The sequence below is a fragment of the Euleptes europaea genome, chromosome 17 (genome assembly GCF_029931775.1).
Source record: "Euleptes europaea isolate rEulEur1 chromosome 17, rEulEur1.hap1, whole genome shotgun sequence".
Taxonomy (NCBI): domain Eukaryota; kingdom Metazoa; phylum Chordata; class Lepidosauria; order Squamata; family Sphaerodactylidae; genus Euleptes; species Euleptes europaea.
Genome location: NC_079328.1, coordinates 28,768,674 through 28,890,569, shown reverse-complemented (window position 1 = coordinate 28,890,569; position 121,896 = coordinate 28,768,674). Strand labels below are relative to the sequence as shown.

Sequence of the window (121,896 nt, the reverse complement as noted above, 5' to 3'; positions counted from 1 at the left end):
CGCAAGGAATAATAGACTTAGGCGTATCTGCTCATGGCTTGAACACATTAGTTGCTCTGTACAGATAACACCGCTTTAAGGGATGGCTTTCCAACTAGCTTTATAAGCCCACAAAAGATACCGCCACAGAAATCTATGTCCAGACTGGCAGGCAGGGAACATGCAGAAGAGCTCCTTTTATGGTACATCAATTCACTTCAGCGCTTGACACTGATCCAAGTGTATGCAATATTTTATTGGGGGGAAAATACACACCTCTTGTACAATTTAATGTGCTGACAAACACCCAAGACTTCGTGGTTATTTTTAAAAGCTGTTTCTTTTCCTAAAGCCTACATAACCTCCAACAGTAACCAGAGTGGCTCCTAACAATGGTTAATACCCTTTGCGTCCCATACTTTTTACACCATTGATGACCTGCAGGGTATTTTGAAACGCCGCGGAGCCGTGCTGATCAAATCTTTGATCTTCGGCTGGTTTGAAATGGAGTCGAACGAGCCTCTTGGGGAAATGTCCAGTCGATCAGCAGCGCTCGGTCCAAAGTCTCCGTGGGGCCGTGCAAAAATGACCAGAAAGCAAAAGGCTGTGGTTGTTAAGACCATGTGCGTTTTCACTGCCAATGCTTCTAGCAAATAAATAGAAAAATAAATAAGGGGCCCAAAAACAGGGGGCGGGGGAGAAAGTTGTTTTTTAATCAGAGAGACCTCTAAGTCTCTTGCACATCATTGTAGCAGTCTGCGTATAAAAACTCATCATAATTTAAACCTGCATCTCAAAGTGTAAATTCTTTCTGAATACTGAAACTAGTGCTGGAGATAAATAAGCCTACAAAAACGGTGTCATTTTTCTTTTTTAAAAAAAGTTGTGTAACTTTTACTTTTTTCATGTAGAAAAATGCAGAACGTCAGCAGAAACTACTTCCTCTATAAAGTACTCCCAGCCCCAACCCCCTTAATATAAAAATCTCTTATTTAAATTCTTGTTAACGGATAACTTGACTTCAATAACTAAAAATACTGCCCTTTGCTTTCTAAAAAAAAAGAGTGTAGTATTAGAACTGTACACCCGTTATCTGCTGGAGGGTGAACGCAGGAGCAGAGCTACATTCATGATTAATCCCGTGCCTCTAGCTGACTGGTACAATACCATCACACTCAAAAAGAGATATGTTACAAATGGAAGACAAATTCAGTGAGACCTGCATTTTGTGTCTACAGTGCACCCTTGTGGGAAGAAAAAAACCCCCCAAATAATGGGGAAAAGGAAGAGATAACGTAGAAGTGGAAGCAGAGAAAGAGAAGAGCCATCTTCTCCTCCTCCTTTTGGAAATGGAATGTCCTTTGCCAAAATAAAATGGTAAGCAGGACAGCTGCTCTTCCGCTCCATCAGGAGTAGATAGTAATGACTTCTCGGCCCCCGCCTCGAACCAATAACACCCGCTCCAAGCCTTCGGTCAGGACTTCAAGAAATTCCATGTCTGGTTCAGTGAAAGTCAAGGGAAATTGGCAGCAGAGCTAGAGAGATGAACTTCGAAGTCATAGTGGAAGGGGACACACTGTACCAAATAACGTTGCCACAGATTTAACACAACTGCAAACCTTTCCATACAGTACGCAGATGTATAGCCCTGCAGCACCTGTAAATCATCTAATGCACAGCACAGGGCTCCCTAGGGCGGTGCCCACCAACACCTTTCCTGGTACCTGACAAATGTTTTTTAAAAGTGGGCAGGGCGAGATGGGGCTTTTGCCCAGCGGGGGCTTCCAACCGGCTGTGCAGATTTTTAAAAAGTGACCTCAGCAGTAGCTGCCACCACAGCATGCCACGGCACTGCTTGACTATAGTAGTTAAACTGCATGCATGCAAAAAAATTTTTTTAAAACAATATGTTCATTTAAAAAGGCATCCTGTTGAACAGAATTTTTGCCTGAAATGTTGGAAGAATTACTAATAGAGTTATGCACAACTTCACACCCTGACATTTTGTGGTTGGCTCGGCCTCTTGTGGCAGCCATTTTGTGGTTGGTTCCAACTCCTGGAACAGCCAATTTGTAGTTGCACCCACCACCCTGTGTTAGAATTCCAAAGGTGCCTGTAGCCCCCGCTCCAGAAAGGTTGGGAACCCCTGCACTAGGACGTAACTGATGCAGCTTTAGGGGGTGCATTTGCTGAAACATTGCAACCATACAGACCCAAAATTCTATGCCCTCAAATGAATGCAGAACTAATCTACTAAGACACTCACCTTTCTGGGAGGAATACTCACCTGGAGAAGCATCTCAGGCTCCAGTGTGCACTCCATCCAGGTGGGAAGAAAGCAACCTATGAACAGGACTGTACCACATTTATTTTAAATACATACCATCCACCCCAATAAGTCTCAGGACATAAATCAGCGCAGTTCATGCCTTACTTTGATCCAGCGGGGAGCACGCAGTGGATCGCACCTACCTGAAATTAAAATAGCATGAGAGAAAGTAACACCAAGACTAGCTCCAGGGCTTTGAGTCAAGATTCAGGATAACAAGGGCTATTCCTGACTTTGAGGAGTAACAGTGCATACCTCTCCCAGATCCCATGAGGATCTTTTTCTTTTAAATGAATAATAGATTTCCCATAAAAGGATACAGTTTTCATCCCCTTCAGTGTTTTTTGGAGGGCCAGGCATGTTGAGAAGCACGAGTCGTGCATCGTGGGACCGATTAACGATGACTTCATTCAGCTTCACGGCGGTGTGCATTCTTCGAACATTTGACTGGTTGCTATGCAAAAGTCACGTTTAGAGAGGCCGTTAGAAATAACCATATGCAAAAAAACCCCCATCACCACGCCCAAAGGCAATGTTACAGAACTTCAGGCCTTCTGACTCATTCCAAGAAGCAAGGGCAATTTCAGCATGTGCCTCCGTGTACCGACCCCGTGGTATGGTCATACTTCCCTTGTGTCATACCCTCCCATTCTAAACCTATTACTTGGAAAGCAGGTTCCGCTAAACGTGGGGGATGCCCAGGGGCAATGATACAGCCGCTCAGTTGAACCACTAAGACATCTCAGCACCACACACCCATTGTGTCACGAGGGTTCCTTGGCTTACAAAGTCTTGAATGGTAGGTGGAATGTACCCCCAAGGTCCCGCTGCAAAAGGATTCCTTGCTCAGGAACAAGGAGGAACGAAGCCCATATACGATGATTTGACCCTATCGTTAATTATTGCTGGTTACCTTTGATTGGTTAAAATACTCTTGAGAGCGATGCTGTTTCTGGGTTCCCCCCAGGAAAGGTTGCTGTCATATCATTGAACCGCAAAGTGCAAAACTCAGACTTGCAAGCATAATCCGGAAGCTACAGTTGGTACAGAATACTGCCTGGAGTGGGTTGTAGGGACCATATCACTCCACTCTTTGTTCCACCTACACTGGCTTCCTATTTGCTTCTGGGCTCAATTCAAGGTGCTGGTATTGACCTTTAAAGTCCTGTACAGCCTTGGACCAACCTACCTTAAGGACTGCCTTCTCCTATACAAACCTACCCACTCCAGTCATCCTCAGAGGCCCTGCTTCGGTTGCCCCCGCCTTCTGAGGCTAGATGGGTGGTGACTCAAGAAAGGGCCATCTCTGTCATGGCACAAAAACTGTGGAACTCCCCAGCGAGATTCATTTGTCTCTATCGGTGTATTTCGCCAACAGGTGAAGACCTTTTTGTTTTGTCCTGCATACCCCCAGTAACGGATTTGGGCCCTCCTTCTAGTGCTGCGCGTTGATGTGTTTTTAATTGAATTTTCATCATTTTAACTGTATTTTTAATTGTTTAAATGCTTTAATGCTTTCATGTTCGCCGCCTTGTGGACCATGGTTGGGCGGGAAGGCAGCATAAACATGGTTTAAATAAAATAAATGAATGAATTTGGAGGGCTTGTGGCACAAATTCATTAAACCGAAAACCAAAATGGCAGTTAAACACAGAAGCGCCTCAACAGCACAGAAAGAAGGGATGTGCGTGAATGTGATGTTAGTAGCAGAAAGGGCATGAGTTTTGCAGAATGCCTCAATCCACTGCTTGCCTCTCCTCAGGTTCTTTCTCCGAGTATTTAGGTAACCCCGGAAGTGAAAGTAGCTGAATAAAAAGCATTACTGGGGGTGGGGGAGATTTCAGTTCCTTTTTTCTGCATGCCCTGTCTAGGAAACATCCCCCCCCCCCATATGATTGGGATAATTCATTATCTAAACACACAGATCTGCCGATGCCATTCTCGGTTTGGACAGATGAGAGACTACAGCTTCAACCTAGATGATTATAGATGCATAAACAAGAAAACTTACAGATTTTCCCACTCCCTGACAGCATGGAAAGAAATAGCAGTGGTTAGAATTAACATTAGCACTCTGAAAAAACGTTACTTAGTTGATAGGGGAGAAGAGAGTTATTTTTCAGTTCAGCCCTAACCTAAAAGCAGAGCGTATCTTTTATGTTATTGTAAGCAATTAAATAAGCGAACCGAACTTGCAAGGAATTTATGAACAGGTAATCACATCATCACGTTTGCAAATCCATAAAGGAAACTGGAATGTTTTTCAATCAGTTTTTCAAGCTCACATTCATAGATAAGGACAGAAAACTGAAAATTCTTACGGCTTAATACTGATGAGCTCTCTGAAGTTCTCCACCGCGCTGTTCCGGCTCCGTTTCTCATTGTCGTGTTTGTCCTTTGTCCACGTCATCTGGATCTTTTCTGGCACTGCTTCCCCCTCATCTTCCTCGTCCGAGTAGAGGCTCTCCAACCTTATGATCGAGTGCCTGTCCTTCACCAGCTGAGCCTGGAAGAATTACCGGCCGGGAACTTTATTTGCAGAGGTCGAGGTTGCACCAGAACACATTTGCTGCTCCCACCCTCCTTAGGGAGTCATATTAGCAGAGAGGAAAGAAATTTTGAACATCTGGGCCAAGCACAAGATGATGATGAGCTGTCAGCATGGTGTAGTGGTTAAGAGCAGTGGTTTGGAGCGGTGGACTCTGATCTGGAGAACCAAGTTTGATTCCCCACTCCACAGGAGATGCAAACGCTAATCTGGTGAACTGGGTTGGTTTCCCCACTGCTACACATGAAGCCAGCTGGGTGACCTTGGGCAAGTTACAGCTCTCAGAGCTCTCTCAGCCCCACCTACCTCACAGGGTGTCTGTTGTGGGGAGGGGGAGGGAAGGTGATTGTAAGCCGGTTTGATTCTGCCTTAAGTGGTAGAGAAAGTCGGCATATAAAACCAGCTCTTCTTCTTCAGTGTAACTGTGACGACACACTGCAAAAATACGTGCTTGTGCAACACAGTAGTTTGCATGGTCATCCCAGGTGACCCTAGGTGGGCCTTCTCGGAGTCAGGTTGCTTGAAAATACTGCCCAAAGTGGGCGGTAAACTCCATCTACAGCTAAATACCTGCAAGAGACCAATAGTCAACACTATCACTGGTTCCTTTTTTTTTTTTAAATCCCAGACTTTCTTTCAAAGAACTCAGCTGCATATGCAGCTTTCCCCTTCTTCATTTTATCCTCTGTGAGATAGGTTTGTTGTGAGAGTGACTGCCCAAGGTCATCCAGGAAGGCTCATGACCAGGCGGGGAACTGATCTCTGGATCTCCCCATACCCGATCTGACACTCCAACAAATGCACCATGCTCTCTCTTCTCATATTCCACAAGAAGCTCAACATCTACATGAAATGGCGGGCTGAAGCTGTTTGGAATGAGTGCTACCACTATGCCAATGACTCCCAGCTCTAGTCTGCCAGAGACTGCCTCAATCCTCATGATCAGACTGGGTAATGAATCGCTATCAAATGGTGTACCCTTCTGCAGGTTTGGGTGGGGGAGGGGAGATTATTTGCATTGTAAAACCAAGCTGATCATTAGAATGTTTAGTCTGGAGAAGAGGAGGCTGAAAGGGGACACGATTGCTCTCTTTAAGTATTTGAAGGGCTGTCCCTTAGAGGAGGGCAGGGAGCTGTTCCTGTTGGCAGCAGATGATAGGACTCGCAATAATGGGTTTAAATTGCGGGCGGAAAAGTACCGGCTGGATATTAGGAAAAAATGTTTACAGTAAGAGTTGTTCGACAGTGGAATCGGCACCTAAGGAAGTGGTGAGCTCCCCCTCACTGGCAATCTTTAAGTAGAGGCTGGAAAAACACTTGTCAGGGATGCTCTAGGGCTGATCCCGCATTGAGCAGAGGGTTGGACTAGATGGCCTAGATGGCCCCTTCGAACTCTATGATTCTATGACTTCCAAGATGCACCAATCCTTCCTTTGACTCATTTCTTTACAACGGTGCTCAAACATACCTCCCTTTCCCTTTCTGTTTTGGTCAACCTCATCTGCCTCAGCATCTGAGATCTCTGCTCCATCATCAGAGTCCGCTCATAAGTGTAGGCCGAGATATCGCTGTTTTGCTAAAAACAAACAAAAAACAACAAGAAAGGCATTCAAGCAATCTACCACGCAAGAGCAAGAATCCACTGTCCCAAACCACAGAACACAATAAATCCCCTTACCATTTCTACCACTTCCACTTCAGCCTCGATTCGGAGGTGATAGAGGAAAGTCGCCAAATCTTTCTTCATCTGGATGCTGTTGTCGTCCATTTGGGCGACGGTGAATATCCGCATTTTGCATTTCCGCCAAACCTACAGCCAAAGTAAGCAAATAATAAATAAATGCTAAACAATAAAATGGTAGTCTCTCTCTCGCTCTCCAAGGTCACATTTCCAATCAAATGTGGGCTCATTCTTGCCAAAGAAGGAGAATGTCCTTTAAATTCAACAATCCATTAAGGCTTGGTTTAGAAGATCACAAATCTTTTTTCAGAAATTTAGAGTGATATGTGCAGAAATGGATGGCTAAGCGTTCATGGGAAGTTCCTGGGTTACCAGGAATTTCTGCACCCACCACATTCTGGCTGCAAGTAAACCCAGTAATGTGTCTGGTTATGCCCATTCGCCCATCTACCATCAGTTCAACCAGCACATTTCATTGTGCTGTTTTCAGGCACACATGTTTGGCAGCGCTGAATTGCTGAAAAGTGCAAACATTTCCTCTTCTCCCCCACAGTCACCATGTGAACAACGTACTATAACCTTCAAAATACACTTTTTTGGGGCTATTTTATTGTGTTTGTAGCAATTTCAAAAAAAATCTTCTTGACAGTCCAATCCATTACAGCTTCAGACTTTTAAGAAATACGACAACATCAGGTGTGCTCTACCTGCAGATCTTCCATATATTACTAATCACTGGCAGTAGACTGGATGTGGCAAATGTTTTGTTGATCTGGCAGGGAATGCCCCTTGTTCAGCAGCAAAGCAGTTTGGCATGATGTATGAACAGGCCAATGTCTAGCAGGGCCAGCCCAGGAAGTACTAGGCTGGATCCAATCAGCTTTTCTGCTGCTGCAAAAGGAAGAAGGTCTTGCCTTTGACCACACCCCAGAAAGGGGTGGAGGAACTGCTACAGCTGCAATCCTAAGAACACCTTCCTGGGAGTACCATTGAATAAAATTGGAATCACACCTGAGTAGGTCTGTTCCTTATGCTGGGGGTCACGGGACCTGCATACACCAAAGCCATGTGGGACAAGAAAGGAGGGAAATTGGGTGGGATTGAGTGAAAAAAAGCAGGCTGAGTTCAACCCACTGCTAGCATCATGCCAAAGCTGGAACAGCAGTTTTGAGACCTCCCCAAAGAAAAAGGAACCGTTTGCGGCAAGGCACTTAACTGCTCCACTTTCCTTTGTGTGCTGGTTTCTTTTTTCTTTTTATTAGAAACATTTAATCTTACAATAGAAGAAAAAGAAAAAAAGCACTAGATATAACGTTACTTTAAAAAAATCAAATACTGGTGATACAAATTCTTTTTAAAAAACAACTAAAACAGCGCTAAAATAACTAAAATACCCATAGCACTTAATCAAATAGTACTCTATCTATTTAACTAAAATCCGCATTATTATTATAACACTCCCTCTCTATAATTTACACATTAGAATGCTTTCTCTGTCCTTAAAATTGTTGAGCTCCAGCGAGCATCAAGTTCTTTGGTATTTTTATTGTTTTTATAGTACGGCAGCTTAATTAAAGCATAGGTTTCTTTAACCTTGTTGAGCCAATTATTTAAGTCAGGGAATTTATTGCTTTTCCAGTATCTTGCAAAATTTGTTCTAGCAGCAGTTAACGTATGGAGAAATATAACTCGAATCTCCTTTGGTTTGTCTGGAAAATAATTTAATAAAATTGTTTCCGGTTTCGTGTGCTGGTTTCATGAGCTGATCCATTGCCTTTCTGTGTGCCCTTATGGGCACAGCTGATCAATAAATGAACGCGCGCACACAAATACACACAATCGGGGAGTCCCCCCTCCCCACCAATCAGTCTTGCTGCCCTGGGGCATTCTTACTTTATGTTGTTTGAGTAGGAAAGGAAGCAGCATCAACATGCCTCCGTCGTGAACGATCCACCAGACGTCGATGTTCCCTTCCAGGTAGCGCTCGTGGTTGCTGGGGTAGAAGGACACGTTTTTGGGCACCAGCAAGGCAAGGTGGGCCGCGGTCGTGCAACGCACCGTGTCTGGAGGCGAGAAAGGAGGGAGAGAACAGGAGACGCCCTTGATCGAGGGCTGCTTGCATATAAAACCTTCACTGATTCAAACTGGCCCAGCCCAGTTGTTCAAGGTGGGAGCTGAGCAATCTCTACAGAAGATCCCCTGATGAAGCAAATTGTGAACTGCGCACAGGGATCTGAAAGAGCGAAATACATTCTCAACCTTGCACCTTGCTCTCCTTGGTCTTTTCCTGCCAGTAAATCACACCCCATCATTATGCAAATCCCTCACCCAGCTGCGAATTGAACGGGACCTCTGATCCCCTCCAGACCGCCCACTATGAGAAACCCACATTGGCAGCGTATATCATTCTCAGCATGCACAGATGCTAAATATATCTTGTTTGAGCTCACCTATAAACGTCTTCCAGGCTCTTGGGTCTTCGCTTTGCCTCCAGCCATAGGGCCAGCCCAGCACCACGCTGTTGTGTTTCATGCCACCCAACCCGCAGGACTGGATCAAGTGGGAAATGCCGTCTCGGACTTTATTCGCCACGACGACTTGGCAAAAGCCTTTCACCTTCTCTATTTCTATCATGTTCTTGATAGTCTGAAAAAGTTAACCATGAGGGGTTAAGGTTTCTTAGAGGGAAAAAACCCTCGAAAAACAATTAGTCACTCTGAGATTTATTTGCATATGATCACCAGTCTCACATTTATGGAGATTTTTTTAAGGCAATCAATGGAACACACACACACACACACACACACACACACATACACATGGCTCTTTTTTAGCTGTCAAGTCATAGCCAACTCATGGCAACCCCATAGAGAAAAAAAGTTGGTTTTTATATGCCCATTTTCTCTATCTTTTAAGGAAAATCAAACCGGTTTACAATCCCCTTCTCTTCCTTTCTCCACAACAGACATCTTGTGAGGCTGAGAGCTCGAAGAGAACTGTGACTAGCCCAAGGTTACCCAGCTGGCTTCATGTGTCGGAGGAGGGAAACCCACCCAGTTCACCAGAGTCCACCCCTCATGTGGAGGAGTGGGGAATCAAACCTGGGTTCTCCAGATTAGAGTCCACAGCTCTTAACCACTACACAAAGAGGTTCAGTTTTCCATCACAGGCAGGCAGTCGGGCGGGAGGGGAGAGAGAGAAATGCTAGGGAGTAGCCCAGGGGTGTCAAACATAAGGCTCGTGGGCCCCTTGAGAGCTCTTATCAGGCCCGCAAGCCACACACACCCCACTCTCGATCTGGGCTGGTGAGGCATGGCCCGGCCCAACCAAGTGACATGTCATATCCGGCCCTCCTAACAATTGAGTTTGACACCCCTGAAGTAGCCTATTGTGGACTGGATCCAAAAGAACTCCTTTGGTCTAACCCCATGTGCACAGACAGTTCGTAAGAAAACATTAGAGGTGTCCTGCTGGATCAGACCAGTGGTCCACCTAGTCCAGCATCCTGATTCACATAGAGGCTAACCATTGAGCAGAAAGGAGGGAATAATTTTTTTAACGTAGGTAAAAAATATTACACCCAAGTATAAAAAGCAGGCAATGAATCCTAAGGGGGCCATAAACAATTATTTCGGTTCAACCGCTAATGCCAAGCCATGGTTTAGCATGGCACAAACGGGCTCAGAGCTGGCATGCCCCCTCATCTTCCCCGTTGCTCCAATCCCCCTTCCCTAATTACAGCAAGCTGTAGATGTAATGAGAAGCAATGTCACCTGTGTGATCCCTCTCAATATAGAGTCATTTATCTGGCTAGATTTAATGTTTTGCCATCTGTGCTACTCGAAGGCAGATTTCGGAAAATCCCTCTCTCTGCCAGGCTTTGCCCCTGTGACAACAATTGTATTGAAACAATTGCTCATGCCTTATTTTATCGTCGTTTCTATACAGAATGTCGCAATGATCTATTAAGTCCCCTGTTGACTGATAAGACAGAATGTCCCGGATTCTTTTAATGTCACCTATTTATTGAATAACTGTTCGCCTCAAATATTGGAGACGGTGGCACAGTTTTTAAAGTTTGTTTTAAAAGCCCGCCAAACAGATGGTGGTATCAACAAACAATGTTATTCAGTGTAACTATCTACTAACTATTTTTTAAAAGGCACCTTTTAATATTTCCATTCCTTTCGTATCTAGGGTTTCCAGGTCCCTCTTTGCTATCAACGGGCGATTTTTGGGGCGGAGCCTGAGGAGGGTGGGTTTGGGGAGGGGAGGGACTTCAATGCCATAGAGTCCAATTGCCAAAACAGCCATTTTCTCCAGGTGAACTGATCTCTATCGTCTGGAGATCAGTTGTAATAGCAGGAGATCTTCTGCTATTACCTGGAGGTTGGCAACCCTATTCATATCCTTTTGTATTGGGTCTTTTTATGCCAATAAAGGAATGATTGATTGAGAAGCTATGCTCTGAGGGAGTGGGGGCAGAAATGAGGAGGGAGCCCAAACTAATCCAAAGACAACAACTTTTAGGCGTCATGAAACCTGCTGTGCTATTTTTGGGCTGTTGGCTTCTGAGTCAAACAAGCCCTCCTGTGCTTTTAATAGCTGCTTTCTGTTTACAAAACCTGGTTGTGGAAAGGAAGTGAGAGGTGCCTTCGAGTCCAGCCCCGGCCAAACCTCTCTTTTTGATTTTATAATTTAATTTTACACATTGACATCTCTACCTGGACCGCTGGAGAGCAAAAAGAAATGGGGGGGAGGGCAGTTTCTCCCATTGGGGGATTAGACCAAGAAGCAGAACCGTCAGCTCTGAAAGCAGGTTTTTGATGTATTCATTATTATTTATTTACACCCCACTTTTCACCCAAACAGGAACCCAAAGTGGTTTACAACATCCTCCCCTTCATCCACATAGCAACCCTGTGAGGTGATTAGGTAGGGTTGCCAGGTCCAGGATGGGAAATACCTGGAAATTTTGAGGGTGGAGCCTGAGGAGGGCGGGGTTTGGGAAGGGGAAGGACTTCAATGGTGTATAATGCCATAGAGTCCACCTTCCAAAGGAGCCATTGTCTCCAGGTGAACTGATCTCTATCGCCTGGAGATCAGTTGTAATCCCAGTAGATCTCCAGCCACCACCTGGAGGCTGGCAACCCTAAAATTAGGCTGAGTGTGTGTGACTGGCCCAAGGTCACCCAGCGAGCTTCAATGGCAGAGTGGGGATTCGAACCTGGGCCTCCCAGATCCTAGCCTGACACTTTCATTGCTACACCATGGTTGCACAAAAACCTTCCTGAAAGTTTGCTGTTAAAATTGCAAAAGCCAGAAAAAGTTCCGATGTTTGCGGACATGATTTCCTTGCCCTACTCACAACTAGCAAATGCAGAAAAAATTATGCAAGACTGGAAATAGTGCAACATATATTTTGAGAAATAAAGAGAAATTAATGCACAGAGGATGCAGATTCCAGCTTTTCTTTGGGGATAATTTGGGCTGTCTGGTCAAACATATTGTAAACACATACCTCATCATAAGTGTCGACAACAACAACAAAAAATTCACCTTCCTTGCTTCCACTGAAGCTTTCATGAGAACCTCTCTGAACACACCTTGGCGCAAGGAATAGATCTGCTCAGTTTCCAACAGGCCACAAGCAAATCTGTGCTTCCTTCCTAAGAAGAGCTCCTGATCTCTCTGGCCAAACACTCCAGGATGTCACACACTTCTACACCACATCCCGCCATGCCCACCTGTTCAGCAGCCTGGGCCTCTCCGTAACTCTCTAGGAAGTTGCCCTGGATCGCGGTCCCGACGATGGTCAACCCTTTGCCAGCTTTCAGCTGAGAAGCAAACGTCAACAGCCTGGGGTATTTCACATGCAAATCCTCGTCCAGCTTCAGAAGCACCAGCAGCTGCGGCCTGAAAGGAGAGAAAAGCAGAGAGGTCTCAGGGTGGGCGGCGTTTCCCAGGGCCCTCCACAATCAGGCGGAATATTAAGCAGCCCTAGGCAGTACTGAATGGTTTTAACCACTCTGCTGGGGCTTGGGAGTCTCTAAAGATTATTTGCACCCGTGGCTTTCTGGTATTCATGCTGCTCTTCCTGGAAGCCTGCCTCATTGAGATTCTGTTCGTGAGGGCGGCTGTTCACCCGTTCAGCTCCAACATAAGCTGTCTTGCAGGTTTTGTTTGGGGGACCAAACATTGTTCTCTGGACCTTCAAGGGGGTGAGATTTATGCAGCTGCTCTGCATATTTATTAATGCAAAGTAAGCAACATTTCCATTAAAAAAGACAGCCTGGCCAGAGACTCGAGTTACAATCATCCAAAGACCCGATCTATGCTAGAAGCTTCTTAAGATGTTCCCAGAAATTCAGGGGCTCTTTAGGGAGAAGAACAGTGAAAACTCAGGCAGAGGAGGAAGGAGGCAGGTAGTGTCTGGATCTATTTTTTTTTATAAACTGAAAAATAAGTTACCTCCAGTTCTTGGTGTGAGGGGGCCCTTCCTCCAATCTCAGCAAAGCATACCTGGCTGCGCTGAGTGATAGACCCCGAATCCCGTCGCCCCATTCCTTTTCAGCCCTGTAAGGCAGAATTTCAAAGCAAGCCCATTTTAATCATGTCTTGCTGCTGTAGCCATAGTTAGTTCAATTGTATGACATTTTGTAACACAGAAATTGGCTTTTATGACTAGACTAGGATAAATCCATTTACTCTTCTATTTATTCATTTATTTTTTGCCCTGACTTGGATGGCCCAGGGTAGCCTGATCTCATTAGATCTCAGAAGCTGAACAGGATCACTCCTGGCTACTACCTGGATGGAAGACCACCAAAGAATACCTGAGTCGCTATGCAGAGGAAGGCAATGGCAAACCACTTCTGTTAAGTCTCTAGCCTTGAAAACCCTTCTGGGTTGCCATAGATCAGCTGCAACTTGACGGCACTTTACACACACTGTTAATATGTACCTGGATGGCCCAGGCTAGCCTGATCTTGTCAGACCTTGGAAGCTAAGTAGGGCCAGCACTAGTTAGTACTTGGATACGAGACCACCAAAGCATACCAGAGTCGCTATGCCTAGGCAGGCAATGGCAAACCACCTCTGATAGTCTCTTGCCTTGAAAACTCTATTGGGTTCCCATATGTCAGCTGAGAGTGGACAGCACTTTACACCCAATATTTTAACATATTGAGAAAAGCGCTGCCTCTCTGGAACCTGCTTGAGGCGCCTCACAACTAAAAAACAACAAACTGATACCGACAATGAAAACAAGTCAAGCCAATCAAAAAATATCCTGCTCTTCTTTCACAAGGTCTTCCTGCGTAAATGTGACTGAGGTCCCAACCCAGTTGCCTTGGTAGATCGCATCACTGTGTTGAATCCAGCCTGCTTTTCCGCTGGTGAAAAAGGAAGGAGGGGGCCCGCCTTTGACCACCCAAAAAAGGCAAAGCTGGGGATTATGCGACCTACACCGACAAAAGCCACTTCGGTTGGGGGCTGTTGTAAGAAGGGAACTGGGGAGAGATTACCGGTAAGTGCAAAGGATCCAATCAACTGTTAACAAACCTGGGTATTTTCAGACAATTCACTGGGCACTGCAGTTCCAATGTGATTTGAATGATAATGCCCCAGTTCTCAATCATAGAAGAGAGGAGAGGCAGATGGGCAAACAGTGTTTGGTCCTCAGGATGTTGACAACTTGTTTAGGGACTTAGACAAGTAACACAACTGATCAATTTACAATAAACAAAAGGACAAATAGACTCAACCCCAACATGCTGTGGGTTACTCAAGCAGAGTACTCAAAAAGAGGTTACTCTCAACACTGAAAGGAATGCGATGGGTGTCACATTGTGCATTACTGCTCTAGACTGTCCCGTTCCAAGCTTCTCAATGGAGACACAAAAGGGATCAGTTCTGCAGTTTCCCCCACTTCGCAGCCATTCCAAAGTGTAGGTTTATTTTCACTAGAAGCTACTTACCCCTGATATTCAATGTACTTGTAAATCATGCCGGCGATGAGCATAGCCACCAAAGCATAATACCAGGATGAAATGAACATCAGCGCCAGACAGATGCTCATGCCTAAAAAGGACAACGCCCTGGAAAAGGAAACAAGACTCAAAAATGTTAACACACACACACTTGGGACTGGTTCACACGTGCATGAAAGCCACTTGATTCCTGGACACTCAAGGAGGCAGCTGGATGTATGGAGGCTGAAAAGTCCTGTGCTCCAGGTGATGGGGAGATTCTGTCTGGGGCGTTTTAGCTGGCACAGCATAGCACCTTCAAAATTAAACTGAGGTGGGCGGACCTGGGTTCAAATCACTTCTCGACCACAAACTTGCCAAATGGCCTCAGGCATGCCACTATCAGCCCAACCATAACCACCCTGCCCCATCCCCTCCAGCCATCTACAACATGGAGATAGTAATATGGGCCTGATTCACAGGGATATGGTAATGATATCTGTGAAGCCCTTTAAACATTGGTGAACATTACTACCGATTTCACTTTTGTCCTGTACTTCCTCTGAGGGACTTTGGGTTCTCCTCCCTCCTCCATTTGATCCACGCCTGTGATCCACATGGGAGCCAGGTGCTTCGATTGTTGGTAAATCTCCACAAACAGAAGACATTTCTGTCAATGGAACAGGACTTTCTTACCTCCCCAGCCCATAATGATCTCTGAACTGTCACTCCTAGGGGACACAGGGGACCCCTTAGGAATAGCATGGGGAGGATGGGCGGAGAAATCGCACCCTACTTCTGTTTGTGGAAATCTACTACAGGATCCTACTACCCAATGTAGCACAGTGGTTACTGTGTCGGACACCAGATTGAGGAGACCCGGGCTCAAACCCCACTGGCTCCCACTGGGTAAATCTGGGCCCAGCCACACTTTTTCCACCTAACATCACACAGGGTTCTTGTGGGGATAAAATGGAGGCAGGTGTGTGAGAAACAAACCATACAGGCAGCCTTGAACTCCTTGAAGGAAGGGTGGGATGACCACATAATCAAAATGATAAATGAGCATGCATGTACAAAGAAAACATATAACTACCCTAAACAACCAAACATGGGAGGCATGCCAGGCTATTTCCCACAATTTTTAACATCCCATATCAAAAGCTTTTCCCCTTGGCCCACAGGATGACCAAACCAGACCTTATGTGTCTTCTTCTTCTTCTTCTTCTTTTTTTTAAAAAAAAAACAACTTACCAGTGATAGTACTTAAACCTGGGCCGCCAGTTTGGCGTCCTTAAAAGGGTTTGTACTGCGCAAGCCAAGTTGACAAACAGGTAACACATCAAGAAAAACCTGGAAGGAGAAGAGAGAGACTGCGTGAAGTTTGGCATGTACTGTTGTGGCTGGAAGAAGCGCCAACCCAGGGAAGGCCCCGTCTCTAACAACCACCCACCATACTTCTGAGGGTGGGGGCACAGAGAAGGCTTCTAACAATGATCTTAGCAAAATGGCACCACCATGGCCACTCTTTCTCTGCAGTCTGCAGCCCACAATTGGTAGCTGGATGTCTTCTCGACACCAGGGAGGCCCAGCAGGTATAGCCAGAAACCCATATTGACCAAGCATGTGCAAAGTGCAGTCAAGTCCTAGACAGCTTATGGTGACCCTGTAGACCATGGGTTCTCAACAAGGTTTTTTTTTAATGGTACGGGGGGGGAGGGAATTGGGAACACTGTTCAGCAACGTGTGATGTCCTGTAGATTATGCACAGTCTGTAAAACTGTAGTTTGTTTTTAATTTAATCTGCGACATTCAATAAAGTTTATGACTATCTTGGGAATGGGGGAATTATATTCTGAACAATGGTGAAAGGGGGGAATGGAGCAAAAAAAGTTGAGAACCACTGCTGTAGGGTTTTCAAGATGAACAGATGTGATTTGCCATTGCCTGCCTCTGCGCAGCGGCCCTGGACTTTCTTGACGGTCTCCCGCCCGAGTACTAACCAGGGCCAACCCTGCTTAGCTTCCAAGATCTGATGAGATCGGGTTAGCCTGGGCCATCCAGGTCAGGGCTTGACTGAGCATAACACTGGAATACTTCCCAGAATCCCCCACAACATACAAAGTTCCCTTGACCCTTTGGTGTCGAGCAGGTCCTCTGGAGGTGGAAAGCTTGAAAAACCACTGTTGCGTTCTTAGCAGACACAGCAAACAATTCAGAACCTTGTGACCTGCTCTGCTTAGGACATCAAAACGCTGATACTCACATAGAAAGAATGGGGGCGACCATGTCCAGGGATGCAATAAGAATCCCAAGTTCGGCAATCACCGCTGTCAGCAGAAGGGCCCAAGTCGGCTCACCGTTTGCCTTTCCGTGGCCAAAGACCTGTAAAAGGAGATTAAGGCACACACGGCCATTGCAGAATAGAGGACACAAGTACCCCACTTTCCTCCCCATTCAGGTGAACTGTAAGGATATTGGAGAGGCCAAACTTCAGCAGGAAGAGATGTTATGCTGGGCATGATATAGCTACTGTCAAATGTGTAATATACAGCATCTTCATGTATGGGCTTACAAATTAAGAAGAAGGTTTTTATATGCTGACTTTCTCTACCACTTAAGGGAGACTCAAACCGGCTTACAATCACCTTCCCTTCCCCTCCGCGCAACAGACACCCTGTGAGGTAGGTGGGGCTGAGAGGGTGTGACTAGCCCAAGGTCACCCAGCTGGCTTCGTGTGGAGGAGTGGGGAAACAAATCCAGTTCACCAGATTAGCCTCCACCGCTCATGTGGAGGAGTGGGGAATCAAAACTGGTTCTTCAGATCAGAGTCCACCGCTCAAAACCACCACTACACCGTGCTGGCTCTCAAATCAAAGAATTAGAGCTCATTTTTAATCTGTTTCTTGGTACTCTATGGTTTAGCGCTTTTGGCGGTCCCATTTTCAAGATGACTAAAACTTGTTCTTTTTTAAAGAGAGGGACCGAGAATTCTCAAGATTCGGTACCCTCTTAGGACACTACTTCTTCCCACAGGAGAACACGCTACATTTTCCATGCTGGTACATCTCTTTTTCAAGACAGCCACTTGGAAAGTTAAAAAACAAACAACCCTCCCCGCATTCATCTGATTTGATCCTCACAAGAGGAAAAGAGGTTTAAACGTGTACAAACCCATAAGAAAGGAATTATGTTGTCCTTGGCGATGGCTTGAAGTAGCCGGGGGGCTCCGGTGAGGCTCTGCAAACCTGCCCCGCAAGTAGAGAAAAACGAGCCGATCACAATGACCCACGGCGAGGGCCACGAAAGCGTGCCCACCACCAAATTCTTGTTCACACCATCACCGTATCTGTACAAAGTATGCGGTTGATTATTTTCAAGAGACTTGGACTGCATTTTCTGAAGTTACTTATGGCCTTTCCCCCAAAAATTAATGAAAGAACCCTCAAGGCATTTTACCTAAAACAAGCTGTCATTCACACCTAACGTTCCAAATACACACACACACACACACACACACACAGCTTCTGTTCCAATACTGGAAGGGTGCCTGAATTAAAATGCATTTACCAAAGCGATTACCAACAGTGGCATGAAGTAGGGCTTTATTCTTCCTGTGTGCATGCACGTGAACACACGCACACAAAACTGGAAAGCTGTCCCAGAGGGTCAGAAGACCCTCTGGAAGGGCATGCGATCGGTTCAATCAAACAATCTTTATTTTATGGTCATTTGACCAAAAGTAGAACATCTAATCAACAGCAACATAAATTTGTAATAAAACAATATCAGACAATCAAAGTCCACAGAATAAAATATATCAATAAAATCCCATATCTAAAAAGGTAAGCAAACTAGCTTCTAAAACGTTTATCTATCAAATTGTACCTATTTGTACATTACATCCTTTTGGGCCTTATAGATAGCAGCACAGAATTCGGCCCAACATCTCGAAGTTTGTGTGTTACTATCTTCCAGTAGTCGTTGTATACAGATTTTATCAGGTAGCCCCTGTATTATTTCTTAGAGTTTCTTGAACAGTCTTAAATCTAAACTCATGATGGAGAGGGCAGTATAAGAAGACGTGTTCACGGGTCTCAATTTCTTCACCATTACATGGGCAGACTCTCTTGGAAAGAGGAATTTTTTTATATCTGCCTTCTAGGACGGCTGATGGCAAAGCTCCGCATCTGGCTAATGTGAAAGCCCTTCTAAATTTGTTCACCTCCTGTGTCATCAGATATGGGGCTGCCGTCATCAGGTGTCTGAACTTCTGTGAGGCTATAAAACCAGGGGACCTTGCGAGGTCATGCTGTCTCTCAGTGTCTTCTACTGTCTGCCTTATTACTTTTTTAAACTGATCTCCGCTCAGTGTCAATAGATCCTGGGGTGAAAACCCTAGTTTTCTTAGGTTTAATTGCACCTCCTTGGACCATTTGGACTGATATGCGTCCAGACTAATCATTGCAAGGAGGCCGGGTTTTTGTATATTTAGTTTGGCCCACATGTAAAAGGACATGAGATGAATTTTAGCTTCAACTCTCATCATGCCTGTCTCCAATCGGATCATAGAATTGGAGACACATCTCGGTACTTGTAAAATAGCGCAACCCGCAATGGGTTGCCAGGGGTAGGGGAGAATTGGTTACCCCGTCTCACATATAAAAACAGAAGCGCCTCCTCCGTTTTGGATTCAAGCCACCAAGTAAACAAAATGCACCAAAATAGTTACATGTGGCTCTTTGTTTAGCTAGACATGTTTATTTAAAGCCTTAAATTGACACACATGATGATCTAATGAAGGCAACATAAAATTAAGAATGAGTTGCTCATATTGCTGCTTTGAAAAAAATAAGTGACCTCGTAGCAATCTGAGATGCAACATTAGCTGATTAAAACATTGCAATCCCATCCAAAAGTATCCTTTACATTCTGAATGCAGCTCCCTTGCAATCCCTATGTGCCAAAAGACTGGCTCAGACTCATATGCTTAGTGCAAACGGTGGATTAGTGCAATCCTTGTGCTGTGTATAACAAGCCATAATTTGCTTGGCAAAATATCAGGTAAGCAGGACTTTGAATGTGGACTTCATTTTTTATTAGTGCACAATCAAGGTAAACTAGATTCTGCAACCTGTATAAATGATGCAGATTAAACAGACTGTGTCCAGTTTTGGGTACCACAATGCAAGACGGATGTAGACAAGCTGGAACATGTCCAGAGGAGGGCAATGAAGATGGTGAGGGGTCTGGAGACCAAGTCCTATGAGGATAGGTTGAAGGAGCTGGGTATGTTTAGCCTGGAGAGGAGACAACTGAGAGGTTGATATGATAACCATCTTCAAGTACTTGAAGCGCAGTCATATAGAGGATGGTGCCGAGTTGTTTTCTGTTGCCCCAGAAGGTCGGACCAGAACTAACAGGTTGAAATTAAATTTTAAAAGTTTTTGCTTAAACATTAGGAAGAACATCCTGAGAGTTAGAGCGGTTCCTCAGTGGAACAGGCTTACTCGGGAGGTGGTGGGCTCTCCTTTGGAGGTTTTTAAGCAGAGGCTAGATGGCCATCTGTCAGCAATGCGGATTCTGTGAACTTAGGCAGATCACGAGAGAAAGGGCAGGAAGGGTTGCATCAGTGCTTGGCCCTCGTGGCCCTTTCTTACATGTCCAGGGAAATGCCAATCGCCACTTTGGGGTCAGGAAGCAATTTTCCTCCAGGCCAGTTTGGCCAGGGATCCTGGAGGTTTTTTTTTTTTTTTTTGCCATCTTCTGGGCATGTAGCAGAGGTCACTGGAGGGTGTGGGGGGAGGTAGTTGTGAATTTCCTGCATTGTGCAGGGGTTTGGACTAGATCAAAGCTTCTTAAACTGTGGGTAGCAACCTCAAATGGGATCGCATAACTGAATGTGGGGGTCACGAAAAATTTGGCAACAGTAAAAAGGTTTCTGAACCTATACCAAAGAATTGTTTTAAAATAAATTTGAGATTTATTATCAGTAAATGTTTGATTTGTATGCCTATTTTATATACCTGGGGTCGTGTAAAAAATTCTTGGGTGAAAAGGGGTCACGAGTGGAAAAAGTTTAAGAAGCCCTGGACTGGATGACCCTGGAAGCCCCTTGCAATGATGTTCCTATTCTATGCATTTGCATCGTTTATTTTGCCCCAAGCAGCAATGAGCATATCTAGGACACTAGAAACCCTATCCAGTCATAAGAACTAGGTACTAGCTTTTAAAAAATGAAGTCTGAGATTGTAGGCATGCTCAGCACTTGCATTCTGAGCTTTTCTACAACTTGCTAAAATACCTACAGGATATAGCAATTTTGCAAAGAGCTGAAGCAAGGGACAAAACTAGTCTTCTCTCTCTCTCTCTCTCTCTCTCACACACACACACACACACACACAAAGGACTGGAAGCTTGAGGGCTACTTACTTGTCTCTAAGAACAACACCTTCAATACAAGCTCCAAACAGCACCACGCAGCTGAAATCTGAACGCAACGCATTTTGCTAAGGAAACAAGTTGGACGACTGAGAAGGTCAGCAACAGCACAGAGAATTCATACAACGGCAGAACTTCACATTCAACAACAACAACAAAAAATCTTCATTTATGGTGGTACAATTATGAAAATACAGAGGAAATGCCCAATGTAAGCATGCATACTTGGAGGGCCCATGATACAACCCTCTTGCAGAAGCTATGCGTTTTTTTGTCCAGCCAAAACCTGGAAGGGCTGCCTCCTTGGGACCCTACGAAAGGGGTCAAATCCATCATGGAAGGAAAGCATAGAGTAAGTGCAATAAATAAAGGGTTAGATCTATAATTTTTTGTTTTGTTTTTAAAAAGATACAGACTAGAGATGTGGTGGCAATGGCCAGGATCGTTCCAATAGGAATAGATTTCTGGGCATCCTTGAGGTCTCCAGATCGGTTTGAGCCAGCCATGATCCCTTTAAAAGAAAAATAAGCTTTTGATGTATGAAGACTATTCCTGAAAAAACACAGAAACACAGAAAGTGCCCAGGGAACACTTGACATCCTTACCTGTCACAGAAGGGAAGAAGATGCCCACAAGCACCGTGAAGGAGGTTGCTATGTCTGCATAAACGTACAAGTGGAGCTTACTGTTGTGTCCAGAAACATCCACAGATGGGAGTTTGGTTTTCTCCAGGATCTCTCCTTTCTCCAAATAATTGCTCCAAATGTTATCTTGAGGGGAGAAGAGATATTGTAAACATGGGACCAAAAAGAAGAAGAGTTGGTTTTTATATGCCGACTTTCTCTACTACTTAAGGGAGAATCAAACCAGCTTACGATCACCTTCCCCTCCCCACAACAGACACCCTGTGAGGTAGGTGGGGCTGAGAGAGCTGCGACTAGCAAAAGGTCACCCAGCTGGCCTTATGTGTAGGAGTGGGAAATCAAACCTGGTTCTCCAGATTAGAGTGCACCGCTCCAAACCACCACTCTGAACCACTACACCACGCTGGCTTCAAAGAGGGCTTGGGAGAGTGACAGAGATGCAGGGTAAAGCTACCAGGAGTGATTTGTTAGGTAATTGGGCTTTGCCCAGTGAAGGAAAAGAATTCAGACTAGGGCTGTGAAAAAAAAATTCAGTATAGTTCGGCTTCGGCAAAATTCAGCCCGTTTTTATTCGGGCATTGCCGAAGTCCGAACTCCCCGCCTTCGGATCCCCGGAAATTTGGTAAATCCGGAGTTCGGGGGAAAATTCGGCCCCCCGCGCACCTTCAGGGGGATTCCCTGAAGGCGCGCGGGGGCCCCTTTAAACAAGCCCCTCTGCACTGTCTGCTTAGGCAGCGCAGAGGGGTTTAAAGACCCCCCTCCCCCCCTCTCGGGACTCCCGGGAAGGCAGGCGGGGGGCTGTCAAGCCCCTCTGCGCTGTCTGCGCAGAAAGTGCAGAGGGGTTTAAAGCCGGGAGACACAGATCTGTTTAAAGGGCCCGCCGCGCGCCTCCAGGAAAGCTCCCTGGAGGCGTGCGGGGGGGGGGGGGGAGAAACAGATCTGCGCCTTCCAGCTGGAAGGCGCAGATCTGTTTAAAGGGGCCAAATTCGCCGAATTTACTCGGGAACACCCCGAACTCGGCAAATTCGGCTCCCCAGTTTCCCCCCTTTTTTGAGTTCAGTTCGTCCAAACCAAAAAACCACCGAATTGCAGGAAATTCGGCTGTTTTTCTGTTCGGACCGAACCGAATCAACAGCCCTAACTCAGACATCTATAGCATAGGTACCTAGGGTTCAGGGGCAGATGGAGAGGCACAAATAGAGCCGGTATCCTATGTTACCTTAGGAAACAGTGGGCTAATGAGTTGTGAGCTGCAACCACCTCTTTGGGGGAATGAAGATCCCTATAACTGGTTGTCTGCAATGGGTCACTTTTCATCCCAGGCACTGGGGGTGGGGGCAGGATGCTCTCATCTCCAGAATCAAGGAGGGGCAAAGAGGGGCTAGGTGAGCGAGCTCCGAAAAGGTGGCCTGCTGCCACAGATTGTTCACATCCCTCCTCCGCTGATGTGGCCGTGAACAGAACGTCTCACAGCAGGGAACTGGAGATGGAAGCAACCCTCCCGAAGATGCCAGCCATGGGGCACCTCAGTCCCAAGAGAGGGAGCAATAGTAGGCAGGTGGCAGCCAAGTGCCAGTTGGTGGCTGCGGCGTACAGCAGTGCTGGATTCACTCACATGCTGCAGTCACACATATGCTAATAAGAAAATACAAAGTATATCCCTCAGGACTGTGAGTCTTTTCTTAATGCATGCATATAGCTTAAAACGGAGGGGATAGATTCTGCTCTAAAATCTGCCCCAGTCAGTTACGCAAATGGACTATTTCCCATCCTCCTCCAATTCTGCATCAATCATCCTGCTGCTATTTTTCATAGCATATTTTCTGTTCTGGATGTGCCCTGTCAGAGGGACAAAGGAGCCCTTCCAATAGAAATGTTATTGAGCAATTTCCCTGGCTTCTAAAATTTACTTTGCCATTGTGCGAAGATGCTTCCAAGCCTCATTTCACAATCATAAAGGTCTAAAAACCTGTGATTTAAAATAATTCCAGAGGAGGAGCCATATTAGTTTGTTGTGGCGAACAAAAATGGAAATCTAGAGGAACCTGAAAGGCTAACGTAACTGGAATAAATTTTGTTAGTCTTTAAGGTGGCACTGGTGTTATTTTTGTGATTGAACAGCCCCCGCACAGAAAACCAAGTTCTTTTGAATTTTGCACTCTAGCAGCACATTGTGCAGTTTCTTGGGGCTTGTGCCGAATCACACAGCATGTGCCATCAACTAGGGTTGCCAACCTCCAGGTGAGGCCTGGAGATCTTCTACGATTACAACTGATTCCCAGGCAACAGAGATCAGTTCACCTGGAGAAAATGGCTGCTGTGGCAATTGGACTCTATGCCATTGAAGTCCCTCCCCTCCCCAAACCCCGCCTTCCTCAGGCTCCTCCCCACAAATCTCCAGGTATTTCCCAACCCAGAGCTGGCAAACCCTAGCCATCATGCATACTATTTTAAAATACAAGCTTCAAACGGAGAGGCTAATTTAAATTTTTCTATATTCATTAGAATGTTGGGTTTTGTTTGTTTGGTTTTAAGGAGTAGAGATATTTCTAGGATGATGATACAGATTTCTGGCTAAAATTGCGCAAGGGAACAGCTGAAAATCGCTCTGGGGTCCCCTGCTTTTCATTTCACGTAGTGCTGCACTAGTTCACAATTGTACCTTTCAAAATGCCGCTCGCAGCACCAGGAATCCCTGCAATCTCCGTAACATTATTGAAGCGGAAGAACTCGTCGCAGTCCTCGGAGGTGACATTGTAATGTGGGCAGAAGTTCTCCGTCAACTTGGTGGGCTGGGTGATGTTGTCAACCACCATCGTTTTGGCGCAGATGTCAAACTGGTCCCTTGAAAGAGTTCTGTTGCCCAGCATGCACACACTGGGGAGAAATCAGAAGTTTGCAGATTTGTAACTTTTTTTTTTACATTTGTTTTACATTTTTCACTTTTCTAACACAGCCACACACAAAAAAGAACCTTTCATAAACCAAAGAGCGCCTTCCACAACGGGATAAGTACCACTGGATCCAACCCGATATTCTAATTCTGGTTCTTTTAACACAAAAATTGCATCCCCATCTGTTAACTGCAGCCAGAATTATTCCAGATAGTAATTTGTAGTTTTAGGTATAATAAAGTGCCATTACGTCGCAGCAGACCCCTCATGGGGTTTTCAAGGCAAGAGACGTTCAGAGGTGGTTTGCCATTGCCCGATTCTGCGTAGCAACCCTGGACTTGTTTGGTGGTCTTCTGAGATCTGATGAGATCAGGCTAGGCTGGGCTGTTCAGGCTGCTCTTATATCTATACTAGACCAAATTATTGCCCAAAGTTGTATCCCCCCCTTTTATGTTTTCTTTTAAAAGAGGAAGCCAAGATAAAGATGGGGGGGGGGAGGGAAGAGAGAGAGAAGAAATACCAAGTAAAGAGCCAGACATATGGTTAAAAATATTAAAACTGGGTCCCATGTTGTGGTTTTAAGAGCCCTGGAAAGGTTGAAGACCTTATGCATTTCTTGAGGCCCTATATAAATATATATTCCCTACACTTTCTAATAGCCCACACATCGGCCTAGCTGAATGAGATTTACTTACGGAAAAGCAGGCGGATGAAAGATGGATTTGATGGCCCCGGCGTAGATGGACAAGATGGATATTATGACACATGCCAGAAAGAGAGAGGCAAATTTGTTGACGTATTTCACGCCTACGAAAACCACCACGGCCATGAAGGTGAGGAACAGAGTCCCATAAACTCGCATGTTGTTGAGGTTGGCGCTGGACGTGTCGTGGGCCCCGGTGGAGTGGAAAATGGCGGCCTGGGGAGCGATGTAGGTCTGAAAGAGAAGAGACGCAATCTTAGTATCATCCCCCGCCACAAAAGCAAGCAAATGATGTTGTTCTTTCCCAGCTGTCATAAATGCAGGGGGGAAAGCTGCAGTAATTTACAGTAATATCCACATGCATTTATCAGTAATTCTAACATGGAGCTTCTTCCCTTTCAACGAGTTTTAATCAACATTTTCGCTAATATAAAGATAGCTGTATTTTTCTTCCCTTCTGCTCTCGGAAGGTCTGAACACTATGAGCTTTTATATTTTTCAAAGGGAAGCAGCTATTTTGGGGTTTTTTTTGTGGCAGCTATTAGTGCAACTTTGTTTTGCTCTAGCAACACCTGAGTCTTCACTACCTCCGGTAGTAAACTGGCCGGCCTCAGTACACAGGATGAAAGCCACACAAACACACACAGAGGTGAGGCCGGGGCTCTATTTATGCAGGGGAAGTGGGGAGGACTCTCTAGGTGTATCAAAAATAATGACATGTGCCAAATTTATTTCCAGTATTTATGAGCCCAGCTTTCTCTTGACAACCCAGGAGAAGGTGTGGGGCAACAAAATACACAGAACTGCACATGTTAAACCAGGGGTCCCCACACCTTTTTGAGCCTGTGGGCACCTTTGGAATTCCGACACAGGATGGTGGCTGCCAAAGGAGGTACACATGAACACATGAAGCTGCCTTATACTGAATCAGACCCTTGGTCCATCCCAGTCAGTATTGTCTACTCAGACTGGCAGCAGCTCTCCAGGGTATCGGGCAGAGGCCTTTCACATCACCTTCTTGCCTAGTCCCTTTAACTAGAGATGCCAGGGATTGAACCTGGGACCTTCTGCATGTCGAATCACACACACACACAAAGGAAGCTCAAGTGCAGGGGACAAAAGGAGTAATTTTAAAAAATACACTAGGAAAGAGGAGTTAGAGAGAGAATAAAACCAATACTGTGGAGGCAGCTGCCGCCGAAACATTATTTTAATCTGCACAGTCAATCTGATTGCCCATGGCCAAGCAGAAGCCCAGCTGGGAAGACCCCGTCCACTTTCTAAAAACGCTTGGTGGGCACCAGGAAAGGTGCTGGAGGGCTCGGTGGTACCCATGGGCACTATGTTCGGGACCCCTGCACGAAACACATCAAACTTCTTTTAAAAATCTAAAATACTTTTAGAACAGCATTAAAATAGCTAGAATAAAAATCACCTTTTTCACAGCCAGGAAAATCATTCCCTTTTCTCCCCCAGAATCAGACTGAACCAAAAGCTCTTTGGAATAATTCAGTTTTACAGCCTCACTGGAAAGTCTGGAGCATCAAAGTCCCCCTCAGTGAGGGTTGCCAACTTCCAGGCAACACTATCCTCAGTCCTTCCAGAAGGCTGTTCCACAAAGCATGGGTAAAAGGTAAAGGTCCCCTGTGCAAGCACCAGGTCATTCCTGAACCATGGGGTGACGTCACATCCCGACGTTTACTAGACAGACGTTGTTTACGGGGTGGTTTGCCAGTGCCTTCCCCAGTCATCTTCCTTTTACCCCCAGCAAGCTGGGTCCTCATTTTACCGACCTCGGAAGGATGGAAGGCTGAGTCAGCCTTGAGCCAGCTACCTGAAACCAACTTCCATTGGGATCGAACTCAGATCGTGAGCAGAGCTTGGACTGCAGTACTGCAGCTTACCACTCTGCGCCACGGGGCATGGGTCAGGCAACAAAATAAGCCCTAGCCCACTGCAGAATGCACCCCAGACAACGAGGAAACAGAACGACCTCGCTGGGAGGAATCAAAGCTGCCTCATGGGAATGTGCAGCCCTGCAAAGATACGAAGGGCTTTAAAGGTGAGGATTGGAAGCGGAGGGACCCTCAGAAGTGGAGCAATCCAAGGAGAAAGAACCGCACCCCTCAGAACAGCCACACGAGGACCAAACAGGCTTTGAGAGCATCAAGCGTTGAGAGAAGCTTCAAATGGGGAGATGGAGAAGAGAGACGTCGGTCCGTGACTGCCAGTCAGGGGGAGCTCGCCACCTCCCTAGGTAGCTGACAGTGGAATCAGCTACCTAGGGAGATGGTGAGCTCCCCCTCACTGGCAGTCTTTAAGCAGCAGCTGGACAAACACTTGTCAGGGATGCTCTACGCTGATCCTGCATTAAGCAGAGGGTTGGGCTAGGTGGCCTGTGTGGCCTCTTCCGACTCTGTGGCTCTATGATTCTGCTCAAGCCTTTGAAAGTTTAGAGAATCCTAGTGGGGATTGTTCCACATTTAGCCTGCAATGCTGTGATGATAATACATGAAGAGTCCACTGTTTTCAATCTTATAAAGTTTAACTTGGCATCTGAATATGCTGGTATATATATGTGACTGTATGAGACTGTTTCTGTCCAAATACATTTTGGAATAAAACAGGTATTCCCCCCACCCCCATTTTCAGCATCTCAGATGGCAAAATACACGCGCTAACAGCACAGAATGCAGACGTTTTCAGTATGCTCCCCCACCAGTATTGGGTATATTCATAATTTTATTTGTAGAACAGCAAGGAAGGTATACTTTTAAACTCTATAAACATGTCAAACAGTACAGTACAGTTATATGCTTATATTAGAAATGATGAATTTAAGAATATTCAAGCAGTAAAATAAGCTAGATAAAATATCTGTTTCCCCCAATATTTCTGGGTTCTTTTTCTGGAAAAAAAATCCCCCCATGCCTTCAAAGTTTATGGAAATTTTACACCTCTACTCTGATCCCCCCCCTTTTTTTGTACTCAGCATTCAATGAGAAGTTGTGACCAACTCAAATGTGTGGCCAACACCTCTGTGTGCCATTTGGGCTGGTGGTAATAAGAAAGTATGACTGGGTTGTCATTGCCTGATATCGCTCTTGGACCAGACTTCGCTACCCTGCTATTGAGGTCTACTTACGAGCAGGATCTCAATGGCACCAAGGATGTACATAGCGCCTGCGAACGTCGTCCCCAAGTAAAAACACAAGCCCACCGCTCCACCAAACTCCGGACCCAAAGATCTTGAGATCATGAAGTAAGAGCCGCCAGCTGCAGTGTGGAAGAGGGAAGAATTATTCTCAGCAAGATGCTGATTACAAGCTAGGTAACCACAAATTAAAACACAATGACTGCAAGACAATAATGGTTCCACATTTCACATGCTTGTTTTTCTGGCCATGCCTGAAAACAACAACAAAATTCTGTTACTAGCCAAGATAATAGTTCTGCCATTAAGGAAATTCAAGTAAATATGACACATTTTAGGGCATATCTAGGCTCACCTGGGCTCATCAGCTGTTGCTATTAACTGTGTGTGTAAAGTATTCTACACTATGTATCAATACACTCCAGGTTATTTAGAGTCAGGTTGTCCAGAAACAAAATCATCTGTAAGTAAGGTCTACATAGATTTCAATGACGCTAACTTTAAGAACATAAGAAAAGCCATGCTGGATCAGACCAAGGCCCATCCAGTCCCGCTGTCTGTTCACACAGTGGCCAACTTTCAAGATATATTAGGTGCTGTGAAACACAGGCAGGATGGTGCTGCTGCAGTCATCTTGTTTGTGGGCTTCCCAGAGGCACCTAGTTGACCACTGTGTGAACAGACTGCTGGACTTGATGGACCTTGGTCTGATCTAGCATGGCTTTTCTTATGTCCTTAACAGAGCAAGACATTTTTCTACAGCAGAGGAAGTCATTCTCCATCCCAAAAAAGTCATTCTCCATTGGAGAAAGTCTTTGTCCCTTCAAGGAGAGGTCAATAGAAGAGAGTCATGGTATTCAACCTAGTGGAAAGGAGTTAAAAGAGCCAACTCAAGGTGTCTTGCCTGCCAATGAACTTTCTCCAAGCTCAGGAGAAAGAAGAGGAATCCTTCCACAACTTTTTTTTTAATGGTGCATATACTGAATCCCTGCCTCCCTAAACTATCAGCGTTTACATTTCTCACAATTCATAGCAGCGTCACATTTGCGAAGTTGCTTTCCATGGTCATGAAGACTAAAAACTTTTCTATTAAAAAAAAAAAAAATGAAAACTAGGCAGTGGAATCAGAAAGCTTCCCCTAAGATACATGATTGGATATCAAAAATAAAAGAGGTCTATATTTTAGTGACGTTAACCGCTTACTCAAAAAATAATGTTATCAATAGTGTAGACCTCTTATGGACAAGAACAATTCAAAGCATAGAAATGTCCATTTTGTAATAAGATATAGTTTTGGTTAAGTGAGAAGGAGTTACTGATGTAGAGCTGTAAAGTATTTTACGTGATTGCATCTGATTATGCAACTATTTGTTTTTAGTTGATGTATATATCTATTGTTGATTGTCTATTAAATTTTAAAAAAGAAAAAATAAATTAAAAAAATGAAAACTAGTTCTCTGCATTTGTGCTGGAGAAGCAAAGTTGCATACAGCCACACTGGGGATTGCAACCATGTCGTAATCGTTCCGTAACTGAATATTATTTCCATATTAACCTTCATGACTCCACACTTAATCCATTTTACAATGCACAATACTTTTAATTGCACCGACCCAATATTGGTAAATGCCTTTAAATTGTACCAAACTTAAAAAGCGTCCATCCCCATGTCACCCACAACCGATCAAGAGAAAGACGCCAGAAAAGCAGTTTCCCAGCGTGATGGATTTTCTGACAAAGTGGGCAGCAAAGTGCCCATTGATCGGGGCTTGTGCGAAAGCTCCATTCAAACTCTGGCGCAATGAATGGAGGTCGCCCGGCAGCTGCTCCCCCGTGGATCGCATCCAACAGCCAGTCATGAGAGAGGCTAAGCTGCGTTTGATCCCAAAGGGATGCAGGTTTCCCATACCCCAGAGCCAACAACGTGGATCCCAATCGGTTCAAAGCTACGTTTTCTCCAAGTAAACCGGGACATTACCTGGCACAACCCCGTTTGTGGCAATGGCGCTCATTGATATGGCTGTCAGCATGGTCTGCAAAAGACAAGAGAGTGGATTTTGTGAACGACTGTGGAGGGGGGGAAAAAGACCCCAGGACACCTTTCTATTATGAACGCCAGTTGCTAAGTTGGAATATGCAATGTCTTTTTTGATGAATTCCCCAGCAGCTGTTTAATGTTCTCTCTAGTGGGAAAACAGTTTCTGAGTCTACATCAGAAGGCTGCAGTTTCTGTACCAAAACCCAAACAGGGCAACTGGAACAAATCATGTACACATTAGGTGTGTTTGCATGAGATGTACATATAAAACCATCAACATTTCCTGTAATAGCTCAAAGACCTCTCTCGCACACAGTAAAAGGACACACCTGAAGATATGATTGGATTTCTGTATACTTGGGGGCGTGGGGAGACTTCCTAGTTACCCAGAAAATTATTTTGTACGTTAAAAAGAAATCAATTGAACGTCCTCGTTGTGCTTGGAATGTAGAACACGGTTGAGATTCAATTAAGAAAAGGAACCGAAACAGATGAAGGAATTGCCTGCTGAAGCTTGTAAGCATTTAAAGAATCCCTGAGGGGGAGATTTGGCTTTGACCTCCAATTTACTATTAGTAAATTCAGCTTACAACCTGCAAGCTACATTTCTTGCTGCTACTGTCCATTCCTCTCTTCTCCAACTGAAACTGCTACAAGCGTCTAAATGAGGTACTGTCAGGCTGCTATCTCGGTTTCGTTATTGCCTCTGTCTCTGCGTTGTACTGTCTGGCCCTCAAGGTCGCATACCTAGGCCTGGGAACTCAGCTCCTGGGAAACTGTATTCAGCCTATGCTTGTAATCTCCCGCCTTTTCTGCCTTATATTATCTCCCAGCTAGTGAGTCTCTCATAGCTGTCATTTTATTCGTTTGCACTGTATGCCTATTTGACCAGTAAAAGCCATCTGTTTGGACTCTATATGACTTTGTGGTGATTTCTGGTTCTGTGGGCCAAGGGCTGACATTATGACAGCTATCACTTCACCATTCTACTAGCCAGGCTGGAGCCCAGGGGGGTTCGCCTGCCACTTGGATGGGAGCTGTGCAGCTCTCCAGGTGATCTACTACCCTGGAGCCCTTCTCTGAGGATCCTACTCTGTTACAAGACTTAATCGCTGAACTTTTCCGGACTACCCGAGAGGTTTGCCGCTTGAGGGGACTGGTACAGGAACAGTGGCAATCTCTTAAAGGAACTCTCTGGATGTTGACGTCGGAGGATACTGATACTCGTTTAGATCTTCAAGACTTGGATCAATTACTGGACGATGCCCGGTTGGCAACTGAGGATTTACAAATATTAACTGGACTTTTGGATAATCTTATTTCTCGAGAAACTCTTTCTACCATGGCGGGAGCCCCGCCGGAGGGTTTTTCCCTGATCCCGGACACAGCCAGCTGTCAGGCTGAGGCCAAGCGAGTCGCTATTAGCACAGCTCTTCTCCTTGTGGAATGTACAAAGGACACCCCGGTAGCCACCTTGGCTCAAGTTTTGACCTCGACTTTTGGAGCCGAGGCACCCGCACTGGCGGTTCGAGTACAACCTCTGCTGGGCGGGGAACCCGACCCCATACTCTCACTCCTGGAGACAGAACTTTTGCCCCGCATTACGGCAGAGGCTGCCCTAAGACTTGAGAACGCCAAAGTTCTTGCGGATCAGCAAGCCGCCGAAGCGGCTAAGGTCGCAAGAGAGAGAGAAGCTGCGGAAGCAGCCAGGGCGGCTGCAGCAAGGATTAGGGATCGGGCGAACGTGGACACGCGCCCCAAGGACAATGTACAAGGGCTATCAGGTCTGTCTTTTTCCCCGGCGTTTGTCCCGTCGCGCGCGACCCAACGCGCACGCCGTTTGGCTGACCGACGTCGAGACTCAGGAGAGTCTGAAGACGAGGATCTATATGGGGATAGCTCTCAATGGGCCACAAGCTTCCGGACCAGTAAACCTCATCTTACTGGTGGCCCAAGTGAGGAGGTTCATCTCTTACGAGCCCAGAATCGGGAGCTCTCCGACCGTGTTGATCAACTCCAGGAACTAATGGAACGTATGCTTCAGGAGAACAGGCAATTACAACAAACCCTGATAGCTCAGAGACAGCCCGTTCCGATACCGGGTCAGGGGGTACCCGTACAGCCACCCCAACCACCCGCTAATGTGCCTGCTCCACCCTTGCCTCCTGGAGCTCCTGTTGTTCCTCCGCCCGGACCACCCGTGCAACCGGGCCAACCTGCGCCCGGCCCTTGGAAGCAACTCAAATTGAGGACTACGTACGACGGATCTCTCGAGACTTTGCCTTGTTTCTTGCATCAAGTGGACAGTTATATGCGAGAACAAGGACAACTTTTCCCCACGGAAGATAGCCGGGTGCGTTACGTAGCTTCCCTTCTGACAGGTAAAGCGGCTGACTGGATGGTCCTCCAGTTTGACACCCGCTCTCGTGCTATTCGTTCCCTCAACAACTTCATGACTGCCCTGAGAAGGAGGTTTGAGGACCCCTTCCTGGGGGAAAGAGCCAAAACGGAACTCTTACAATTAAAACAAGGCTCTGCTACAGTTCGAGAATTTGCCGATGAATTTCAACGACTGGCAAGTAAAATTGTAGGTTGGCCCGAGACCACCCTGATCCATCATTTCAGGGAAGCCTTGCATCCTGACATTCTGAACTGGTCTTACATGCGGGGCGATCCCGATACCCTCGAAGACTGGATCCTATTAGCCGAGGAAGTGGAAAGCCGCCGACGCTTTATTTCTCTCGTCCGTCAAAAGCACAAGGAAAAAGGCACCCAAAAGCCTCAACCCAAGGCACCACTGCTCGTCCCACGAAATCCCCCACGTCCGCCCCAGGAACGTGAAGCCCGATTTCAGAGGGGTGCCTGTCTTACTTGCGGAGAAATGGGCCACTTTGCAGCCGTTTGCCCGCGCCGCCAGGAATTATTTCGTCCCAGCACGACAACCCGCGCCCGAGGTCGTCCACCACGCAGAGGCACCGCGGCCACCCGCAGCGCAGCTCCGGGAAGACCCACACCCTCTGCACTCCATGCCGGGGACCCAGCCTCCCTGCCTACTACCAACGACCCCGCCGGGTCTCGGATTACAAGTGCCCCATTGGGGGACAACTTTCCCTCTTCGGATGAGGAAAATCCTTGGATTTCTCCAGCCTTAAACCTGGAATCTCCCCTCGACTTGTCAAAAAACGGCTCCGGTCTGTGGTGAATGGAGCGTCTCCACAGACCTCTCAGGATCTTCCTATCAAACCGAATGCTCCTACCAAAATCAAAGAAGTGGACTCCACCGTCTACGTGGATGCAGTTTTACAACACCTTAACGGTGGCCCACAACTCCCCGTCAAAGCACTAATTGACTCCGGTTGCTGTCGCACTCTCATAAGCGAAGCCACTTTTGCTGCACTCAGAGCCGACTCTGAGGCTTTACCCGCCCCCGTCCAATTTGCCCAAATGGACGGAAGCCATTTCCAGGGGGGTCCAGTTGATCACCGCACCATAGGGGTGGCAATGGGAATTGGTTCCCACTGGGAACAAATAGACTTCACTATAGCCCCTATCCGATTTGAAGTGGTCTTGGGAATTAACTGGATTAAAGGACATAGTCCCAGTATTGATTGGGAAACAAACACTATCTCCTTCGCTAGTCCCACCTGCGACCAGCATCGGCAGAACTTTGCTCTGCTATATCCGCCCGTTCCAGCATTAACCTCTACTGCCCCAGCACCACCGGTTCTACCTGCTGTATACCGGGACTTTGAAAATGTCTTCGACCTTAGGGAATGTGATGCCTTACCCCCCCACCGGGCCTCAGACTGTGCGATTGAAGTGGTAAAGGACTGCACATTAACCAAGAGTAAGATTTACCCTATGAGCGCTTCCGAGCGCACTGTCCTCCGGGACTTTTTGGACAAAAACCTCGCCAGAGGGTTCATTCGCCCTTCGAATGCCCCAAACTCGGCCCCCGCGTTTTTCGTCCGGAAAAAAGAGGGCGACCTTCGCCTGTGCATTGACTTCAGAAAGCTCAATGCGGTTACCCAGACCAACGCCTATCCTATCCCATTAATATCGGATATTTTGGGACAATTACAGGAAGGCCGTGTGTTCTCTAAATTAGACTTGGTGGAAGCTTACTACCGAGTCCGTATCCGCGAAGGGGATGAGCACCTCACTGCCTTCTCTAGCTGTTTCGGAATGTATGAATTCCTTGTGATGCCGTTCGGATTAAAAGGGGCCCCGGGGGTCTTCATGCAACTCATCAATGAAATCCTACATGACCTTCTATATCGTGGGGTGGTGGTCTATTTAGATGACATTCTCATTTATTCGAAAACTATGAACGAGCATGTGGCTCTGGTCCGGGAAGTTCTGCAACGCCTGCGTGACCATCAACTTTTCGCAAAACTAGCTAAGTGCGAATTTCATCAAAGCAAACTCACGTTTTTGGGATACATCATCTCCCACCAAGGTCTTCGCATGGACCCCGCCAAAGTCCAAGCCGTCCTCGATTGGACTCCCCCCACCAACCGTAAGCAAGTACAACAATTTCTGGGATTTGCAAACTTCTATCGGGGATTCATCCCTAACTTCGCCCAGGTGGCTCTACCCATTACGGACCTACTGAAAACTAAGGGAAAAGTAAGCTCGGCTGCCTTGCCCTCCGCAAAAATCCTATGGACTGAGCAATGCCAAGCAGCTTTTCTGGCCCTCAAACGCCTCTTCACTTCGGAGCCGGTGCTACGGCACCCAGACCCAAATCAAATGTTCATTGTGCAAGTCGATGCTTCCGATGTAGCCATGGGAGGGGCTCTCCTCCAGCAAGGACCGGATGGTCTTCTTCACCCTTGCGCTTACTTTTCAAAAAAATTTGCGCACGCTCAATTAAACTGGCCCATCTGGGAGAAAGAGGCCTCAGCAGTTCATCATGCACTGACTCTATGGCGACAATTCTTGGAAGGGTCTAAAGTCCCCTTTGAGGTTTGGACCGATCACAAAAATCTAGCTGCCCTCACGGGGTCCCATAAGCTATCGGCGAAACAACAACGGTGGGCGGAGTTCTTTGCTCAGTTCCGTTTCACCCTGAAGCACGTCCCTGGGAAGCAGAACGTTCTCGCGGATGCCCTCTCCCGTTTACCACAATATCCGGTAAAACTCGAGAGACCCACCAACTCTCTGTTCACCCCTATGCAACGTGGGGCCCTACCTATGCTGGCTGTGCAAACTCGATCCCAGCATCAGCACGCCTTACCCAACTTACAAGCTCCGCCAGCCCAACCGGCTGCCCAGCCGCCACCGCAACAGACCGGCGTTCCCGCCCTTCCTACCCCTCCGGCCGCCCAGCCGCCTGCAGTCTGCGCGCCGCCGCACGTAAGCACTAGCCCCATAACTGTTTCTAAGATCTCCATGGCCGACGGGGGGGCCCCCTCCAAAATCCCCATCTCCGAGTCCTTTTTAAATGTCCTTCGGGACCAGTGCCTTTTAGAACGCTCCGCTCATACCCTACCTCCTGGTGTTTTGGAACAGGGAGGGTCCTGGTACAAGGACTCGAAATTGTATGTACCCAAAGCTCTCCGGAAGGACGTTTTACATTTAGCTCATGGAGCCAAAACAGCTGGGCACTTTGGGTTTCTGAAAACCCTTCACTTATTGCGCAGACAGTTCTGGTGGGGGGGAATGCGTTCCGACATTGACTCCTTCATCCGCAGCTGTCCCGTTTGTGCCGCTGCGAAACGATCGCAGGGCAAACCCCCGGGACTGCTACAACCTCTTGAAACGCCCAGCAAACCTTGGGAAGTGATTGCTATGGACTTTATGACTGATCTCCCTCTCAGTGGGGGTAAAACTGTGTTGTGGGTTGTTACTGATTTGTTTTCTAAACAAATACATTTGATTCCATGCGCAGGGATCCCCTCTGCTCAGAAACTGGCCCGCCTCTTCGTGACGCATATCTTTCGTTTACATTCGTTTCCGCGTAAGATAATTTGTGACCGCGGAAGTGGTTTCGTTTCTAAGTTTTGGAAAGCTTTCCTCAAGTTGGTGGGAGTGGAACAAGGGTTGTCTAGTGCATACCATCCTCAAACTGATGGTCAAACTGAACGTGTCAATGCTGTACTTGAATGTTATTTACGCTGTTATGTTAACTACCACCAGGATGACTGGGTGGAACTGTTACCTTTAGCAGAATATGCCTACAATAATGCCATGCATCAATCCACAGGTTTTAGCCCATTTTTTGCTGTGTATGGACAAGATTTCAGTCCTATTGCTCCTGCAGATGATGTAGAGGGGGAGGGGAACCCCGACATTGCCTCCTGGGCACACGCCCTCCGTACCACTTGGCCCTGGCTCGTTAGCAACCTCGACCGGGCCAAGCGTAAATACAAAGCGCAAGCTGACAAACATCGCTCCCCCGGGGGTGATCTGCAAGTGGGTGCTTTGGTTTACCTTTCCACCAAAAATCTCCGTTCCACCCGTCCGTGCCATAAGCTCAGTGCTAAATTCATTGGCCCTTTCCCCATCACCCGGGTCATAAACCCTGTCACGGTGGAACTGGCTCTCCCCAAATCCTTGAGGCGTGTGCACCCTGTTTTCCACATTAGCCTCCTCAAACCCCATGTTGCTTCTCCACAGTGGCATCCGGATCCACCTCCTGCGCAACCCATCATGGTGGGGGGGGAGGAACACTTCGAAGTCTCCAAGATCCTTGACTCCCGTGTTCACCATGGCAACCTGCAGTATTTAGTCCGTTGGAAACATTTCCCCCCTGCCTATGACGAATGGGTGCGCGCACGGGATGTCTCCGCCCCCGACCTCGTCAACGCCTTTCACATTGCTTACCCGGATAAGCCAGCCCCCTTGCGAACTGGGAGGGGGCCTTGAGGGGAGCAGAATGTCAGGCTGCTATCTCGGTTTCGTTATTGCCTCTGTCTCTGCGTTGTACTGTCTGGCCCTCAAGGTCGCATACCTAGGCCTGGGAACTCAGCTCCTGGGAAACTGTATTCAGCCTATGCTTGTAATCTCCCGCCTTTTCTGCCTTATATTATCTCCCAGCTAGTGAGTCTCTCATAGCTGTCATTTTATTCGTTTGCACTGTATGCCTATTTGACCAGTAAAAGCCATCTGTTTGGACTCTATATGACTTTGTGGTGATTTCTGGTTCTGTGGGCCAAGGGCTGACAGGTACGCTCTAACGGGTTTTTATTCAGTCCTCTGTATTTGGCTTTACGTTGGGAGGTTTGGCCAGTACTACCAGAGAGAGATCATGTACGGGGGCAGGGGGTTGTCCCATTATCATAATTTTGTAATAAACAGGATGTGTTTCCTCCTCTTCATCCTCCTTCTTATCCAGAGCCAGCGTGGTGGGAGAGCCAGCGTGGTGTAGTGGTTAAGAACGGTGGTTTGGAGACTGGACTCTGATCTGAAGAACCGGGTTTGAGTCCCCACTCTTCCACATGAGCGGCGGAGGCTAATCTGGTGAACCGGGTTGGTTTCCCCACTCCTACACATGAAGCCAGCTGGGTGACCTTGGGCTAGTCACAGCTCTCCTAGAGCTCTCTCAGCCCCACCTACCTCACAGGGTGTCTGTTGTGTGGAGGGGAAGGGAAGGCGATTGTAAACCGGTTTGATTCTTCCTTAAGTGGTAGAGAAAGTTGGCATATATAAAACCAACTCTTCTTCTTCCTCATGTGTTATATAAATAATAATCTTTGTACATTAGCCTCTTGTACTTACTTACTTCATTTATAACCCGCCTTTCCCCCAAAGTGGCTTACGTGGTTCCCCTTCACCTCCATTTTATCCTCACAACAATCCTGTGAGGTAGTTAGGGTGAGTATGTGTGACTAGCACAACATTACCCAGCAAGCTTCCAAAGCAGAGCAAGGATTCAAACCTTAAAAGGCAAGTAATTTTAAAGGCAAAGATGATTCGTCTCTGCTCCTAAGGAGCTTAAGTACATATGGGCCTCTCAAGTCACAACCAACTTATGGCGACCCCAGTAAGGGGCTTTCAAGGCAAGTGAGAAGCAGAGGTGGTTTGCCATTGCCTTCCTCTGCAGAGACTTCCTTGGTAATCCCCCATCCAAGTACCGACCCTGCTTAACTTCAGAGATCTGATGAGATTGGGCTATGCCATACCATTCCACACACCCCAAAGGAGCTTAGCTGGAAAAAGAAAGGGCCAGCAAGGGAAAATAACCATGGGGGGCAGGGCAATAGGACACCCAAACAGATACAGAGGCAGACAAATGGTCCAACCAATGCAGATCTATATTGTCTGCTGAAATGCATCATGGGAGGGTCTTTTTGCAAAAGAACCATGTACTCACACAACAGCAGCAGATTAAGACGATGAGGAAGGACTGCAGAACACCAGCGGTTCCCACCATCCATGTCAATCGAAGGAAGAGAATGACCCCAAAGATATTCTGCATACATGGCAGGTAGACTCCCATCAAAGTGCCCATGCTGGGTGACTGGGGGGGGGGGGGGGAGAAATCAGTATTCATCAATGTTCAATGTTACAAACACACAATGAGAGAAGATTTGCAAGGCAGGGTCATTGTGCTCACAAAGGTACCTTTATAGGGAGACATTCTATTTTTCTAGCAAGGTCAGGATTGTCTACTCAGATGGGCAGTGGCTCTCCGGGGTCTCAAGCAGAGGTATTTCCCATCACCTACTCCATGATTAGGGCTGCCAGATCCGGGTTGGGAAATACCTGGAGATTTTGGGGGTGGAGCCAGAAGAGGGCAGGGTTTGAGGAGGGGAGGGACTTCAATGGGGTATAATGCCATAGATTCTACCTTCTGAAGTGGCCATTTTCTCCTGGTGAGCTGATCTCTGTCACCTGGAGATCAGTTGTATTAGAGGGAGATCTCCAGCTACCACCTGGAGGTTGGCAACCCTATATATGACCCTTACTGGTGATGTCACAGATTGAATCTGGAAGCTTCTCCATGTCAAACAGATGCTCTACCACTGCGTCATGGACCCTCTCCTATTGAAAATGACAAATCTTTAAAAACTGAGGATCACCCCAAATGCAAGGCAGGAGGTGTTTGTACAGGGTACCAGTTGATAAACTGTTTGTGTTGCACATTCAGTACCCGACTCCCCCCTTATTATTATTCAGGAAACACTGTGAGCATCAATGAAATGGTGGGAATCTGAACTCAGGTCCTCCCAGTCCTAGTCAGACAAAACATTATGCCATCTTGACACAGCGGTACATCCTGCTAGAAGTGCTGTGCTAAAATGTACTGTTTGGTCCATCAGTTTGCATGGCCCATGAGGTACGGGGACAGATTTGCACCCAGGGTCGAATACCCAGCATAGCTGCTGCTATCCTCACATTTCCCCCCTCCCCCAATATAACCCTGCCTGTTTGCAGAGATCTTCACTGGAGGCCGTGGTTCAGATGTTCCTCCCCATAGACGCTCCTGGCTATTCAGTGATGGGTTTTATTCCCCTCCTTTTTTCTTCCACTAATATTCAGTGATGGCCCCCAGGCTTCGGAACTCTCTCCCTACAGATGATTTCCCTGATAACCTGCTCTGCTCTCTTTTTCGGCAGCAAGTTAAAAACAGTTTCATTGGGTCGAAGTTCGGAGAGGGAGGCTATTTTTTTTTTAAAAGGATATAGCTCAGCTGCTGAGAGCCAGCGTGGTACAGTGGTTAAGAGCGGTGGTTTGGAGCGGTGGACTCTAATCTGGAGAACTGGGTTCAATTCCCCACTCCTCCACATGAGCGGCGGACGCTAATGTGATGAACCAGACTGGTTTCCCCACTCCTACACCTGAAGCCAGCTGGGTGACCTTGGGCTAGTCACAGCTCTCTTAGCACTCTCTCAGCCCCACCTACTTCACAGGGTGTCTGTTATGGGGAGGGGAAGGAAAGGTGATTGTAAGCCAGTTTGAGTCTTCCTTAAGTGGCAGAGAAGGTCGGCATATAAAAATCAACTCTTCTTCTTTTTCGGATAAACATCTCTGGTATTTTAGTCTACGGCAGCTGTATTTTTATAACTTTAATTCACGTCGTTCGCTGCCTTCTTTAACCAAGAACTCTTTCGTTCCTGCATTCCTCCCCTTTTCTCCAAATGTACACATTCCTAGAAGGCTACCCAACACACAAGAGGCCCGCCAGCAAGTTCTGTTACCATAAATACCTCTTTCCTCACAACTCCTTTGCTTCTAGGTTGGCACTTGTGGAACTGAACTGTACCCACTCAGAAATGAAGTTTTTTGGGAGGGTGTGAGCTTGGCCCAGAAGCCTCCAGTTGCCAGCCGCAGTCAGGGAAGCCTCACGCTCACCGACAAAGAATTGCCCATAATTAATCGCCTCTCAAACAAAACCCCGGGCCCAAATTGACGAAAGCCTACATTGATTTTCCTGCTTAACAGAAACAGTTCCTGTCCTACCCAGCCTCAGAAAGGATCAATGCACGTTCACACACACACACACACCACTTTGAAATTCAAATATACTGATTTTTCTTGGCATAGGGAACATAGAAAGAGATCATCATTCCATTGTGCGTACAGAGTTTAAACTTGGGCACGGGCAGATTTGAATTCTTGGAGCCCCACAATAGAACTCAGGTCTTTACCTGGGGCCTGACCCACACCCTTCCCAGAGATGTCCTACAAAGAACCCAGAAAGAAGTGCCACTTGTACACCAAGAGCTGCCTTTTCAGATGGTTGCACACGTCTCGTGCAACATGTACAACACCAAACCTGCAGCTTTGCAGGGGCTTGGTCAGAGTATGAACACCAAAACTGACATTTGGCATTATGAGAATGATACTGGGAGGAGACTGGGATTTGCATTACCTTCTGCAAGCCCCCTGTGGGGTTGGATCCAGCCAATTTTTTAATGCAGTCTTGCACAATTCTTCCTCTCCTCACTACAGCCTCCAGCCCGCATGGCTTTCAACCACCTGCACAGCACCGTCTGGACCTGCCCTCTGGGGGGTGTCGAAGGGAACCCCCTTCTTCCTTTCTCAGCAGTAGAAAAGCTGGCTGGATCCAACCCATGGTCTCCACTTGCCCTGAAAGCTAGAACTGCAGAACAGGGAACAACCCAAAATTTCGAGACCTCATTTGCAGAGCAAGGGCCAACTCCTTCCTCTCCATGTCAAGTCTGATTTGGGGAGGGGGGGGGGAATGACTCAAACACACTTTTTCCATTCCAATCGATATTTTGAATTGAAACCACTGTTTTATTTCTAGTGGTAAGTACAATGGACACCTGAAAGCACTCAATTTCATGCAGTTGCTTTATTTTCTACCTTTAAAACCTAGATGGTCCACAATGCTGATGGAGTTTGAACTTGTTTATTATTTTCCCCCGAAAGCTTATTTTGGCCCTGGTGCAATAAATATTCCCACACTCCCAGAACTGCAATGAAAATAGGGTTGCCAACTCCAAACTGGGAAACTTCTAGAGATTTGGGGATAAAGCCTAGGGAAAGCAGGGATTTGGGGAGGGGAGGGACCTCAGCGGAGTCTAATGCCACAGAGTCCACCCTCCAATGCAGCCATTTTCTCCAGAAGAACTGATCTCTGTTGTCTGGAGATCAGTCGTCATTTCAGGGGATCTCCGGGCCCCACCTGGAGGTTGGCAACCCTAAACAGGAATGAAAAGCTAGATGTTGAAAGAGCCAACACACTTTCGATACTTTCCTCCTCGAGCCTTCGGCGCTTTCTGCTTCTTCATGCTCTTTGGCTCCCTGAGTGAGATTTGTGTAGCTGACCAGTTTGCCAAGCAAGGAAGAGACCTTTGGGCGGATATCCAGTTCCTCCTGCCAAGGAAAGAAAGCAAAGACAATGATGACGGTAAGGACAATACTTCGTATGCAACTTCTGAAACCTCAAAGTGTTTTGCTGTACACCATCTCGGCAAACTGTTACTACAGCACCCCTGTAAGGTAGGCCATTACTATTGCCCCCACACGCCGACTGTCTCATCACTTTAGAGAGGAAGGACGTGGGCTCGGTGGCCACCTGCCCATCAGCCTGCCCTCCTCCGAGATGGCACTTAGTTACCAGGTGAAGATCCTGGCTTCAGAAAACATTTCATGTGGGCACGGACTCATTTACAACCACACTGCATAATAAGACATCCAATAAACAATGCAGTGGGACTAAGATTACAGAACTGGAAAACAATCTATGGCATGGCATACCATAAACCATGCAGAAAACAGATTTTTTTTAAAAAAATAGAAGAAGACAATGCAGTAAGATAACGCATATAGCAGACAGTGGGACAGATTTTAATCCTATTCCCTTAATAAAAGTGCCCTCCTGAATCATCCCATTACATTACAGCCCAATTCCCTTTATAAAATGTTATTAAAATGCTTTTAAAAACCCAAATAAACATTGGGGTGCTGACGTTCCTGGTGTGTTAACTGCTGATAAAAAGATCAAGAGAGAGGGTTATGAGATTTAACATCCTCTTGCTCCGAACCGCTGCTCCATTCAGATGGCGTTTCTCTGCCCTGCCAAAGCCGGTGGCTGACATTTGAGGCGTCAAATAATCCTTACAAGGGACAAAAAGGAAAATAGCCGGACAGAGCGTAGAGAGAAAGGTACTATTAGAATGTTTTCTCAAGGCATCTCCACTTCTACTGAACACAAGTGATCTCCCAATCTGCATCAGTCAAAGCTGCGTAACGTTCCCAAGTTAACAGCTACAAGACGGGTGGGGTTTTTTTTGGGTTTTTTTTTATTTTTAAAGAAAAGAAGCGAAGGCTGACTAGCGGAACATTCTTCACAAAAATCAGGCAAACTCTGAAGGAGCTAACAAACTGAAGAGAGGCCTGCGGCGGCGGCCACAGGAGACCTGAAGGGCCATTTCTATGGAAACCATTTGTACAAAATGGAGTGCCTCGCTGTGACCCAGTGAAGTGGCTACTTGCTGGCATCTGGTTTAAGTGACCTGGCGGGAGAACCGGGTTGCTACTGATGAGGCAGAGAGTGCCAGCCCCTCAATCCTGCTCCTGCCAGCCAGCAGGTAGGTGTGTTTACCTGTGTTCCTCCTCTTCCAGACGTCCGATTTCTTCCCTTTTGAAAAATGCCCCCAGGGAACCCTTTTTTTCAAAGAAGGACGGTTTCCACGGGCAGACAAAGTCATACCCTCCCCAGAGGACAATCTGCATCTCATTTTGAAACGTGCTAGAACGCATCCAGGCATTAATTCTCTGAGCAGTCTTAGCGCCGGAGGGAGCCGCTGAAAGGAGTAGTGAGCCTGCAAACGCGCACCTGAGGTCCACATGCCACACTGCAGGCCAGAACAACTGCTGAAACAGTCTCACACTCCACATCCATGAAACACTGGATATTGCACTCTTGCTGAGCTACAGCAACAGCCTGAACTAGCCCAGCTTAGCCTGAGTTCATCAGAGCTTGGAAGCTAAGAAGGGTAAGCTATGGCCAACACTCGGATGGAAGACAAGGGTTGCCACGCAGCGGAAGGCTGTTTGTCTCTTGCCTGGAATGCCCCGTAGATGGGGTCGCCATCAGTCAGTTGTGCCTCGACAGCGCGTTCTTCTTTTTGCCCTGTAAGCAATTTGTTCATCTCCTAGATGGCCAACTGACCCCTTAGGGCGGCAGACCCACAATCTGATATCCACATATGCACACCCCTCTAGTTGGGTGATGGTGAGTCGTGCTGCTTTTCCATCTATATTCAAGGGTCTCCAACTCACGTGCAGCTGAGAAACACAAACCCCACCGTTTATCCAGGTACTGGTCCCCTGTTTCATTTGTAAAGCGAACAGGCATTGGTTCTTTGTTACAAACAGATGTACGAGCATGCAGGCAGGATATACGTGCGTTCACTGTAACAGGAAAGAAACTCAAACAACTGGAAAGAGACAGAAACTCAAATAATGCAGATCTGCAAAAGCCTTAAATAGTTTCCTCTGTCAACAGAAGAGTCATGGCTCCAATAAGAGGGATAAAACAGCAGAGGAACAAACCAATGAAGATCCGTCTTCCCAGAACTCATTGTTAGACATGGCTGCACGTATCCCACGGTAGGCCGACCACCTTTGCTCTTGCCCAGGTCTAACGCAGGCTGAGGATTCTAGTCTGTGATGCAACACTGAAGGTTCCGGGTTCAAAATGCTAATTCCAGCAGATGACCGAGACATTTCAGAGATGGGAGGGATTTCTCCCACGCTACATTTTAAGGTATTGCTCCAGGGTTGTGGACGATTGTTCTTTGGAGTGATTTTTAATTTACTTTATTTATATCCTAGCTTTTCCCCCAATGGAGACCCCAAAAGACTTACATTGGGCCAAAACGCACTGTTGCTTTAGCCTCCTTTATTCCCTGTTTCAGCCAGGATTCAGCCAGGATCGAATGCACAGAAGATGGCTAAAAAACCAACAAACACAAAACCCTCCAGGATCCCTGGCCAATCTGGCTTGGAGGAACATTGTTTCCTGACCCTAAAGTGGTGACTGGCACTACCCTGGGCATGTAAGAAAGGGCCACAAGAGCCAAACACTGATGCAAACATTCCTGCCCTCCCTCTCATGATCCGCCTAAGGTCATAAAATCAGCATTGCTGACATATGGCCATCTAGTCTCTTGTTAAAAACCTCCAGTGAAGGAGAGCCCACCACCTCCCGAGGAAGCCTGTTCCACCACCGTCTCTTGCTTTCCTCAAAAAAAAAGTATCAAACGCTGTCACTTGTCTACAATTTTGGCTTGCTGAAAAAGGGGCCAAAGGGAGAGCATGGCTTAGAGGCCAGCCAGAGGCATCACAAGAGTGTGGAAAAAGTACAGCCACAGGCTGTAAAAATGTCCACTAGCTTAGGTGGTTTTCAAAGGAATTCAATGGTTATTAGTCATGATGGCTTCACGGAGCTTCCACATTCAGAGGCAGTGTACCTTTGGATACCAGTTGCTGAGGGAAACAACAGGGGATTGCTTTGGCCTCTATGCTTTAATCATAGGCTTTCTGGTTGGCCGCTGTGGGAAACAAAATGTTGGACAAGATGGGCTCTTGTAGTCCAATCTACATAAGAACATAAGAAAAGCCGTGCCGGATCAGACCAATGCCCATCAAGTCCAGTAGTCTGTTCACCCAGTGGCCAACCAGGTGTCTCTATGAAGCCCACAAACAAGATGACTGCAGCAGGATCCTAACTGTGTTCCACAGCACCTGATATAATGGGTATGCTCCTCTGATACTAGAGAGAATAGGTATGCATCATAACTAGTATTCATTTTGACTAGTAGCCATGGATAGCCCTATCCTCCATGAACATGTCCCCTCCCCCCTTAAAGCCTTCCAAGTTGGCAGCCATCACCACATCCTATGGCGGGGAGTTCCACAATTTAACCATGTGACACCTTAAAATTTAACTATGTGTTCTATCTAGCAGGGCTGTTCTTTTTTCAGAGATAACCCAGCACACATGTAAACCACGGCTGATCATTTATTTACCTCAAACAAGGCCAAGTTTCTGTCATAATAGTCTCCTCCTTTGCCAGCCTCGGAATTGTTGAGAAAAGGGCTGCTTTCTTTATGGTTACCATGACCTGCATAGAAAAAAAGAAACTTTCAAATTGTTCAAAGAATAAATCTGACAAAAGCAAAATACCACCAATTTCGTTTTCATCATCTTAATTCCCACTTTCACAACATGCAGTCTACAATCAGAAGCTGTCAAACATATTTCCTTCTACACAGATTTATCTGCTAAGGGATGTTTTGCCTTCACTATTTTGTCTGTGGAGGAATTTGGGCTTCTAAACGTCTGTGCATTTACCACTCATCTTTTAGAGGCGATAACCAAATGTTTGGACAGACAGGGGAAGGGGGCAGAGGACTCATATAATGGAAAGCTCCTTCATCCCAAATCCCCCCAACCCAATTTCCTCCACATAGAAGACATGAGGAACAGAGGTGTAAACGTTTATTATTATTAAATTAATTTATAGCCTACCTTTCTCACTGAGAGTCAAGGCAGATTACAACATATGAAAAACAATCCAATCCAACAGCAAAACTATTAAAAATTATAACAATTAAAGTATCAGGATTCTTCTATCGGTTATCTGTTTCTGTAAATCTGGGGAAACTCCACAGGCCCCACCTGAAGGTTGGCAACTAGGGATGCCAGCTCTGGGTTGGGAAATACCCAGATTTTGGGGTGGAGCCTGGGGAAGGCAGGGTTTGGGGGTTATACCTCAGCAGGGTATAATGCCATAGAGTCCACCCTCCAAAGCAGCCATTCTCTCCAGGGGAATTGACCTTGGTTGTCTGGAGATCAACTGTAGTAGCGGGAGATCTCCAGGTGCCACCTGGAGGTTGGCAAGCCTATTGGCAACCCCACCCGCAATCCTTACCCGTTGTAAGGATTGCAGCAAAGCAGCATACATGAAGATCTTTAAGCACTAGAAGTGGTATAGGAACACAGTGCACGATCAAATCTGATTTTCATAACTGAGGTTATTTATTTACTTCATTTTTACCCGGCTTTCCTCCCCTACAGGGACACAATGTGGCCTATGACATTCTCCCTTGCTCCCTTTTATCCTCACACCAACCCTATGAGGTAGGTCAGGGGGAGAGTGTGTAAGTAAAGCTCCCATGGAAGAGTGAAGCTCCCAGCAAGCTCCCATGGAAGAGTGAAGATTCGAACCTGGGTCCCCCAAATCCTAGGGCAACGCTGTAACCATTACGCCATGGTGGATCTCTTGTGCAATTGAAGAGTAAAATATTCAGTATTTTTACAGATTTCAAGTTCGTTTCTTTACAGATTTTAAGAAACAGGCAATTGAAGCCACATCGGAAGGGAAGTGTCTAGCTTTGGCAAGGGTTACACACAGGTTTCTTTTTCAATTTCTGCTACAGTGCTATTTCTCCTTCTGTTACTTTGTGACAGAGTCTGATACTCCAAAGTGGCTTCCATAGCAAACAAACAAAAAACCCATCTCTAATCTGTTTAGGACTCTTTCAATGGAACTGTTTTCACTGGCACTAAAACCACAAAAGAAAGCCACGTCACGCTTGCTTCGAAAGGCTATACAGAAGAAAAACAAACCCAGAAGAGTTAAACCACAGAGGGATTACCAAGAGAAACTTCCTTTCTCTCTCTCTAAACAGGAAGAGTTATGAAGTTGCCATTGTTTCAACTGCAGAGACGGGGAACAGAGATCCTTCAATATAATATTTGGCGATAAAGCAAAATTTCAGCCCTCACAATACACTGCCATGCAGATTACCCTATAAACTTCTCATATGACTCTCCTTCTGGCTTACTCAGGGCCTGAGAAAGAGGGAAAATGTACTTATTTTACTTTATTTATACCCAAATAACGGGGACCCAAAGCCGTTTACATGATTCGTTCCTCCTTTTTACCCTCACAACAACCCTACAAGGTAGGTTGGCCCATCAAGCTTCCATGGCACTGTGGAGATTCGAACTTGGGTCTCCCAGATCGTAGACCAACACTCTAACCGCCACACCACATTGGTTGATAAGCAGCCTCCTTGAATCTAGGTTTGTTCCGACAGCAGCTCGGGAGACCCTCTCTTCCCAGCCCCTGGGAAGCCCCCCACCTATTTCCCTTCCTGCCTTTTCCATCACAATTAAGAGCCTCGCTTCCAAACACGGATGCAAGAATGTGTCGTTTTTAATTTTGGTTTTCCTCTGTCGTCCCCTTAAGGAAGCTTTTTTGTTGTACTGTTTTAAAAGTCACTGATCACAAACAAAAGAAAACCCCAAGAACATAAAAAATGGCATATATTCTATGTGTGTGTGTGTGGGGGGGGGGGAATCAGCATTTAGAAACGGACTGGCGTAAAAATGCTGTTGGCTTGAGTTGTGCAAGGGAGAAGAGAAATCAAAAGAGGGGCTTTTTGAGTTGCAATGGTGGTGTGGAATTCGACAGCACCCATTCCCTAGAGGAGGCCTCTACTCTCAAGTAGGCTTTGGGCACTGTTTCTGAAGTGACGGAGCGCTTTGGGCTCGGGGCCAGCTACCGGAGAGTCCGGGATACCCTGCCACCTTCACAGCCGGGCTGTTCTACCTTTAAGTCAGCCTCTGTCCTCTTTCCCTGTCTTCCCTGGCAGGTACCCCATTCCTCTGTCCCAGGACCTCAGCACAATGGAGGTAGCCCCTAGCCACCCCATGGGACTTGTCTGAACAACTCAGGTGCTTAGCCCAACTTTCTAGGCCAGCCTGTTGACAAGAGTGGCTCATCTGGTCATTTGGGGCAAGGAACTCAGCAGGGAGAAAATGGACATGTTCTTTTAGCCCATTCAAAAGAGAGAGCTATCAAATGATTCACAGTCACTGTTACAAGACATAATAAACCAGCACTGCGAAATCTGCCATCCTCTGCTCATTGCAGTGGCTAATGTCAGGAAAGAAGGATTATGGGAGCAGGGGTCCGCCACGCCACCCATGGGGAGAAAGGGATTCTGGCGAGGGCACCCAGCAGCACGGCATTTGCCTCCCAGGTGTTCTAGTTTGCGCTGGAGGAAAGGAAAGGTCAAAAACAGCAGGGGGAACCACTCCTGCCATTTCTTACTTTCACCTAATAAGGCCACCACCATCCCTTCCAAAGCCCCCTGTGCCTGCCAGCAGGATCGAGGGAGAAACAAAGACCTCCCTCATTTGCACGGCAGCCGGGAGAAGGTAAGACACAGCAGGTGTCTTTTACATGTCACATTTAGTCATCTGAACATTTCATAAGGCTTTTAAAAAAACCAAATGTGCTCAACTGGGATGCTTTTTGGAGGGGGAAATCAGCAGTGGTGGTGGGGAGGGAGAAAGACTCGAGAACCCTTGCCTCCCCTGCTGAAAAACTCCACCCATAAGCTGCTTTTACAGCCGTATGGAAAGTAATTTTCTTTCTGACAACAGAGAGGATATATAATCCCCTCTGGAGAAGTCCAGCCAGGGAAGGTGCTCATCGTTTTCCCCTTAAGCCACAAAATGACCAACTTTGATAGGCCGTCAGGCCGATAAACTCACCCAAGTTTCTAGCCCACCATATGTAGTGGTTAAGAGCGGTGGCTTGGAGCGGTGGAGTGTGTTCTGGAGAACCAGGTTTCATTCCCCACTCCTCCACATGAGTGGCGGAGGCTAATCTGGTGAACAGGGTTAGTTACCCCACTCCTACACATGAAGCCAGCTGGGTGACCTTGGGCTAGTCACAGCTCCCTTAGAGCTCTTTCAATCCCACCTACCTCACAGGGTGTCTGATGTAGGGAGGGGAAGGGAAGGTGATTGTAAGCCGGTTTGAGTTTCCCTTAAGTGGTAGAGAAAGTTGGCATATAAAAACCAACTCTTCTTCTTAATACGAGGCATTTTGACAGCGGCCTGTCCTGCATTTCCAGCCTGGCTGCTCTCTGCGCTCCTTTGAGACCCTTTTGCACAAGGCCCACATTTCTCTGCAGTAAGCCAAAAAAGCAGAGAGGTTTTGAGTCAAGTTCATTGCAAGGGCATCCTATTTTAATCCGCATCAATATGTTGATCTGGCCATTAAGCGGGAGAGATGTATTGCTATATTCTCTGTGGGAGTGTGCCACTGCTCGGGTTGAAGCATCCGTTCAACAATATCATCTTCAGTTAAATATCCGAGGAGCCCACACTTCTCAGTCCCCTCCAGCTCGTGAAACTGAACGCTTCTCATTTCATCTGGCACATGCATTAATCTCCTGTTCCCTGAAAAGCGGTTTGTAATTTCCTTCAGCAAACTAGAATCATGGTGGCATTATGCAGTAAGTTGCCTGGTAGTAGAGATCCAGCGTGGTGTAGTGGTCAGGAGCGGTGGAGTCTGATCTGGAGAACTGGGTTTGATTCCCCACTCCTCTACATGAGCAGTGGAGGCTAATCTGGTGAACTGGATTTGTTTCCCCACTCCTCCACACGAAGCCAGCTGGGTGACCTTGGGCTAGTCACAGCTCTCTTAGAGCTCTCTCAGCCCCACCTACCTCACAGAATGTCTGTTGTGGGGAGGGGAAGGTGATTGTAAGCTGGTTTGATTCTCTCTTAAGTGGTAGAGAAAGACGGCATATAAAAACTAACTCCTCCTCCTACTCCTCTTCTTTGCACTCAGGAATCCTGATTTAGGTGCTTAGCTGTGCTCAAACTATTAAAGGAAAATGTCTCTCACTTAGGAGCTCTCCCGGGTCCTGCACAGCTCTCCCTGAGTACCAGATCTCTGCGGACACGTTGGATAACTGCCACTCCAGCTGAGCCCCTTTCAAGCCCAGCCAAGGGCCTCCTGGGCCCACAGCTAAGTTGGGGCAATAGATTTTGCTTGTTTTTATTATAAACCGAACCTCCCAAACAGAAAGAAATAACAAATGCAACAAAAGATAACAACGATGGTGGCAATTACTACTTAAGGAAGAATCAAACCAGCTTACAATCACTTTCCCTTCCCCACATCAGACACCCTGTGAGGTAGGTGAGGCTGAGAGAGCTCTGAGAGATCTGTGACTAGCCCAAGGTCACCCAGCAGGCTTCATGTCTAGGATTGAGGAAACCAACCCGGTTCACCAGATTAGCATCCGCTGCTCATGTGGAGGAGTAGGGAATCAAACCCAGTTCTCCAGATTAGAGTCCACCACTCCAAACCACCACCCTTAACCACTGCACCATGCTGGTTTAAACACTGCAAAGTGCAACGTATGTCATTTAGCTCTCCTGACACAGACACCCTGGTCAGATAGTCCATGACCCAGCTGCATCACCCTGCTTGGCAAAGACGAGATCGGCGCAGTGCAATGCGTGGGATGGCCCTGCGACTCAGAGAAATATCCTTTCCACAGCAAGAGTTTAAGCCCTTTTGCATGAAGAGATACCATATGCACGTGTTACGGAGAGCCAGCTGACGTCAGAAGGGTTTAATCGTTAGCAATATCGAGTTTGGCTTCTGGTAGGGGCCCAATTGATAACTGGCTGCCTGGGGCATTTGCGTCTTTATCCTTAGGAAATGCAGTTACCACAGCACATGCCAAGCCACTTGCCTTTCGCCTTTTCAATCTAGAACTATGACATGCAAAGCGATACAACTTTAGCGTCAAACTCGACAAAGAAGCCAGCGTGGTGTAATGGTTAAGAGCGGTGGTTTGTAGAGGTGGAGTCTGATCTGGAGAACCGGGTTTGATTCCCCACTCCTCCACATGAGTGGCGGATGCTAATCAGGTGAACTGGATTTGTTTCCCCACTCCTACACACGAAGCCGGCTGGGTGACCTTGGGCAAGTAACAGCTCTGTTAGAGCTCTCTCAGCCCCACCTACCTCACAGGGTGTTAGTTGTGGGGGGAAGGGAAGGTGATTGTAAGACGGTTTGAGTCTCCCTTAAGTGGTAGAGAAAGTCGGCATATAAAAACCAACTCTTCTTCTTCATTAGTGGGGGAGTGGGGGGTTCACAGAGAGTAGTGGTCCCCAACCTTTGTGAGCCTGCTGGCGCCTTTGGGACTTTAAGAATTGATGAGTGCCACCGGCCAAGGGCTGCTGCAGGAGGCGGAGCCAACCACAATACCTCCCCCTTCGCTTTGCAAATGATCCCCAGAAGGGGAATAAAAAGAAATGGCAGAAAGCCTAAGGGTAGAAAGGGAGAAAGAAAGGGGGGAGGGAAGAGAATAAAAAGAAAGAAACCCTAAAGGGCAATCACACACTGACTAAGGAAAGTGTAGGTGCTTAGCAGTCCTCCTGAGCTTATAGCCGTGGCTGCTTTTGCAGTGAAAGCCCTTCCTTACATTACACAATCACCAATCAGACTTTTGAAGGTATTGATCGGCATTGGTATGCAGTGTGTGAACGCTCTGCTACTAAAAATTAAGGGCGCTTTCGCATATGCCGAATAATGCGCTTTCAATCCACTTTCAATGCACTTTGCAGATGGATTTTTACTGTGTGAAACAGCAAAATCCACTTGCAAACAATAATTAAAGTGCATTGAAAGTAGATTGAAAGTGCATTATTCAGTGCGTGTAAAAGCGCCCTAAGTCTGCCTGTTTCCCACACAACCAGGAACCTGCAGTCATGCAACATTTACAGACCACGTATGGAGAATAAGACAGAAAAAAGAAACAGCTTTCTTGGAAAAACTGGCTCGGTCACAGGAGCTCATGAAGGAAAGCAATCAGCCAGCTCACTGCAACTGCTTGGGAAGCCAGAATTTGAGGCACAAAAGGTGGCTGTGGCTCAGTGGTAGAGCATCTGCTTGGCATGCAGAAGGTCCCAGGTTCAATCCCAGGCCTCTCCAGTTAAAGGGACTAGGCAAGTGGGTGATTGTGAAAGACCCTTGCCTGAGAGACCCTGGAGAGCCACTGCCAGTCTGAGTAGACAATACTGACTTTGATGGACAAAGGGTCTGATTCAGTATAAGGCAGCTTCATGTGCTCATGTGCTCATGGCAACAAGCAAGCAAGGTGGACGTGTGAGTTGGGGAGGAGTGGTCACCACCCAGGCCTGTTTCACTGCCATGCCTCCCGGGAAGAAGGCAAGTCCCAGCTGCCAGTAACATAGGCCAGGGAGAAGGTTGTGGCCCGTCACTTCCCGACCCATACTGACACCTCCCAAGAAAGTGGGAAATTCCAGAAACACTGGCCATGTCAGGGAGGCTCATTTTCCTCTAGCCACAGGCAGCTAGGAGACCCACAGCTTTCTTGACCCATGGGGCCCAAACCGGCTTGGGGGCAGCCAAATGCCTTGATGCAACCTGGCCCTTAAGCTTTTTCCTCCCTTGCCTGAGAACTCCACTCTTCCAGCTCAACCACCTTTAGCCCTCCTGCACCCTCAAACAATTCTTCTTTTTCTCCCTTGCCGTCTTTTATGCCTCCGGCTACCTCCCAGAAGCCCTGGGCGATGTCACCTCTCTTATGTCCTCCAAGTCCCTCCTCAGAACCTGCCTTTTCCATAAAAGCCTTTGGAATTAGCCCTTAGACCCTACCAAAATTAAACCTAAGTGCCTGTAACTGGACTGAACACTTGTTCTTCCTCACCTTTCCCACACACCCGTGCCAAATTTTAGACTGTAAGCTAAAGGAACTTATCCTCCCATAACTTGCACAGACACAGAGCAATAATAATACTGCCTGTCCATTTTTAAAAAGCCCTCTCTTTTGAGAGCCTGTTTATCTAATACAATGCCACGTAAACTCTCTTGCATTTCTAGGTGAGGCGCAAACAAGAAGAGATCCCTGTTTCAAATGGCGTCACCGATATGATTTGACAGGAGAGACATTCGTTCTGCCGAAAGAGGGAGGTGGCAAAGCAAACCCAGCCCTATTAAAAAAAATGACTGCCATAAAAATAAAGAATACCTACCCCGCAGCAAGAACCCTTTACCATTCTCTGCAACGTGGCTCACCATGATCCCTGTTCCTCCGGTCCCTCCGACCACATTTAGCACCGGTCTCTGGGGAGCCCCAAAGAACAGCTCAGAGTTGATTCAATAACTTCCACAGAACGGCACAACTGCCTCTGACAAACTGAATCCCCGCTGGAGAGCAGAAGAGCATTGATCGGTCACACACACTGAAAGGGTTTCCAACAGACAGGCTAAGTCGAAACAGAGACAACCCGCACACTGGACATTCCCACCCACTGACTCTGCCAGAGGATGAACCGCTAAAGATGATGTTGTGAACGTACTTTAGCTTCCGGTCCATTGCCTACTTTTTGCAGACTCGGTAAAGAAAGGACAGATGCCATGAAAAAGATGGAAACACAGAGCCTGTGCCAGAATCACTGATACAAATCAATCAATCGGTTGGGGGAGGGCCAACGGGTGGCCCATAGCCCGACTCTGCCCCCCTTTCACACCCGCCAAGCAGTTTCAACTGGGTCCTGACAGTCCTACTACACTATCATCAAGTCACGTTGATAGGAAGTTTGTCGACAATCTCCCTTGTCGTAAGTGACAGAAAGGGGCATTCAGAAGATGTGTGTGCGAAGAGAGATCCTGCACTTCTGAAAGCAATCCCGCACAAGTCTACTCAGAATCCTATGCATGTCTATTCAGCAGACCTTACTCCCAGGAAATTGTTCTTAGGATTGCACAGTTAGGTGTGGTATTTTTCGCCCTGGGATTTGTACGCAATGGATTCTGCGCGCCTAGATTCATAATGTCCAACAACTCTGAAGTCTCAACTGCTCAGTTACCCTCACAGTAGGGTAATTGCTGCAATAATATACATTTGCAGCTAGAGCTGTGAAGGCAGGGTCACACACACACTTTTTCTTCACCTTTCCCCCCAAAGAGGCAAAAACAGCATCGACAAGACTGAAGTTTCTGGGAGGGCAAGAGATGCCTAATTTCTGACCTGAAGCCAGCAAACAAGTTCACGAAAATTCAGTCCCAACAACAGTTTTTTTACTAGGTTGTGTGCCCGTGGACAGAATCGAACGGGTGCAGAAGAGAGCGACGAGGATGATCAGGGGCCTGGAGACCAAGCCCTACGAGGAAAGGCTGAGGGAGTTGGGAATGTTTTGTCTGGAGAAGAGGAGGTCGAGGGGGGACACGATTGCTCTCTCTTTAAGTATCTGAAGGGCTGTCACTTAGAGGGGGGCAGGGAGCTGTTCCTGTTGACAGCAGAGGATAGGACTCGCAATAATGGGTTTAAATTGAGGGCAAAAAGGCATCGGCTCGATATTAGGAAAAAATTTTTTACAGTAAGAGTTGTTCGACAGTGGAATCAGCTACCTAGGGAGCTGGTAAGCTCCCCCTCACTGGCAGTCTTTAAGCAGAGGCTGGACAAGCACTTGTCAGGGATGCTCTAGGCTGATCCTGCATTGAGCAGGGGGTTGGACTAGATGGCCTGTATGGCCCCTTCCAACTCTATGATTCTACCTATCTTGCAAAGCAGAGGAGACAGGTGGGAAACATTTTGGTAGGGGGCACTCACTGAAGCCCTGTCCACATTTGGCATGTTTGTGACTTACAGCGTGGATAAAATATTTACCTGATAACTGATCAGGGCCACAGCTAGGGATGTGAAGGTCTGGGGCAGGGGAAGCAGAAAAACAGTGCGGGAAACAGTTCCTTTACAACCAAGTCAAGTCTCAGTCGCTGGCGTTTCCAGTTAAATGAATGTCATGTAACAGACACTGGGAAAGACTTTCCTCTGCCTGAGACTCTGGAGAGCAGCAGTCACCAGTCAGCACAGACAATACTGAGCTAAATAGTCTGACTTGATAGACTTGAATGAAAAGTTCACGTGTTGAAAGGAAGAAGCAACTTTGGCACAGCTTCCTCGCCTGTAGTCTATTCTGGACTCGCCACAGGTGAGCAGAAAAACAAGCTTTACAAGGCTACCTGGTGAATTGTTCCATTCATCGGCACCGCAGCATCTCCACTGTGGTTGTAAAGAAACACACACACGGACCCTTGCACGCAGCAGACTTCTTACGCAAAAATGCACTTCGGTTCTTTCAAGAGCCCAGCGGGAAATTAACAGCTACTGAAAACAGCCTGAAATGAACGCTCAGCGTAGCTGTCTCCTGTGGGTTTGCTGGTAGCAGTGAAGAAAAAAAAAAGAGCTCAGAACAGAATAGGGATGGATTCTGGAAGACAGGCTAATTCCATGAAAATGCACTTCATTACTATGCTGCTACCAAACCAGTTAGAAGAGAAGAGGCAAACCAAAGTGTTTCAGCTACAGGCTTGCCAGGTCTCTGAAAAATCCATATTCTGGACAAGCACTTGTCAGGGATGCTCTAGGCTGATCCTGCATTCAGCAGGGGGTTGGACTAGATGGCCTGTAGGGCCCCTTCCAACACTCTGATTCTAAGATTCTCTCTCCACATGTTCAGCTAATGGGCAGAGAGATTGTTCATACAGGGCTAGTTCACTTGATGACTGCAGCATCCATGGGAGGCTTGCAGGTGTGAATGAGCCATCTACCCTCATAGACAGACCTTTGCCATTAAACACAGAGCTTTTCAATAAACTTGGTTTGTTGAACATTTGTTGGACGAGTTAAGCAGGACCTGGTCCCAGGACATTCCATCACACAAAATATAAGGGGGCTTACAGTGGATAGGAGAGACAGTGCATCTGCTAGCGTGGCGTAGTGGTTAAGAGCGGTGGACTCTAATCTGGAGAACCAGGTTTGATTCCCCGCTCCTCCACATGAGCAGCGGACTCTAATCTGGTGGACCGGGTTGGTTTCCCCACTCCTCCACATGAAGCTTGCTGAGTGACCTTCAGCTAGTCACAGCTCTCTTAGAGCTCTCTTGGCCCCACCTACCTCACAAGGTGTCTATTGTGGGGAGAGGAAGGGAAGGAGATTGGAAGAAGATATGAAGATGAAGAAGAGTTGGTTTTTATATTCCAACTTCCTCTACCACTCAAGCAAGGATCAAACTGGCTTACAATCACCTTCCCTTCCCTACAACAGACACCCTGTGAGGTAGGTGGGGCTGAGAGTGTGTGACTAGCCCAAGGTCACCCAGCTGGCTTCATGTGTAAGAGTGGGGAAACAAATCCAGTTCACCAGATTAGCCTCCGCCACTCATGTGGAGGAGTGGGGAATCAAACCTGGATCTCCAGATCAGAGTCCACCGCTCTTAACCACTACACCACGCTGGCCATAAGCTGGTTGGAGTCTCCTTAAAACGTAGAGAAAATTGGGGTATAAAAAACAACTCCTCTTCTTCTATAGTGCCACCCTTTGGCCAGTCTATCCACACTGCCAATCTCAAAAGATCGACCTTGTTCAGAACTCAAGCTACACCAGCCTAGCTGAAACTTCTCTTGGCCTTCCCCCACTTCTCTGCAGCGTCCACTTGAAACCCTCGTCATTTTGCAAGCAGTGAAGGGTTTTCTCGAGTGCTGAGAAGGATAATTGCAATTAGCACGCGATGGCCATTCATTAAAGGGGGGGAAGCATTCCTAGACTCCTTTCGCAGCATGCAGCAACTGAAAGTATGTGACGGCAAGCCTCGACAAGCTAGCCTACGCAGAGAACCTACCTGGCTCAACAAAACACACTACTCCAGCAATTCGCTTTTACAGCCTCAATACGTGAAATAATTCATGCTTTCAAAAAAAAATGTCTTAGAGCACTTTCACGCAGGTTGCATTTCCAACAGAGACTGCCGGTATAGTAGGCTGGTTAGAGTGTTGGGCTCAAGATTTGGGGGACCCAGGTTCAAGCCCCCACTCTGCCAGGGAAGCTCGCTGGGTAATTTCGGGCAGGTCACATGCTCTCGGCCTGACCTACCTCACAAGGCTGTTGTGAGGATAAAACGGAGGAGGGAAGAACACAGATGTAAGTTGATCTGGATCCAAATAAGGGATAAATATCTAAAATTAAAATAAATGTGAGACGAATCCCCAAGTACCCTTCCCAATGCATTCTCGTGTTTGAAGGATATCACGAGAGCTTTGTCACGAACACACTTGTGCTGAACGGCTTCCTTATGTGAAAGAAAATCCTCACCAGTGTACAGTAAGTCTGTTTGTTTGGACCATAAGTTGCAACAACATTTCTCTCTGAACTCTCTTCGCCCCACCTACCTCACAAGGTGTCTATTGTAGGGAGAGGAAGGGAAGGCGATTGTAAGCCAGTTGGATTATCCTTGAAAGGTAGAGAAAATTGTCATATAAAAACCAACTCCTCTTCTTCAATCATTTCCCTTTCTGTAAAGCAGCTCAAAGGTTTTCAGCCCCACAAAAATCTCTGGCTGTCATTCCCTGATTATTCCAGCATCCTACCTCCTCCTCCAATAGACCTGAACGTAAAGATTTCAGTTTCTTATTTGGTTGAGTATTGAACCCACATTTGGCTCTGGAGCCACCTGCTGCGGCCCTCTGCTCTACCCACTGCACCACACTGCCTATCTATCACTTATTAAAATAACCCACCACACGCATTACCAAAATATCCCTGATGTCACTACTAATATCCCTGATGTCACCATACTAGCTGTATCTGAAGAAGTGAGTTATGACTCACGAAAGCTCATACCCTGCCAGAAATTTTGTTAGTCTTTAATCAAAAGAGTTTCTGTCTAGACATTAGGAAGAACTTTCTAACAGTTAGAGCAGTTCCTCAGTGGAACAGGCTTCCTCGGGAGGTGGTGAGCTCTCCTTCTCTGGAGGTTTTTAAGCAGAGGCTAAATGGCCATCTGTCAGCAATGCTGATTCTATGACCTTAGGCAGATCATGAGAGGGAGGGCATCTTGGCCATCTTCTGGGCATGGAGTAGGGGTCACTGGGTATGTGTGTGTGTGTGGGGGAGGTAGTTGTGAATTTCCTGCATAGTGCAGGGGGTTGGACTAGATGCCTCTGGTGGTCCCTTCCAACTCTATGATTCTATGAAGGTGCTACCGGACCCACTAAGAAACCAGCATCTTTCGATTATACGCCCATTAAAAAAAAAATTTTTTTTTGCAAGGAATCAGTTTCTTTGGGGGGTGGTTTGACCAATGCCAGAAAGAATTCGGGGCATTACAGTCTTGATAAAAACCACCAAGGAAAACAACCACTCTCTCCGTGCAACAGACGATAATATCGTACGTAGCGCAACGCCTTGTGCGCCCTGCAGATTCCAGTCGTGTTGAAAATCTGGGGAAGGAGAACGCAAAGGAGGACCCAAACATTAATGAAGGACTCCTAAAACTCACTGCAGTTCAAGGAAGAGCTGAGAAACACTAGGGCCAGAGAGAAAACTGGAAGGAGAAAGGGATGCTGCTTGCAGAGAACGAAAACAAGAAATCATAACATTTTGTCACCTTGACTGCCCCACAGATAAACACTTGCGCCAAATCAATAACTCTGCAACCCACCTGTACCCAGCGGGACTGGCCCTGTCAAGTGATGCAAACTAATCTAGACCTGAACCAAACATTTCCATAAAACTGAAATGCCGATACGAAACCTTTCCATTTCCTCGCAGGAGTCCTCTACTGAAAAAGCACTTACCAATACTTCCTTTCAGGTTACTGCTCCGCTGAGCGTCTCCCATTCTGCTACATTCAGTTATCGAGCAAATAATAAGCCCGCAGTCTTAAAAAACAAGCAAACTTGGAAGACGGCTTTATATGCCCAACTGCGTTCCGCCAGCTAGCAAGGCTACAAAACGCCTTAATCTCCCCATCGCATGGGGTTTCATCACCGCAAACAACCCAAGCTTAAGCTGTTCATTAAAACGTAATCAGGTAACTTTGGGAGAAAGGAAGGGGGAGAGCTAGGTTGGGGTGGTACTGGGGGAATATCAGTGTGGCTCTGAGGTGTGTGGGTACCGAGTACTGAACCAGTAGCTCACAGGTTCGTAGAATCATAGAGTTGGAAGGGACCACCAGGGTCATCTAGTCCAACCCCCTGCACAATGCAGGAATTTCACAACTACCTCCCTCACACACACCCAGTGACCCCTACTCCATGCCCAGAAGATGGCCAAGATGTCCTCCCTCTCATGAACTGCCTAAGGTCATAGAATCAGCATTGCTGACAGACGGCCATCTAGCCTCTGCTTAAAAACCTCCAGGGAAGGAGCACTTACCACCTCCCGAGGAAGCCTTAAGATTTTACCTCTGCCATAAGCTCAAAACAGAGCTAAATGTAGACATGCGTAAATTACCCCAGACTTTTATTTTTAAAACAAGACGTGTGAGGGCTGTCAACTTCATCAGAGGGCTGGGGGCCCTCAACTGTTTCTCCCTCCAGCACTAGGGTTGCCAACTGCCAGGTACTAGCTGGTGATCTCCTGCTATTGCAACTGATCTCCAGCCGATAGAGATCAGTTCACATGGAGAAAATGGCCACTTTGGCAATGGGACTCTATGGCATTGAAGTCCCTCCCATTCCCAAGCCCTGCCCTCCTCAGGCTCCACCCCAAAAACCTCCCGCCGGTGGTGAAGAGGGACCTGGCAATCCCTACTCCAGTACTAATTTTTGCTCAAGATTACAGACACTCCTGCTGTTCCAGTAGCCCAGAGAAAAGGTGCAACACATCGTAGTGCCGGCGAGTAGAAAAGCACCTGGGGAGGAAGGGAATAGGGCTGGAATAGGGCAGGCAGGGAAAGGATTAAAACCTCCTTCTCAGCTGCCAATTCTCGTCCTCCATTTGCAGCCTCCCACAGTAGCTTTTTAACGTTGTTTTTTTTTAAATCCCTTTTTAGACATCCTTGCTTGCTGTCACTTACAGCTGTGTTTTTCAGCTGGATCCTAGCTACGTTCTCCTTTTAAGAGGGCTCTTCAAAGAAGCGGAAGGGGAGGCAGATCATGTCTTTGAGGAAGTCTACCTGCAGAGAGGTGAAGTCCCAGAAAAGCCAAGGGTTATATTTCCCAATATTTCCAACAGGAAAACACTGCATAGGAGGAAAACAAATTCTTGAACTTCTCTGTTTCCTTCCAGGTCTTCATCTGGACTAGAATATGTTTTTTTTAATGTGTTATATAAATGCTTAACAATCTGAGCAGCCTAGGTAAGCCCGACCTTGTGAGATCTCAGAAGCTAAGCAGGGTTGGCGCTGGTAAGTCCTTGGATGGGAGACAACCAAGGAAGGCAAGGGTTGCTATGCAGAAGCAGGCAATGGCACCTCCGCTCATCTCTACAGCCTTGAAAACCCCATGAGGGCTTACATCAGTCAATTTCAACTTGGAGGCATTTGATTTTTTTTATATTATATAGATGCTGAAGAGAACGGTCAGTGTCATCTCCTTGAAAGGAGGAGGAGGAGGAGGAGGAGGAGGAGAGTTGGTTTTTATATGCTGACTTTCTCTTCCACTTAAGGAAGAATCAAATCGCCTTACAAGCATATAGACTACATTTTTAAGCTTTTATAAGGGGCAGGAATAGTAGTTGTCAGGCACCCTCTAATAAGCCCATGGCTGTCAAAGACCTGTTCTTCTTCCAAGAAGAACAGTCCAAACTGAGCTTTCGGGGGGCATGTCAGGAAGAGTAATGGTAGCTAAAGGTAAAGGTCCCTTGTGCAAGCACCGGGTCATTCCTGACCCATGGGGTGACGTCACATCCTGATGTTTACAAGGCAGACTTTGTTTACGGGGAGGTTTGCCAGCGCCTTCCCCAGTCATCTTCCCTTTACCCCCAGCAAGCTGGGTCCTCATTTGACCGACCTCGGAAAGATGGAAGGCGGAGTCGACCTTGAGCCGACTACCTGAAACCAACTTCCGTAGGGGTTGAACTCACGTCGTGAGCAGAGCTTGGACTGCAGTACTGCAGCTTACCACTCTGTGCCACAGGGCTCTTAATGGTAGCTAATACTTATATATAGACTGTATATGGCTGTTAGGCTTAAGATGAGTTAAGGAAACTGTTCCAGTTTTGTTTCTACAGACTCGCCCTCTCTCAAGACACACAAAGCACCCTCAGAGCTTGTGTTCAACAGAAGAAGGCTTGGCCTCAGAACGTTTCCCTAGCTGTAGCAAGCCCCTGCACTTCTGGAGTTGAGGGAAGAGCTACATCAGCTGACAGGGCTTCCTCAAATGGCCTGAACTTTGGCACCCAGGAGTTAAATCCAGCTCTTCTGTGCTGCCTTTCCCCCTTTTTATCTTGGCACTGGGGAAGGCCCTGGCAAACCACCCCGGAAACAAAGTCTGCCTAGTAAACGTTGGGATGTGGCGTCACCCCATGGGTCAGGAATGACCCGGTGCTTGCGCAGGGGAACTTTACCTTTCTCTTGGCACATGGGACAAAAGCAAGACTATTTCCAGATGAAGCATCCATTTTTTTATTATCTTTGCTACAGTCAGCCATTGCCTTCATAATTCCGTAACAGCTAAGCTGGTGCTTCGAGTACCCACAGGGCTGCAAACCAGCTAGGCATATTTACTAGCCCCAACGCGTTCAAACAAAGGTCCTCAAGTAAACAAGCTGAAAAGTCCAATTCTGTCAGGTTCCCCAAAATAACCCGCCAGGTTCAGTGCAGGCTATGCCACTGACGTGTCCTGGCTTGCGTCTACCACCCAGACCCTGCCCCCAACAAAGGCGTTCCTTCCACACCCCCAATCTACTAGATTTGGCCCTGACTCCAGTTTTCCCAGCTTTTCTCCTGACCGTGCCAAAGAAGCTAGTGTTTTTAGAAGTGAAAGCTTTCAAAAGCACGAACAGAAGCATTTCTAGGGATCAATAAGCGTTGACACCCATGCTGAATATTTTTTTTCACCCAGTGACTTACATTTTACAGTTTGTTACGACCTCTTTTCAGAACCTTTGCTAATTAAGAGCTCCCGAGCAGCTGTTTGAGCGACCTACTTCTGAAACATCGCACGGTGAGTTTCAGAATCAGAAGAAGAGTTTGCTTTTAATACCCTATTTTCTCTATCTTTAAGGAGACTTTAACCGGCTTACAATCACCTTCCCTCCCCCTCCCAACAGACACCTTGTGAGGTAGGTGAGGCTGAGGGAGTTCAGAGAGAGCAGTGACTAGCCCAAGGTCACCCAGCTGGCTTCATGTGGAGGAGCGGGGAAACCAACCCAGTTCTCCAGATTAGCATCCACCGCTCATGTGGAGGAGTGGGGAATCAAACCCGGTTCTCCAGAATAGAGTCCACCGCTCATAAACACTACACTATGGAGGCTCCATCTTCACACGTTTGAGGTCCCATCTATTGAGAGGCTTGCGTGTGCAGTTTGTAGCTTCATGGGGTTGGATCCAGCCAGCTTCTTGGCTGGTGACCAAGGGAGGAAGTGTTCCTTTCGATCACCCCAACAGAGTATGCTGTGTACCAAGGGACCGGCATGGATAAAAGCCATGTGGGGTGGGGGGCTGTAGTAAGGAGGAGAATTGGGTGAGACTGAGTGAAAAAAGCTGGATGGATCCAACCCATTTTTGTAGGGTGCAGACCATGCATCTACATCTGATGTACATTGTGTACTCATATAGGCCTCTGGACAGATGTAGTCTCAAAAAATGGTGAACACATGAAGCTGCCTTATACCAAATCAGACAGTTGGTCCATCAAGGTCAATACTGTCTACTCAGACTGGCAGCGGCTCTGCAGAGTCTCAAGATAGAGGTCTTTCCCATCATCTCCTCCATAAATCTTAAGAAGAGGTGAGGCCAGAACTTGAACCTGGGGCCTTCTGCATGCCAAAGAGATGCTCTACCACTGAGTCAAAACCCCTCCCCAAATGTCAGCAGACAACCTTAACATCCCACTTATAACACAATCCCTAATGCTCAATGCGCACTGTGAACATCTGTAGTGCTAAAAAAAACATTATTTTAGGTTCCCTATCCTTCAGCATCCTCCTTTTGATTAAATAAAATCAAAATCCCGAGGAAAGGCACAGCATAAATATTGTTAATATAGTAATAAATAAATATTTACACTTCACTTTTCTTCCCAACAAGGACCCAAAGCATCTTACCATATAATTTTCCCCATCTCCATTTTATCTCCATTTTATTTTAGGGAAGGGGCTGTGGCTCAGGGGAGGGGCTGTGGCTCAGTGGTACAGCATCTCCTTGGTATGCAGAAGGTCCCAGGTTCAATCCCCAGCATCTCCAGTTAAAGGGACTAGGCAAGTAGGTGACGCGAAAGACCTCTGCCTGAGACCCTGGAGAGCCGCTGCCGGTCTGAGTAGGCAACACTGACTTTGATGGACCGAGGGTCTGACTCAGTATAAGGCAGCTTCATGTGTTCATCCTCCCAACAACAACTCTGAGATAGATTAGGCTGAAAGAGAGTGAGCGGCCCAAGTTTACTCCAGACAGCTTCCGGGGCAGAGCAGGGATTCAAATCTTGGTCTCCCACATCTTAGTCCTACACTCGAAGCCTTTCACCACACTGGCTCTCGCACCTTTCAGAAGACAGACTTGCGAGGCGGGGGGTTTCCCCAGCTAAACAATCAAATGCTATGTTTAGGCCAAGCCATCTAAAACCTGTTTTTGAATGTCTGCATACACCCAGCTACAGGTGATTTCCCATCTGGAAAAGTCCAGCTACATTTCTGACAGAGAAAACTGAGGAGAGCTGTTTGTAGTTAACAGTTGACTCATTGGAAACGCCGAGCCTCCAAGTCTTCCTTGACCGAACCAGCATTCCAGAGATTTATAAAAGGCCTTGATATAAATTTAGCTTGTGCGCCTGCTCCTTCTCATCCAAAGTTGGCATCACACGGCATCCCTCAAGGCGAAAACAGCTGCCTCAGAGGGGCGTTTTAATCAAGAGCACATTTCTCCAGCATTAAAAATGACATGCAAGTGGGAAATCTGCCAACACCTGATAAGTCAGAAGAGATTTGCGGGGGAAAGTTAAGCTTCCAGGCCACCTTAAAAGTGAACAAGGCTGTTAAGATAAAAAAATTATTTCTGATAAAAGCCCAATCCCCCTTTTTCATATTCTTCAAGAATTAAAAAGTTCCCCATTGCTAGAAACCACAACTACTTGCAGAAGTCTGTAATTTTCTGTTGGTATGAGAGTAATAGCAATGTTGTATATTTTCTGTCTTTGGCAATTTATACAGGGCTGTTTCCTTCACGGTCACCCCGCCGACTGCTCCAGTGCTTCGTATTGATTATGCATGCCTTTTCCGGCTGTCAGAGGTCGCCTCCCTCTCCCCGTGCATTTGTGCTTGATTTTCCTGACGCTGTTTTCGCGAGAATCCGGAAAACGCGGGCCAAACGCACACAAATGTGCGGGGAGAGCGAGGCGACCTCTGACCCGGGCACGCCTCCCTTATTGCCCACCCCCAATCCAGCCTACCTCCTCCACTTGGCAAAGCACATACAGGACACAAATACAAGCAAGGCAAAAATCAATGGCTCCTGCAAACAAAAGGTTCAGAGAAAACATACCCAGATCTGCTGGCTTTTGAAGATCTAGCAAGCTTAGATACAGCCTCATCGGGCTTTGTGGCCCGCCTATACAGCAACAGAACTGGAAACGGAGTCTCAATTAACTGCTAAGCACATGCCCCAAATGCACAGATGTTTCACATCTGAGCCGATCTCCTGCATCCTCACCAGCCAACAGCTGGCTACTCCCGCTCCGTAACTGCCATAGAACCATCGGGGCCTTGGTAGCGTGTACCCACAAATCTGATTGGCTCAGATTCAACAAGCATCTCTTTAGGCCACTGGTTCCCAACCGGGGGTCCGTGGACCCCCAGGGGTCTGCGAGAACTAAATTAAGGTCCGCGAAACAAAGTTATAAACCCATAATAAATTAATATTTTCAATTAAAAGTTCTCTATTATAAAAATATATATTCAAATATTATTCTAAGTTTAATGTTTAACTAACAGTTATGATTAAAGTTTATTTTCAAATTCTCGGAATTTTTATTTTGAACCTTGGGGTCCCTGTACCGAACAAAAAAGTCCTAGTGGTCCCTGGTCAAAAAAAGGTTGGGAACCACTGCTTTAGGCGCTCTGATGGAGCCAATGGCCCCCCAAATGTCCTGTGCATCACGCACACACACTGGACAACGCAGGTGGTAACTAGGATATTATGGGATGCACCAGAGGACAGCTGGCAATGCAGTGCTAGTTCTAATCTTGTACATTTTAATCCCACCCTTATTCCAAGCAGCTCAAGGTGGTATATATTGTTCTTCTTCTTTGGATTTCACCTAAGAAATATGAATATGCACAAAACCTCCATGCCTTATGCTCTGCCTGGAAAAGCATGGTTCATGGAGTTTTTTTAATGCCCTGATGTGATATCTCTTGATGTGTGTTTAAAGACAAGCCAAAGGAAACAGAGTAAGCAGCAGAGAAGGAAAAGCAAACCGCAGCATGAGATAAAGGAGTTTAACTTCTTAAAAACACACACACACCATGTTTACATACTTTAAAGAAAACAGACTTGTGTAAATGTGAATGTCTACAAAAAATTGGGTCGGATCCTACCAATTTTCCCACTCTTTTCTGCCCAATTCTTCTCCTTACTGGAAGAATTACCTAAGTAGCATTTGTGCACATGGGTCCCAGGCAGGGTTGCCAACCTCCAGGCGGTGGTTGGAGATCTCCTGCTACTACAGTTGATCTCCAGGTGATAAAGATCTGTTCCCCTGGAGAAAAGGGCTGCTTTGGCCATTGGATTCTATGGCATTGAAATCCCGACCCTCCCCAAACCCTGCCCTGCTCAGCCTCAACCCCTAAAATCTCCAGGTATTTCCCAACCCGGAGCTGGCAGCCCTAGTCCCAGGATCCATAGCATAGCCTTTTGAGACATGATATGGGGCCGCTCCTTTTGCCAGTAGAAAAGCTGACAGGATCCAAACCACACTGTTTAGGACTAGATTCCAAATTTCTTAGATCTATGAGCTGCATACTTTGTACACAAATCTCAGCAAGAACAAAAAACAACAACAACCCAGAACACTGCAAATTCCAAATGAACACCTGAATTGCTTGTTCACGACTTGTTCTCTGGTAGGGGAAATCACTCCCAGAACTGCATTCACACTTGTTTCAAGCCAGACCAATAATATACTGACTTAATTTTTTTTTTTTGCCAAGGATGAAACTACCCCACAATCGGTATGTGGATGATTTCACAGAACAATGGATATTACACCTGGTATCCCATCTGATGTAGTTCGTTCAGCACGTGGGACACATTTTTGTGCAAATGCAATCACCTTTAGAGAGTTTGACTTTTTAATGAGGCCACACCCTAGTGGTAGAGCTTATGCTTTGCAAGCAGAAAGTTTAAATTCATTTCTCCCTCTCCCTAAATGCTAAAACCCAGGGGACATTAGATTAAGAACAGACCAAGAAAGTATTCTTCAGGCAATGCATAATGACACAATGTAAGACTCAGTGAGGAGCCCTACCTTAAATGGCTTTAAAGGGGGATTAGACAAATCCATAGAGGATAGTTATCAGTGGCTAAATTGAACCTCCGTATTCAGAAGCAGTATATCTCTGAGTGATCCCGAGAGGCGGCTTTGGCTTCTGTGTCCCTGTCAGTTAGTCCTCTGGATATATCTGGTTTGCCGCTAACCAAACACGATGCTGGATTAGATGGATTATTAGTTTGATCCAGCTGAGTGTTTCTTAGATAACCCTTGGCATCTTCAGCCAAAGAAGATCCTAGGAACATTGACTGGGAAAGACGTCAGAGCAAACCTCAGGATTTACTGGGCTAAATGAACCAGTCATCTCCAGGATGTTCATGAATCCCCAATTTATTTGTTTGTATTTGTTATTTATACCCTGCCTTTCCTCGTGGTTCATACAAGTTGTACCACATTATTATTCAGAAGGATGCAATCTCAAATAGTATTTATGAGGATGAAATTAGAGAATCCCTATCACTGCTACCCTGAGGTGTTAGAAAAGGGAAGGGCTATAATTCAGTGGTAGAGCTCTTCAGGTTATCAGGAAGGGGGGTCTTCCTTATCAATTACATTTTTTTGTCAACCGATTTAGGGCAACCCTTTCGGCTTTTCAAGGAAAGAGACGTTCAGACATGGTTTGCCATTGCCTGCCTCTACGTTGTGACCCTGAACTTCCTTGGTGGTCTCCCACTGTGGAGGCTATAGAATTTAGAAGAATATTAATTGTATTAAGCACATAAGGTTTTACTAACTAGGAATGTATCTGAACTTTGCCCTAGTTTTACATACACTGTAGAAGGAATGTGAAGGTTGTCTAGGAAATCGTCAAGAGGCGCCTATACAAGAAAACATCCTAAATTACATAAAGATAAGAGCCGGAGGAACACTTGAGGAAATCTAGATTTCATTGTTTGGGAACATCACAATGATAGTTTATAATGCATCCAGAGGATATGCAAAATGTTTATCATCAAAACTGTGATGTCAATCATGTACTGTCCATTTCAAAGAGAATCCATGCATTCAAATGTGTCTCTGTATTTCCAAGACTCCCTCAGATGCAATTAATTATCTCCTTTTATTATTGTATTAATGTTTTTATTATTATATTAGGCAACTGTTGTATGTCATAAACCTGAATTGCATGTTATAATAAATGTCAGCAAATACCGTAAAGCATATATAAGGTACTCTCTGGTTTGTGCTTATTGCCTTAGCATCCTCTGTCTCGCTGGCATTGGCCTTTATTGTGCACAATAAATCATTTCATTTAACCAATCTGTGTGACTGGCTTTTGACTTGGGACAAGCACCAAGGCCCGAACCTTAGTGCAACCGAAGGGTGACGCTAACACCATCCAAATGCTAACCAGGGCTGACCCTGTTTAGCTTCTGAGATTTGTCTATCCAGGTCAGGGCTATCACCTATTTTTTCCTACAGCCATCAAGTCACAGGTGACTTATGGTGACCCCGTAGGGTTTTCAAGGCAAGAGACATTCAGAGGTGGTTTGCCATTGCCTGCCTCCGCGTCTCACCCCTGGTATTCCTTGGAGGTCTCCCAGCCAAATATTTGCCAGGGTCGAGGCTGAGAGTGTGTGACTGGCCCAAGGTCATCCAACAAGTTTCCATGGCAGAGTGGGGATTCAAGCCTGGGTTTCCCAGATCCTGGTCTGACAATACACCTATCTCAGTCAAGAATTGCTGGAACTGTATTTCCCCTTCTATTGCCGTTTCTATGAGGACCTTAGAGCACAGTATCTCTCTCCTCTTTTAATACATAAATTCAATGCCTCTGTGTCTGATATAACGCCTTTTTTATTAAGTGATTGGGATCCCAAGACTACACTGGTAGTGGCAAAATTTATCTCAGTATATCCCTCAAACATTAGATTCAAAACTATGCTGCTCAAGATCAAGGAGCTTCTAAGGGATAAAGGAAAGGATCTGTATTCCCCTTGAACAGAGGCCAAAATCACCATTTTAAAAGGAAAAGGTATTCGCCGGCCACTATGATTTAGAGGTGCCCTGGGGCTCAAAATGCCTCCCAGCCAGCCAGGTGTCCATTTCTCTGCAATTAAGGCAGATTTTTCTTGCCTACAGTCACAGGGATGAACGGCTGAGCCAGCAGCCCCAGGCTACCCCACCCTCTGCCTGCCCGTACGGCTGCCGCCTTTCCCGGACGTCCACAGTCTCCCCATTCATGAAAAATTGAAATGAACGGGCAGGAAGTGTGGAAGGACTTCCAGCCATCTGACTGCTTCTATGAGACAAAGAAGAAGAAGAGAAAGAGGAGGAGGGAAACCTGGAAATATCTACATCCGAGACACACACACACACAGAGAAATGCTTTTCGTATTTATGACTCTTCAAAGGCATTTGGGGAACAGCCCAGTTTCTAAAGCATCCAAGAAAGGAAGATCTCTAAATTCCCCAGATGTTTAGGCTTGCCAGAATTCCCTCATCTTGCAGGGTAATGCTTTCAGGAACGTTATAGACAGACACTTGGTACAGGACAAAGAAGTGTTATTTACAAAGTATGTCACTAGGCCAGGAAGAAACATGCCAGGTCTGTTTCTACAGTAACAGATGCCAGCCTGGAAATAACATCCCCGGACTTGGAATTCAAACACCCTGATCTCCAATATGTCTAGCTACTCAATGGTCAGAAAAGCGCATTCAGTACCTGCTTAGAAGTACCATTTGCATTTTATTAACTGCTCAAAGACCAACAGGTCACAGGCAAAAAGAAAAATAGTGTACAAATTAACAACGAAATAACTAAAATCATACGTAACATTTCATTTCAAATTTCCTATTTTAACTATATGAGAATACAAGTTACAGTTTAAAAAGTAATACCATTTAATAACATAGACAAGACTTTTGCAGCCACCAAGGACATTACCTCTGCATTTAAATGCTTAGCAGGTGCTTCCAAGTGTGTATTAATTTCATTTCATTTATGCCCCCACTTTCCCCCTTAATTGGGACCTAAAGTGGCTTAGAACACTCTCCCTCTCTCAATTTTATACTCACAACCCTGTAAGGTAGGTTAGCTTGAGAGTGTGCGACAGGCCCAAGGTCACCCAGCAAGCTTTCACGGCGGAGTGGGGATTGATAGAATCAGAGTTGGAAAGGTCCATAAAGGCCATCTAGTCCAACCCCCTGCTCAATGCAAGATCAGTCTAAACATCCCTGACAAGTGTTCGTCCAGCAACTTCTTTTTTAATATTTTTTTTATTTTCTTCATTTAATATATCAACATAGAAACAGCATCCAATACTAAATAGTAATAATAAAAATTAAAAAAAACTAATATCACTAATTTAACAGTAAAATGACTTCCCCCTCTCCCTCTTCCATCTAGAAATAAATTGTATAAACTTTTGCTAACGGAGCTAATCCCGATATTGTTTTAACCTTATCCTATCCAACATTATTAAATCAATACCTAATATAAAATTAACACAAAGTGTAAATAAGTGATTAGATCAAAGAATAAACGTCCAGCAACTTCTTGAGGGCTGCCAGTGAGGGGGAGCTAACCCCCTCCCTAAGCCGCTGATTCCACTGCCGAACTACTCTTACTGTAAAAAAACAAATTCCTAAAATCCAGCCAGTACTTTTCCGCCTATAATTTTAACTCATTGCAAATGCCTCTCCTCCGCTGCCAACAGGAACAGTGCCCTGCCCTCCTTGTGCTACTGGAGAGGGCTGTGGCTCAGTGGTAGAGCATCCGCTTGGCATGCAGAAAGGTCCTAGATTCAATCCCTGGCATCTCCAGTTAAAAGGACCGGGTAGTATGTTTTGTGAAAGACCTCTGTCTGAGACCCTGGAGAGCTGCTGCCAGTCTGAGTAGACAATACAGACCTTGAGGGACCAAGGGTCTGATTCGGTATAAGGCAGTTTCATTGTGTGTACTGTCCTGACCCAACTTGCCCCATGCAAGGTGGTATTTGCACTGCAACAGATAATGCAGGAACCCGATTGTGCCTTGCGTTTGGCCTTCAGGTATTTGCCTTATAGAGATTCCCTTGATCCCTATAGAATGGAGGTTGAATGCATTCAAAGGTCAGCTAGCCTAACTCCTACCACCACAGAAGATACCCCCATACCACCAACCAACCCACATGCTTACAATCTATCTTTTCTTCACCCTTTGTTAACCCTTGAGGTCCCCGCCGGGCCATTCTGAGCACTACACTTCATCCAGATTTCTTTAGTAAGTTCACCAGAAAAGGAGGTTAGGGTCAAGGCAGGCGTTACCTTTTCTCTCGCAAGAGAGACACCTTCTGAAATTCCCCTTGGTACCCAGCTGGTCTAAGAGTCCTCATTCAAACTTTGCTTCTGTGCCCTTTACAGCCTTTGTAGTTCAAGCAGGAAAAGTCTAAAAGCAGCTATTAACCATAGTAGATCAATGGAACCTTCATGTGTAAGGGCAGTCTACCTCTGGATATGAGCTTCTGGGAGATAAGGAGGTCAGCATATCTTCTCACTCCTCAGTCAACCATCCCAGAGGCATCCAGCTGCTGGGAAAAGAAAGCTTTAGACCCTTTGTCTACAGCAGAAAGGGACGTTTCACATTCTCTTGTGAGCATCTGGGGTCAGGGATTGCATCACTGGTCCATGACGCTTCCAGCGTGGTGTAGTGGTTAAGAGCGGTGATTTGGAGCAGTGGACTCTGATCTGGAGAACTGGGTTTGATTCCCTACTCCTCCACATGAGTGGCAGAGGCTAATCTGGTGAATTGGATTTGTTTTCCCACTTCTTCACATGAAGCCAGCTGGGTGACCTTGGGCTAGTCACAGCTGTCTTAGAGCTCTCTCAGCCCCCCTACCTCACAGGGTGTCTGTTGTGGGGAGAAGAAGGGAAGGAGATTGTAAGCTGGTTTGATTCTTCCTTAAGTGGTAGTCTGCATATAAAAACCAAGTCTTCTTCTTCATCCCTAAAACTCAAGACCAAGTTATGTACACAAGGGAAACTAACTCCATGACCTTCTGGTGCCAGAGACTGGCCACTTCAGCCTATTCCGCCAGTCAGAATTTCCCCAGAAGATCTCTTGCACGAGCCTCGTGGGTACTAAAGCATTATTCGTTTTATGCGCTTGCGCAGGAGTCGAGAGTGGGTCCGATCCACTTGGCTGCCATACGAATAGCTCAAGGAGCTTGCTCAGAAAGGAGCCCTGGTCCCATCACTGCAGCAGAGCAAGGCTGGTGCCTCTCTTGGCCAGCGGAATCTGAACCCAATTAAGAACAGGAGATGGATCTGACCCTGGGGCCCAATCCACTAGAAGGTTTCTCTGCACAGGCATTGAGAGCACGACAGGACAGCCCCTGGGCAGACCATGCTTTGTTTATTTCACAGGAAGGGGCATTTAGATCCTCAGGCGTGGAAGTGTCTCGATTAATCCAGCACAAGAAGGGAGCCTGAGTTCCTCGGGGCTTACTCCCAGGTAAACATGCCCAAAATTACAGCCTGAAGGACACCCACCGCTAACCGCCTGAGGCCTAGCATCACCACCACCTCTCAGCTTGCCTCCTAGCAAGGGCTGCCTCTGAAACTCTGCACGTGCTCAGAAACATTCACTCTCTCTCACTCTAAGCCAGAGGTTCCCAAACTGTGCCCCAAGGAGCACTTGGTGCTCTGCGAAACATCTCCTAGTGCTCCATGAAGAGATGGGAAAAGAAAAACACTACTGTCATTCGGTTTAGTATATAGTTGCTAGGTGAAAGTTAGGGCTCTGCGACGAATCTCTCTCCTGAAAAGCGCTCCATGACTCAAAACGTTTGGGAAACTCTGCTCTAAGCAGTCAAACTAGGGCTGGTTCAAACATCAGCTGACGTTAGCACCCCCTCCATGTTGCACTGGGGGCCACGGGAACTCTAGACATGCTCAGGGACGCTTCTCATTCGCTCAGGTGAACCAACCCTAGATTGGGTGCTGGAAGCAGGGTTGCCACAAAGACACACCCACCCTTCCACTCTGCATCTTGCCTCTGGGTAAGGGCTGCCTCGGACGCTCTGCACACGCTTGGAAACTCTCTCTGTTGACCCCAGTCCCGACCCCACTGGCGGAGCAGAAGCACCGCTCTCGCGTGCCGCTGGGAAGACCAACTGGGCCATCTATGCAGGGGAGGTTTCGCCTTTGTGACAGTACCCCAGAGGTCTCCTGGTAATAATTGGCTTCCAGACTGCCAGGGAAGGAATTTCTGCCTAGCTACAAGCCTGCTCTGCGCACTGGGTAACTGGGCTAAGACTCATGGAGTGTCAGAGTGAACGATAGATAATGATAGGAGAAACTGGATGAAACTGCAACTGTCCTGAGTCGCCTTTCTGTCTGTAATACAATCAGAGATGCATAACTTGTCGATGTATCGTCATGACTTGAATCGGGATAAATATCTCTTCCCCAATCAGAGATGCATAACTTGCTGATGTATCGTCATGACTTGAATCGGGATAAATATCCCTTCCCCAGTACAATCGGGACTCCATTTATTCATGGAAGTTTTTGCATTGGATTTGCCACTCTTTCGATGCACTTTCCCCCCATCCCTATTCTCCAAACTCAACAATAAGCCGCCATGCAGAGTTTTGAGAATTCAGATGGGGGCAATGTGCATCTCTAGAGTGACCAATCCAATGCAAAACCTCCCACGAATAAATGGCAAAGAGATGTCTGCCCCTGAGGGCCTCTGAGTCAGCAGCTGCAAATCAACTGCTTTCTTGACGACGATCTGGGGTCTCCCTCTCCCCCGCGGACCCCTGTTTGCCTGCAACCCCTTGGACTCGCTGCTTTCCAGATGCCCGCTTCCCCCACCCGAACAAAACCCAAGCAGGGGCAGAGCTCGGAGACTTCCGACGGGCAAGACGCGCCTCTGGAAAACAGGAAACCCACGGCCCCAAAAAAACCTCCCCCGCGTCAACGGGGCCAACTTTTCAGCCGGCCCCCTCGGAGCCCTTCTCCGCCCCAGCTTCCCCGACCCGCAGCACAACAGAAAACTCCCCATCGCCGCCGCGCCCGAGCCTTCGTCGGCCATTTACGCACGGGGGAGCTTTGGCCTGGGGTCCGCCGCTCTCCCCCCGTCCAAACGCTGCAAACTCAACCATCAGCCCCCGTGCAGCGTTTTGGGAATCCGGACGGGGCCAAGGGGCGTCCGGAGAGGGGCCAAAGCTCCCGCGCGCAAAGGGCGCAGCAACAGCCGGGCTCCCCTCCCGACCCCGTCGGCAAGGCGAGACCCAAGGCGGACCTGCCCGGCCCGGCTCACCGTCGGAGCTGACCGTGTCGTAGGCGTCGCGCTGGCGCAGCGGGGGGCCCGCCCGGGACGCCCCCCCGACGCCGCCGGGGGCCCGGCTGCAGTCCCCCCAGCTGAGCCCTTCCAAGCGGTCGTCGTCGTCGGTGGGCGGCCGGTCCTCCACCGGCACCACCGTGAAGTGCGGCATGGCCTCGGCGGCGGCGGCCCCCTCCCGGCCGGCTTCCCCCAGCCGAGCGAGGCGGAGACGCGCCGCGCCGCCGGGCTGGCATTCCAGCCGCCTTGGGTCACTTCCTTTCGGGAAGCCCGCCGCCGCCGCCGCCCCCTCGGCTCCACCCATTCCCCCCGCCGGCCGCGGCAGAGGGAGGGAGGGAGGCAGGCAGGCAGCCCGGGGGTGGGGGAGAGGTGGGGGGGGGAGGCTGGGCGGCCGGGGGGAGAAGGGGGCAGGAAAAGCCCTCCTGGCGCTGGGGAGGGAATGGTGCAGGCAAACAGGGGGTCGCGGGGGAGAGGGAGACCCCAGATCGCCAGCAAGAAAAACAGATGATTTGCAGCTGCTGACTCAGAGGCCCTCAGGGGCAGACATCTCTGAGTCCCGGTTATACTGGGGAAGAGAGATTGAGCCCAGTTCAAGATATGACGCTACGTCGACAAGTTATGCATCTCTGATTGGGGAAGAGAGATTGATCCCGATTCAAGTTATGACGATACATCGACAAGTTATGCATATCTGATTGGGGAAGAGAGATTTATCCCAATTCAAGTTATGATGATACATCGACAAGTTATGCGTCCCTGGTTGTATTACAGACAGAAAGGCGACTCAGTAAAGTTGCAGGTTCGGGAGGGGGGGGGGGAGACCCAAGACCATTATCAAGAAAAACAGTTTATTTGCAGCTCCTGACTCAGAGGCCCTCATGGGCAGAAATCTCCGAATCCCAGTTATACTGGGGAAGAGAGATTGATCCCAATTCAAGTTATGATGATACATCGACAAGTTAGGCATCTCTGAGTGTATTACAGACAGAAAGGCGACTCAGGACAGTTGCCATTTCATCCAGTTTCTCCTATCATTGTTTATCGTTCACTCTGACACTCCATGGGCGAAAACGCATGGTCATTTAGCCTCCTTCATTCCCTGATTCAGCCAGGATCGAACACCGAACGTGCGTTCAATCATGGCTGAATCCTGGCTGAAACAGGGAATAAAGCGACCATGCGTTTTTGACCTATGACTCTTAGCCCAGTTACCCAGTGCACAGAGCAGGCTTGTAGCTAGGCAGAAATTCCTTCCCTGGCAGTCTGGAAGCCAACTATTACCGGGAGATCTCTGGGGTACTGTCACAGGAAGGACTCTCCCCCCAGCGATTTGGCAAAGGGGGTGGGGGTCGTGGCCAGCCCGCAGGGTGGGTGGGTGCCTTTTAGGCACGGCTGTGGCCCTCGCTGGCTCCCCTCCAACGGCTTCCGGTCTTTGTTTTGACGGTCTGTCTGTCGGCGCTTTCACACGAGTGCCGAATAATGCACTTTAGCCATCATTTGCAAGTGGGTGTTGCCATCCCCCCCAGTAAAATCCAGCTGCAAAAGTGGATTGAAAGCACGCTACTTGGTCAGTGCCGGATTTACGTATAAGCTAAACAAACTATAGCTTATGGCCCCACTCTCTTGGGCCCCCCAAAAAAATTTAAAGGGAAAAAAAACTGGATGTACATTTCCAAAATATAAGATAAAAAACAAATAAAATAAAACCTACATACAGCAACAGTGTTTTGTGTTGGGTAGGCTCCTATGATGTAAGTAATGGGCCCCAGCTGCTAGCCTGCTCCCTAAAATATCACTGGTTTGCTCAGATAAAGGGCCCATTGCCTTCAGTAGCTTAGGGCCTCATCAAACCTAAATCTGGCCCTGCATAAACCTCCCATGCATAAATGGTCACAGTGTGAACTGGCAAAATCCACTTGCACAAGATGGTTAAGGTGCACTGAAAGTGGGTTGAAAGTGCATTATTTGGGCTGTGTGAAAGTGCCACTCTATCTAGACACTACACACATGCTCAGATGCACTTCTCACATCCATGCAGTGTGAACCGATTACTTAGGTGCTGTGGAACACAGGCAGGATGGTGCTGCTGCAGTCGTCGTGTTTGTGGGCTTCCTAGAGGCACCTGGTTGGCCACTGTGTGAACGGACTGCTGGACTTGATGGACCTTGATCTGATCCAGCCTGGCCTTTCTTATGTTCTTTTGAATCTTTCGAACTCTCTTTGTGACACTCCCCCTCCACTCCTGTTGTGTGTATAAGTCAGCCTGATGGATTTACCCTCCGGTGCAACTGATGTAGAGAGCTCTGTCTCTAGAAAGCTTACGCTGCAATAAATTTGGTCAGTTTTCAAAACGTTGCTGGACTCTTGTTTTTATTTTGCTTCTGTAGACTGACCCAGCTCCCCATCTGCAATGAATTCCTTCTTCTGTGAATGCACCTGTTCCATGCAGTCAGATATTTAAATATTTATATCTCACTTTTGCTCATGGCTCAAGGCAGCATATGTGCATGTGTGTAAAGTGCGGTCAAGTCACAGTTGTCTTACAGTGACCCCATCAAGGGGCTTTCAGGGCAGGTGAGAAGCAGAGGTGGTTTGCCATTGCCTTCCTCTGCAGAGTCTTCCTTGGTGGTCTCCCTTCCAAGTATCAACCCTGCTTAGCTTCCGAGCTCTGACGAGATCGGGCTATACCATGCTGTCTTCCCTTCCTCAAGGCAGCATACCAATCATAATTTTAAAACATCACAATTTAAACCCACAAAGTAAAACTCCAAAGAAACCCTTGCTGGCTCAGGAATGATCTGACATAATCTATCTGTGTATCTATCGATCAAGCTGTCTATCACATTTCCCCCATCCTTCCTCTTCCTCACTGAGCCTGCCACATTGCTAGGTAGGGCTTCAAAGAAACGAGCAATTTCCTCATAAGAGCAGAAATTTCTGTTACCAGGTCCCAGTGTCTACATGTATATTAGAGTCTCTGAATGGTTAACGTCAAGAATGAATAAGAACAGTTTTATTTGTCGGGTTCAAAAGCACTTACAAAGAACTCCTTCTTCAAATGTCCCTTTAAGCACCCTGCCATATCTACAGTTGTAGAATCTTAAGAGGGACTGGGTTCAAGATCTTCAAGATCACTTAAAGATTTTGGTAAGGAGAAACTATTCACGCAAACATGGCTCCTGTTTATAAAATATTGGAATAGTATCAAACCAAAGGAATCAATGCAGATTTGGGCATTATCAGTTTGAGACTTAGCTTTAATTAATCAATTTGGACATTATTACAAAGATGTCTTTGTTTTGTTTTGATATATGGATTCTGTAACAGAAATATGGGTGTAACATGTTGTTAAATAAACATTATAAAAACTATTCTGGCAAGGAGGATCACACGTTGAAAAAGAGATCTTGGGTAGGCCGGGTCAGCAGATAGAGTTTGAAAAGGTATCCCTTGTGAGTGAAGAAACCAGCCAACACTGATATTTTAAAAACCCAGATCCCCCCTTTCGCATTATTTTAAACGGATGCGGCCATGTCACACATTTTAAAAGATTTTTTAAAATCTTTAGGTGAGGCAAACCAGTACTCTGAGGGGGCCAGTGTAGCCAGGGCTCCCATCCTGGCTTCAGCCCGATCCGCAGAGATAAAACCTTATCTTCTGCCATTCCTTAAAAAAACCTCAAGCTCTTGTGGTGGTGGCTGCCAACATGGAAGGCTTTAAGAGGGGAGTGGACATGTTCATGGAGGATAGGGCTATCCGTGGCTACTAGTCAAAAGGGCTACTAGTCATGATGTATACCTATTCTCTACAGTATCATGCCTGTTCTATTAGGTGCTGTGAAACACAGGCAGGATGCTGCTGCAGTCGCCTTGTTTGTGGGCTTCCTAGAGGCACCTGGTTGGCCTCTGTGTGATCAGACTGCTGGACTTGATGGGCCTCGGTCTAATGCAGCAGGGCTTTTTATGTTCTTATGTTCTGATGTTATCTCCAAAGAACAGGAGAAGAACTCCCTGCTCTGCAAAACAAAGTGAGATGGGAAGCTACTGTAGCCTGATTCTCTGCACGTTAAGTCAAAAATGCCACCAACTTTGTTGAGAGCGACTCACCAGTAAGTATACACTGGATTGCATATTTTTTTTTTTGGGGGGGGGAACACGATCCTGTTCCATTAGGTCCTGACCCTCCTTGGAAAAACCAACACAAGATACTCACAAAATTCCTTTCTTGTCTCCAAAATTCCATCCTTGCAAAACACATGCATGCATTGGCGTCTTCGGGAGTAGCTCTAGGCCACAAAAGGTTAAGATGATATACATTTTTTTTTGTCTTTAAGGTGCCACAATGCTTCTGTTGATTCAGGATCCATTATTATTATGTACCCTACAGATTACAGATTGACAGGCTAACTCAGGGCAGGGGAGGGGTTAAAGCAAGTTCAAGGAATTCCTTTGAAGTGAAGAGCAGGCTGATAATACTAGAGAGGTTCTTCCCAGCAGTGTTGATAAGAAGGTCGAGAAGGAGATTCTTGGAATGGAATAACAGCCTTTGTTTGGGTTTTACAGGCTGGGTGTGGCGTTTCACTCCACAGCTGTAGAACCAGAAACGATAACAGGGTGGGAACCAACACCCAGGACACCAGTGAAGGAAAAGGTGAGGGAAACTTGACAGGTGAGAAGAAATTGAGGCAAACCCTCATTAACGTTAATACATTTACAGTTCTTCACAATATTACATGTCACTGATTTTAACCTAATGCTTTGAGATTTGAAATCCCTGATTTTCCCCAGTATGTTCTAATCTTGATTTCTCTTGTTTTGTAGCAGACCTCATGAACTTCACATCAGGTAGGATTTGGCAAATTCTAGGGACGCTCACACCCCTGCTAGTTCGGCTCACGGTCCATTCGCTGGTCACAAACAGCGCCAGTTTGTCCTCAAGTTTGGTTGTCTGTGAACACTTTGGGCCTGTTTGTTGAGTTCCTATTGGTGCATCAGCGCAGTATACACGGCAACAAGCAGTGGTTTCACACATCTGCAATCTCGCAGAGCATGACGGGGAGTCCAATTTCTGCCTGTACCCCACAGACCTATTGTAAGCAGATGTTGCTCAACAGTCAATCATATAAATAGAATGTGCCACTGAGTCACAACTGACTCATGGTCACCCCACCCACAGGGCATTTCAGGTAAAGAAAGAAATCCCAGTATAGCTTTATTCTCTTGGAGTCATGTCATTGGCTGCATATTGACAAATGGGGAGGTCTATACTCCTCAGGCCTTCACACCCCAAAGGATGCTGGATGCGTCCTGTACAAAGACTTTTGCTTCTCCTGCACTTTTCACCTGCTCTTGCAGCGCACAGAAGAAGAAGAGTTGGTTTTTATATGCCGACTTTCTCTACATTTTAAGGAGAATCAAACCGGCTTACAATCACTTCCCTCTCCCCACAACAGACACCTTGTGAGGTAGGTGAGGCTGAGAGAGTTCGGAGAGAGCTGTGACTAGCCCAAGGTCACCCAGCTGGCTTCGTGTGTAGGAGTGGGGAAACCAACCCGGTTCACCAGATTAGCATCCGCTGCTCATGTGGAGGAGTGGGCAATCGAACCACGCTGGTACCACGGGTCCTAACCGGTCTTAGGCTTTCTGCTTGCTTTTCATATTCATGATTCTTTCTTGGTTTACCAAGGAGCTTCGCATAGGGAAAGCTCAGATGAGCTATTTACAAAATTTCCTGTCTGTTCCAGATTTGTCCATTGGAACCAATCTGTCTGCATTTCCCATACGTAAATGCTTCCTCTTCCCATACTTGCGTTTCCCAGAATTGTGACTAAACAGCCCTAAGTGTTTTAACCGCTCCCCATAGGGCAGTTGCTCTAGCCCCCTGATCATTTTGGTTGCTCTTTTCTGCACCTTCTCAAGCTCTGCAATATACGTTGTAAGGTGTGGGACCAGAACTGTACACACATAGATTTGTACAAGGGCAGTATGATAGCCGCAGTTTTATTCTCTATTCCTTGCCTAATTATGGCCAGCATGGAATTTGCCTTTTTCACAGCAGCCGCACACTGGGTTGACGTCTTCATTGAGCTATCCACTACCACACCAATATCCCTTTCTTGGTCTGTCGCTGCCAGCACAGATCCCATCAGTGTATATGTGAAGTTGGGATTTTTGCCCCAATATGCATCACTTTACGCTTGCTCACACTGAATCTCATTTGCCATTTTAATGCCCATTCTTCCAGTTTGTAGAGATCCTTTTGGAGCTCTTCACAGACCAATTTTGTTTTAACCACCCTAAATAATTTGGTGTCATCTGCAAATTTAGCTACTTCGCTGTTCAATCCCATCTCTAGGTCATTGATGAACAGGTTGAAAAGCACCGGTCCCAACACAGATCCCTGAGGGACTCCACTGCTCACATTGCTCCATTGTGAGAACTAACCATTGATTCCTACTCTCTGCTTCCTATTTTTCAGCCAGCTCTCAATTCGTAAGAGGAAATCCAAAAGAGGAAATGTTTTTCAGCCAGCTCTCAATCCATCTTGCAATCCATTACTTACAGCATGCTGGAGGGAAACCTTGAATAAAGAGGTCTCTGGGAAGGAAAGGATCCTTGAATCTACTTTTTTAAAAAGGAGCAGATCCATTTGAGACATTTCCTGTTCTTGAAGGCTGTTTTGCCACCTTTCTGGGGAAGGGTTTGCCAACGGTGACAGAGAAGCCCGCAGTTTAGGATGAAAGCAAAATGGTGAATAGAAAGAGGAAACGCAGAAATGAGGAAGGACACTTTGGTGGTGTGAAGAGCTGAGTCATTTTCAGGTTGCTTGAAAAGGGGGATTTTTTTGGGGGGGGGGAGGTAGGGCTGCCAACCTCCAGATGATGGCTGGAAATTGCAGCTATTACAACTGATCTCCAGGTGACAGAGATTAGTTCACCTGGAGAAAATGCCACTTTGGAAGGTGAACTCTATGGTATTATACTCCACTGAAATCCCTCCCTCCCCAAACCCCGCCCTCCTCAGGCTCCACCCCCCAACCTCCAGGTATTTCTTAACCCAAAGCTGTCAACCCTAGGGGGCTGGGAGATGGATATAACAGGGAATAGCCCCTGCTGGGCACACCGTAGCCGACAAGGCATTTTTAGTTCATTTAGTGCACACCAAATTAATGAGCCACCTGTGGAAAAAGCCAGAACAGATTACAGATTTCCCCACTGAATGGGAAAGCTTCTAAGAGAGGGCGGAACAGAGCTCAAAATGGGCACCAATTCCTGAGATGCTGGTAGCGCTGCTCAAAGAGGGTCTGGCCATGTACAACCATCCCCCCCCCCATTTTGTTTGCTGGCACAATAACATCTTCACCTTTAGGTGCTGCATTTTTTCAGCACCGGGGCCAAAACGTTGCCTACTGCTGGAAACGCATGCCAAGCCAAGATTCCCAGGTTTGAATTGTCAGCCAGTTATAAATCAGGTTTGACTGAATGCAAGCTTCACTCCAATTATAGTGAAATTTCCTTAGCCCCGTGGCTGCATGATTGTGCCATATTCATTGTTTCTGCAGGTAGCCACAGGTGGGAATTATGTCAAACAAAAACCCAAAGGGGGGGGGAAATGCACCAAAGTCTTTCTGTCCCTTGCAACTTGTGACTTGGTTCTTTAGAAGAACAGCAGGCAAAACCTTGGCATTGGCCAAAACATGAAAGGCTTCCAGCGGGCAGATTAAGATTCCTTTGTGGCTTGGGCTCCGTCCACTGGCTGGTCAAACCATGCCTGTGTGTTCAGAAGAGTGTCAGTCTGCTTAGGGTTGCCCTGTCAGTGATGTTTTGTTGTTGAGACTGATTCAAAAACTAGACAGATGTGGGAAAAGCAAGAGATGAGTTGGAACTATTGCTTGTTCTTCTGTTAATGAAGCTACTCTTCTCTTCCCCACCCCACGCCTATTTCTCCTGCAGCTTATTGTGAAGATTCAGTAGTAGAGGATGCTCCCAATTTAGCCACTGTTTGGTCTCCTGGAGGAAAGTTATTCCACAGGCCCAGAAGGGAAAGAAGAAGAAGAGTTGGTTTTTATATGCCGACTTTCTCTACCACTTAAGGAAGAATCAAACTGGCTTACAATCACCTTCGCTCCAAACCACCACTCTTTACCACTACAGGGGCACAGTGTATGTCAGAATGGCATAGATTGTGAAGTTAAAGTGTCATCCCCTGCAGGTACTAGGGTTGCCAGCTCCAGGTTGGGAAATACCTGGAGATTTTTGGGGTGGAGCCTGAAGAGGGCAGGATTTGGAGAGGAGGGACTTCAATGCCATACAGTCCAATTGCCAAAGCGGCCATTTTCTCCAGGTGAACTGATCTGTATCAGCTGGAGATCAGTTGTAATAGCAGGAGATCTCCCGCTAGTGGGAGTCTTCACAAAGTCTGGGAAAGTCAAAGCAATGTCAGCTTTGGGCCAGTGACAATTCTTTTGGCTTAACCTACCTCACAGGGTTGTTGTGAGGATCACATGGAGGGGAGGGAGAATGATGCTGTAAGCTGCACTGGGTCCCCTGGGGGGGAAGGTAACGGTGACCCCTGTGCAAGTACCAGGTCATTACTGACCCATGGGGTTGTTGGAATATACAGCCTTTGCGGTGTCACTTAACTCCAGATCCAGAGGGGGTCTAACCACAGAGAGAGAGAGAGAGAGAGAGAGAGAGAGAGTTGATTTCAGTCACATTCTCTCTCACCTCTCTCCTCTCGACAGCATCTTTGATGCTGTAAGCTAGAGTCGCACGCTGCTCTGCGTGCAGGCCTTTCCACCCCACACAATGGGGGTGGTGGAAAGCAGATACCTTTTCATACTTAGAAACCTAGCAAGTTAGATTAGGGGACTTTGTCCTTTTCTATCAAAAGTGTATTTCCACAATAAATGAGTTTTAGTTTGATTAGAAGAAAAGCCTGATGTCTTTTCTTTTGTTCCTGTGACGCACACACATGGGATTCTGCTGTTGCTTTAAGCCTAGAGCACTCTGCTAACTAAACGGAAAATATCACAACCAAGATATATTTCCAACAGGGGTGATGTCACATCCCAACGTTTACTAGGCAGACTTTGTTTACGGGGTGGTTTGCCATTGCCTTCCCCAGTTGTTACACTTTACCCCCAGCCAGCTGGGTACTCATTTTACCGACCTCAGAAGGACAGAAGGCTGAGTCAACCTTGAGCCGGATACCTGAAACTGACTTGAAGGCTGAGCCAACCTTGAGCTGGCTACTTGAAACAGACTTCTATTGGGATTGAACTCGGGTCGTGAACAGAGCTTTTGACTGTAGTACTGTAGCACATTGCAAAACCAGTTACACATTATCAATACAACATAGGAACCCCCCTTAGGAAGTTATAAGCACCCCCCTTGAGAAGACCAATGTCTGCAGATAATATCAGGAAACTTGCAGATCATAACAACACAACACACAAACAGCAGTGTTATGCGGCACAATCGCAGTGAGCTTTATCACTCAGTAGGAGGGCAGCCCGCCAGCCCATTATATAACAACTTAATCGTGAGCATAAAATCAAGAACCTGCGATCAATACCGGAGAGCAAAGGTGACAACTTCTCTGCTGAGTTGGTACTTTATGAAATTCTCACTTTCCCAGAGGCTGCAAAGTCTTTCCCCAAATCCCCAAAAGCTTCAGGATATCTCAAGACTTGGTACTAAGTTAATTAAAATGTGGGATTGGACAAACATTTCCCAAAGTAAGTGATTTCATTTCCTAACAGGGTTGCCAACAGCCTGGAGAAAAAAATGTCTATTCCCTTTAATAGAGGCTTACATGTGTGGGAATGGGTAGCTAAAGCTTCCCATGGTATGGAGGCAAATGACATCCTATCAAGCTGCTATTAAAGGGACATTTCCCCTCCCCCCAGGTTGTTGGCAAACACATTTCCTACAGAAAAGAGCCGCTCTGCCCCAGGCACGTTCCAAGTCAAAGATCTGTAGCCTTAGGGTTGCTGCGGAAGAACTTTTTGCGTTGGCAAATAATTGAGAAGTAACTGGAGATGAGTGCCTCCTTGGCTAACCTTTTCTACAAAATTACACTTTTTCTTCCACTTTGTCCCATGGCTTTCAATCAACACGGCAGTCATTCAACAACCAGCCTGCAGCTACTTGAGAGTGGTCAACACACTTTCAAAGAACTGGCAAACTGTGAACTTCCTGGAGGTACCTGGAGAGGCTGCAGTTTCTTCTTAACCATCCAGAACCCGGGGCGAGTGGAATCACTCTCTTCTTCCAGCTACTCCTTCCGTCCACATTCCCCCATATGCTTGGCTTCTCCTATGATTAGCAACAAATTGGGGGAAGGGGAAGAGAGAGAGAGGAACAAATTGGGGAGAGAGAGAGAGGAATGTCCTACCCCTTTAATAGAAGCTTAATGGGCTGTCATTTACCAGGTGATAGCTCAACCTCTTTGGTTTGGATAATTTACTTCTATGCCATGAAAAGCTTCACCTGCCCATTTCCACACATTAAGCCTTGATTAATAGGGTTGCCAACCTCCAGGTAGTCGCTCGAGATCTCCCACTATTACAACTGATCTCCAGCCGATAAATATCAGTTCACCTGGAGTAAATGGCTCCAACCCAAAAATCTCCAGGTATTTCCCAGCCCGGAGCTGACAACCCTATTGATTAAAGGGGCAGGACATTCTTTTTCCAGGTTGTTGGCCACTGACTTCCTCCTTTGCTTGCTTCCTTTAGGTGGGTGGGGGGAGCTTATGGACCCCAAGAGCCTGCCAGCAGGGCCTTGTCACTTTGGCCCAACCAGGCTATTTCCAGTGAGGATGAATCACAGCAGGGACCCACCTATCCAAAGCCATGAGTGGCATAGTTCTGTATACCTGCAGTGTCATTCTCCTCTTATTCAGCAGTTCTCCTCTTATTCAGGACCTATATATATGTGTAGCGAAAGATGGATGCTTTCTTTTTAGGGGTTGCAGTATCTCATCATTTGAAACACTTTTTTTACCACTTTTTGGCAAGCTGTTCCTAGGATGTGGCTCTAATCAATACTGCAATGTTTTAAAGGGAAAATATGTTTAAAATATTTTAAATTCCAGCAGGGTAGCCTTGTAGCAGCATACCCCATAGGGTTGCCACGTCCCTCTTTGCCACCGGCGGGAGGTTTTTGGGGCAGAACCTGAGGAGGGTGGGGTTTGGGGAGGGGAGGGACTTCAATGCCATAGAGTCCAATTGCCAAAGCGGCCATTTTCTCCAGGGGAACTGATCTCTATCAGCTGGAGATCAGTTATAGCAGGAGATCTCCAGCTAGTACCTGGAGGTTGGCTACCCTAATACCCCGTAAGGAGTCTTGTGGCCCCTTATTCTGTGGCTTAGAACCCTTCATTAGATTTGAATAGTACATAACTGCAGTTCTCTGTGTACTTTGGCATTCCATCAATTGTTTTGTCAACCGTCAGTCAAACTCTCTAAAGGCTGGCGCACACAAAAAACCGAACCCATACTTCAAGAACGACACTGGATGAGTACGTAATGCCTATTGTGCTGTGAGATTATTCTGTGAGATCATCTTTAAGATGCCACCTGATTCCTTTTTTATTATGTCTGATATGAATTTTAGAGAACCATGCTCAAAAGAGAGAGCCAGCGTGATGTAGTGGTTAAGGTGTCAGACCACGACCTGGGAAACCCAGGTTCGAATCCCCACTTGTGCCATGGAAGCTTGCTGGGTGACCTTGGTCCAGTCACACACTCTCAGCCTCGTCCATGGCAAGTACTTGGATGGGAGACCTCCAAGGAACCCCAAGGTTGCTACGCTGAGGCAGGCAATGGCAAACCACCTCTAAAGTCTTTTGCCTTGAAAACACTGTAGTGGAAACTGCGGAAGACCATTGTACTACGAGGAGGTAGATGGTGGTCAATGCAGCCCTTCCCCATGTGAGAGCAATCTCAGGTCATTAACTTGCACACAGCACTGTAAATGATGAGCACCTGGTGATGGGGAAAACGGTTAGTTTTCACTCTGTTAAAAGAAGGGGAGGGCTTCAGATGAGCCAGCCGGCCAGCCAGGAGGAGGACGTCTGCCAGAGAAGAAGCGGCTTGCTTGCCTCCCAGGAGACAACTTCCCATCCTTAATTCAGATTCAGCCTGGATAAAAGGGTATTTTTGTTAAAAGTTTACTTAGCTTGGGTAAAAGGGTGTATTTTTTGTTTAATAAAACTGCATACTTTGTTTTCCCCCAACACTTGCCTGTTGGAATCATTTCCTTACCTAACCATGGGTAATACAATTGGCGCTGTGAGCAGGATTCCAGAGGCAATATGGGGTCAAAGGAATGCAGGGAATGTGCAAAGCTGCGTCCCAGGATGGTCTTGTACCAGTGCATGGGCCCCAGCTGCACACATGTTAAATTCAATAACCCCACCTACCAAATGGGATACTGAGCTGGAAAAAGCAGGAGGTCCCACACCCAGGGCAATAAGTAAATGCTTTAAAAAGATAGGAATAAGGGAAGGTGCAGGTGTAGAGGAATGTGGCAAAGTGGGTTGGCTACTTCTCACTGCACTAAGAATGGTCTGGGAGTTGTTGGAAGCAGGTGGAAGAGCAGGCTGAAGAAATAAGTGCCTTAAAAGAACAGCAACTAATTCTGCAGGAAGCCTTGAAGAAGGCAAGACAAGGCAGGAATGCTGCTGAGGAACAGGCAGGGGCTATAGCTGTTCGTGTCTTGAAGATTAAACGGAACCGGCAGCAGAAGAAAGACCCCTACAAAATCAGAGCACTCAACATCCCTAAAGACTGGAGTTCCACAGGTTCAGGGGATTCCAGTGAGGCAGAGTGGACTGAGGGGGAAGGTAGTAGCAAGGAGAAAGTGCAAGTAAGACCTCTGGTTACCAACAAGGCCAAAGGGCCACTTGGAGGGCAAGCACAGGTCACTCGCACTGTGAGGGATTTCAGCCAGCAGGAGCTGACTGAAATCACCAAAAATACTAGACAGCAGCCGGGGGAGTATTTAAGCCACTGGTTGGTACGGCTTTGGGACCAAGGCTATACAGGTGTGCATATGAGCCCCCAGGAGCTATTGAAATTAGGTGCTTTATCTAATGATGTGCTCATTAATGGGTATTTGAGGGGGGCTGCTGGTCAAACACAGACCCTCTTTGATTGGGTTTGCCTAGGCATCAGACAACGGTACCCTGCCCCCATGGACTGGGAAGAACATCTGCCACCCTGGAACACCATTGCTGAGGCAACAGCACAGCTTAGGGGGATGGCAATGCAGACTGGGATATATATCCAGGGATTCCCAGGTCCTGACCCTATGCCCCTAACGGCAGGTATGAGAGCACGGCTAATTAGGGGAGCCCCGCCCAGTTTGCATGGTGCTCTATTAGCCCTGCTGGGACCTGCTCAAGGGCGAGCAGTGGGGGATGTGGTAATCCTTCTGGGACAGCTAGGGGATGTTCCCAGGGAAAACAAGCCCAGAGCACGAACTGCAGTGGAGAGGTCCAAGGATAGAACAAAAGGGCCAAAAATAACCCGAAAACAGATGTTTCTTGAGCTCCTTAGGCAAGGAGTGGAAAAGGAGAAGATTGATGGCCTCCCAACACCTGACCTGTTCCAGCTGTGGCGACGCAAATGTGCTCCTCAGGAGCAGAAAGGGAAGGTACCGCAGACCAAAGGAGTCGAGGTGAGAGGAGTAACACCAACTGCTCCACCTGAGGAGGCGGAGGACTTCTGGTATTCACCTGTACCCAGTGTATCAAAGGGGTGGGAGATGCCCATACCTTTGGATTAGGGGTGTGGCAAGGCTCCAGTGAGTAGGCTAATGAAGACAGCCATTCCTGGAGACCCACGCCCACATATACCCCTCACAGGAGCTGTGGCTTCAATCCATGGGAACCCCACAGTGTGTATTGATGCCTATGGGAACAGGGCGAAGCATCAGCAGGCAGCCCTGGCAGAGGCCAAGGCTGCTGTAGTATCTGCTAGGCCCCTGGGTCCCTTTGTAAAAGGACTTCCATGTGAGCTGCTGTCTGCTACCATAGAGGTGACTGTATGGAGTCTTTGGCAGAAAGGGCAGGAAGGGAAATGTGTGCCATTGGGCTTCTGGTCGCGGAGGCTGCCAGACGCCATGTCAAACCATTCTCCCTTTAAAGACCCACTGCTAGCATGCTACTGGGCTCTGGTCGAGACCAAAAGATGGACTGGCCAGGAGCTAGTGATAATGAGCCTGAACTGGGTGGAAGGTGACTCAGCCAGTCCTCTGGTAGGCAAAGCTCAACCCCCATCTGAGCAAGTTCGCCCTGGCCCCCAAGGAGTGAGTGCTTTGCAGGAAGAGTTGCCTGTCAAAAAGGCTCCCCCTTATTCAGAAGTGGCTCATGAAACTATTTGGTGCACAGATGGTTCAGCCAAGTATGAGGGGGGAGAACGAGTGTGGTGTGCAGTTGCAACTAATTTTAAATGGCTAATCACATTGACTTGGGCTGGGAAAGGACAATCCAGCAGCCACTGTGCTGAACTAGTGCCTGTGGTGAACAACTTCAGATTTTGGGAGGGGTGGTATACTTGATTCATAGAGGTAACTGGAAATGTAAATAGTTGAACCCTGAGTTGCCAAAAGGAACACATGGATGAAGGGTGTATTGATCACCAAGGGGTGGAATGTAGTGGAAACTGCGGAAGACCATTGTACTACGAGGAGGTAGATGGTGGTCAATGCAGCCCTTCCCCATGTGAGAGCAATCTCAGGTCATTAACTTGCACACAGCACTGTAAATGATGAGCACCTGGTGATGGGGGAAAACGGTTAGTTTTCACTCTGTTAAAAGAAGGGGAGGGCTTCAGATGAGCCAGCCGGCCAGCCAGCCAGCCAGGAGGAGGACGTCTGCCAGAGAAGAAGCGGCTTGCTTGCCTCCCAGGAGACAACTTCCCATCCTTAATTCAGATTCAGCCTGGATAAAAGGGTTTTTTTGTTAAAAGTTTACTTAGCTTGGGTAAAAGGGTGTATTTTTTGTTTAATAAAACTGCATACTTTGTTTTCCCCCAACACTTGCCTGTTGGAATCATTTCCTTACCTAACCATGGGTAATACAAACACCATGGGATTGCCATGTCAGCTGTGACTTGACTACAACAAAAAAGCCCAAAAGACTGTATATCCACTGCAGACCTGAGCAGCTGTCAAAAGTATTGCAAAACCTTTCTATACGGGCTGGTTTTCGATAGCCACGCTGGTTAGTGTGCAGTTGTTTGGTTGGATTGTATTTCAGTTGACACCTGTGGTGTGGTTTTAATTCACCTTCAGCAGTCCTGAGCCTTTGGGGTGACTAGCAAGGGCGAAAACGCACGGTCGCTTTAGCCTCCTTTATTCCGTTTCAGCCAGGATTCAGCCAGGATCAAACGCACGTTTGGCGAAACGCATGCGTCCGATCCTGGCTGAATCCTGGCTGAAACAGGGAATAAAGGAGGCTAAAGCGACCGTGCGTTTTCGCCCTTGGTTGCAAAGGCTTACATAAAATAAATTGCTTTCATTTACCAAAGGCCAGCAGAGGGCACTGATGTCTTGGACATATCAGTTACAGTAAAGTGGCCTAAAGCAGGAAAACAGCAAAACCAGCCCACACAGAGACGCTAGCCAGCTCTCCAGGTAAGCACAAGAAAACAGGACTTTGTAATACAACCCCAGAGCAGACCAGCGAGGACTGAGTATTCTGTAGAAGGCACAGACGGTTGAGAGCAGCTGAGAGTCAGATAAAGGAGAAAATAAATGAAGGGGCATAAGGAATTCACCTGCTCGAACTGCTCACCTGTGCTTATAGAATGGAGGTTGGGGGATGCGAGCATATGTGAAGAGGAGGGGAATTTCCATATATCCTGCAATTACTCATGGTTCTCCAGCTGGTTCTGTCCATTCCTAGGTTGCCAACCTCCAGGGACTGTAGTAGTCAAAATTCGGCTGCAAGTGCTACTCGGGAGTTTAGAATTCAAGGTGCAAGCACCAGCAAAAGTAAACCTAAAATAAGGTAACTACAATACAAAATTGTTCTTAAAATGTATATTAAAGGTAATTACTAACAGGCACAACCTTACTAACAGGCACCACGTCTTGTCTCCGTTGCTTGAATTTTGCAATCTACATGCATGGACTTGAAATTATGATATGCATTGAGCACTTTTGCCTATATTTATCTTTTTGTAAAGCTTGTATGCTGTTATATTGAATTCACTTTGAACCTTTTGTAAATTTCCTGTTTGCTCAACCAAGGTTGTGCCTGTTAGTAATTACCTTTAATGTACATTTTAAGAGCAATTTTGTATTGTAGTTACCTTATTTTAGGTTTACTTTTGCTGGTGCTTGCACCTTGAATTCTAACCTCCAGGGACTAGCTGGAGATCTCCTGTTGTTACAACTGATCTCCAGCCGATGGACATCAGTTCCCCTGGAGAAAATAGCCGCTTTGGCAATTGGACTCTATGGCATTGAAGACCCTCCCCAAACCCCACCCGCCTCAGGCTCTGCCCCAAAAAGCCTCCTGCCAGTGGTGAAGAGGGACCTGGCAACCCTACCGCCAATGTCTCCCTCCCCAAATCCTGCTCTTCTCAGACTCCACCACAAAAACCTCCTGCCGGTGGTGAAGAGGGACTTGGCAACCCTAGTGCCAGCCTTTAGAAGTCCCTGCCCTCCCCAACCATGCCCTCTTCTGGCTCTGCCCCAAAACCCTCCTGCCGGTGGCAAAGAGGGACCTGGCAACCGTATCCATTCCAGTGTTTATGGTTCTCTGTTTATCCTGTGGTTGCCAACTTCCAGGTGGGTCCTGGGGAGCTTCTGGAATTTCAGCTGATCTCCAGATTACAGAGATCAGTCCCCCTAAAGAAAATGGCTGCTTTGGAGGGTGGACGCCATGTAGGCAATTGCCTGCCAATCCATCAGCTAGCTCATGGAGCGGGGATCGTGCGTGACGTGATTACGTCACTTCCGGTTTACACCTGGAAGCACCGCATCATAACAGGCCGCGCTTAGGGGGTTTGAGTGGTAAAGCAGCCCATTGCAATGCAGCGCTTCTGGGTATAAATCAAAAGTGACTTAATCGCATCATGCGCAGCCACGCGTGCGATCCCCACTCCAGCTCCGCCCCAGAAACCTCCCACCAGAGGAGAGGGGGGCCCTGGCAACCCTAGCTATGTAGGATTGCCCAGCCTCCCATTATAGTGGAAGGTCTCCTGCCAATCCTGCCATTGCTTGCCACTAGGGTTGCCAACCTCCAGGTACTAGCTGGTGATCTGCTGTTACAACTGATCTCCAGCTGATAGGGATCAGTTCCCCTGGAGAAAAATGGCTGCTTCGGCAATTGGACTCTATGGCACTGAAGTCCCTCCCATCCCCAAACCCTGCCCTCCTCGGTCTCCACCCCCAAAACCTCCTGCTGGTGGCAAAGGGGGACCTGGCAACCCTACCCACCACCCTTTTGAGCAGCAGCAGCAGAAGAAAAATTTAAAAACAAAAAACCGTCAAGTGGGGTTGCCATAAACAGGCTGCGGTTTGACAGCGCAGTCCACCACCGTCACCTTTAAACAGAAAAGTCTTCAAGGCGGCAGAGGTTTTTTTTTTTTACAGTTCAATATTAAAATACATTTTGTTTTTAATTTGTTCCAGAAGTATAATAAGCAAAACCAAACAAACCCTGAAACAATAAACCAACAGCAGAGTTAGATGAAAACAACGGGAAACAAATCCATTTCAAATAACTTCCCACACAAATTTCAAGTAAACAAGAGAAATGTTTAATGTTTCCAGGGTCGGACTTGGAGGCTCCTGGACTCCAGATGGATGACGTGAGAAAGGTTACGCATCCCCATCAGTCTGCAAAAGTAAACTGCGCTTGTGTGCGGCTCAGGTTAAGGCCATGCGTGAAGGGAAAGATGACATAAAACCTTTCTACACCTGCTTGGTTTTGCAAATCGAAACAGGGCTTTCCTCACTGTGATTAGCGTTTAAAAGGGGGCGGAACATGCCCTTTAAAACTCCAGTACTGTATCCTTCCAATTTTAGTATATGTGCTGCCAAAGGAGGATCTTAATATTAAAGACTAAACTGTATCCAAACTAGCTATTAACATTCAAATTTTTAATTAAAGCTTTTGTATATCTTTTTAAACATATTATGCCATTAAAGGTATTTGAATTTGAAAACTCCAATACTCCCCCCCCCCTTAAAATACTATTCACAACACAGGGATTTCAGTTTTGATTTCTGACCCTGAAGTAGGGTTGCCAACCTCCAGGTACTAGCTGGAGATCTCCTGCTATTACAACTGATTTCCAACTGACGGAGATGAGTTCACCTGGAGAAAATGGCCGCTTTGGCAATCGGACTCTATGGCATTGAAGTCCCTGCCCTCCCCAAACCCCGCTCTCCTCAAGCTCCGCCTCCAAAACCTTCCAATGGTGGTGAAGAGGGACCTGGCAACCCTATCCTGAAGGTTCAAATAAATGCCCTCTTTCCCCTTTTCTGGTGCAGCCCTGATCCGAATCCAAGGCTATGTAGAACATACCACTGACCCTTTTTACTGAGACCGATGGAGGTCCGTGAGGCTTCCTCATGTCTGTTTGTGCCCTGGACCTCATCTGCCCAGGTTGGGGGGAAGGGTCAGCTGACAAGCCCATGTGCCGTGGAACAGGGAAAGGAACTGCCTCTCTCCACTCTCTCCCTCCACTGAGCAAAGCCTGGGAAGAAGGTCTGCCCCTCTGGCTGAAGAGAAAGCAGACCATCCGATAGGCTACTGGGGCAACAACGGTGTTGTGGTGGCCGTCTGAGGCCCTGCTAGGATTGCCAACCTCCAGGTAGTAGCTGGAGAGCTCCCGCTATTACAACTGATCTCCAGCCGATAGAGATCAGTTCACCTAGAGCTGTGTTGGCGAACCTATGGCACGGGTGCCACTTCCGGCACGCGTAGCCCTCTCTGCCGGCACTCATGGTTCCTCCAAGCCGCTGGCCATTCCGGCTCTGCCCTGCCCCAGATGGGGGAAAATGTGCATCTGGAGAGTGGCAAATCCAAGGCAAAACTTCCCATACTTGAGTGGCCTCTTTCTTTCTCCGTCTCCCTCCGTCCTTTTCTTTCCCTATTTTTCTTTCTCTCCCTCGCTCCATTTCTTTCTCCCTTTCTCTTTTTCTTTCTTTCTCTCCCTCCCTTTCTTCCCTTTCCCCCTCCCTTCCCTTTCTTCCTTCTTTCCTTCCTTCCTTCTTTCCCTCCAGAGGCTTCTCCGGCGCCCTCTGGGTTGGTGCGGGCGGAGGGGCGTGCAGTCCTTTTCCACCTTTGAAGTGCCCACAAGCCATCCTCCAAACACCTTTCCATTTGTCTTGATATGTAGAAAGAAAACACTAAGGAACTAGTTCCCAATCTCCAGATACTAGCTGGAGATCTCCTGCTATTACAAGTGATCTCCAACCAATAGAGATCAGTTCCCCTGGAAAAAATTGCCACTTTGGCAATTGGACTCTATGGCACTGAAGTCCTTCCCCAAACCCCGCCCTTCTCAGGCGCCACCCCAAAAACCTCCCACTCATGACAAAGAGGAACTTGGCAACCGTAGCCTCTCCCTCTGGGCCCCCTCTGGGGGTGGTATTCAGGTTAAATTGCCGCATTGGCACTCGGCGATAAATAAGTGGGTTTTGGGTTGCAGTTTGGGCACTCGGTCTCTGAAAGGTTCGCCATCACTGACCTAGAGGAAATGGCCGCTTTGGCCATTGAAGTCCCTTCCCAAAACCCTGTCCTCTTCAGGCTCCGCCCCAAAACTCTCCAGGTATTTCCCAACCTGGAGCTGGCAACTCTAGGCCCCTCCTGTCTCATGGGACCACAAACCCACAGACAGCATGCCATGTAGGGTTGCCGGAGTCCAGGTGGGGCCTGGAGATCTCCAGAAATTACAACTGATCTCCAGACTACAGAGGTCAGTCTCCCTGGATGAAATGGCTGCTCCGGCAGTTGGACTCTATGGCATTGAAATCCTTCCCCAAACCCCACCCTCCTCAGGCTCCACCCCCAAAATCTCCAGTTATTTCCCAAACTGGAGCTGGCAACCCCACTGGTGTGTGTGGGGGAGAACATTGCATCCTGCGGATAGTGCTACAGTCTCTTCTTTTCATTGAAAAATTAAGAAGTTGGCACAGTGGTTTTGGCCCACGGCAGTGTCCAGTTGCGTTTCGCACTCTATCAGAACTTCTCAGGCATGTAATAGCAGGCATGTAATAGGAGGGTAGAGCCATTATTCTGTTGCATGAGATGATCTCAGTGTAGCGCTACAAACACCCCCAAAGGGACTATTAGACATGTCAGTTGCCCCCAGGAAGGTGCTCCGTAGGAACCTGTGGTCGGCACAGGAGGATACCTCAGGTCCAAGCGACAGGAATGCATGATCGTTTCAGGAGGAATCTCCTCTTCGCTTGCATTCGCCGATGAACTTTTTTGCCGCACCTAGAATTAAAAATCACTGCAAATCATAAAGACGTTTGTATCACTCTGAACACAGGAAGCTGCCTTACACAGGGTCGAACCGATCGGTCTATCTAGTTCAGCCTTCTCTGTCCATCCCAGTGACCCACAACATTGCGCTCACTGATGTGTTGTTTTGAGCCCATTTGCTTATTTCCCCGAAAGAAGAAGAGTTGGTTTTTATACCCTGATTTTCTCTACCTTTAAGGAATCTCAAACCGGTTTACAGTCTCCTTCCTTTCCCCTTCCCACAACAGACACCTTGTGAGGAAGGTGGGGCTGAGAGAGTTTGGAGAGAACTGTGACTACCTCAAGGTCAGCCAGCTGGCTTCATGTGTAGGGTTGGGGAAACCAACCCAGTTCACCAGATTAGAGTCCACCGTTCATGTGGAGGAGTGGGGAATCAAATCCAGTTCTCCAGATTAAAGTCCACCGCTCTTAACCATTCTGCCACACTGGCAAAGAACTAGTTCTGCCTTGCCTCCGTTGGAGCAGGCGATGCCCCAGGAGATCGCAGGAGGCATCACCTTTGTGTTTGCAGGGGACACCCTTTTCGAAACCACTGCCTCCAGAAGAAGAAGAGTTGGTTTTTATATGCCGACTTTCTCTACCACTTAAGGAAGACTCAAACTGGCTTACAATCACCTTCCCTTCTCCTCCCCACAACAGACACCCTGTGAGGTAGGTGAAACTGAGAGAATGAGACTTGCTCAAGGTCACCCAGCTGGCTTTGTGTGTAGGAGTGGGGAAACAAATCCAGTTCACCAGATTAGCCTCCGCCGCTCATGTGGAGGAGTGGGGAATCAAACCCGGCTCTCCAGATCAGACTCCACCGCTCCAAACCACTGCTCTTAACCACTACACCACAACGGCTCTGGGGTATGGTGATTTGTCGATATGCTACAGTTGCTTGTGTAGCAAGAAGATTCCAAAGGGTGTTCGGAGTGCATTTGTATCCTTACCAGAGAAGGAATCCTCTTCCAGCCAGCAGTACATCCAATGCAACCAACTTAGGATTTCTAGGTTGTTTGTACGGAGCTTTTTCCTGTGCTGACTGATAGATGTTCCGTTAGCTCGTCCATATGTTCTCTTGTCTCTAAGAGAGCCAGCGTAGTGTAGTGGTTAAGAGCGGTGGTTTGGAGCGGTGGATTCTGATCTGGAGAACCGGGTTTCATTCCCCACTCCTCCACATGAGTGGCGGAGGCTAATCTGGTGAACTGGATTTGTTTCCCCACTCCTACACATGAAGCCAGCTGAGTGACCTTGGGCAAGTCACATTCTTTCAGCCCCACCTACCTCGCAGGGTGTCTGTTGTGGGAGGGGAAGGTGATTGCAAGCCGGTTTGACTCTCCCTTAAGTGGTAGAGAAAGTCGGCAAATAAAAACCAACTCTTCTTCTTCATCTATGACTGGATGGTCAGTGGCTATTAACTAAGAAAGCCATAAAAACTTAGAGGATGCACATGTTTGATTATGAGGTGCTAGGTACAAACAGGAGGAAACTGCCATCTTTAGCATGCCCTATGACATTTCCAGGGACATCTATCTGCTCTCTATAGGAGATGGGGTGCTGAAATAGCAATGGAAATGTCTGTTCTTATTCCACAATGAGGGCTTACTGGACAAACTCTACAAGCCTTAAGATGAACTCTGCTCTCCCTTAGGGAGAGATCTGATGCGTGTGCATAAAGTGCTGCCAAGTCGCAGTTGACTTATGGTGACCCAGTAGGTTCTTCAAGGCAAGAGACTAACAGAGGTGGTTCACCATCGCCTTCCTCTGCATAGCGACCCTGGTATTTCTTGGCGGTCTCCCATCCAAGCACTAACCCTGCTTAGCTTCTGAGATCTGACGAGATAGGGCTAGCCTGGGCCATCCAGGTCAGGGCATCTGAAATGTAGCACGGGCTAAAAAGGAAAACAACAACCCCAAACCTTACTTTTTCTACCTCGCTGAAAACACGCAGAATGTTGTCTCTCAAAATGCCACGCAGTTCTGCATCGTTCCAGCGTCTCCTCAGCAGTTCCTCGATCAAGGCTGGGTATTTTGAAACATCTTCCAGCCCCTCAGGGAAGCTGTTAACAAAGGCATGTGCAAGGACATGATATGAAACATGGCCCGTTGGGCAAAGCAGTCAGAGAGGGGATTTAACACCAAGAATCTTCACAGGGGTCAATTGACTGTGAAGCCTCGCGACAGGGAGGTTTGAAACTTTCTTGTGCTGAATAAAATCCAATATTTCAGTTGCAGAGGCCTTGCTGACATCCCATCATTTCTGACTTCCTGCACTGTTTCAATGTACCTTGTTATGTTTACAGAAAGGAAGAAGCACCAATAGTGTGGGAGGTCTAAAGTTGTTTACAAATTTTAGTCCCAGGCAGGTTCAGAAGGTCTTTCTTTGCAACAGTGAGAGCTAGGTTTTCCCTCTTCAGAAAGTCTCTGTACTCTTCAGAATGGAATGGGGTAGGGGCCGTGGCTCAGTGGTAGAGCATCTGGTTGGCATGCAGAAGGTCCCAGGTTCAATCCATGGCATCTCCAGTTAAAGGGACTAGGCAAGTAGGTGATGTGAAAGACCTCTGCCTGAGACCCTTGGAGAGCCGCTGCCTGTCTGAGTAGACAATACTGACTTTGATGGAACGAAGGTCTGATTCACTATAAGGCAGCTTCATGTGTTCATGGGTTCAACAACCCATTAGACTCAACACACTGCTGCCACCAAAAATGACATCCTTGAGTCAAATACTCCCCTCTATAGCACATAAGTTCAGTTACTGGTGTCATCACAACATGGGTTTTCATGATCACATCATTTTTTGCCCATGGCAAAAGCAAGGCAGTGAACAATATGATGGTGGCAACAGTGAGAGCTAAACAATCCTGTAGTGTCTACGAAAGAACCTGACTGGGGGATAACATTTTCAGCAACAGCCCCGTGTGGTACATAATATATTTCTCTGCAAACTCACGTCATCAACTGCAACAACAATAATGAAATGTTTACTAACTGATTTGCTCCTTCGTAGTCACTGCCAATTCCTATCGATTTGGAACCTGCAATTTTCCTTATGTGGTCAAAGTGATCTAGGAATATATATTTTAAAGATGGCAAAGTATAAGTATACCATAAGGAAAACGGCATAATGCCATTTAGAAAGACCTGACATATCCAAACCAGTTATTTGTTGATTAAACACAGCAATGCAATACATTTTCATTTACTTATTTTACTTAGGATCACATATGCAATGTTTATACCCAGATTTTCTCCCCAGTGGGGTCTCAAAGTGGCTTACAATGTTGTGTTTTATCCTCACAACAACCACCCTGTGAGATAAGTGAGGCTGAGAGAGAATGAGTGGACCAGAGTTGACCAGTGAGCTTCTATGGCAGAGTAGGGATTTGAATCTGGGTCTTTCAGATTCTAGTCTGACACTAACCACTATTCACCACCACTAACCTGCTTCTTCAAAAAGGAGACCAGGGAAGAAGTTAAATGTCATCTCAATCTGGCTCCAAAGCTATGGGAGCAAAAAGATACTTCCAGCTTCCAAGCAGTTCACGTTGGATTGCCAGGCGGTCTCTCATCCAATTAAGAGCCAGGCCCTGCATCATGCACTTTCAAAACCATTATCTGGACCAATAATACTTCATGTTAATCTTGTTCATTGTACATTCCTGGATTGCCTCAGTAATGCTGAGCAAAATTTGAGTCCAGCAGCACCTTAAAACCCAACAAGATTTTCAGGGTATCCAAGAGTCAAAGGCCATTTATGCAGGGTCAATTTTGTAGCTCGCTCAAAGTTCTTTTTAAAAATGCGACCTTTAAAATGACTATTTACGGTATCGATGCAAAAGGAGAAATTCCACCCTCCGCTCGCCTGCTCCTTGTTTGCATAGCCATTAGCAATCGCTGGTTACAAAGCTAACGTGCAGCTGTGATTTTGCATGTTTCCTTGAGGGGATTCTTCGAGGCGGCGGAGCAAACACAAAAGGTCGTGTTAAAGGGGTTCTTAAGTAATGCAAAGCAGGTATGCGCCAGCTTCACAGTCACTTCCTGAACAACAGTTCACTGTGAAAAACTCAAAAAAATATGCGGGGCAATTCAGCCTGGAACGTGCTGCTAATTACCAAGTATAAATGGCCAAAGTTCCCTTCAGCAGATACTGACAATGGGATGTTTCACTCTTGAAAGATTCTACACTGGAAATCTTGTTGGGCTTTAAGGTGCTTCTGGACCCAAATCTTTTTCAGTAGTGTTTTATCCTTGGAGTGATTTCTTGCATTCCTGGCCATCTCATCATTATCGTGCAGGTTTCTCTGCCTTACACCATCAGCCAATGACAGGGTGCTATATGATACCGCTGTGTCACATGATGAGTCGCAGGTAGGCTTGCCAGCTCTGGGTTGGGAAATACCTAGAGATTTTTGGGGTGGGGCCTGAGGAGGGTGGTGTTTGGGGAGGGGAAGGACTTCAATGCCATAGAGTCAAATTGCCAAAGCGGCCATTTTCTCCAGGTGAACTGATCTCTATCGGCTGGAGATCAGTTGTAATAGCAGGAGATCTCCAGGTAGTACCTGGAGGTTGGCAACCCTAGTGGCAGGCTTAATGGCTGTTCAGTCTCACAGATTAGAGAAACAACATATTTTCTTGACGTCACGTTTTGCAGTGTTTCTGCATGGTGCAACAGTAGACAGCAGAAACTTCGGGGAAGACGAAGCAGCCAAAACGTCGTGATTGATTCAATGAACGAAAACGTTTGGCTAGATTTTAGGTCATTTCCCCCAGAGGGCCAGTTTAATTAATAATCCTCATCTGCTGTCATGAATGGATCAGTGCCACTTTTCACAGATGCTCAGCCCTGGAGAACAGGACCAGCTGGGTGACACAGCAGGCTGCCAGAGCAACGCAAGCCATAGCCGAAAATGAAAAATGAAAATTTTTATATCTGATGCAGTGAGCTGACTCATGAAAATTTATGCCAGAATAAATGACATTAGTCTTTCAGGTCTCCTGTTTTGTTCTACTGCTGCAGGTGAACCATGGCTATGATGGTTGCCAACTTACCCACTATGGCATGCATTCTCCCACCACTGCCTCTTGGCCCCTACTGCTGCTCGAGCAGTGGGGGGTATGGGGGGGAGAGACATTGTGGATGTCCATTTTGGCTAAAACCTAGATGTGACATTACTGACTCTAGGTTTTCACCAGTCCCTGCAAAATCCTAGAGCAATGGTGATTTATTCATTTTATTTAAAGACTCTTATGCCACCTTTCCACCCGATCAGGGTCCCCAAGATGGCACACATAAAAATATTAAAACAATTAAACAATTTAAAACATCATTTAAGATTATAAAGTAATTCAATAAAAACACATAAGCAAACAACACCAGAACCATGGAGGAGGGACAATAATCATTATTGGGAAGTATGCCAAACAGAACAAAAAAGTCTTCACCTGCTGAGACACCACCAGAGGGAGATGAATCTCCATGGGGAGGGAGGTGCCACAACCAAGAAGGTCCTTTATCATGTTGTCACCCATCTAACCTCAGATGGTGATGGCAACCAAAGCAGGGCCTCTGGAGTGAGTGGGCAGGTTCATATGGGAGAAGGTGGTCCTTAAGGTATTGTTGGTTCCAGGCCACACAGGGCTTTAAAGGTCAATATCAGAACTTTGAATTGAGCCCAAAAGCAAATTGGAAGCTAATGTAGATGGAACAAGACTGAAGTGATATGGTCCCTACAACCCACCCTAGTCAGAACTCTAGCCACAGTATTTTGTACCAACTGCAGCTTCTGGCTGATTCACATCTGGGTTTTAGCTGGAAATTATGTTGATGCATCAAGATCTTTCCCCCCTATGCCCTGCCTCCAAAGTCTCCCAGTTATTCCAGCTATGTGCCTGGCAACCCAACCCATCTGAAATTATCACTGCTGAAAATGCAACTGGAGGAGGAGGAGAAGAAGGAGAAGAAGAAGAGTTGGTTTTTATACCCTGATTTTCTCTAACTTTAAGGTGTTTCAAACAGGCTTACAATTGCCTTCCCTTCCTCTCCCCATAACAGAAACCTTGTGAGGTAGGTGGGGCTGAGAGAGTATGGAAAGAACTGTGACTGTCTGAACGTCACCCAGCTGGCCTCATGTGGAGGATTGGGGAATCAAACCCAGTTCTCCAGATTAGTGCTCTTAACCACTACACCACGCTGGCAACCAATTGACAATTACATTTCAATCTCTGATTTGCTTACAGTATTCATAAGACAGAACATGTTAGAAGCAAATGAAAGAAAAAAAACTGCTGATGAGATCAAAAATCCTGTGAAATTTTACCCTTTCTTCTGCTTAAAATAAGCAAACATAAGTAACTGCTTTCTCGCTTTCCTCTCAAACACTTAGAGAGATGCATTGAAAAGGGTCACTTCGGCAACAGCAAACCTGCAACAGTGGAAATGTTCACTGGTCGGTCACCACAGGCCAACATTGTAGTTGAGAATGACACCATGATAATCCCATTATTCTTTTTCTAAATAAAAAAAAGAGAGGAGAAAGTGATACTTGTGAGATAATGGTTGTCCAACATCCCCTGAAAATGAATCAGCAGTAGCAACGGCCATAATAATAGGTGGTGAGGCTCCAAACATTGCACCTGGCATGCACAAAGTCTACAAAGACAATGTAAGGTATAGTAAGGCCCTTGGAAGCAAAATGTACAGATGGATGATGCCAGGAAATCTTCAACTGAGAAGAGCCATTATCTTAAGGAGGGGATCGTTTATCATTTTGTTTAGTTGGAGGCACGAAATAGTGCTCATGTCCTATCTCATTTTCTTTTCTTCCCCCTCCCAAAGGACAAAAGATCATAGAGTTGTAAGGGACCACAAGGGCCATCTAGTCCACCCCCTTGCACAATGCTGGAAATTCACAACTACCTGCCCCCCACACCCCCAGTGACCCCTACTCCAAGAAATGGTAGGCTAGATCCCAAGGATCCACTCCACTAATGGGGGCACTTTTTGTTGTCAGAAGGGATCTTCCCTTGAGTCAGAGGAAGGCCACTTGGCTAATGGAGCAGGTCCTCAGAATTCAGCCCAGTAAATTCGGAACTTGACTTCTGTGGGGACAGTAGTATAATTTATTGTGGTCCTTGACCAGTATTACAAAGTTAAAACATCATTAAAACAACAGTAGTTCAATATAACAGAAAAATAAGCTACATGAACATTTGAGCTAGCCAAATGGGTTTAGAACTCTGCATCAGCTTTAATATCGTTTCCCCGTGTCTTACATATCCCAAGACAGAATCTAGCTACCCAGTGGTTTCTATCAGACAACAGATATTCCAGTTTAGCCACATCAGATTCATCAAGAAATCCAACTAACACTGGCCGGAGATATTTTGATCTGGCCTCCTTGTAATATGGACATCTCAGAAGTATGTGCTCCGTAGTTTCTACCTCTCCCATCGAGCATAAACAATGGGGGTTACTACATTATGTATTCCCAGCGATGTATTAAGAGTTTGAAAATGTTATGAAAAATACTGTTTGCACTTTGTTTGGCCCCTTTAGCTGTGAAGACGTCTTCCAACCATTTATTAGCCGTTGCATCCAAAAACCCTTTTAAAGAGATGTTTTTTATAACATTTTCAAACTCTTAATACATTGCTGGGAATACATAATGCGGTAACCCCCATAATCTTTCTGCGTATTGGATCTTTTTGAATCTCTCTACCAGCAAAGCAGAAGGAAGTGCCGCACACCTTGCCAAGGTAAATGCCCTATGTGGGGACAGAAGAAAGCAGGCGACAGCAAGTGATGAGTGTGTTACCCGCCTCTCTTGAGCATTCGTGTTAGGGTTGCCAACTCCAGGATGGAAAATAACCTGGAACGTTTGGGGGAGGAGCCTGGGGACGGACCTCAACAGGGTATAATGCCATACAGTCCACCCTCCAAGGCAGCCATTTTCTCCATGGGAACATCTCTAGTCTGGAGAACAGTTGTTATTCTGGGAGATCTCCAGGGGTCTCCTAGAGGTTGGCAACCCTAAGCATGGGGTCAGTGTGAAGCTGCTGGAAAATATTAATTTCATCTACATAAGCCTCAGGGTGCAGGGAGGAGGAGGTCAAAATATTAGGAATTATCACAAAATTATCACACAAGGTTGGAAGAGACCACAAGGGCCATCCAGTCCAACTGGATGAAATACGACTTCTGGGCAGAGATAATTGGATCTCACTATTAACATTTTATTCGCCGGGGTTGACCAAAGAATCACTCTACAAGAAGGTAATTTTCTGTCCTCTGCTATGAAAATATAGGCTGAAAATATATAGTCTTGTGCATAATTTACTCTGATAACCTCTAACCCTTCTTATTGTCTGATGCACTAGATTGAATAATATATGTAGAGATATTATTTTAGGCAATTAACTAATTAATTAACAAACATTGTTCTGCTTCTGTAGGGGCTTGCGGGCCCGTACAGATTGACTGACTGATTGCTTTTTGCTATTACCCAAGGTTGCAGAATTTGAATAGGGATGTAGCCTTATATATAAGCTACAGTGTGGAACCGTTGCTATAATTCCACTTGCTGGCGACTGCAGAACTGTATTCCTTCAGCAACACAAAATGGCCCCTGACTGGATAGTCCCAGAGATACACTCTGCTTACCAGACGTTGTAGAATATCATCAGGAACGTTGCGTGAATGGTTGCAGACCGAGAAGGCGGAGGAATGGCTGAAAATGACCGGCGCTTTGGAGGTGCTAAGGGCCGCCCTGGCCGTGGCATCAGAGGCATGCGATAAGTCAATCATCATCCCCAGGCGATTCATCTCCTTCACCACTTCCTGGCACAAAACAAGCATACAGCTACGCTACCAAAGCACACAACGCCAGATATTTAGCTAGGATTAGGGTTTTGGAACACCACTTGGCCAGTCTCTGTTGTGTCACCCCTCACCCCTGCCTGATAGAAACTGTAGGTCCTGTGGCCAGGAACCATGCCACAGTCTGTGAACAGCACCTAGCAAACCCTTTGCAATTTAGAAGGTTGCTTCTGCATGAGAGGGGCAAATGCTCATTTTGATCTCATTGGCATGGGGTGACATGGGAACCTCCATGAAAGGTAATTCCCCTTATCTTTCCCCTTCTGCTTACCACCCCCTACCACCTCTGGCAGGCTTTTTGCTGTTTTTCCTTTGTCTTAGAAGAAGAAGAACAAGAAAAAGAGTTGGTTTTTTATATGCTGACTTTCTCTACCACTTAAGGAAGAATCAAACTGGCTTACAATCACCTTCCCTTCCCCTCCCCACAACAGACACCCTGTGAGGTAGGTGGGGCTGAGAGAGCTCTAAGAGCTGTGACTAGCCCAAGGTCACCCAGCTGGCTTCATGTGTAGGAGTGGAGAAACCAACCCGGTTCACCAGATTAGCCTCTGCCGCTCATGTGGAGGAGGGGGGAATCAAACCCGGTTCCTCCAGATCAGAGTCCACTGCCCCAAACCACTGCTTTTAACCACTATACCACACTGACTTACGTATCAGTAGGATTGCCCTGACCTGGCTAGAGTTCTGGGAGTGCTGTGCTTATGCTGGTCAATCTTTCTGCCTGTTGGTAATTCTTGGTCAGCCTTTTTTTTTAAACGAATGGGTCCAAACTGAACACCAGATTGGACACTTTTTTTGATAAATTTTGTTGTTGGTTGCTTAGACATGGTTTTGCCCGTCCATTCAGCAGATACATTTAATTAAAAACAAGACCTACTCATAGTAGTTCAGCATGTGAAGAATGTATTGTAAGGCAGCCCAGCTGTGCTTACGAGACTGTGGGGCGAATGCTATAAAAAGCTTTGTTAACTTTTAGTCGAAAACTAGTCTCACTTTGCCAAAAGCGGTCAAGCCTTTCGTGCCAGGATAGAAACTGTGTACATGTTTTGATGACGTTTCTGCCCTGCAGAGGAAACCAAATGACAGGAAATGTATTCAGGAGAGGTTTTGAAAGACTCATATGATTAAAAGGGTAGAGTTCCAAAATAAAATAGCTGTACGGGAATATACGCAGTTGCATTCAAAAGAAGCCTCACTTCCGTGATGCAGCCAAATGTTGTTCACATGCAAACCCAAACCTACACAGCTGAATAAGTCGTGTGGTTGCAAAAGGAATGCCCCGTGATCTGGGCAGTCCCTGGTTCAAACGTCATCTCTCCTCTACCACATCCTTTAGTGGCAAGCCATTCTGTCTAGGGATGCCAACCTCCAGGTGGGATCTGGCTCATTACGGCTCATCTCCAGACTACAGAGATCAATTCCTCTGGGGAAAAATGGATGCTTTGGAGGTTGGAGTCTATGGCATTGTACCCCACTGAGGTCTCTGTCCTCCTCAGACTCCATCCCCAAATCTCCAGGATTTTCCCAACCCGGATCTGGCAACCCTACTCCCCCCATTCCTTGCTAGTGGCCGGGGGGAGGGGTCCTGGCAACCCTAATTCTGTCTCAGTCTCAGCTCCCATCTGCGATATGGGGAGATAGTAATACTGGCCAACCTTTCAGGGCTGTAGCAGGCAATGGCAAACCACCTTTGAACGTCTCTTGCCTTGAAAACACCACCGGGGTTGTCATTAGGGTTGCCAGGTCCCTCTTCACCACCGGCAGGAGGTTTTGGGGGTGGAGCCTGAGGAGGGCGGGGCTTGGGGAGGGGAGGGACCTCAATGCCACAGAGTCCAATTGCCAAAGCAGCCGTTTTCTCCAGGTGAACTGATCTCTATCAGCTGGAGAGCAGTTGCAATAGCGGGAGATTACCAGCTAGTACCTGGAGGTTGGCAACCCTAGTCGCCATAAGTCAGATGTGACTTGACGGCAAACCTCCCCCCCAGCCCCAGACATCCAAATCCAGGCAAAGTGTGGACTGAACAAGGGGTCAGCTGCAGGTTTTATGGGTCGCTGGGCCTAGATTGTCCATGGGGCCTCTCTACTTTTAGCTCCTGCTAGCCCCCTCCCATGATTTCAGGCAGACCAACAGGATAGGAATTTATCACAGGGCTATGAATCAGGCCTGGCTCATGGCAAAAGGCACCACCTCTTCGAAGGGGACAATGGTCACTTGCGTGTGGGTTACCAGGGAGTGTTGCAGGTGTGCGTTAGTGACATGTACCGGACACCCAGTTCGTAATACATCCGCAGAGCCGCGAGACTGCTGTCAATGGTGTGACCCCCTTCGATGCCGATCAAGCAAGCTATCCTATCGTTTGGAATGTTTTCAATGCCTGGATTTAAAAAGGAAAGACCAAGACAAAGTTAAAAAGAGATATTAATACCAAGGATCTTTTTTGCCATGGCCTTTGGCTACAGCAATAAAGTTTGATCGACTGAATACAGACGAATTGAGCAGAGCAGCCTGTAAAGATATAATGCACAATTCAGTAATGAGTGTGGTGCACTAGCTGGAGCGTCAGACTAGGATCTGGGAGACCCGGGCTCGAATTCCCGTTCTGCCATGGTGGCTTGCTGGGGGATCTTGGGCTAGTCACATGGTCTCAGCCTAACCTCTAAAACCCCAAATGGTGTGGGTTTTGGTTAAGGTAAAGGTAGAGGTAGAGGTCCCCTGTGCAAGCACCAGCTCATTCCTGACCCATGGGGTGACATCACATCCCGACGTTTCCTAGGCAGACTTTGTTTACGGGGTGCTTTGCCAGTGCCTTCTGTAGAGTTTAATCAAGGCCCAATGGATCGTGATTGTGGTTAGAAAGAATCAGGTCAAGCACACAATAAAACGGAGTCAAAGACTTCTCTTAATCAAACAAAAATTCTTTACTTTCCTAAAAATAGGGAGGGTTACATGGGTAAAAACAAATAACAATCTTTCTATCTAGTTCCCTATAAATCTTGCTAGAAATGCTGGCAGGTACTAAGGCTTAAATCCCTTTTGTCTGTGTCCCAGCTCAGGAGAGCTAAGAACAGGCATCTTGCTTCTGTGAGATTGAAAAAGCAACTGACACATCCTGCCCCAAAGTTTCACACCTTTAACAAAGGAACAGGGTAATAAACAATTCTGACTCTGTGGGGTATTCTTCTGCTGTTTCGATGCTGATTTGCGTCGGAGGCAAATTTTGGTTATTCACTGCAGATCCGTGTTTTCCCCCACTGAGCAAAATAAGCCGGGTTAAAAGAGAGGCAATCCAAACCACTTCTGAGCCGTACTTTCCAGTAGAAGAGTGTTTTGTTGCCTGGATGCCCATGAAAAAATGCTTGCTTCGCTCCCCGGGACGTCTCCTTTCTCCTCCCCCAAGAACGGTGATTGGCTGGGGGAGTTGCCACTCTAACAGCATCGCACCGGCAGGAGGGAGACCCAAAGCAGACTGGCTGCCCCTCTTCAGAAGGGTGATGGGGGTTTTGGCTTGGATTTGCCGCTTTCAGGATGCCCCCCAACACACACACACACAGGATCATGGGAAGAGTGGGCGGGATTAGGCGGATTTGGAGCGGTGAGTCATGAGCGGCAGCAGACGTAAGCAGCGCAGAGAAGTGCGCTGTTTCTCCCGTGAAAAATTGAAAATGCCTCGGGATGGGGGGAGAATCTGCGCTGCCATGAAAAAGCTATTTAAATCGGTTTATTGTTTGCTCCGATTCGAAACCGAAGCAAAATCCACCGTGAAGAATACCCCTGTGACTTTCTGCATGTTTGCAATGGCGATTTGCTAGCCAATAGAATACTTACATCTGTCATTTCGTCACCTTGAGACTATCTAAACTGTTGATGTAAACAAGTTAACTCTTTAACTGCCCTGACAGAAATGGAACTCGCATTGAATCCTCAACACCTTCCCCAGACATCTTCCCTCTACCTCCAGCAAGCTGGGTACTCATTTGACCGACCTCGGAAGGATGGAAGGCTGAGTCAAGCTTGAGCCAGCTACCTGAACCCGACTTCCATCAGGATCGAATTCAGGTCGTGAGCAGAGCTTGGACTGCAGCACTGCAGCTTACCACTCTGTGCCACGGGGCTCCTGGGTTTTGGTTATCTCAAGATAAAATTCCCCAAAATTTAAGATCAGCCCGTGAGGTCCTGCTTCATATTCCAACTTTCATAAAAACAAGTGTGGTTTCTGTTACAGGCTGGACATCTGGAATGCTCTCCCAAAGATGTCTGCTTCCCCCGCATTCTGTCATAAATTAGCAAAGATGGCTTTGTTCTGTCATACTTTTGAGAAAGGGCCCATTTCCCCCTGTAATACTGTCTTACTGATATTGAGGTTTTTGTATTAAAACAATCAAAGCCACATTGTTGATATTGTTTGGGGAGATAGTTTTTAAATGTCTTTTACACGTCACTTTGTGAATAAAAGGTGGCACATAAGTTTGGTAGACGAAGGAGAGTTGGTTTTTATACCCTACTTTTCTCTGCCGCAAGAAGTCTCAAAGCGGCTCACCATTGCCTTCTCTCCCCCACAACAGGCACCTTGTGAGTTAGGTGGGGCTGAGAGAGTTCGGAGAGAACTGTGATTGTCCCAAGGTTACTCAGCAGGCTTCATGTGGAGGAGTGGGAAATCGAACCCGGTTCTCCAGATTAGAGTCCACCGCTCTTAACCACTATACCACGCTGGCTCTTAGCAACGTCAAAGGAGATACAACAAACTTTCTCATCTCTTATATTTCTGCCTGATGTTTCCTTGTTGAAATAGAGGTTGCTTTACCCTGAGCAGTTGTCACCAGCTCAAATTCCTTAGAGGATTCACACATCCGCTTGACAACATCGATCTGCTCCAGGGTCAGGCGTACAGCATCTTTGTTCTGAGCGCTGCAGAGAACGTACACTGACCAAAACTGAAAGAGTGACAAGACATATATATTTTTTAATTTGCATGTCATATCTACATCTATACCTATACATCTCCCTCTGCCAAAGAGGCAGATATGGAGAACGACAATTGCATTGGGAGTTGTGCCACAAGAGGACCACACTGTAAACACAGCCGGGCCAGAAATGATGCAGGGCTGTTGTTGCTAGGACAGTGATAACTCTCAGCCTCTACATAATCTGGACAAAGTCCAGCAGGAAGTGAAGAAACCTGGGTAAGAAGGGTTGCCAACCTCCAGGTACTAGCTGGAGATTTCCTGCTATTACAACAGATCTCCAGCCAATAGAGATCAGTTCACCTGGAGAAAATGGCCGCTTTGGCAATTGGACTCTAAGCCCCTCCCCTCCCCAAACCCTGTCCTCCTCAGGCTCCGCCCCAAAAACCTCCTGCCGGTGGTGAAGAGGGACCTGGCAACCCTATGGGTAAGTCTGGGAGGAGACAAAACAGACGTAGACTCCTTCCCTTGAGCTGCTCAATGCCAAGCAGATAGGATAGTGATGACGGAGCAGACAGCTGTCCCAAGCCCTGGTGGAGAAACCCCGTGGTACCTTCCCAGCTTCTTATGGCTCCCAAGAATGGCATTTTAAAGGGCAAGAGGCTGAAGTCAAGGGAGACCCTGACAGTTCCACTGGCCAGTGGTCCTTTCTTTGCTACGTAGTACAGCACAGAACATTCTCCAGTGCCTGGCTGGTGGAATGGAGATTGGGGCTGTACTTCCTGAGGCCGCAGGGCTCAAAGTTTCCCAGTGGGAAGGGGTCATGGCTCAGTAGTGGAACATCTGCTTTGCATGCAGAAGGTCCTAAGTTCAATCACTGGCATCTATAGTTGAAAAGATGAGGTACAAGAGGATGTGACCTTGATAGATCAGTGGTCTGACTCAGTAGAAGGCAACTTTGTGTGTTCATCGATGATGTATTAAATGGTTTATATCCAAACCAACAATGCATTTGGCACTCTGGAGGGTTGTGAGTGTGTGTTTTTAAATATAAGGCATATTTGTTTGATCCAAAAACACAAAAATGAACTCGGTCACACTGCTTTCCCCTACTTTTTGCTCGTCGCTTCGTATGGATGAACACATATATGTTCAGCCTTGTGGGGGTATTCTCACTTCCATAATAAATATGTAAAATATTCTTTTACATGGCTTCCACTGTCAACATTTTCTGCTGTTCTCAGTGGAAAGATGGAATGCCAGTGTTGGTGGTGATGGGAGAAGGGTGGTGGCAGCAAGCTATGAGCTTTCAGTGGGACGCACGTACAGAACCTGAGGGTTGGATCCAGCAGCTTGTCCACTAGCAGGAGGAGAAAGAGGGGCCCCTTTTGCCTTCCCAAAAAGCTAAATCGGGGATTGTGGGACCAGCAATACAAATGTCGATCTCAGAGGGCCCATTCTAATGTTACAAAACTCTTGTGTTCACCAAGAGGACTTCTGATCAGATGTGCGTAGGGAGTTTCACGTTCAAAGTATAATTCCCAGTTGTGATTGAGATCGGGACATTTGGCACACAGGGAGAAGAGGTTTAAGCCTTCCTCCCTCCTTCATTTTCTTGTTATGAGATGTCCCCAGGCAGCATATTTTTGCCTCGTTGTGGAAACTTACGTGCAGCCATCAGTTCATGTAAGTTTCCTTGAAGGGGCAAAATAGGGACTTAAATTACTTAGGTCTAACATGCACGGTCACTTACTCCCGTTTCTGCCCAGTTTCCTCCCTGTTTCACCCAGGATCAAATCCTCGCAAATGAACGGCACCTAATTTGCTGTTGGCTGAGCGATGTGTCGACCCAAAACGAACCTGGTTTTGCAACCGAGGAGCCAAACCGTTATCCCTGGCTCGTCTCAGATAAACACGAGCTGAGTCTTCCCGCGTCACAACGGCCTGCCCGTCTCCAAACCCCTCCCCTCGCAAGGCTGTCATTGGTCAGTGTGAATCGACCAATCACCAGGGGGAAGGGGCGTTGCTGAACGACCAGGAAGTGCGTGTCTCCCACATTTTCTGTTTTCACGGACTGATCAGCACACAGTTTTGCCACTGATCAACAAAGGTAATGTGTACAGATTCTCCCCCAGCCCGGGTTCATTTAATCCTAGCTGGAACGGGGAGAAAACTGGGCAGAAACTGGAGTAACTGACCGTGCGTTTTAGACCTTATTTACTTCATTTCTACCCCACCTTTTTCCCCAGTGGGGACCTGAAACAGCTTATGATATTCCTCCCTTCTCCACTTTATCCTCACAACAACCTTGTGAGGTAGGTTAGGCTGAGAGTGTGCGACTGGCCCAAGGTCACTCAGCACACTTCCATGGCAAAGTGAACATTCGAACCTGGATCTCCCAGATCACAGTCTGACACTCTAGGCCGACACTACACCACACCGGCTCTCTCCAGGTTAGAAAGTCACATCCCAACGTTTCCTAGGCAGACTTTGTTTGCGGGGTGGTTTGCCAGTGCCTTCCCCAGTCATCTTCGCTTTAAACCCAGCAAGCTGGGTACTCATTTTACTGACCTCGGAAGGATGGAAGGCTGAGTCAACCTTGAGCCGGCTACCTGAAACTGACTTCCGTTGGGATCAAACTCAGGTCGTGAGCAGAGCTTGGACTGCAGTACTGCAGCTTACCACTCTGCATCAGCCGGGGTGGGCTTAAACTCCCTCTTCCCATTTGCCACAGTCTCAATCTGAATGGCCCCCACACACTCCTGGAAATTAAGTTTCATGCATGGGACTCCCAGACCACATCTGTCAATAGTCTGTGTGGGAGACACATGTGCTTTGTAATGCATGACTCACATAATAACAGACAAGGATATAAAGAATACCTGCCTGAGCACCGACATGGCCAGTTTTGAGTTTATGGATATTTGTGGCTGTTGTGTTGAGTGTCCTTAAGTCGATTTTGCTCAGCTTGTTTTGATAGTGCCATCTCAGCTTCAGCGGCAGGTCATTGTGTCTAAAATGGCAAAAAGAGCAAAGGAAGAGTTATGAAGTGACATTCTTAACAGAGTTACCCCATTCTGTGTGTGTGTGTTAAGTGCTGTCAAGTCGCTTCCGACTCATGGCGACCCTATGAATCAGTGTCCTCCAAAATGTCCTGTCTTTGACAGCCTTGCTCAGATCTTGCAAATTGAGGGCTGTGGCTTCCTTTATTGAGTCAATCCATCTCTTCTTGGGTCTTCCTCTTTTCCTACTGTCCTCTACTTTTCCTACACCATTCCTAGCTCATTCAACTCAATGGACTTAGAAGGGTGTAACTCAGTGGGCTAGCCTGATCTCATCAGATTTTGGAAGTTAAGCAGGGTCAGCCCCGGTTTGGATGGGAGACCACCCAGGAAGTCCAGGGTTGCTACTCAGAGGCAGGCAATGACAAACCACCTCTGTGGTTCAGCTTAGGATGGCACTAACAGTCTTCGAACCCTTCCTTGCTTGGTCATCCCATTCAGCTGCTTCACCCTGGCAGCAGAAGGCAAAAGACAGACTGGGAGAAGTTCTCTTAGGACTGGGGCTGTGGCTCAGGGGCAGAGCATCTGCTTGGCATGCAGAAGGTCCCAGGTTCAATCACCGGCATCTCCAGTTAAAGGGATTAGGCAAGAAGGTGTTAACCGCTGCCGGTCTGAGTAGACAATACTGACTTTGATGGACCAAGGGTCTGATTCAGAATAAGGCAGCTTCATGTGTTCATGTTCCTCAGAAGTCACAACACCTTACCTCCCAATGCCTGGAATTTTGTGCAATGCTTCTGTTAAACGCTCCTAGTGTCAGTGCAGATAGAATGCATGGCATTGTGTCTTTGCCTCCTGCAAGGCTTGCCAGGTTGCTATGGTGGGCAACCTCCTGCCCTCAGCCCTGGCCTTCTGCTGCTCCTCAATGGAGCAGCAGGAACAAAACTGGAGGAGAACCAGGAAGACGCCGTGACATTGTTTTAATGGAAAGTGACATTAAAAACAATAGAGACTGGGGGAATTCCTAGAGTATCTCCCAATGCTGTGATGTCACTTCATGGTACAAAACTGGAAGTGATGTCATGAGGTTGCCAGCGCTGGTTTCCGCAGTCTTTGCTCCCCCCAGTCTTTGCTCCTTGGGGCAGCCAGATGAGGGGTGGCATCCCTATCTCCATCTGTGCTCTATCTGTAAGTATTACATGTGCCCTCCAAGTGGTGAGAAGTTTCAGAGGCTATCACTTACTTAGGTCAGTTCCCTTTGTAGGACGGAGCACTGTAGTCTTATGGTGTCTTGGCAGTATTTGGTTTATCTACAAATATACAATGGGGTGGATCCAACCATTCTCCAGGCAGCCTTCCTCCAGCCTAAGGAGGCTTCCTCCAACTTAAGTGGCTCTTTCTCCAATGCAGGAAGTTGTAGGAAGACTCCTTGGATAGGAGGAAGGCTTCAGACTTGAGCCAAAAGGAAAGATGGGCTATACATATTTCAATAAATAAATAGACCTTGCTCAGTGGTAGGACAGGGGTAGGCTCCATTCCAGTGGAGATGGAGGCAGAAAGCCATGTCTGCAGGGCAGCAGATCTGCCACCCCATATCAGAGTCCCCAGAGAGAGAGAGAGAGAGAGACAGACAGACAGACCATGCACTTCCCCCTTAAAGGACTTGCGTCAACTAAAAAGAGAGAGCTCATCACCAAAAGCAATTGTTCCTCTTTACAGCATTATGTGCACTCTTCTGAGTCATGCTACTTTGTCAATTCTGCAGCCTTTGAAGGCCCACATGGAGCCCCAGGAAGGGACAAACAGGCCCCCCACGGCTGTTTCCCCTGGCAAAAATGAGCCAAGAGGGAAGCCTGGATCCCCTCCTCCCCTCTTGCACCATTTGGAGTTCTGAGGAACAGCACCAATCCCATGTGTGATGACCCTGATGGCTTTGGCGCCTGTGTCCTGATTTGTCTCATGTGTATCATGAATTTTGGGCTCTGAGTGTAGCCCACACCCATTCTGTGCATATCATTGACTCTTTTAACTGGGTGTTGTTTATATTGGTGCTTTGGACTGTTACATCACACACCCAGTTTCTTAGAAACTGGTCCTTCTTCTGACCTCTTTTGCAGTCACTAAATTCCACCCATGGATGCCCTTCTGTGCTCTTACTTCGGCTCATGAAGGTTTACACCACACCATTCACACTGAAGGCACCCCAGAATTCTTTTAACAAAAACCAGAGCATGTGCTGAATACATAAAAACTGTATCAACACTAGGATCTTACACATTTTTAGCCCACCCTACCGGTAAAGAGGAGCCCAGTGGCGCAGAGTGTTAAGCTGCAGTACTGCAGTCAAAAGCTCTGCTCACGACCTGAGTTCGATCCCAATGGAAGTCGGTTTCAGGTAGCCTGCTCAAGGTTGACTCAGCCTTCCATCCTTCCGAGGTTGGTAAAATGAGGACCTGGCTTGCTGGGGGTAAAGGGAAGATGACTGGGGAAGGCACTGGCAAACCACCCCGCATCAAAGTCTGCCATGAAAACATCGGGATGTGACATCACCCTATGGGCACAGGGGACCTTTACTTTTACCTTTTACCGGTAAAGAGCTCACAACTGTCATGTAAGATGGGAGACCAACAGCAAAATCCTACTTAAGCAGAAGTACATCTTTCTAAGCCCATTGACTTCAGTGGACTCGGAAGGGCCGTAGCTCAGTGGTAGAGCATCTGCTTGGCATGCAGAAGGTCCCAGGTTCAATCCCCGGCATCTCCAGTTAAAGGGACCAGGCAAGTAGGTGATGTGAAAGACCCCTGCCTGAGACCCTGGAGAGCCACTGCCAGTCTGAGTAGACGATACTAACTTTGATGGACCGAGGGTCTGATTCAGTACAAGGCAGCTTCATGCGTTCATGTGTTCACTTAGCACCACAGTGTAAGTGACTGGCCCAAGGTTACCCAGCCAGTGTGGTGTAGTGGTTAAGAGTGGTGGTTTGGAGCGGTGGACTCTAATCTGGAGAACCAGGTTTGATTCCCCGGTCCTCCACATGAGCGGTGGACGCCAATCTGGAGAACTAGGTTGGATTTCCCGCTCCTCCACATGAAGCCAGCTAGGTGACCTTGGGCTAGTCACAGCTCTCTTAGAGCTCTCTCAGCCCCACCTACCTCACAGGGTGTCTGTTGTGGGGAGGGAAAGTGATTGTAAGCCGGTCTGATTCTTCCTTAAGTGGTAGAGAAAGTCGGCATATAAAAACTGACCCCTCCTCCTCTTCTTCTTCCTTTTCTTTTCCTCTTCTTCTTTATGGCACAATGAAGATTTGAACCTTGGTCTCCTAGGTCCTTGTCACTATTTTGGCTCTCCAATATATGCTTGGACATTTCTGATTCACTCTTTGATGGAACATCAAAGTTGCTAAGGAGGTTTCATTCAGATGGAAAGTGGAATTTGAATGTACACTAAATCCAGCAGTGAAAACCTATGCATAGTCACTCTGTCAATTTAACTACATGTTTCTTCTGTCCCCCCCTTGCCACCCCTGGCTCCTCCCTGGCTCCTGCATAATCAGATGCTTGCCTGGAGTTCCAAGGTGCACATGGGCCCAATTCAGACTGGAACCAAGGAGGTCAGGAAGGGGGCGCTTATGGCTTCCCTCTGTGCCATTTTCTTGACCCCAAATGACCCTGGGAAAGTGTTATTTGACTTGTGGGAGAAACCTTTGTGTCCCGTCCCTCCATCAGCACATGAGAACCCTTCAATGGGGCAAATAGGGCCCCAGAGGCCATTTCTGTTCAGTTATATGTCAGGGAGGCAGAAGCCCTTTCTCCTCACATGCCACAGTCCCGATCCAAATCAGACCCTGTGTGTCTAGGAGTTGTTCCCATCCGGGATCTCACAAGTGCACATGGATTGTGCGGACCTAGAGAGGACCCAGAGAAAAGCATAAGGCGTCGTTGCTCCCTAAGTCCATTGATTTCCATAGAATTTGAATGCACTAATTCTGCATTTAAGGTAAGGTTGCATAGCAAGACTCCTGGTTACCAGAAAAGGCTGCAATTAGATTTTCATTTCTGCAGAGACTCAGGAAATAAAGTCTCCTTCCAACTATGGCAATTGTTCCAGCCCAGAGCCAGAAATAGCACAAGTGAGACAAAAAGGTGGGTGCCCTCAAGTTGGTGGAGCAAGATGGAATAAAAGCCCGGCCTGTAATTTTTTAAGAACCCTTTGTACGAGGGAGCGTGGTGTAGGGTTAAGAGCAGTGGTTTGGAGCAGAGCACTGTGATCTGGAGAACCGGGCTTGCTTCCCCTCTCCTCCACATGAGCAGCGGAGGCTAATCTGGTGACCTGGATTTGTTTCCCCTCTCCTACACACAAAGCCAGCTAGATGACCTTGGACAAGTTACAGCTCTGTTAGAGCTCTCTCAGCCCCACCTACCTCACACGGTGTCTGTTGTGGGGAGGAGGAGGGAAGGTGATTGTAAGTCTCCCTTAAGTGGTAGAGAAAGTCAGCATATAAAAACCAGCTCATCTTCTTCTACACACATAAAATGCTTTGAATGGGAGGGGAAATTTCCAGGAGCACTCAGGAATATGTCTTGCAATTGGCATTTCTTAGTATGAAAGAACACCCCCCACCCAAAAAAAAAGTCTATTTGCACCAGAACAGGAATATATAAAACATAACCCAGCTCGGCTCAGCCCAGTGCTGCCACACCACACTAGTAATTAGAAATGAAGAAATCCACATACCCATCAATTAAACGCGAATTCTTCATGATCTCAAGAGCCCGGTCTCTCAAGGATACATCAGCTCTGCATCCCAAACGATCAACAAGCAGCATCAGAAAACACAGAAGGACATTCACTGGATGGAGACGTTCATAAAATGGCATCTTGGCTGAAAAGAAGCATCAGACTCTTAAAGTTCGTAAAGATTCCCTCAAGCTTTAATTTCACACAAACAATGGTTATTGTCTTTGGCTGCTTTATGAGCAAAGTGGGGGGAAAGAATGAAAAACAGAAGAAAGACTCAGCAAATGGTATGTTGAGCGCTAACTCTCCAGTTCAAATGAGTCACCAGCATGAAGGGACCACATCCAAGATTGCATTTCAGGAAAACTACCGGGCCTTCCAAGAAACGGTGAAAATATCCCTTTTTAGGAAGTTCAGGATCTTACTTAGATAGTAAAGATAGTACAAATACGGCGTAGGCTCATATATATTAAAGGGAATCCCTACACTTAAAGGGGAGCAAGTCCTGTTAGCAGCACTATTGAGATTTTGAAATGCAATCTCTAGTAGTCTGCGTATTATTGTTTGAAATGCTTCTGTATCCTAAGCAGAGTTAAAAAGGTAAAGGTCCCCTGTGCAAGCACCAGGTCATTTCTGACCCATGGGGTGACGTCACATCCCGACGTTTCCTAGGCAGACTTTGTTTTACGGGGTGGTTTGTCAGTAGGGTTGTCAACTGCCAGGTAGTAGCAGGAGATCTCCTGCTAATACAACTGATCTCCAGCCGATAGAGATCAGATCACCTGGAGAAAAATGGCCTCATTGGCAATTGAACTCTATGGCATTGAAGTCCCTTCCCTCCCCAAACCCCACCCCCAAAATCTCCCGCCGGTGACGAAGAGGGACCTGGCAACCCTATTTGTCAGTCCCTTCCCCAGTCATCTTCCCTTTACCCCCAGCAAGCCGGGTACTCATTTTACCGACCTCAGAAGGATGGAAGGCTGAGTCAACCTTGACCCGGCCAACTGAACCCAACTTCCATCGGGATCGAACTCAGGTCGTGAGCAGAGCTTGGACTGAAGTACTGCGGCTTACCCCTCTGCGCCACTCTTACACCCTTCTAAACCCACTGGCTTTGCTGGCAAGTCTATTCAGGACTGCACTGTAACACATTCATTATGGTATAAGCTTTCATGAGCCAGATCTCACTTTGTCAAAGGCATGAAGTATTACATTCAGTTGGCAGAGATTAATATGTTAAAAACCTCCCTGGGGTTAAGTGTTAATGAAGCTGTTGTTTATTAGTTTTGCCAGTGCAGGCACTCTGATTTTGAGACAGGAAACAGGGTCCATATTGGGGGGGGGGGGGGAAGAGTATAACTGAAATAAATAAACTAAACTCCTGAATACAACTATGGCCAGTATCACACTGAAACATCTTTCTGAGCTCTGAAATCATCATCTGCAATACATATGTCAGGAAACCTTGGAAAACACAGCAATTTATAGTTAACCGCCCCATGAAGTTTACATTCCATGTGAAAAACTCATACATTCTCTTTATAAAAACTGGTTCAGTGTTCACAAAGCATGAAGCAATACATCTGTCATGATGTCAACTTCCTAGTAGTCTTGCTCAAACACAGCAAAAAAAAAAACAGTGAAGATGCCAAAGACACTATCTGTGCTCTGTTGTCATTGCTTATTATTTATTTAAAGGGTTTATAATATTCCAGGAGCTGTACAGGAATAAAATCAGGGCCTTGGCTGACAATAGTCTCATCATCTAAGCAAACAATTTTTAAAAAGAGAGAGAAAGAGAGAGGGGACCAGGAGGGAAAAGCAAAAATCTTAGCATTGTCCAGGGAGTCTGTACCCATAAAAAGCTTAATTTGATAATTCTTTCAATCTAGGAGTGCATAAAGAATGTCACTGTATATCAGAAAGCCTTCTAAAAGAGCTTTGAAGTTTATATTTTTGCATTTATCTAGAATATTTATTGGTTGCTTCTTTTCGGTATACAGCTGGTGTGGTGTAACAGTTAGCAAGTCAAATTAAGCTATGGAGGATTGGGATTCAAACAAGGATTGCCAGGTCCCTCTTTGCCACCAGCGGGAGATTTTTGGGGTGGAGCCTGAAAAGGGCGGGGTTTGGGGAGGGGAGAGACTTCAATGCCATAGAGTTCAATTGCCAAAGCGGCCATTTTTCTCCAGGTGATCTGATCTCTATCGGCTGTAGATCAGTTGAATTAGCAGGAGATCTCCAGCTACTACCTGGCAGCTGGCGACCCTAATTCAAACCCACATTCTGGTTTAAGACTATAAGAAGAGCCCTTCTAGATCAGACCAGGGGTCCATCTAACCCAGTCTCCTGTTTCACCCAAGGTTCGAGTCCGAGTCGCGTCTTAAAGACCAACAAGATTTCCAAGTTATAACCTTTCGAGAGTCAAAGCTCCCTTTGTCAGATACCTGACGAAGGGAGCTGTTATGTATGTAAATAGTTAGGCAAGTAAGCAGGGGGAGACCTAGGAGCTTGAGTCCCCGACAAGGCTCCTAGACCCTGTTCGCGCCATTGGCCCCAGCCAGAACGCCCCATTGGCCCTAAGCCGGGATGCGCCATTGGCGACCAGGGGTTGTTCCCCCCCATCATGGATCAGGGGGGGAGTGGCCGCAGGCGGCCAGGGGGGCATATAAGCAGGGCCGGTTTACACAGTTCCCCAGTTCTGTTCTGTACTTCAATAAAGGGGTTGCTGTTTGAACTCTGTCTCCGACCTCATGTGTCCTCCCCACGCGGACTTAACAGGAGCTTTGACTCTTGAAACGTTACACCTTGGAAATCCTGTTGGTCTTTAAGGTGTTACTAGACTCCAATCTTGCTCTTCTATTGCAGACCAGCACCGCTACCGACCTGAAACTGTTTCACACAATGGCCAACCAGTTGCCCTAGAGGGTCAAGAAGCAGGGAGTAGGTTGTCTCCCAGTGGTGGTATTCAGAGGATGTGGGGGGTTCCCTCTCATCGCCACAGCTAGGAGCCATTGATGGAAACATGCTGGGTGACCACAGCCCAGACACCAGCGGAACCTATTTCTATGAAGACGAAATGGAGGAAGGAAAGGAGAACCAAGTACACCACCCTGAGCCCCTTGGAGAAAGGGCAGGATAAAATCTACCATCTAGGTACAGACAACCTGTTCTTAACCAGCTTACTGATACATTTCTGGCGCTAACTATTCAGAGACACCTAAGCAAGGAAAATGGGTAATAGAAGCAAGAGGGTGATGTGAGAAATGGCTTGTTTTTCTATTTGGTTGTGTGAAACCCCACCAGCCTGCCAAAAGCAGTCTACAAGCCTGATGTAAGATCTCTGGGAGTTACGTGGCAAATAAATACACAACCCAAACCATTCACGCTAAGTATAAGGAGCAGAAAACATCCTTAATTTGTGCACACTCTTCCAAACCCACTGACTTCAGCGGATTTTGAAGGTTGGATTTCTGCTTAGGTTGGCCCTGCAAATCTAATATTTTCAGCGGCCGCAGACAAATCCGGCTTCACTTGTTATTTCAAGGCATTTCTCACCTTTGTATCCCCGCCCCCACTTACTTGTTGCATGTGACTGACTTCTCAGCCCCGTCGCCCTCGCCAGTTCCTGCTGCTGTTTGATGCACAGGAACTCACACCTTCTGGTATAGTCTGCATAAAACCAGCTCTTCCTTCCTCCCAAGAAACCCACAACCCCGAAAAGCTAATTTTAGAATACGGAGAATCTCTTTTCCCAGACTGCTTCAGCATGAGATCGGGGCTAGTCATCTTTCACAGCTGGGGCAGCCGCCCCTGACGTTGCTACTGATGTCTGGAGGGAGATTACGAAGGGAGTCGCTTGACTTCTCTTGCTAGCAATGCCTTCACATTGCGAGAGGGAGGCAGAAAAGCAGTCTCGTGCTCTTTGCAAAGCCTTTCAATGCAGGCTGTGAAATAGGGTTGCCAACCTCCAGGTAATAGCTGGAGATCTCCCGCTGGTACAACTGATCTCCAGCCGATAGAGATCAGTTCAGCTGGAGAAAATGGCCGCTTTGGCCATTGGACTCTATGGCATTGAAGTCCCTCCCCTCCCCAAAGCCCGCCCTCCTCAGGCTCCCCCCCAAAAAATCTCCCGCTAGTGGTGAAGAAGGATCTGGCAACCTTACCGTGAAATGATACACACAGAACTGAAAGGATGAGCAGTAATTACCTCTGCTCTGGAACCCTGAGATCAGGTAGAATAGACGTTGTCCTTCACTAAAAAGACCCACACAGCATACTTGCAGGTCTCAGTTCAGACCCTTTAGGAAGAAGCTCTACTTGCAAAAACCCCATGTGACGTTTGCAGTGTAGAAATGTTTGAGAACATTTGCTGTTGAATATATAAGGACAGAGGCACCGTTTCAGTAGGAGAGCAGGAAAAAAGTCGGAAAATACCAGGGGGTTACCGCCCTTGTATTCCGAGCAATGAATTAAGAGTGTGAAATTGTTATAAAAAATACTGTTCGCGCTTTCTATGTATTCCCACCGATGTATTAAGAGTTTGAAAACGTTATAAAAAATACTGTTCGCACTTTGTTTGGCCCCTTTAGCTGTGAAGACGTCTTCCAACCATTTATAAGCCGCGGTATCAAAAAACCCTTTTAAAGCGATGTTTTTAATAACATTTTCAAACTCTTAATACATCGCTGGGAATACAAAGTGTGGTAACCCCCCCCCCAGTAAGGTATTTTTTGGCCTTTTTTTGCATTTGGCTTACCAAATGACCACCCCTATTCGTGAGTTCACAGTACGCATGGGTACTTTCACTCACGTTCGCCCCCGGTCTGTCTCGTTTGTTCCTTGGAGTTATGCATGAGTTTTCCATCCGTTAGAGATGACCTCGCTGCCAGCCCTCACAAATCCTGGGACTTCCCATTCCTCTGTTAACCCTACGCTTTCCTCTCCCCTATGCTCAGCTAGGGTGAAATCCCCATGCATACGGCAAAGTGTGGGGCACGCAAGCTTGGTTTCTCTGACAGCCAATTACAAAACAGAGTGTAAAGAGGTGGGGATTCAAATGCTTCCTGCTTCCCCGAAGCTCCTCCTAAGCAGAAGAAAGGCTTTTTAAAACTGAGGCTTGGATTTCTCCCCTCCCTTTCAGATTGCTCTGCTTTTTGTTCTTAAAATGCTTTTTTATATGGCAATTTGGTTTTTTTTGGGGGGGGGACTTTCTCTCACAGTAAGCACTACGAAGTAAGCCAATTACAAAACAGCATTTAAAGGGGCAGGACTTGATTTGAGTTTGGAGACTGCTGGTGCATACATTCTCAACAGGAAAGTGTGGGTCCAGCGAGCAACGAACCTCAGGTAAAACTCCCACACATAAATGACCCAAGATTCATTGGTGCTGCCAGGGTTTAAACCTAACGGCCTTGTGCATACAAAGCATGAGAGCTACTACCAAACTGCAGCCTTCCCCATTCATTT

The 121,896-nt window shown here is 47.0% G+C and overlaps 2 protein-coding genes across 3 annotated transcripts; both read right to left on the bottom strand.

Annotated features, from left to right (window-relative positions):
* Nucleotides 1-1,323: 1,323 nt before the first annotated feature.
* SLC12A4 (solute carrier family 12 member 4) lies at nt 1,324-74,563 on the bottom strand. 2 transcript variants are annotated; one of them, XM_056862459.1, is made up of 24 exons: nt 74,389-74,563; nt 45,835-45,929; nt 42,040-42,171; nt 38,699-38,845; nt 30,322-30,376; nt 28,335-28,465; nt 25,182-25,423; nt 24,255-24,469; nt 21,554-21,718; nt 21,361-21,459; nt 20,940-20,997; nt 17,682-17,856; nt 16,774-16,892; nt 15,762-15,860; nt 14,517-14,636; nt 13,009-13,113; nt 12,285-12,453; nt 8,988-9,183; nt 8,431-8,600; nt 6,535-6,666; nt 6,325-6,432; nt 4,630-4,814; nt 2,629-2,762; nt 1,324-1,477 (listed from the first exon to the last, which is right to left on the bottom strand). In XM_056862459.1, the coding sequence occupies exons 1-24, from the start codon at nt 74,561-74,563 to the stop codon at nt 1,386-1,388; spliced, it is 3,318 nt and encodes a 1,105-aa protein (XP_056718437.1). In that variant the 3' UTR covers nt 1,324-1,385. The 2 variants fall into 2 exon arrangements, with proteins under 2 accessions (XP_056718437.1, XP_056718438.1); XM_056862460.1 differs by lacking the exon at nt 74,389-74,563 and adding an exon at nt 53,687-53,747.
* Nucleotides 74,564-94,694: 20,131 nt separating this feature from the next.
* Nucleotides 94,695-116,567, bottom strand: LOC130488713 (dipeptidase 2-like). The gene is made up of 10 exons (XM_056862352.1): nt 116,425-116,567; nt 111,575-111,701; nt 108,589-108,718; nt 106,014-106,161; nt 104,780-104,849; nt 103,571-103,747; nt 101,334-101,421; nt 97,901-97,976; nt 96,835-96,970; nt 94,695-94,880 (listed from the first exon to the last, which is right to left on the bottom strand). The coding sequence occupies exons 1-10, from the start codon at nt 116,565-116,567 to the stop codon at nt 94,695-94,697; spliced, it is 1,281 nt and encodes a 426-aa protein (XP_056718330.1).
* Nucleotides 116,568-121,896: the final 5,329 nt, after the last annotated feature.

What these genes read in the sequence shown, in the direction of transcription:
- LOC130488713 (XM_056862352.1), bottom strand. Translation starts at nt 116,567, where the DNA reads ATGCCATTTTATGAACGTCTCCATCCAGTGAATGTCCTTCTGTGTTTT. An exon ending in CACACCTGCAACACTCCCTG is followed by an intron (nt 104,850 to 106,013) that starts GTAACCCACACG and finishes TTTCCTCTGCAG; the next exon opens with GGCAGAAACGTCATCAAAAC. An exon ending in GCTTGACCGCTTTTGGCAAA is followed by an intron (nt 103,748 to 104,779) that starts GTGAGACTAGTT and finishes GTTTTGTGCCAG; the next exon opens with GAAGTGGTGAAGGAGATGAA.
- SLC12A4 (XM_056862459.1), bottom strand. Translation starts at nt 74,563, where the DNA reads ATGCCGCACTTCACGGTGGTGCCGGTGGAGGACCGGCCGCCCACCGAC. An exon ending in TCTTAATCTGCTGCTGTTGT is followed by an intron (nt 30,377 to 38,698) that starts GTGAGTACATGG and finishes TGTCTTTTGCAG; the next exon opens with ACCATGCTGACAGCCATATC. An exon ending in AGCCTGGAAGACGTTTATAG is followed by an intron (nt 8,601 to 8,987) that starts GTGAGCTCAAAC and finishes TCTCGCCTCCAG; the next exon opens with ACACGGTGCGTTGCACGACC.